Source organism: Crinia signifera, chromosome 3 (assembly GCF_055691185.1).
Source record: "Crinia signifera chromosome 3, ASM5569118v1, whole genome shotgun sequence".
Taxonomy (NCBI): domain Eukaryota; kingdom Metazoa; phylum Chordata; class Amphibia; order Anura; family Myobatrachidae; genus Crinia; species Crinia signifera.
The window spans coordinates 106,683,100-106,789,763 of NC_139219.1; the positions used below are offsets into that span (position 1 = coordinate 106,683,100).

General features: G+C 42.5%; 1 protein-coding gene across 2 annotated transcripts; it reads left to right on the forward strand.

The window, feature by feature from the left end:
* The first annotated feature begins 213 nt into the window (after positions 1–213).
* On the forward strand, positions 214–70,659 carry TMEM181 (transmembrane protein 181). Of its 2 annotated transcripts, none has more exons than XM_083176352.1 (17): positions 214–571; positions 13,159–13,262; positions 16,288–16,343; positions 25,284–25,374; positions 26,155–26,276; positions 31,228–31,347; positions 34,561–34,641; positions 46,528–46,627; positions 49,411–49,541; positions 55,113–55,204; positions 56,685–56,742; positions 58,206–58,308; positions 61,124–61,175; positions 63,018–63,100; positions 63,261–63,350; positions 63,933–63,999; positions 69,583–70,659. In XM_083176352.1, exons 1-17 carry the CDS (start codon positions 441–443, stop codon positions 69,659–69,661), a joined length of 1,560 nt encoding a protein of 519 aa, XP_083032478.1. In that variant the 5' UTR covers positions 214–440; the 3' UTR covers positions 69,662–70,659. The 2 variants fall into 2 exon arrangements, with proteins under 2 accessions (XP_083032478.1, XP_083032479.1); XM_083176353.1 differs by lacking the exon at positions 214–571 and adding an exon at positions 7,475–7,631.
* Positions 70,660–106,664: the final 36,005 nt, after the last annotated feature.

Consider the following 106,664-nt stretch of genomic DNA (forward strand, 5'->3'; position numbering starts at 1 on the left):
TAGCACTTCTGCGTTTTTTTTTCTGTACCCTAATAATCAAAATAAAATGACATTACATCTGTTCCAATATGAAACCTTTCACACATTAATGATTTGTATATAACCGAGATCTCACTTGTATACATGACAATGTCTAATTATCAGCATGCTAGGCTTCACAAGATGTAATGCCTACGGAACAAAGCCTAGGTGGCAGTACTGTCTGTGTGATGCAGACTGTGGGTGGTCTCCCCTTTGCTAGCATCACTTTCTCCTGCATAGAGACAAGGCAGCTGTCTTTGTTTAATCTAATCAGGGACAGGGTAGCTAGCTGTAGAAGGTATCATATGACATAGGATTTAGGAAACAATGCACAGAAACCATTTTTAGCCCTAGTTATCTCGGTGATTCCGTGTTCTTCCTCCTCACCTGATGTATAGGAGGTGAAGAGAAACAGCAGCATGGATCCAGATTATGCAGCATTTGAAAGCTCTCTATGTAATGAATTTAAAGACTTCTGCAAAAAATTCAGTGATGCGTACAAGGAGCTGAAAAAGGACCTGACCCCATACAGAGATGATCGTTACTACAGGTAACATGGCTACTGCTAGAGCACAATTGTTGCTGCGGGTTCCTGAATGCAGCTTTGTAACAAATACTGATACAAAAGTATTTTAAATGGTGTCAAGCATAGTATATATTGGGAATAGGGTAATCTAGGTACTGTACTAGGTCTAGGCGTGCACTGTTTGTCATGTGGAATCAGCCTGTATAGAATATGTGGAATAGGATGCTAATAGTAGGGATGAAATGGCATATTTTCCTGTGTGTATTAGGGTAGTCCGCACTAGGGTCATTTCTCTTCCCTTCAGCAGGTCACAATTATTGAATAACTGAATTATTTTTGTTTTGGGAATGGGATCATGATGTTTGTAATTTTTATTGGGAAAAAAAATCTATTTTTTATCCCTAGGGATTCCAGTTATTTCACGTACACTTTACAGAATATTTATGTTAAAGTTTTAAATATGGCAAAAATAAAAGCAGAGAATGTGGTTAATTATTATATATTTTTTTTTGGGGGGGGGGGGGGGGGCGGCGGCCTACTGAACATAGTAAAGCACATTCAGTGTATAAAGGCCCCATAAACTAGGGCAATTTACATGCAATTTGGGCACTTGCTGCAATCCATCGCATGAAATATGACCAAACCTCATGTGACTGACAGCAGGTCCCATGCACATTGCACCGCAGCCTGCAAGTCGCAATCTGCCATATTGCTTCCGAGCCATGCTGGCTTGGCTGGGATCGCATGCCAGATTTTTTTTCCCCACCAGACAGATTGGACCCATAAATCTAAAGGTGCCCATACACTAGTAAGATTTATCTTCAGATCTGGCTGGTTGGAACAAAAACATGGTTATGGATCAGTGACCGTTTGTCAGTTTTCCAGCATTTCCAAGCAAATGGTCAACTGTCATTTGCTCACATCCATAACCATGTTTTTGTTCCAACCAGCCAGATCTGAAGATAAATCTGCGTGTGTATGGCCACCTTAAGTGTGTACCCAATTTTAAAGCTGCATCTGTAGCTCAGAGTTTAACACCCAGAGCTATACAATTCCTAGCTAACTCTAATGCTGCCCATACATGCTGCGATCCCGGCGTGCGTTGTGGGCTTAAATACTGTAGCATCCATCACATCACATTGCATGCCTTGTGCATGCAATGTGATGTGATGAAAAGCAAGTACAAAGAGTTTGTGCAACACATACTTTTTGTACTGTGCGATGAGGTGACACAGGAGCGCGCACCTCAAAGCACACATCGCACCGCCGGGAAACGCAACGTGTATGGGCGGCTTTAGTGCCCAACCCTTAGATTCCATTCATAGTCCACATCGATTGTAAAGTGCGAAAATGTAAAAAAAAAATGAAAGAAAACCTCATGTCATCCTTTGTGTCGACAATAGCCATGTTGACCTTTTGTCCATGTCAACAGTATGGTGTTGATCTAGACCAGGCATTCCCAATCACGGTCCTCAAGGCACACCAACAGTGCAGATTTTAGTGATATCCAGGCTTCAGCACAGATGGTTTAATTAGAATTCCTCAGATACTAATTAAGTCACCTGTGCTAAGCCTGGATATCTACGAAACCTGCACTGTTATTGTGTGCCTTGAGGACCGTGGTTGGGAATGCCTGATCTAGACATTGTCTATACGCCATCTGGATACCGAAATAAATAAACTGAAAATTATTGTGCTTGCCTCATCCTATTCTTCAACCAGAGAAAGGCTTGTAATTGCACAGGAAATGTAAGTCAAATCACTAGGTGACCCCTCAATATTTATTTGATGGTATATATTGGTGTTTAACGAGGGTGTTCTACCACAGGACATCAATTTACTGCAATAGGACTTATGGACAGGAAGAAATGTCACTTTGTGGTGCACCTTTTAGGAGATTTTTTTAAAATGTAACCTTTATTATTGCATGGTTAAAAATGTAGCGAAATAAAAGACACAAAACATGAAAAACATACACAAGTGTTTAAAAAAGGATATAAATTAGGACCTGACGAAGCTCATTAGCGAAGCATACGCCGACCGTACACTTCGTGGGCTATCCCCACTCCCCTACCCCCCATTTGAAATGTACTATTTTTGACCTGTCTAGCTTAAAATTGAAAGTATCGAGCGGTTCCCAGAACTGGCTGTGAGGTGCATCCAAGCACACTTGAGCGTACTATCACTACTTCCCGTCCTGCATATTGTGAGACGGCGTGTCACAGTGGAGCGCGCCGTAGTCTGGGACACCGGGGAACTAGCGGTACTAGCTGTGCGCACCTGCGGCGTGTCAGCACCAGCCATCTGGCGCTTGCCAGTGTCTGAGGTGGTAATATAATCCAACCTTGATTGCATATACCATATTATAGGTAAAAACCTACTGCTAGCAACCTATGAGCATTAGCCATTTAATGTGTATGCCTACACTACTGACACGCTACCAATCATACCGTAGTGTGCTACATTCTATTTTGAAAATTGCTGGAATCACACCACTTACCCCTATGATTGACCTGATTAAAAGGTAGGAATCAGGATTGACCTATTTAAGGTCATAAAAATTGTACCAGTTCACTATACCGCCGCACACGTTAATTATCGAATATATTCACTGGACAGGTCATATATCACGACTACAGTGAAGATTACCAATTAGGGGTGTGGGGTCCCACGTTGCAAGAATAATTTATATCCTTTTTTAAACACTTGTGTATGTTTTTCATGTTTTGTCTATTATTTCGCTACATTTTTAACCATGCAATAATAAAGGTTACATTTTAATAAAATCTCCTAAAAGGTGCACCACAAAATAACATTTCTTCCTGTCCATAAAGCCCCGTACACATGGGGGGAGATATATTGCTCAGCATGATATCCCCAAAGCAAATATGTTCTGTGCGGGGCCCCATATTCATACCTCCCAACCAGGGCCGGCAACAGAAATCTTGGGGCCCGGTACACTGATATCTCTGGCGGGCCCTCCTAATCCTGCCCCCTTTGAGAAAAACGTTTTTAGTACACTGCATATTGAATGTGTTTTTTAATTGTTACAAAAGAAACATAATTAGTATCCACTAATACCGGAGCAGGGTCCAAGTAAGTACCCTTACAGGAACCAGGGGGGTGCTTTTATAAGCCATTGCCAGGCACTGCACTGCGGCAGCTATGCTTACAGCCCCTGAGCACCTCAGAACCTTGGGGCCCCTCACAAGCTTACGGCCCGGTACAGGTGTCCCCTTTGACCCCCCCCTGTCGCCTGCCCTGCTCCCAACTTTGCTTATGGTGTGTACACACTTGTACAATTTATTTATTTATTTATTTATTTATTAACAGTTTCTTATATAGCGCATACAAATTCCGCAGCGCTGTACAAAGCATAGTTATGAGCAAACACAAAACAAAATTACATTACAAGACAGTTTAGGACAAGTACATGGTTAATACAGATAGTTACATCAGGGGACAGGACACTGAAGCAATTATCAGGGTGGCAGTGGTTTATATATTCTAAGAAAGGCACATGAGGAGAGAGGGCCCTGCCCGTGAGAGCTTACATTCTAAAGGGGAGGGTTAGACAGACAGGGGTAACACAGAAGGGGGAGAGGTGGGCATAAACAGGTTAGGATGAGAGATGGTCAGGTTTTATGCAGGAGGGTCGGAAGAGGTCAGCTTAGTGTTTGATATTTTAAGTCTAAAATAGCGCTGGGTCATCCAAGAGTAGACAGCAGAGAGACAGTTGGAGATATGAGTTAGGATGGAAGGAGAGCGATCAGGAAACGAGGGGTAGATTTTAGTATTTTCGGCATAGTGGAAGTCAAGTGAACAAATAAGTTCTCCCAGAGAGGACATGTAGAGATAGAGAAGAGGGCCAAGAATAAAATAATCAGGGACACCTACTCTCAATGGAACAGCAAGAGAGGTAAAGTCATAAGAGGTACAGCTGGGCATTTTCAAAACGGACAGTGCAAGTACAAGCATAAAGAGTGATATTCAAAAAGTTTTAGCAGATGGAGAAATGGTGATATCACAGCTGAATAATTTAGACTATATTACAATTTAGACTATCTGCATACAATATATACAATTTAGACTATCTGCATACAATTTAGACTATATAGTGCAGATCTGCACTATATAGTCTATGCAGCCAAGACTTTCTGGCTGCGATACAGGAGCGTGCATCGGGATCGCAAGGGCATAAAACCTGTGCGATCTGCATGCGATCCAGATGAGATTTTGACTATATAGTCAAAATCTCATGCACATTGTACAAGTGTGTACACACCATTACTCCTAAATTGGGCATGCCACAGTAAAGGCACGTCTGTCCTGAAAAGGGGGTGGGGCCTTGGGTAAAGGGCGCAGGTCCTAGTACAGCGAACCCAGTTTTATCATTTTCGGGGGCGTGTCCAGTGCTCTCCAGCTACTGGGCAGCCTCCTTCCCTGTTATCTGAACTGAAGAGATGTCATGCGCAGTAACACTGCGTCTCTTCAGTGATCACCGCTGCTCTGCAGAGTTGAGCAACAGTAATCTCTGGTTTCCACTAACTGCTGCCCGCCAGCGGGACATTGCCACCTGTGGGAGGGACAGTCTCCAAATAGCAAGAATGCCGGCTGTAATCGGGACAGTTGTGAGGTATGCATATTTGTATCCAAAAACTCCTGTTCCATGTTTCCTGACCCACTGAATACAGTAGCATACCCCCTAAAACAGGGCTGGGCAACACCAGCCCTCCAGATGTTAGTGAACTACACATCCCAGGATGCTTTGCATTAGTTTTGCTATGTGGCCATGCTGAAACTGATGCAAAGCATGCTGGGATGTGTAGTTCATCAACATCTGGAGGGCCGGTGTTGCCCAGCCCTGCCCTAAAATGACCCTCTCCAAGAGGGGCTGAATGCTCTGTTCATGGACTTTCCTCTTCACCAGGGCTGGGCAACACCGTCCCTCCAGATGTTGATGAACTACACATCCCAGCATGCCTTGCATCAGTTTCAGCATAGCCACATAGCAAAACTAATGCAAAGCATCCTGGGATGTGTAGTTCATTAACATCTGGAGGGCCGGTGTTGCCCAGCCCTGCTCTTCACTTAGGAATACAAGCACCTGTGTTGAAACTTTGGTACTTGTGTAATAACTGGGCGCCCGATTTTATGATCGGGTCGGAAAAATCGCATTGCATTGCATCTCATCGCATCGCATGCAACCAAATCGCATGCGATGCGATCGATGCGATTTTCCCATAGGATTCAATGTTAAATGGTCCTGTTCATACCCCCACTATCCAAGTGGGCATGGAGTTGATTTTATATAGCATGGAGAGCGGAACGAGCCACCGAGCCTGAAGTGTGGCGAGCGGACGCGGAATACATTTTAAGTAATCCGCGTCCCCTCGCGGGGCTCGGTGGCTCGCTGCGCTTGCCACGCTATATAAAATCAACTCCATGCCCACTTGGATAGTGAGGGAATGAACAGGACCATGTAACATTGAATCCTATGGAAAATCGCGTCCATCGCATCGCATGCGATTTGGTTGCATGCGATGCGATTTTGCCGAAAAATCGCGTCGCATCGCATGTGATTGTATGCCTTAAGTTAAGGCACACAATCAAAAAATCGGGCGCCCAGATATTACACAAGTACCGAAACTTCTTATACATCATAAATTAAGAGGGAAGTTCAGAAACAGAGCAGTAGTGTCAACTCCGTAGCTGTGTGACTACGTTATATGTGTGTGTGTAGTACAGTAATGCACCGTATGCTGCTGGTCTTATATGGTAATGGAATGCATACCTCCCAACATGACCCTCTCCATGAGGGACACATTTCTCTGTTTCTGGACTTTCCCCTTAATGTATGATTGCCATCACCTCTGGTAAAACACCTTTCTTATCAATGAACCTGTTTGAAACAGGTGATGGTAATCAGATATTAAGAGGGAAGTCCAGGAGCAAAGCATTCTGTCCCTCCTGGAGAGGGTCATGTTGAGATGTATGGGAATGTCTTACATGGACCACCACATTATCCATAGATCCCAGTAAGCTAAAGGACCCATGATATCACAAGATGTGACAACACAACAAGTGTTGGAACCCATGCTTCGGACTCGGTGGCTCGCTGTGCTTGCCACCGTTACTTATGGAAATTCATGGTGAGGTGAAAATTGACAGTGCTAGGCAACCGACCATGCTCCTCTCTGGTGCACATTTCATTTGGATATCCATCAGAGGTACTAAAGCCCACTAGGATCTAGAAACTTATCTCTCTGCATGCTGAGACCACCAACATATATCTATGAGCACCCTGTTCTTCAGTGGTGGTACGTTTATTAGCAATATTCATCTAAAGATGTAATTAATGACTATACTAGAGAGCGCTGTTTCTAACTCCCTACTTATGTGGTAAATGGCCAGATGCACCAAGCTTCATAAAGTGGAGAGTGATAAACACCCCGTCAATTGCCCCCCAACTGTCATTTTTTAAACTAATAATGTGGTAAAATGGCAGTTAGGAGCTGTTTTGGCAGTTTAATACACTCCACTTGAAGCTTGGAGCATCTGGCCCATAGACACGTCTCTTCTGATGTCCCAGCTCGCTGTACCTTTTTTTTGTGATATTTTCCAGAATGCAATGAATACTATTTGTTAAGAATAGCAGGGTTTTTCTCCTTTAAATTCTGGATTTACTCAATTCTAATAAATTGCAGATACTTGCAGTGATTGTCGAGATAATGTTTTAATCTGTTAAGAAATGTATCCGATAGTGTACGGAATTGAGCATAACTCCAGTTATGACGCTGGGCAATAGTTCATGTTCTATGTGGTGTGCCAGGATTAAACATGGCCGCCTTACGGCCTCATTCCTGTACTCTTTTTTTTTTTTTTGCGGATGGCGGAAGCATTGAAGTCTGTAGTGCATGAGTACACATTGGAGTCGCGGACTGCACGTGACGTATGCGGAAGAGGGCGTTTCCCAAACTAGTGTGATGATAGTGGCACTAGTGACCGGCGCTGACTTGGCAGCTTCTAAAACATCCCTTTGAGGGGGTGACTCCATCTGTACGAGAGGCGCCGCCATGGATCCGTAAGTTTAGAACGTTAATGCCTTAAGCGTTTTGGGCCACCACAGCCTGTTACATGAATGCTCTTTGATCTATCAGCATGCACAGCTGTATAGAACCTGTGTCCTATTTCCTTGATCTGCCACGTATATCATATCATTATTTGGTTTACTTGCACGCATTTCTTCTGTTATTAATTTATTTTTCTAATGCTTCAAACATAGATAATAGTGCTTGATTCCAAATGCCTCCGTTATTCTTTTGCGACTGGCTGCTTATAAGCAGAATTGCAAGCTTGTGCCACTCTGCTTCCCTCTGTCACTGTACGAAATGTACACTGAGGAGTATGCTTGTTGGTGTTACACTGTGTATACAACTATATTATCGTGAGTCATTCTTTATTCTAATCTGGATACATTCCATTAGAATCACAAACCCACCCTGATATGGAGTGAAATGTATCAGAAGCTAGATACAAAGGGTTGTACAATAATACCCCTTTTACATCAAACTATTTGGCCTCGGTGTAAATGGCTATGCAGACAGCAGCGGTACCGGGGAGGAGGTAAATGGATGCCTGGATGCAGCATTCATTCATCTCACAGACCGAGACTAGGGGCAGCCCAGCAGCAGCTTTCCTGAGTGCAGGGCATGTCCCCAGCGTGACCATGAACGGGAGTTCTTGGACAGCATCTGGAAATGGCTTCCAGCAACGATTCGCTGTGCGAATGATATTGTACTTGCATGGCCAGTTTTGGTCACAAAAATTTCTACCATGTGCTTGGTCATGCTCCACTGGGCCTGAGTTTTGGAACCAAAACTGTAGATCCAGGATTCATCACAGCTGATGATCTCCCAGACAGTTTGAGTGAATGCAATCAAACCTGGCCAACCTGTTACAGCAGCAAGTCACATATGTCTCCAAATACTCTCAGCTGTAGTCTTTTTGCAGTTTGTAGTGAATGGTGCCATAGTTACCTTGGCCTGCACCTGGCTGTTCAAATCAGCGCGCTGTGAGAATCGGCATTATCCGAGTTTAGTGCCTCACCATGGTGCTGTTTGTGTTACCATCTTTACCACTTTACCATCTACATGGACTCGGATTGGGAACGATTGGCCTGAAGCATGGTTGAGGGTACATGATGCACTAATTGGGGAATTACATGCTCAAGTATTGACATTGACACCAAAAAAAGTAAATAAAAAAAACAAAACCTCTTCATGTTGACATTTCTATTGTCAACCTTATACCAGTGTCAACCTTTTGGGGGTCGACCTAGACATTGTTGCTTTTTCAAGACCTCACCAAGTGTGTTTTTTTTTTTTTTGGGTCACATTCTCTAGAAATCTGACCCTGGCACAGACTGGTGCAAAGTGAACGGTAGCACTTGGAGATGAGGTAATCTCCAAATGACGGCATAACAGGTAGACTGCACATGGGTGCTGTCTGAAAAGGTTCTAATCGCCAATATGCCGAGTACAGCCTGTGCTGTGAACATGGTCTGATGCAGCTGTGACACTGGTTGGAACAGTGTTCGACAACCTGGGTCAGACCTGACATTCTGGTGGAAAGGAAGTGATATTAGTTATATAAGTCCTAGTTACGTAATTGGGTAATATAAGATTTAATCCACCCATCGTGTAAGCTACAGTTGTCAGAAGTCATCTTGGACTTCTATAACAACATTCTGTATATAAAAGCCGTCTACCTGCTTCCTTTTTCCCCCCACTGATATCATATAATCGCCTGGTGCCTGTTAGGAATTCAGTTTGTCTTGGTAGGTGCATTAAAAAAAATAAAATTGGATATATTCTTATGGTGTGTACACACGGTATTTTTTGCCTTCCGATGTTGACGATATAGTCAACATCAGATCGGAATCGGATGCAGATCGCAAGGGTTTTAACCCTTCAGATCCCGATCAGATCCCGATGCGCGTTCACGTATCGCAAGGCAGAAAGTCTTGTCTGCCTTGACTATATAGTGCAGATATGCACTATATAGTCAGACTTGTATGCAAATCGGGTGTGCCTTCAGATCAGATCGTGGATAGTATCTGAAGGCACATCTGACCGTGTGTACACACCATTAGACACATAGCTTGATGGTAATTTTCTAAAACATGTTTACTAATGTTTTTCATGAAACAAACTTTGTGTACATTATCAGAATGCCAAGGTGTCACCTGCTCATATTTTTTTTTTACTGTGTATTTTGTAATTTCGGATATAGGAGACTCAACATGTACTATCCAATTTTGTTCTCTCTTCACTATTAGCCAGACCCTGCTCTGTGCAGCCATGGAGTGCAGAGTTCTTCAAGTTTTAGTAAAAGGTTGGAACATTTATTTAATTTCCCACTTTAAAATGCCAGTGGATAGGTGTGAACAGAAGGACACATTTAGAAGTCATAATTTCTTGAGCCCTTTGGCAAAACCGTTGCATTTTGCCGCCCTTAGGCTTAAGTTGGCAATAGGAACCTGCAAGTTATATTTTACAGTATGTAGTAGAACTGCTTTAGTTACTCTTTGACAATTTCGAGACTGTTTAGTCATTGTCCGTTTTTACATTTAGTGGTTCGAGGAGAACTACAAACTATTTTTATTTGTTTTCCCCATGCCCTGATCAGAAAAAAAGTTCCTGCTAAACCTGATTGCTTATTTAAACTTGAGGCTCCAGGTAAAAGGAGGCCTCTGTTTGAAAATACACCATATAGCTGCTTGACTACAACTAATCCAGTTCTACAAACCAAGCTAACAGGAAATGTGAGATTCAGTGCATGTAGCAAGACTGTTACTATTATGTCCCTGACTCTTTTTTTTTCTTTCTAGAAGCTATTTTAGTTAAGTATATATGTTTGCCTATTTCAAATTCCATAACCGCGTTCTCTTAATAAGTGAAAATTGTGCTATTGGGTCATAGCGCCACAGCCACATTTCTCAGGTCAACCAACCCGGCTTTTTAACCCTAGTTACGACCAGCGTTGAGCACAGCTGTTACCTGGGTTCCTGTGAGGTGTGAGCGGGTAACACGGGTCGAAAAAAACGGGTCCTGTTCACACTATGGAGCAGGCAGTGCTTGGAGAAGACATAATATGGAAATGTTGGCTTATTAGTTTATGCATAAATAACTTGTGTGTCAAGGAAGTACTTGTTATTCTGGCAGGCTGTTGCTGGCTCTCGTGGTAAGTGTCCACAGACATCTGAGCTCCCATGGTAGATCCCCATACCTCCTCCCAGCATCCAGTGTGCACGTGGATAGCAGAGCTGGAGAGGGACTGACGGCAAGTGACGGCGACACCTCTATTTTTGGTCCTCACCTCCTTTTTTTCACATGAGCCAGCAAATACCACCTGCAGCACAGCAACACAGCCTCCCAGGACTCTACCCCTCACAACTCCTGCAGCGGCAGGTGTGCTGCCCGCTCTTTGTAGCGGTTACTGAGGGATCAGCAGATGCCTGATTGGGTGTCCCCCCTGACAGCTAATGCCCGGAAGCCAATGTCATTCATTGCCTCTAGGCGTTAGGCCACTACCCTGCACAGAAACATAATAAATCGCCCAATTCTAACTTTCTACACATTTGCCAGACATGCAGAGCACATGTTGTTGTCCGTTAGAGAAAAAAATAGCTTTGCAATCAACTCTGAATCAGGACCTGAGATTGCTTTTCTAATGGTTCACTCACATATTTTGTTTAATGCAAAAAAATAAAGTGTGTATAAGGTATATATGAAACACAAATTACTTTTGTGGTAAAAGTTGTCTCCTACAACCAAGATATCTCATTATGGTTTGCAAAATATGGAAAAATGTTCTGATTTTACCTAATTTAACTACACGCGACCGTATCTCCCAGTGATTAATAATCTGCACGCTGGTTATTAGTCGGTCGGGGCCAGTATTCTCACCAGAGAACACTGCCCCTGACAGATCACTCCGCACACATTGCTGTGCAGCGCTGTGTGCTGAGCGATCTAGCATCACTCAGAATGCTCGTTTATGCACATCACTCATGCCCCTTTCAGACCGCACTTTTAAAACGGTAAATTGCCGTTTTTTTACCGTTTTAAAACGGTAATGTGTGCGGTCTGAAAGGTCCAGTCCCACTTAACCGGTTAGAAAATGCCGTTTTTTCTAACCGGTTAAAATGCAGGGTCCTACCCGTTTCTGAACCGGTATTTTAGCGCAAAAATCGGCTCAGAAACGGTATTTAGGACCCAGCCAATGAGCTGGGTCCTAAATTCAGCACAGTGAATACTTAATGAGCGCTCATTAAGTATTCACAGCACTGGAGCCCCCCCCGCGCGTGTCGACGGCCCCCGCGCGGGCGCCCCCCCCCGTGTCGACTTACCCCGTGCCGGTATCTCCGTTGTGGTTCCCGGCACTGCAGCTCAGTATGCTCGGAAAGCACTTATGAAAAAAGTGTCTTTCAGAAAATGGCTGCCCCCCATACGGAAGACAGTTTTTTTAAACAGGGTTTCCTATGGGGCAGCCATTTTCTGGAAGACACTTTTTTCATAAGTGATTTCCGAGCATACTGAGTTGCAGTCCACAACGGAGGTACCGGCACGGGGTAAGTCGACACGGGGGGGGGGGGGCGCCGACACGCGGGGTGGGGGGTGGGGGGCGTCGACATGCGCGGGGGGTGTCGACATGCTCGGGGGGCGTCGACATGCTCTCGGTCGACACGCGAGGGGGGGAGCTGCACGGAGGGGAGGGCTGAAGGCTGCACTTGCTTTGACCCTGTATTTGGAAAGTTTCCAAAAACGGGTCTGCCAGTGTCAAAAAATCGGCACTTAAACGGTAATATACCGTTTAAGTGCTGCGGTGTGAAAGGGGTTTTATCTGGCAGACCCGTTTTTGGAAACGTTTCCAAATACAGGGTCAAAGCCAGTTATGCGGTCTGAAAGCAGCATCAGTGTGTAGGCCCCATAAGAATTAATAACCAGATTTGTGTCTAAAAGTACTAGAAGTTACAATGTGAGCGTTCCCAGCATTGGATATTTAATGATGCTACGGATCTAGGAAGTAGAATTTTGAGTTTATGTACAGAAACTGAAAATCAGTGTTTTTAAAGAGATTAAGACTATTAAATGTCAGTAGATTATTCAACAAGTAGAATATTTTGAAGTATTTAAAGTTGGAGCCTTTTCCATATGCTAACGTCTACACATCATAAGACATGTCTGCCTCTTTAGCATATGTGTCTGAATTATATGAAGCCATAATCATCCAGGTGTATTGGTACTATTACATATTCACATGCTACGCCTCCTTATAGGTGACTATGCACTAACTGCTAGTCTGCATAAACTGCATCTATGCAAACTGTCCCTGATGTACGCCAGTCCACCGCTTTCCTCTCCTTGATATGCGTAAGTTTGCATTGGCCCATATGTGTCTATAACCAGCATATGTTCGTCAACACTGGTATTGAAAATCAGTACATGCAGAGCACAGTGATAAAAGAAAATAATTTTTCTGCTGTAAGTAAAGATTTTAATTCAAATTTTGCTAATCGATTTTATTTTTTTTCTCTCTTTTAACAGGTTGGCCCCAATGCGCCTATATACCCTCTCTAAGCGCTATTTTGTGTTGGTCTTTGTTGTATTTTTTATATGCTTTGGATTAACACTTTTTATTGGAATAGCTGGTAAGTGGAACTATATTTTGTTTTCTAGTTATATTGCTATGTTTAGTTTGTATCAGTGGCGTAACTATAGTAGGTGCAGGGGGTGCAGTTGCTATGGGGCCCGGCCGTTTCGGGGGCCCGCAGACCCAGCAAGCACCCCTGCACCCTGTACTCTGCTATTTATTTAATTTATTGGTCGGGCTTCGGGAGGCAACATCCGCCCCTCGCCAGCACGATAGAGGAGCCAGGCTGTGGCTGCCTTGCAGCAGAAACAGGAAGCCGGACCCTCTCCCCCCTACACCGCCTGCACCATAGAGGAGCCTGCGGCAGAAACAGGAAGCCGCCTCCTGTCCCCTCCCTTTCCCCCCTACACAGCCAGTCAGCACCTGCGCAGCAAAACGAGGAAGCCCAGCTGTCTCCCTTCCAGCGCTAGCGCCAGAGGAGCTGGCCTGCGCTGCAGCAGCAACTGGAAGCCGTACTCCCCTCCATCGTCAGCAGAACGAAGCGCCCCGCCGCTGGCATCATGAGCCACTGTTGCCAATGGAGGCGCCCCTCCTGCCCCAAGACCATGAAGCGCTCCGCCTGGCCCCCGCAGCCAGCAACATCAGGAGTTTGCAGAATTGCAAACCTCAAACACAACTTGGCCTGCAGTAAGTTCTGTGGCACGGGGGTGGTGGGAATATGGAAAAAGTACATATGTATGTATGTATGTATGTATGTATGTGAGTTGCACAGTATGTATGTATGTATGTATGTATGTATGCATGCATGAGCAGCACAGTATACATGTACTGTATGTATGTATGAGCTGCACTGTATGTATGAATGCATGTATGTATGCATGCATGAGCAGCACAGTATACATGTACTGTATGTATGTATGTATGTATGTATGAGAGCTGCACTGTATGAATGAATGCATGTATGTATGCATGAGCAGCACAGTATACATGTACTGTATGTATGAATGTGAGCTGCACAGTATGTATGTATGTATGAGAGCTGCACTTATGAATGTATGTATGTATGTATGTATGAGAGCTGCACTGTATGCGTGCACATATGTATGCATGAGAGCAGCACAGTATGTATGCATGAGAGCTGCACTGTATGTATGCATGTGAGCTGCACTGTATGTATGCATGTATGAGAGCTGCAATGTATGAATGAGCAGCATAGTATGTGTGCATGTATGTGAACAGCACAGTATGTATGTATGTATGTATGTAGGAGAGCTGCATTGTATGTATGAGGGAGATAAAATAAATAGAGTCCTGCTGCTATGTGGTGGGCTGAAGCACCTACCGTCCTCAACCCCACCTCTGCCAGCCACTGCCTGGAACCCACAGAGTTTTAATACAAGGTAACGGCGGCGCAGAGTGTGGTTTTGTGGGCTGGTGTCAAAAGAATAGCCACCCTGGAATCCTGAGTTGGGGGGGGGCGCTTACATTTTTTTTGCTTTGGGGCCCACAAAGTTCTAGTTACGCCTCTGGTTTGTATACAAAAATGTGTCTAATGGGGATTGCTTTAATCTCCCTATAACTTACAAATCATAATATCCATACATGAGAAGCACCAGATTACTGACCATAAATAAATTTATCACATGCAGAATGATGCATGAAAACTCAGACCCTATTTGCAAGTTTTTCCAGCACACTAAACTCACACCTTCTCATACTGTATTTAGACCAATGTGCGCCCTGTCTTTATACCAGGTTTGGTCACCAATTGAGCTAGTTTGCATGGTGCACTTGAGGAAACATTTGATTGCTCATTTGCATCTATTGAGTAAAAATACATTTTTATTGTGTCTACATGAAAGTAATGTGGAGGATCCAGACCAGGTTTTGGAGCAGGAGCAGAAGCCAGGTGTGTAATCAGTCGCACATGTGATTTGTTGATTGAAGGGTTTCCAGAGAAGAGTGATCTTGATGGTGGATTAGCCGCCCAAGCGATAGGCCAGGGTGTGGGCTATGGTAGGGACCATTGGAGCCCTTGCAAGTGTCTGTTATGCTGGTATTTCCTGTATGCTACTGCCTGTAACCATGCTTGCCTTTCGAGTAAATCTGCTATGCTGTGAGCTGCATTGAAAAATAAAGAGCAAAGTCTTCATCTGAGTCCCCATGTGTGTGAGCCTTGTCACAATTGGTAATGGCTTTCATTTTTGGGTACTTGTGTATTATCACAGCACCCAAGTTTCTTTCCTACGTCACCATAGGAAAATCGCATCGCATGGGCCATTGTAACGGCCGTGCGATGCGACCCGATCCGATTTTCCTATGTAATTTATTCACTGCTCTCTTAGCCCTGGGGGATCGCATCGCACCTCCCGCATATATAGGGTGTACAATGCCATTACATTACCTATACAATTATATCATTGTATGACATACAATGAGGTTTTAGGCAACCCCCACTATCCATACCACCCCAAAGTGTGGCGAGCGCAGCGGAACGCGTCCTCCGACCTTTTCATACCACTACTATCCACGTCAGCGTGGAGTTGATTTTATATAGTGTAGCGAGCCACCGAGCCCGAAGTGTGGCGAGCGGACGCTGATTACTTTACATGTATTCTGTGTCCCCTCGCGGGGCTTGCTGCGCTCTCCACGCTTCGGGCTCAGTGGCTCGCTGCGCTCGCCACACTATATAAAATCAACTCCACGCTGACATGGATAGTAGGGGTATGAAAAGGTCGGAGGACGCGTTCCGCCAACCCTCGTCGGGGATAGCTACGCTTCGGGGTGGGGGTGGGGGGGGGCCTAAAACCTCATTGTATGTCATTATTGTATACCTAATGGCATTGTACACCCTATATATTATAAATAAAAGAGCACTGAATACATTACATAGGAAAAGCGCATCGCACGGAACTTCCAATGGCCCATGCCATGCGATTCAATGTGATTTTCCTAGGCAGAATAAGCCAATAGCCAAATAGCTTAGTGGGCACCGTGATAATACACAAGTACCCATTTTTGTTTACAAAAACAGAAGTTTCAACCAAATCTTTAAAATATTACTTTTTGTTTTTATGTTTTAGGACCAAATGTTATTGAGGCTAAACAATTTGAATATGATACATCAAATATATCCAAGGTAGGAAGTGCTTCCTTCTTTTGCATTCACTATTGTTGACTATTTTAGTAGTGATATTAGAAATATGGTACATTCTTTGTTTGCTTTGTATAGAATAGTGAATAATCCTGCATTCATTTTTGTTACAGTAGGAAGCCTCTGTTAGTGGTAGCATTTCTGAACAAGTTGCAAACTGCTTGTTTTGTAATAAGACAGCTTTATGTGCACTTAAAAGAACGGTAGCTGATTTCTCCTTGAATCTCCGTGCAGAAATTAGTTGGACACTTCCCGCAAAGCCGTTCTAGTGACAACTTGCAAATTTGCCCCATAAACTGCCTCATAAATTCATGAATTTGAAATAACTAATGTAGTGATTTTTCCTATTTCTATTTGTTTTCTGCATAACTGTTATTTAAAAAAAAATAAAAAATGTATATGTATGTATATACAGTTTGGGTGAAACTTCCACCAGCGCACCTCTATACTTTTTTCTTTCTCTACCTTTCCTAGTTTTGGGGTGCCCTATGGCTTGTGACCGCATTGTTTAAACAGACATTGTAGGAGCTCTGCACTCACTAAATTAACTGATCAGAAAAGTGGGGTCCCGTGAAGGGGGCTGCAGGCTTAAATACATTGATCAATTCATGAACTAAATCTCCACTATTTATTAATATCAGTTAATTTAGTGTGTGCAGAGCCCCTACAAATTTTTTTTTTTTTAATTCATGTGATATAAATACAGAATAAACTAAGGCTTGTATAACAAACAAACAAGGAGTACAATCATCATCCGCAGAAGAGAAAGAAAACGCATACATCAGGTATATAAACTAAAAAGCAGTGTTCTAGAATGTCGGAACACCATTTCGTAATATCTATATTATACCAAGTATAACAAACTTTTCGAATATGATCTCTATGGTCAGAATATTAATCGAAGCCAGCCAAACGGTATATTCTTTTTTTTTTTTGTCCTCGACTTCACATTTAGTATAAATATTGTAGCCTATGCTAAAGTTAGGGATATAGGATCAAGGTGAATCCACATGGACAAGATGACTTATTTGTCTGCAAAGGAAGGTCAGGAGAAACCTGTATCGATGTACAGAAGGAGGTACCGAGCCTATTTCGACTCATAGCATCCAGGGCAATTAGTCTTTTCTAAAGGCTGTAATGTAGAAAGCTTCTGGTTTTATATAGCTATGGACTTGGAAGTAAGAAAATAGCGGAATGTGCAAAGGCAGCACGGATGGTGTAATGGTTAGCATTACTGCCTCACAGCACTGAGGTCATGGGTTCAAATCCCCCCCTAACTGTGTGCGGTTTGTATATTCTCCCCGTACTTGCGTGGGCTTCCTCCGGGTACTCCGGTTTCCTCCTACAATCCAAAAATATACTGTTATACGGCCTACACACATGCCGATATTAAGGCATTTTCTAAGAGATTTTGCTTAGTTTGGCAAAGTCGCTTAGAAAATGCCCTCACATTGGTGTGTGTGTGTGGGGACTATATCGGCAGCAATGCGCGTCCCCGCGCGTCTTTATCGCTGGCCGAGATTGATGGACAGTGTCCATCAAGATCGGCATCGGCAGGGTTCTCCCACCGGAGAACACTGGTGCTGTCTGCTCGCTTAGCACACAGAGCTGACAGCTCGCTCTGTGTGTGGGCTGTCAGCACTGTGTGCTGAGCAGAACGGCCCGACGTAGCACAGCTAGGTCGCCCTACACACATCGGCATGTGTGTAGGGCCCATTAGGCTAATTGGCTCCCAACAAATTAACTCTAGAATGTCTGTGTGTGTGTCCATGTGGTAAGGAATATAGATTGTAAGCTCCATGGGGGCAGGGACTGATGTAGATGTTCAACTATACTCTGTAATGCGCTGTGTATGCGCTATATAAGAAACTGTTAATAATGATAAATAAAATAGGATGATTATTATAATTTTTTTTTTAGTCGAGACAAGGGAGGTTATTCTAATTGAATCACCCCCCGCATGCCCGTGCGTACAGGGGAATGATTGTTCGCGATTGTGCATGCGCATAGGTTTTTATGCGCATGTGACACTATAGAGGTGTCTCAGATCTGCAAGCACTGAAGAAATCATTCGATGGTTGCCAAATGAATGATTTCTCCCCCACACCCACGGCTGCAAGTGTATGATTAAGCGGGCAGCGCCTGGGGGATTGGCAAGGCTGCGATTTTCATATCCTTCATATCCTTGAGAGTCCACCAGAATAAGGACCTAGGAGTATACCAAGGAGCAATCCTCCCCTATAAAATTGGGTAATTGCTAAGACCATGGAGATTCCAAGATCTAAAATTTTGCGGAGCCACCGTGATGAAAGTCACGATTACTTAATAAAGATAAAAATATTGTGTGGGTGGCAGAAAGACCCACTTTACTACAGGAGAAGTTCCAAGCTAAACATGAAGAAATTCAAGAGAGTTTGTTTTGATATGATTAGGTAAACTGCCCGGGGGTGAGTGTAACTAGGCCACCAATGGAAAATCAGGGCTAAAGGTTTGGTCTAAGGCCATAAAAGTGAAATTAACAGCATTCTATCTTAAATTAGATGCCAAGGCATAGTCCTGAGCTGATAGGAGATTAATACCATAAGAAACAAAGGTTGGTGTAGTTAACATAAGGAAATATTAAGACGTTTCCCCGACCAAGTAAATTTAGTAAGCGCTCTATTGACTATCTGTTTTTTTTTATCTGTATGTTTTGAAATAAGAGCACCTGAATGACATAAAGGATTCTGGGAAAAGAAAAACATTTTATGTAAACGACATCTTCCTAAATAGGAAATTGGGTCCATTTGTTAAAATCACAATGCATCTTACTAATGGAATGAGAAATATTTTTATAGTACAATTTATCCGGATTTGCTGGAATTTCCAATCCTAAATGGGTCTAAAAGCCAGGGGCCCAACGAAACAGAAATGTGGATTCCCACCATAATCTGGCCTCGGCTTGTATTTCTGTTTGTAGTAAAATTAACTAGAAATCCAGAGATGGCATTAAAGTATGACAAAATATTTGTAAAGAAGAAAGGGCAGTTTCAGGTGTGATCACCTAACCTAATCCCTTACCAATGATGAATAATAACGAAGAAGAATAATAATGAAGACCCTTTTTAGATTTTTAGACTAAAAATTAAGGGGTAAAGAAGACAGCCTTGACTTTTGCCTCTAAATAATGGAAAATAGGGGGAGTTGAGACCATTTATAGTTAAGTAAGCCTTGGGATGTGAATATAGCATTCGAAAGATACCTAGAAACACAGGGCTAATTGTTGCATATGTAGTGTCCTTAGGATATGGGACCAGGAGACATGGTCGAAAGCCTTGCCAGCATCACCACTCACTATTATGCCTTCCCTATTATTAGACTGCTTAATACAGAGCATAGCATTTGAATATTGTTTACTTAGGTGCGGCCCTTGACAAAGCCATTCTGTGCTGGATGAAATAATCTAGGGAGAATGCATTGGAGACGTTTGACCAATAATTTAGTAACTAGTTTCATATCCTGATTCAGATAAGATTGCACTTTGGTATGATCCTTGCCAGGTTTGGGAAATACTATAATTCTAGCTTCAGTGGTGCTATACCAGAAATTATAGTTAAAATAGAGTTAAATAAACAAAATATTAGGTGGGGCATCAAATGGGTCAAAAGAATTTGGCAATATTCTGCCCCAAAGCCAACTGGGCCAAGGGATTTGCCTTTGGCTAATGCTTTAACCAGGAATAATAATTCTGGTTTTGATTCACTCTCTGCCATGCTAAGTGTCAGCAAGCTAGCATCTCTCAAGACTTGCATTCCCATTACAGGGTAATCTGGAAGAGCAGTACAAAGAGGTTTATAATATTGTTAAGCCCCGTACACACAAGGCGTGTTAAGCCTAAATCGGTGGGTATATGGTCCCTGAACAACCATATCCCCGTGTGTACGGGGTGACGGTCACTAGGAGTGTGCTCCCAAGTGCAGCCCAGTACTGGTTGCTGGTCGGAGGAGCATGGTGCTGCAACTAGTGGCTTTCTCCTTCAGTTACTCCATTTTCATTAGTGACCATCGCTGCGATTGGTTTGCTGAATGATATTAAGTCAAAATTGCTCAGCGACCAAATTGCTCAGAGTGTACGGAGCATAAAAAAAGTCTGCTATTTCTGTACAATCAGTGATAGAAGTTTGGGATTTTGACTGAAGTTGCAAGATATGGGAAGGTGGGGAATACAAACTGACTTAATTAGCCAATATTATCCTGGATTTATTACATACATATAAGTATTTGTTACATTGAGTATTGTGAGTGAATCTGGCGAGTTCCGTTCACAATATATATTGTACTTCTTTTTAGCCTCTACATAAGCTTGTCTGACATCAGGGGATTTTTGATAAAAATAATAACAAATAGTAATAATAACAAATCCTAGCCTTGCGCCAATTTCCGACTATGTTCGGTCAATTGAGCAATTCAAATTTTTCATTTTCTGGCTACATATTTCATTATCTGGCCAGGTAGTACTGGCTTTGAGGCAGCCCAAAATAGATGAATATCCTCTACATGTGCTTGGTTATCATCCCCATAATTAACCAAAGCCCTTATATGTTTGCAAAAATCGGCAGATGTGTATATGGGTTGTTGTTGTAAGGAAAGGGTGAACCATATCGGATCGTGGTCCAAAATGGACTGGTGGTATAGATATGGTAATAACAGCCAAAAATCTATACAGGAGGAAACTATGTGATCATACTGTCCCCTGTGTATTTTGGACCAGGTGGGGTGTTAATGGCCGCCAAAGTATATGGAGAGTTAAACAACAATATTTTGACAAAAAGAAAGTGGCCTTCATGATCTGACCATGTATCTTGAACAGTATATGGGAGATGTTTATGGAATAATAATAAAACCTCCCATTGCGTTTGAACGTAAATGACGCAACTTTATAATCCCCCCCCTATCCAAGAATCCCTGAGTGTTTGGATTCTTCACATTCCAATTTGTTTCTAATAGACATTTTAAGTTCTTTGGGGGATTCAACCCTTTCACATTCCAGGAAACAAATTATACTGAAGTGGCAGTAACCACTTTATCAACCAATACCAATCCTAGGCCATAAAAACAACAAAGTCCATATATGCAACAAATCTCCTGCCCATCCCAGCAAGCAGGCTATGGAGACAGAAAAAGGAACCTAAGGTGCCATGTTAGTGATATTACAATATGAACATGCCAAAAAGGTCAATTAACAAACATTACACATTTTTTATATTTTAGGAACTCAATAGGGCAAACGCTGAAATTGCCAACAATACAGTAGTACATAAAGTACATTAAATAACTCTATATTTGGAGAACTAATAAGAGCGTTCAGTGAGAATGCCATAAACCTAACAATGTAGTTGCCGGAAGAGATATAATGGGTAGAAGGGCAAAAAGGAGGGACAGGGGAGTCGTTGAAATCCAGAAATCAAGACAAGGAAAAAGAGTAATGAATAAAAGAGCAATCCCTGGAAGAATCAAAAATAAACAGTAGCCGGTGAAAACACAAGTGACTCAAAACAGTAAATATAAATCCCTTTTGAAATATAACCTATTTACATCCGATAATGAAAACATACTGCTTAACTAGCGATAACCGTATCTATCTATCTATCTATCTATCTCAGAAGTAACCTGAATGTGAAGTAAGCGGAACATATAGTACCAAGAATACATTTTTTAGCTCAGTCCTTTTCAACCATGTTAGGGGATGGACTTTGGTTTAAAGAGTCCACGAAATTCTGTACTGCTTGTGGATTACCATCATAATACACTCACAAAGCAAAATATAGTCTCTTTTCAAAAGACGTTTGCAAATAGGGGAGAACTCTCGACTCTTGTTGGCTGCCATGTAGGATAAAGGTGCTCAAAGGTGCAATTGCTGGGTGTGATGAGATGCGCACTCCCGTCACACATCTCATCGCTCAGCTCAAAAAGTAGGTGCTGCACATACTTTTTGTACTAGATCTCATCTCATTGCATTGCAAAACCTTTGAAATGCAATATGATACGGTCTAGTCCAAATTGTATACAATAATTGTACTGTGTATGGGCACCTTAAGTCCTGAAACGGTAACAATCAGTCACCTTGATATATTAGCTTCAAAGCTTTCCTATATGCCTCCATTATATGAATCTTATCTGCATAATTAAGGACCTTCAAAATCATAGGACGGGGTCTATCTCTCAGAGTTTGCCTGTCCGGGCCTATACGATGTACACGCTCCACTAAAACTGATGCATCCCAAGTCTCGAGGCAGCCACACAGAGAGATTAGTTGCATCAAATCGGGAGTTTAACACATTAAGATAAACCCTATGAGGCAAATGTTATTTCTCCTGTTCCTGTTTTCAAGATCTTCTAGTTTATCCTGCATAGTGGCAACAGCTTTTTCCAGAGTGGACAAGGCTGTTCACGTTTGGGGAGTTCATCTTCCAAATCAGAAATCTGTTGCTCAGCCTCCGTGAGGCATTGCGCATGCTGTTTAAGCTGTGCGAGCACAGAATCTAGAGCAGGCATGGCCAAACTGTGGCCTTCCAGCTGTTGTGAAACTACATTTCCCATCATGCCTTGCCACAGTTTTGCTATTACGGAATGCTAAAACTATGGCAAGGCATGCTGTGATGTGTAGTTTCACAACAGCTGGAGGGCCACAGTTTGGCCATGCCTAATCTAGCGAATCCTTCAATGGGACCAGTTTCTGGTCCAATAATGCTGATATTATTGTAGTGATATCTTGAGCTTGGAAAGTGCATGCAGGATCTAATGAAACAATCCATAGTGGGTCCAGTTAATGGGTCAACACATGCAAAATCTGTCAACCTATTAACTGTCTGTCACGTCCCCGTCAATCTAATGCTTATGTCTACCTTTTGTGACTGTCAAACTAGATGCTATCGTCTATCTTTAGGCATCTATCTAGGCATGTTCAACCAAGAGTGGTCAACCACTCATTGTCGATCTAGACATCATCAATCCGCTATGCAAGAACCCTCTTGCTTCAGTTGCTGTGCTCCTTGCATAATCTCCATGTCTAAGCCTGCACCAAATTACAACTACCATCTCTTCTTAATCCTATCTCACACACACTTCCTCTTTCAATCAGAGTCTAACAGGATGTTCACTGACTCTGCTCGAACCGTTCAATGTCCTCACCGAATCTGCTGATCTCTAGCTGCTGCTTTAGGAAATGGCAGGAGATGAGCAGGATTGACGACAAAACCTTTCGGCCTGGTACACTCTGCCCACCGCATGCCCCAACTACAGTACATTCTCAAAAGCCTATTTTCTAATGTATTCCACCCCTACTTGACACTAACCCAGAGCTATTGCTGTCACAATGGACCTGATTTAGAGTTTCACTTACAGCGGCTGCAAATGTGTTGAAATAAATGCAGATTTCCAAATGTTGGCTGCACTTATGTGCTTTCACTAGCCCAATTCTTCCGCCAGTAAAGGATACCATTGTTATTTTCAGCCTAAAGAATCACTGCATTGATAAAAGTTTGTGAATACATCCACCACACATGCAGTTACACCCAATCTGTTGCAAGTGGAAATGAGACGTACAACTCTGAAATAGCTTGTAATTGCTCTGATGTGTATGTAGGCTCTGATGCATAAGCAGTTTGCTAAAAGTCACAAGATGTGTATGTGTGCAACTCTGAATCGGGGTTAACGTCTGCAACTTGAGGAAGGACTTCATGGGGTATATTAATTAAAGATCAATTTTTATAGATAAAATTAACCTAAATGAACGCTTTGCTCAAGGGTGCCAAAAAACACAAATACTAATATTTAAAAAAATCAATACCAAAGATTGTCTGTTAGTAAATATGTGTTACATCCTCTAAAATACAGTGGTTTAGAATCATCTATAGAAATCAGTTAAAATGGTCCTTGTGTATTATCACGGCGCACGCTAAATCGGCCACAAATCGGATGCGATTTAGCGGCCGATTTTGCATGCTATTCCATCCTTGCACACCCCCCACTATCCAAGTTAGCCGAAGCATGGCGAGCGAAACGGTACGCATTCTCCTGACTTGTTCATACCCGCACGATCCACTTCAGCGTGGAGTTGATTTTATAAAGCATGGCGAGCGCAGCGAGCCACCGAGCCCAAAGCGTGGCGAGCGGATGCGGAAAACGATCCCGAAGCGTGGCTAGTGGACACGGATTACTTGACATGTATTCCGCATCCCCTCGTGGGGCTCGCCAAGCTTCGGGATCGTTTTCCGCTGCGCTCGCCACGCTATATAAAATCAATTCCACGCCGACGTGGATAGTGGGGGTATGAACAGGTCGGGATGACGCGTACTGTGTCCGCTCGCCACGCTTCGGGCTGACTTGGCTAGTGGGGGTGTGCAACGATGCAATAGCATGGAAATCAGTAGGAAATCGCGGAAAATCGTATCGCGGATCGAATTGGATGCAAAATCGTATACGATTTAGCTAAAATCGGGCGCCGTGATAATACACAAGTATCATTAAAATATATGGTACTTATATGTTAGTTGGGCGCCCACTATAGTTAGTACGCTCATACCCACACTATGCATGTCGGTATGGAGTTGACTTTATATAGAGTGGCGAATGCAGCGAGCCACCAAGCCCGAAGCGTGGCGAGCGGAAAACTAAGCAAATTGTGGGCGCCCAACTAACATATAAGTACCAAATATATCTTCAATAAATATACTCCCCAATGTCTCTGTTGTAATCCCCCTTAATTGTAAATGTATTTGTTCTATCTTTGGGCAATTCTGTCATCTCTCTACATATAGCTTGTAACCTTTACTAGTGAAATGTATATGTGCATCATAAATGAACATACAAGATATTCCATTGAGACATGATTATTAATGATGTATGCCAAACTATTTTAATGCTTTTATTTTCGATGTTGTTCTAGGCGGGCAAGTTTCATTTGCAGTCTCCAATCTTGTCCACTTACAACCAACAACTATGGCTAATGTGTAGAATTGTATTGGACAAGTCCGATGGTAAGTATCCCTAAATCAGGCATGTCCAACGTTGGCCCTCCAGATGTTGTGAAACTACACATCCCAGCATGCTTTGCAATAGTTTTAGCATTCTCTAATAGCAAAACTGTCAAAGCATGCTGGGATGTGTAGTTTCACAACATCTGGAGGGCCAGCATTGGACATGCCTGCCCTAAATCTTAACTCATTTTATGTGCGACTGCATATTCTAATTCTAGGGTTACGTACCAGGAAAGAATCTGTAGTTGGTATGGGGGAAATTTACTAAGATGTGTATTCTACTTCACATGTGATGTTGCTATGGGCAACCAATCAGAATCTACTTATTTAGCACCTTCTAAAAGATAGGTTGATTGCCCATAGCAACATCACATGTGACGTAGAATACACATCTTAGTAAATTCCCCCACTGCCTTTTAACTGCTCTCTGGTGTGAAGCATTGCTAGTTATTGCTCGCTTACCTGCATTCTTTTATCCTTATATTTGACACTCACTCTTTGGTGAGTGGTACCGGTTTCTTTATATTCTATGTAGGATGTGTATATTCTATGTAGGATGTGTATAGTTTATCAGGCCTATGCAGTGCAAACACATGAAGCCACTTCTTACATTGCCAACACTTTTTTTTTACTTTTTCAATTCTTCTGAAAAACAAAAAATAATTGCGTATTTTTATTTTCTAATATATATTTTTGTTTGGTTTTGCAAGTTGAAATGACTGATTTTCTACATTTACTTATTTATAATACTCTCTTGATTAACTATTTATCTTTGCGCAGACTCCAGCTTCCAAACCAATTTTACAATGTCTGTGAAAATACATGGTGTGACTCCTGATGCATCTGTACCCTATGTTGATAACAAAGAACACACTCGTCCTAGGACAATTAGCTGTGCTCAGGTACATATACTTTGCCAGTGCTTCACTGAAACCAGCTCATAACTGTGTGGGTCAATAAAGACCACATTGCCTTCATATTAAAGGAACAACACAATGAAAATGTTTGTTATTTAAACCTAAAAAACTGTTATGGGCAATTACAGAAATATTGGCATTTTACTGTATTTACTTGGTTTGTTTCTTCAGGCTGCTATTAATGATTTGGAACTCTGTACTTTATCTCATACTGCCATGGTGACCACAGTCACTTGATGTAGTGAGCAGAGGCGCTGTACCTTGGGTTCTGTCTCTTCTATGTATAGTCCTCCCCTTCCTCCTCCTTTACATGAGGTGCAAAAATATGTCTGTGACTAGCAGTCACATTTTTTGCAGCTTTAAGTTTAAGTTTAGATTTTGAGTAGAGCGAGTTCATGGGGAAGCTAAGAAAATGTATTTAGACTGAGCAGATAAGATGCATGAGGGAATATCCATATCCATAATACTTGAATTCCTATGATCACTATTTGCTGACCATTTTGCCTCAATTAGGTCTTCCTATATTTATACTTTTTTTTGGGGGGGGGGGGGGGGGGGGTTGTTTCCCATAGAGTACCTAATTATGTATACTTTATGGCCATAGTAACAGAGTAATTAAGGTTGAAAAAAGACATTCGTCCATCAAGTTCAACCTATTTGACTTGTAACTACTGACTTGAGTAGGTGATAGATATTGGATTCCATTAGTGGCCAAAAATGTATCCAGTTTTGATTTAAATTCATTAACCGTAGATGCTCTAACCACCCCCAACGGCAAGGAGTTCCAGAATGTTACTGCTCTAATGGTGAAGAATCCTCTTCTTAATTCAGCACGAAATTTATTTTCTTTGAGCCTCGGTGCATGTCCGCATGTCCTAAGTATAGCCTTGTTCCTGAATAAATCATTTCCCAGTTCCTTATGATTCCCTATCCTGTATTTGAACATATTAATAATATCACCTCTCACCCTCCGTTTCTCCAGTGAAAACATATTTAGCCTTGTTAACCTATCTCTGTATTCTAGTGATTTGATATATTTTACTAGCTTAGTTGCCCTTTTCTGTCACATTTTTCTCTTACTATTATCACCATACGTGTATGTATGTTATCCCTTTTTAACCCCTCATTTTGCTATTGTATGGGTGTCTCCATATCCAATACAAATATAATAAAGATAAAAGGAGCCCCCAATACTTTTAACTAAAAATGTATTTAAAATTACAATAGATATCTAAATTCTCAATCATCTCCTAAGTTAATTTCCTTATTCAATTACGTGTGATCCGTAAATATTGCAATTTTACTCAGTCATTTCCTATATCGTTAATGAATATATTAAACAATGTGGGTTCCAATATTGAACCTTGTGGGACTCCACGGTGGACCTTACCCCAGCTGGAATGTATGCCATTTACCACCACTCTCTGTCCCGGATTGTGCAACCAGTTTTTAATCCAAATACCAATTTTATTCTCTTACCCTAAATTACCTAGTTTTATTAAAAACCTTTTATGAGGCACCATGTCAAAAGCTTTAGCAAAATTAAGAAGTTTTACATCCACCGATTTCCAACGCCCTACTGACTTCCTCATCAAAGCTAATTAAATTAGTCTGGCATGATCTATTTTTGACAAACCTATGCTGAGCCTTACTTATCACTAGAGACAGGATTATATGCAACATAAAAAGCTTGAAATATGCATGCAAATATGCATGAAAAATACTTAAAATATGCATAAAAAGTGTTAAAATATGCTACATTAATTAATAAAAAAAGTAATTTTTTATTTAAAATTATTTATTATTATTATTATTTATGTAAAATTATTTATTTAAAAATCAGCATACAATTAGTTGCAAATAAACCTCAAAAATAGGCTCACAGCATCTACAGATGTCTAGTTCTGTACACAGGATTTTTTTTTTCCTGGCTGCTAAAGCAGACTGCAGCGTCCAAAGCTCTTCTTGCATCAACTACACGGACCCTCATCTCCAGCGCCGATAGATCAAATGTCAGCATAGCGTGTGAGGGCAGCACAGTGGAAGGCTTCCTCCCTGCGCCACATACTCACTGTGACACGGCATTTCCTCCGCACCACGTGATGTCACAACCCTTCCGCCCACCTCCTCTGCTGCAGAAGTCTGTCTCTTGGTGTAAAGTCCCAGACCAGGGGCAGGCAAAGGTTCAGGAGCTTCGTAATGGCATCCGCCCCGACTGACTTTTATCAACATGGATTGGCAGCCTAGAGCAGTGTCAGACATAGCGTACATCCCACACTGTGCACATATTGCCCCAGCCTGCACACTCTACCACTACTTGTAACTCGCGGGTGGGATGAGGACGGGGCATAAAATATGCTCCGTCACTAGATTTTAGGTAACATATGCAATAGCCAGTGAGAATGGGAAAAATATGCAAATGCATATGCAAATATGCAAATGCATATAATCCTGTCTCTACTTATCACCTTCTCCTGTTCTAAGAAATTTTGGATATTATATCTTCTTATTCCTTCTAATATTTTCCCCACAATGGATGTAAGGCTGACTGGTCTATAATTTGCAGGGCAAGTTTGACTACCTTTGAATATAATGGTAGTGCTATGACTGAACTCAATTATTTTAGTATCCTAGGGTGTATTTTGTCAAGGCCAGGAGATTTGTTACTATTTGGGTTCTGTGATCTATTTCTGACTATTTCCTCACTCAAACATACAGTTTAGGAGCAATTCAGAACCGAGCATTTAATCTGTGGGAGATCCTCTGAAGATTCTTCCCTTGTAAATACCGAAGAAAAAAAGGTTTCCCTGCTTATTTTTTAGTGGGCCAATATTTTTCTTCCTTAACTGTTTCTCTTTATATAACTAGATTTTTTTTTTTTGGTATTAGATTTGCTATATGCAGCTATTTTACATTGTCTCTAATTTAGCCATCTTGATTGTATTTTAAAATTTCTTATTACATTCTTTGTATGCAGCAAATGATTCGGGTGTCACATCTTGTTTAACCACTTTGAATGCTTTTTTTTTTGCTATTTCAAGTTTGACTGGTTTCTTTTTGACATTTGTTCCTTTATTTACCTTAGAAATAAATTTATCAGTGCCCTCCTGCAGTATTTTAACAAAACATTGCCAGCTTTTAGTAGTATCCATACCTCTAAATAATTCCTTCCAGTTTATATCCTTTAAGGACTCTTCAAACTTACCAAAGTTTGCTTTTCTGAAACCTAAGGACCTAGTTGCTCCAATATAATTATCTTTGCTAAATATTAATTCAAACGTGATCATATTGTGATCACTGTTCCTCAATGTCTCCCTTATGGTTATGTTAGTAAGAATGTCCCCATAGTTGCTTATCAAGAGATTGCTTTTCCATAAATTGATACAAATAGTTGTCATTTAGGGCATCCAATAAAACCGTTCCCTTAGCGGTACTACTTGACCTATTTTTCCAATTTATTTCTGGGTAGTTAGTCACCCATAATAGTACTATCCCCTAAGCTGGCTGCTTTTCCCACCTGTAGCAAGAGGTCTTTTTCTTCCTCTGTATTTACGTTGGGTGGTTTATAACATGTTCCTACTATAATGTTTTTAGCCCCTTTTAATATTACCTGGCTTTGAGGATGGTTTCACATATAAACATACCCCCCCCTCCCCTCCCATTCTACCTAATCTATTTTTTCTAAACAGACTATACACCTTCTATGTTAGCCTCCCACTTATGTGATTCGTCCCACCATGTTTCGGTAATACCTATGAGATCAAAATCTTCCTCCAAAACTAGGGTCTCTAGTTCCCCCATTTTACCAGTTATACTCCTAGCATCCAGATCTCATTTTTCCTTTGCCCTTGTTTTATGTTACCTGTTACAGTTGCAGAAGCCTCCTGAAGATATAAATCCGTATCATGGACAATATCAATATTTGGCGGTGTGTCTCTCCTATACCTTTCGTATACCTTTTCCCTTCTTCCTACCTTCCCCTTTCTTCCTACACAATGTAGCTGTCATTGCCCTCTATTCTATATTCATTTATTGGTTTAAGGTTTCTTACTATACCCTCTCTCTCCCCCCCCCCCCCCCCTCCTTGTTTAAAATCTCCTCAAGCCTTCCCACCATTCTACCCCCGAGCACCCTTGCCCCCTCCTCGTTCCGTGGTTCCTAGACTCCTCTCTTATTTTATTTGTTTATGTCACCAGGGCCTAGAGCAGAGGCTTTCAAACACTGTCCTCAGGACCTCACACATTTCATGTTTTCCAGGTCACCTGTGGATTTTAAAAATGTGCGATTTGGTAATACACAGTATGGCTGCTGGGTGACCTGGAAAGCTTGAATTCTATAGATTGTAATCTTGCGAGCAGGGCCCTCCTACCTGTATGTCTGTTAGTTTCTACACAGTTTTTTTTTATCACTGTTGTTTCCACTTGTAAAGTGCAATGGAATATGCTGCGCTATATTAGAAAGTGAAAATAAATAATTGTATGGGATTCTGAGGACCGATTTCAAAAACCCTTGCCCTGAAGTCTGAGTTTGTTTTTGTTTTTTGTTTTTTTTTTCTTATGGCAAATGTAGGCCAAAAGTTTATTTACTGAGTAATTCAGAAAAATATAAAAAAATATTAACTTAAGTAAACTGGGTTTATGTTATCATTAGATTCAGTTATGTGACACAGGACAAGATTAATTTCTGTTTGTTCCACATATTTTATGATTGGAAGCCACAAGCACTGATTTTTGTTTATTAAACTGGCCATAAACTATTTGAATTAATATTGGACCAGAAGGGCAATTCTGCAGGTACCCTGAGGCACCCAGCTTGGGAACCAATACATAGTTTGGAGAGCTGCTATATTTTGCAGTAACAGTACTCCTATATGTGATTTTATTTCCGTATTCCACGGTTGCTCACATTGTCAGTTTTTGTTTTCATCTTCTTTCAGAAATGTGAGGAAATTATAGTGGTCCACCTGGGATACTTGAATTATACAACCTATCAGCTTACTGTTCGGTTTGAAAATTTAAACCAGTTGCGATACATAATTTCAGCTGTCACCTTTACAGTAAGTATTTTTATGCATGTTTGTGTTGCACAAATAAAAAGATGTGTTTTGCAATCTATGCTGAATATTGCACTTTGATCGGTCGGTCTATTAGTCCACGTGTACACAGACAACAGATGTTTTCATGATGTCACTCTGATTACATGTTTCATGAATACCTGTTTCTTAAATAATAAGACGTATGTGTGTCTGTTTTTAAATAAATGGTTTCTTTGTGATTACATTTATATTGGGAACAAATGAGCTTTTGGACCAGGGACTGTTAATACATAGTATTTTAAAGGGGAGTTGGAGAGTCTGCACAGGTTGGTGCTATGGCACCCAATGAGGCCCCAAATGAGACAATATTCACAATTGTATGTACATTCTCTATGGGGGTGCAGCCAGAGACAATAGATTGCAAGTGAAAAAAGAAAGGGAAAGATTGTCTTCTTTTTTTGGCGCACAGAGGTAAGAAAGAAAAATTCGGTACTTATGAGTTATCCGGGCGCCCGATTTTTTGATTGTATGCCTTAAGTTAAGGCATACAATCAGATGCGATGCGATATCGCATCGCATCGCATGCGACCATCGGATGCGATGACCCGATTTTTCCATAGGAATCAATGTTAAAATGGACAGAGTCCATTTTAACATGGAATTCAATGGGAAAAAGGGGTCCTCTTCATACCCCTACTATCCAAGTGGGCATGGAGTTGGATATAAACCTGTGGCGAGCGTAGCGAGCCACCGAGCCCGAAGCGTGGCGAGCGAAGGGACGGTATTCTATGTCCCCTCGCGGGGCTCGCCACGCTTCGGGCTCGGTGGCTCGCTACGCTCGCCACAGGTTTATATCCAACTCCATGCCCACTTGGATAGTAGGGGTATGAAGAGGACCCCTTTTTCCCATTGAATTCCATGTTAAAATGGACTCTGTCCATTTTAACATTGATTCCTATGGAAAAATCGGGTCATCGCATCGCATCGCATCCGATGGTCGCATGCGATGCGATGCGATGTGCCCGATCCGACCCGATTTAGAAATCGGGCGCCCGGATAACTCACAAGTACCAAAAATTCAAATATTTTGTAGTGTTATTATAAAAAGTAACTTTTAATTTATCTGTTTTCGCAATACAGGTATAGATTATATTAACTATATTAGCATAATAAGCAGTGTAATATTTACACAGTTTTCGTGTAGATAGATGCAAAAAATATCATTAAACCCAAAACCAAGAATTTACAATAAAATTAAACCAGAGTTATATGTTGTTAAATAGAAACAATCCTATACATTACCACGTATGTAACATAAGAAAAGACAGTAAGAATTCCTAAATATTAATCTGTCTCTCTACATTCCCCCGCCTCTTACTGATTGATAAAAGAACACAGAACTTACAAATATGTCTATAGAGAAATAATAGATGAAAGGGAATCTGATACAATAATAATCCATTGAGGAAACATTGTATAAACACTTGCAGGAATTATTGGCAAGACTATACGTGATTAGGTAATGTACTTGGATGTTCAAAACAGTCCTAAGGCCTGGTACACACCAGAACGATCCTGATTGTTAGTAGATCGTAAGCAGATTGTGTGATGGTCGCACGATCTGTTGGAGCACACGATCTGCTAACGATCTGCATCCAATCTTAACCCAATCCGATCTGAGTCTGTATCCAGTTGAATGGATCTTTTACAGATCCTACCTGCAGCAGGTAGGATCTGTAAAACGACCAAACGACAGCAGGGACGCGCATCGGATTGCAATCAGATCGGAATTGGATCTAAACATGCCCAATCTATATACAATCTGCATCCAATCGGTCGGAATTGGATCCAGATTGATGGAATTGAGCCCTAATCGTTCTGGTGTAGGGATACCAATCCCGGGGCTATTTTTCAATCCCGGGATTCGGGATTGAAAAATGCCTAATCCCGGGATTCCCGGGATTGAGTTCGTCAATATAATGACGAACTTTAGTCCCCCCCCAAACCCAGTCTAACTCACCCGGCCATTGCTGCGGGAGCCGGGCAGTGATGTTCAGAGGCCGGCGGCTTTCATTGGGGGCAGATGTGCGGTAGCCGGGCAGCGGTGGTCTGGAGGCCTGCAGATGTGCGGGAGACTGACGTCTCAGTACCCGGGCAGCAGTGAATGCACAGGTACCTAGCGGTGAGCGTGCACGGAGCATCAGACGCGGTGCGCAGCGTGACCTCTGACATCAGGTCACGCTGCACGCAGCCACAGAGCAGCGCGCCGGGGTTTGGGAGAAGCCGGGCAGCGTCTGAGCTGGTCTCAGCGCTGCCCGACATTAGATTCGCGCATGCGCAGGCCAATCCCGCAATCCCGGGATTGGAACTTCCAATCCCGGGATTCAAATCCCGGCGTTTTTAGGGCCAAATCCCGGGATCCCGCCGATCCCGATCCCGGGATTGGCCACCCTATTCTGGTGTGTTACCGCGCTTAACACTTTTCTCTGGATAAAACCATATCAGAAAAAGACACACTGACACCGTTTTAAAAATATATATATTTTTGTTTACTGCACTAATATTTCACGAAAATAAGCAGTTTTAAAACAGATAAAATTAAAAGTTACTTTTTATAATAACACTACAAAATATTAGAATTTTTCTTTCTTACCTCTGTGCACCAAAAAAAGACCATCTTTCCCTTTCTTTTTTCACTGTTAATACATACGCTTGGGATGGGAGCACCATGTCCCGTGCTCTGTTGCATTTCTATATATTATCGCTGTATAATAATATATCTGACCTAAGTAATGGCTTCAATTGGTTGATGTTTGTTGATACAAAAAAACCCTTATCTTGGTATAGAAGTTTAATTTTGGTAGTTTTAACTGGCATGGAGCAGGTGATGGAGCAAGAGTCTCACGCTAAAACTTTTGTGAAGCTCAAGAACCAGAATATGTCCCAAACACTATTGCCTGTAGATGAATTTTCACACAAATGTAGAAAATAATGTTACATGGTTAATATCAATGTGCAGAGGATAACTTTGTGTACCACAAACATGTCTTTCACTCATTAATGGGTGATTAGCTATTGGCAGCATGGATTTCAAGCTTTTTAATTATCAAATAAAACAATTTAGAAGGCTTGGAAGGTAACCATACCACTTGGGGGGGCTCAGCCTTCCTGTACAAATATGTTTTGGAAGAGAAGTACTAAAATAATATTTAACATGTGCCTCAATTCTTCTAGTGGAAAACGTACAACCCAACCTTTTCACAAGTGGAGATCTGGTTTCGATTTGTGTTTGTGGTTCTCACTTTCATGGTCACAGTAAGTATATAAGAATCTAAAATAGTAAATACATGATTTAAGAAGCCTTAGAAGAAAGTACAGGGTCTAAATTTACCAAATCTTCTTAAACAGACAAGTGATGGCCAGGGCCGTCGCCACCACTAGGCAGCCACCCATGATTGCTAGAGCCAGCTCTTGCCCCTCGGGAGTCCAGACTATCTCACCCGCATAATTAGTAATTACCCTTCCTTATCGCCCCATTACATTCCCCATTCCTCTGTTATGTGAAAAGTGGCAGTAGGGGCAGGCGTGCAGAAAATGGTTTCTACAGCAGCAGGAGTTTGAGATTCCCTAAGACGTCAGCCAGAGGAGATGCAGTTAAAATCCCGGCGGTCGGGGTCCCAGCTTTCAGAATCGTGACGCCGGAATCCCGACCGCCGAAATACTGACACATTCTCCCTCCGTGGGTGTCCACGACAACCCTGGAGGGAGAATAAATTAGTGTGCCGAGCGTAGCGAGGCACCGGGCCTGCTGCGTGGCGAGCGCAGCGAGCCCGCAGGGGGGGGGGGGGGGGCGAACCACGTCCCCCCCCCCCCCCCCTTGTCGGGATTTTAGCTGTCGGGATTCTGAACGCCGGGATCCCGACCGCCGGGATTCAGTACTGAATCCAGCCAGAGGAAGCAGAGTGTGTTTACTATCCTTCAGCAGCTCCTTCTCTCTGGTTCACTGGGATCCAGCTCCCAGCACTGCAAAATGATAGACTGAATCAGATTAGTTGTTATGGGCAACACCACGATTTGTGGATTTTAGAAGTTTTAGTACATCTATCCCAGATGTTACAAAGGCCTTCAATCTTTTTTTTTTTCTGGCATGTAAATCTGTGGGGTATATTTCTACGGTGGCAGCTTCCCGCTCAAAATTTAAAGTGGCTTTAGCCCCTTACCGCCGCAGCCTGTTTTTGCCTTCCTGACAGAGCCCTTTTTTTCAAATCTGACATGTATCACTTTATGTGGGGATAACTTTTTATTGCTTTTACTTATCCCAGTGATTTTGAGATTGTTTTCTCGTGACACATTGTACTTTAACCCCTTCCTGACAGAGCCAGTTTTTGCGTTCCTGACAGAGCCCTTTTTTTCAAATCTGACATGTCTCACTTAAGTGGGGATAACTTTTTTTTGCTTTTACTTATCCCAGTGATTTTGAGATTGTTTTTTCGTGACACATTGTACTTCAAATTAGTGGTAAATTTGGGTCGATACAGTCTGTGTTTTTTTGTGAAAAATACCAAAATATCGTGAAAAAATGGAAAATTTAGCGATTTGCAAAATGTTAAATTTTCTGCTTGTGAGACAAATAATCTTACCACTCAAAATAGTGAATAACTAACATAGACCATATGTCTACTTTATGTTGACATCATTATTTCAACTTCCTTTTAATTTTTTGGGACACTAGGAGGCTTACAATATGAATAGCAAATTCTCAAATTTTCAAGAAAATTTCAAACACTGATTTTTTTAGGGACCAGTTCAGTTCTGATGTGACTTTGAGGGACTTGTATGTGAGACACCCCCATAAATGATGCCATTTCAAAAACTGCACCCCTCACAGTATTCAAAACAGCATTTTGGAAGTTTGTTAACCCTTTAGGTGTTTCACAGGAATTAAAACAAAGTGTAGGTGAAATTTCAAAATTTCTTTTTTTTTGCAGATTTGCAATTTTAATACATTTTTCTAAGGAACACAGTACATTTTACTAGAGAAATGTGACTGAAAATTGATTCCCCCAATTCTTTTGTTTTCATAAATATCCTATATGTGGCCCTAGTGTGCACGGTGACCAAACCACAGGCTTCATAATAGAAGGAGCACCTACTTGATTTTGGAGCCTCCTTTTTATGAGATTATTTTTTAGGCACCATGTAGGTTTCTAGGCACCATAAGATGCTAAAAGTTAGGAACCCCCCCACAAGTGACCCCATTTTGCAAACTACACCCCTCAGGGAATTCATCTAGGGGTATAGTGTACATTTCAAACCCCCAGGGGTTTCACCAATTGTGGTACAACTGGGCAGTGAAAATGAAAAATTATTTTTTTTACACAAAAATACAGTTCTGGCTCCAAATTTGTCATTTTCAGAAGGTATGAAGGAGACAAAGCACCCCAAAATCTGTGCCCCAATTTCTCCCGAGTACGGCAATGCCTCACATGTGACCAAAAAATACCAGTTGGGTGCATGGCAGGACTCAGAAGGGAAGGAGTGATTTTTGGATTTTGCAGCTCAGATTCTGGTGGAATTTTGGTGGGTGCTATGTCGCATTAGCAAGACCCCCAAAGCACCAATACAGTGGAACCCCCCCACAAGTCACCCCATTTTGAAAACTACACCCCTCAGGGAATTCATCTAGGGGTATAGTGTACATTTCAAACCCCCAGGGGTTTCACCAATTTTGATACAAGTGGGCAGTGAAAATGAAAAATTACATTTTTTTACACAAAAATGCAGTTCTGGCTCAAAATTTTTCATTTTCAGAAGGTATGAAGGAGAAAAAGCACCCCAAAATCTGTGCCCCAATTTCTCCCGAGTACGGCAATGCCTCACATGTGACCAAAAAATACCAGTTGGGTGCATGGCAGGACTCAGAAGGGAAGGAGTGATTTTTGGATTTTGCAGCACAGATTCTGGTGGAATGAATGGTGGGTGCTATGTTGCACCAATACAGTGGAACCCCCCCACAAGTCACCCCATTTTGCAAAGTACACCCCTCAGGGAATTCATCTAGGGGTATAGTGTACATTTCAAACCCCCAGGGGTTTCACCAATTTTGATACAAGTGGGCAGTGAAAATGAAAAATTACATTTTTTTACACAAAAATGCAGTTCTGGCTCAAAATTTTTCATTTTCAGAAGGTATGAAGGAGAAAACGCACCCCAAAATATGTGCCCCAATTTCTCCCGAGTACGGAAATGCCTCACATGTGACCAAAAAATACCAGTTGGGTGCATGGCAGGACTCAGAACGGAAGGAGTGATTTTTGGATTTTGCGGCTCAGATTCTGGTGGAATTTTGGTGGGTGCTATGTCGCATTAGCAAGACCCCCCAAGCACCAATACAGTGGAACCCCCCCACAAGTCACCCCATTTTGAAAACTACACCCCTCAGGGAATTCATCTAGGGGTATAGTGTACATTTCAAACCCCCAGGGGTTTCACCAATTTTGATACAAGTGGGCAGTGAAAATGAAAAATTACATTTTTTACACAAAAATGCAGTTCTGGCTCGAAATTTTTCATTTTCAGAAGGTATGAAGGAGAAAAAGCACCCCAAAATCTGTGCCCCAATTTCTCCCGAGTACGGCAATGCCTCACATGTGACCAAAAAATACCAGTTGGGTGCATGGCAGGACTCAGAACGGAAGGAGTGATTTTTGGATTTTGCAGCTCAGATTCTGGTGGAATTTTGGTGGGTGCTATGTCGCATTAGCAAGACCCCCCAAGCACCAATACAGTGGAACCCCCCCACAAGTCACCCCATTTTGAAAACTACACCCCTCAGGGAATTCATCTAGGGGTATAGTGTACATTTCAAACCCCCAGGGGTTTCACCAATTTTGATACAAGTGGGCAGTGAAAATGAAAAATTACATTTTTTTACACAAAAATGCAGTTCTGGCTCAAAATTTTTCATTTTCAGAAGGTATGAAGGAGAAAAAGCACCCCAAAATCTGTGCCCCAATTTCTCCCGAGTACGGAAATGCCTCACATGTGACCAAAAAATACCAGTTGGGTGCATGGCAGGACTCAGAACGGAAGGAGTGATTTTTGGATTTTGCAGCACAGATTTTGGTGGAATGAATGGTGGGTGCTATGTTGCACCAATACAGTGGAACCCCCCCACAAGTCACCCCATTTTGCAAAGTACACCCCTCAGGGAATTCATCTAGGGGTATAGTGTACATTTCAAACCCCCAGGGGTTTCACCAATTTTGATACAAGTGGGCAGTGAAAATGAAAAATTACATTTTTTTACACAAAAATGCAGTTCTGGCTCAAAATTTTTCATTTTCAGAAGGTATGAAGGAGAAAAAGCACCCCAAAATCTGTGCCCCAATTTCTCCCGAGTACGGCAATGCCTCACATGTGACCAAAAAATACCATTTGGGTGCATGGCAGGACTCAGAAGGGAAGGAGTGATTTTTGGATTTTGCAGCTCAGATTCTGGTGGAATTTTGGTGGGTGCTATGTCGCATTAGCAAGACCCCCCAAGCACCAATACAGTGGAACCCCCCCACAAGTCACCCCATTTTGCAAACTACACCCCTCAGGGAATTCATCTAGGGGTATAGTGTACATTTAAAACCCCCAGGGGTTTCACCAATTTTGATACAAGTGGGCAGTGAACATGAAAAATTACATTTTTTACACAAAAATGCAGTTCTGGCTCAAAATTTTTCATTTTCAGAAGGTATGAAGGAGAAAAAGCACCCCAAAATCTGTGCCCCAATTTCTCCCGAGTACGGCAATGCCTCACATGTGACCAAAAAATACCAGTTGGGTGCATGGCAGGACTCAAAAGGGAAGGAGTGATTTTTGGATTTTGCAGCTCAGATTCTGGTGGAATTTTGGTGGGTGCTATGTCGCATTAGCAAGACCCCCCAAGCACCAATACAGTGGAACCCCCCCACAAGTGACCCCATTTTGCAAACTACACCCCTCAGGGAATTCATCTAGGGGTATAGTGTACATTTCAAACCCCCAGGGGTTTCACCAATTTTGATACAAGTGGGCAGTGAACATGAAAAATTACATTTTTTACACAAAAATGCAGTTCTGGCTCAAAATTTTTCATTTTCAGAAGGTATGAAGGAGAAAAAGCACCCCAAAATCTGTGCCCCAATTTCTCCCGAGTACGGCAATGCCTCACATGTGACCAAAAAATACCAGTTGGGTGCATGGCAGGACTCAGAAGGGAAGGAGTGATTTTTGGATTTTGCAGCACAGATTCTGGTGGAATGAATGGTGGGTGCTATGTTGCACCAATACAGTGGAACCCCCCCACAAGTCACCCCATTTTGCAAACTACACCCCTCAGGGAATTCATCTAGGGGTATAGTGTACATTTCAAACCCCCAGGGGTTTCACCAATTTTGATACAAGTGGGCAGTGAAAATGAAAAATTACATTTTTTTACACAAAAATGCAGTTCTGGCTCAAAATTTTTCATTTTCAGAAGGAATGAAGGAGACAAAGCACCCCAAAATCTGTGCCCCAATTTCTCCCGAGTACGGCAATGCCTCATGTGTGACCAAAAAGTGGCAGGACTCAGAAGGGAAGGAGTGATATTTGGATTTTGCAGCACAAATTCTGGTGGAATGATGGTGGGTGCTATGTCGCATTAGCAAGACCCCCAAAGCACCAATACAGTGGAACCCCCCCACAAGTGACCCCATTTTGCAAACTACACCCCTCAGGGAATTCATCTAGGGGTATAGTGTACATTTCAAACCCCCAGGGGTTTCACCAATTTTGATAAAACTGGGCAGTGAACATGAAAAATTACATTTTTTTACACAAAAATGCAGTTCTGGCTCAAAATTTTTCATTTTCACAAGGAATGAAGGAGACAAAGCACCCCAAAATCTGTGCCCCAATTTCTCCCGAGTACGGCAATGCCTCACATGTGACCAAAAAATACCAGTTGGGTGCATGGCAGGACTCAGAAGGGAAGGAGTGATTTTTGGATTTTGCGGCTCAGATTCTGGTGGAATGAATGGTGGGTGCTATGTGGCATTAGCAAGACCCCCGAAGCACGGTGAAATTATGAACCTAATATTCCATAGATGTGTGGTATATTTTAAAACACTCCTTTATACATAGGCCGGGTTTGTCGGGGCAAGTGTCACACTGGAAAATAGTTTGCTTTCTTATTCCCTTTTTATAGCAAACTTTGCACCTTTTTTGTGTCCTGCCCTTTTTTCCAGTGGAGGGGATTTCATCAGGAAAATGCTGCCCTGGTACAATACGGGGGCCAGTACTAGAAGTACTGGGGCCCTCTGCCTGCTGGTTCCCAAATATTAGGCCCTTTATGACTTCCTCTTGAAAGTGCATAAATGTCCCCCTCTGGCCGGTAGAACGGAATAGCACGTAAGCGTTATACAGTGCCATCTGGATGATATACACGGCCACCTTCTTGTACCAGATTTTTGTTTTCCGCAGGGCACTGTACGGCTTCAGTACCTGATCTGAAAGATCCACTCCGCCCATGTACCTATTGTAATCCAGGATACAATTAGGTTTGGAGGTGTGGGTACTGGTACCTCGTACAGGGACGGAGGTGGTACTGTCTCCGTGAATTGTTGTCAGTATAAGGACATCCCTCTTGTCCTTATATTTGACCAACAACATATTTTCGTTGCATATTCCCCTGCTTTCACCCCTTCTCATTACTTGGGCAATGTGCGTTTTTGGGAGGCCTCTTTGGTTCTTGCGCACAGTACCGCAAGCTGCTGTACCTCTTGAACCAAGGGCCTTAAACAGGGGGATGCTAGTGTAAAAGTTATCCACATAGAGGTGATAACCTTTATCCAGGAAGGGGTGCACTAAATCCCAGACAATTTTCCCACTAACACCTACGAGGGAGGGGGGGCATTCTGGCGGTTGAATTCTTGAATCCTTCCCTTCATAAACCCTAAACCTGTGGGTGTACCCTGAGGTGCTTTCACACAGTTTATACATTTTTATGCCATACCTTGCCCTCTTACTGGGAAGGTACTGGCGGAATTTAACCCTTCCTTTAAAATGTATAAGGGACTCGTCGATACAAATAAATTTTTCAGGGATGTACACCTCTTCAAATTTGGCACTGAAATGATCAATGACCGGCCTGACTTTGAATAGCCGGTCAAAGGTGTGATCATCTCTGGGTGGGCACTGTGCATTATCGGTGTAATGTATAAATTTAAGAATTGTCTCAAATCGAGTCCGGGGCATGGCCATACGGTAAAATGGAGTACTGTACAGAACATCTGTACTCCAATATTGCCTAATTTCTGGCTTTTTTACTATGCCCATATGAAACACCAGACCCCAAAACGTCATCATCTCTACTGCATCTACAGGGGTCCACCTAGCAAATGATGACGTGGGGTTTTGAGCAATAAACTGCTGGGCATATAAATTAGTTTGGTCCACCATTAAATTTATAAAATCGTCAGAGAAAAATAATTTGAAAAAGTCAATTTCTCTGAGACCTGTGGAATCAAATTGGATTCCTGGCATGGCCAAAAACTCAGGAACCTGGGGCTCAAAATTGTCTGGTGGTGGGGTCCATACTAGATCAATTATTGGGGGGGGAATCTCAGCTGATCTACGGGGGCGTCTTTGAGGGGGTCCCTCATCACCAGAGGAGGAAGAGGAGCTTAAGACGAATCCTTCAAATTCCCCGCTTGCATCACTGCCTGTGTCAGAGTCAGAGGCAAGCATGGCATATGCCTCCTCCACTGAATACATTCTCCTGGATGACTGGGAGGACATTTGGGAGGACATTTGGGAGGACATTTGGGATGCCATTTTTATTTTTGTGTTACTGGTAGTGAAATGTTTCAACACGTGTATAGTGTAGGGGGGGGGGTACAAACTTTATTTCAATCCGGGGGGTATGTAGTGTGTATGTGGTGCAGAAAAAAAAAAATACTTTATACCAATAAAAAAAAAAAAAATGAAGGGGTTAAAAATAAAAAATTGAAGGGGTTAAAAAAAAAAAAAAAAGGTCCTGCGCCAAAAATTGAGCACAGATGTTGGTCAGTAACGTCTGTCACTGAACAGCGCTCAAAGGCAACAGGAATCTGATCCAAAAAAAAAAAAAAATTGATCAACCCTGTGCCGAAAAAGCTGATCAGTGATGTACGTCACTGATCGGCGCACAGTGGCCACAGGACACCCACAAAATCAGTGTGTGTAAAAAAAAAATTAAAAAAAGACCCCACAGCACTCACAAAAAAAAAAAAAGGTGATCAGTGATGCGACACTGATTACCAGTGAGGGACAGCAGGTGCACAACCTTTGGTGCAACTGACAGTGCAACTGGCAGCAACTGACAGGTATATATATAAAAAAAAAACCTCTGCGCCCCCAAAAAGTTGCTGATCAGCACAGATATACTGATCAGCACAAAAGGGGGGGTAGCAGACACAGAATATACACTCTCTATCACTCTCTGTCACTATCTCTCTCTATCTCTCTATCTCTCACTATCTCTCACTATCTATCACTCTAGGACACTGCAGCAGCAGCACTGACAGTTATATGTATAAAAAAAAACTGCACCCCCAAAAAGGGGGGGTAGCAGACACAAAATATACACTCTCTATCACTCTCTGTCACTATCTCTCTCTATCTCTTACTATCTATCACTATCTATCACTCTATGACACTGCAGCAGCAGCACTGACAGTTATATATATAAAATAAAACCCCTGCACCCCCAAAAAGGGGGGGTAGCAGACACAAATCTCTCTATCTCTCTACCTCTCACTATCTATCACTATCTATCACTATCTATCACTGTATGACACTGCAGCAGCAGCACTGACAGTTATATATATATAGAAAACCCCTGCACCCCCAAAAAGGGGGGGTAGCAGACACAAAATATAGCTCTCTCTGTCACTATCTCTCTATCTCTCTCTATCTCTCTCTATCTCTCTCTCTCTATCTCTCTATCTCTCTATCACACTGCAGCAGCAGCAGGAAGTCTCAGGAAGTCAGATCCAGGAAGCGTCCAGCACGCTACAAGCAGTGATAAGGTGATCAGGTAAGGTATTTGCAAGGATCAGGTAAGTATTAGCAAGGATCAGGTCGGTATTCACGGCAGGCAGGCACGGTGACCGTTCTGCACGCTATTCCAGACCGGAATGGCGTCTGCAGCGCAGTCACCGTCAGTTTAAATGTCGCGCCTTGGCTGTGATTGGTCCGTGGGTCCCACGGACCAATCACAGCCTTGGGGGCAGGTAGGGTGAGGGTGGGGTGAGGTGTCATCGTCACCGATGACCCCCTCATGCCCCCTGACGCCCGGCGGTGATTGACACCTGTGTTACCGAGCGTCCGATTCGCTGGTAACACAGGAAAACGCTGTGAATGGCTGTTCACACTGAACAGCCAATCACAGCGATCGCCGACGGGGGGGTGACATCGCAGCCCCCCCTGGGCATGCAGGGACATGTCTGCTGTCAGGGACAGCAGACATCGTCCCTCTGTCACTGCGTCTCGAGACGCAGTGACAGTTTAAACTCATGACGTACATTTATGCCATGTGTCGGGAAGTACCTCCCGGCCATGACGTAAATGTACGTCAAATGTCGGGAAGGGGTTAAGTTAGTGGTAAATTTTGGTCGATACAGTCTGTGTTTATTTGTGAAAAATACCAAAATGTCGTAAAAAAATGGAAAATTTTGCGATTTGCAAAATGTTAAATTTTCTGCTTGTGAGACAAATAATCATACCACTCAAAATAGTTAATAACTAACAAAGACCATATGTCTACTTTATGTTGCCATCATTATTTCAACCTCCTTTTAATTTTTTTGGACACTAGGGGGCAGCAGAGACAAAATTATACACAGAACACAGAAAACGCTGCAATTGGCTGTTCACATTTGAACAGCCAATCGCAGCGATCGCTGATGGGGGGGGGGGGCATCGCTGCCCCCCCTGGGCCACGAGGGAAGATGTCTGCTGTCGGGGACAGCAGCCATCGTCCCTCTGTCACCGCGTCTATAGACGCGGTGACACTTTAAAGTCATGACGTACATTTATGCCATGCGTCGGGAAGTACATCCCGACCATGACGTAAATGTACGTCAAATGTCGGGAAGGGGTTAATATTATGTACAAAACACACAAGTCACTATTGTGTTGCTTACAGGCCGCTTACGTTTTAAGCTTAGACCCACTGAAATCCACCACTACAGTATATAAATATGCCCACAAGTGATTTGGAGGCCATGGCACAGGATTACAAGATCGCTGTTTAACCCTAATTAACGATTAGCAACAAAATACTTCTTGTAGCTCTGCACACTGCAAATCAGATCTTTACAAAATGTATACAAGAGTGAAAGACGTTTGCTATTGGCACTAACAATGATCTACAACAGGGGTCCTCAAACTCTTTTGCTCTGGGACCCCATCAGATGATAAAAATAATGACAGGACCCCAGCAAGTTACCACAGACTGTCATCACATCACATGTGTAGTCAGCAGACAGCACATAATGATGGGAGGAGCCTAAAATAAGACTATTCAAAATACTTTTTAGACTCCTTGAACCACTGACTGAGATTAGGAAATAAATCATTCTAATGTTCAGCAACATGGAGTCGTCACCCCATGCTGAGCAGGTCAGGACCCACAGTTTGAGAACCGCTGATTTTTTTTTTTTTACTATTTTTTTTTCTACAATTTATATTTTTTTTGAGAACAGATGTCATATGCCATATGGTGGTACTTGCTTCGTATGAGTGAGTCGCTAGCTCCAGTGCAAGTAAGCTTGTGGTGTCCTTTTTTTTTCCCAACCAAAAAGGCATCTTTTTCGTAGTGAGTTGCTACTAGAAGGCCCCAAGAGACTGCACTGGTTAATCATACAGGACACATATCTCTTTGTGTAACTGAGTCTGTATGCAAAGCACAGCAGAACTTGGATTGGAATAAAGCCATGGACATTGCATGTATATAAACTTTGGTACTTCAGTGACACTGAACATGACCCTGTAATAAGCATCAGGGTGTTGTACAGGGTATGAAGTAGAAGTTTAAGTAAGGGAGAGAAAAGCAAGCACATATACATTGCAGTTAGCCACTATTCCAAGGACTGTCTTAAAGATTGAATTTGCTCACTGCCTCTTATTCCACATTTGCATGGTCAGGGACTGTCAGACAGTTGGGTATATGTCACCTGCTGTGTAGAACAATGAATGTTTCAGCAGATTGCATAGCTAGATCTAGATCCTTGCTGCAGTCACATTAAACAACGTTGTTAGTCCTGCCATGCTGTGGAGCAACTTGTTAGCACTAAGCAGCTTTGTATGCAACTTTTGACATGTAAAAATACATCCTACAGTATTTTCATCATGAATAGACAGCCAGCTTCTGCTGATTTAAAATGATGTGCCACACGACTATGTTCTGTGTGTGACTGCCGCTGTTTCTGCATTCAAAACACCGTTACAGTGCTTTCCACAATAACGCTATACTGCATTTTTGCCAAATGCAACACTTACAGAGCTTATGCATTAGCAAATGTGTCAAAACTAAGTCTAAATGAGCTAGATATCATCTGCATTTCCCATGAATATAATACCCCTTTCATATCTCAAATGCCCGGTCACACCTGGGATTTGGACAGTCGAAATAAGCCAGGTCACTTGCGTCAGAAAGGATGTGGGGCGGAGCTACTGCACGTCATCGGGGGCAAGGGAGGAGGCAGCCCTTAACGCTGGCACTGCCTCCTCACTATAGTGTGAATGGAACCTGGGACTCTTGACCCAGGTTGCTTGTTCCCACTGCACAGCAACCTCGGTCCGACCCAGGATTAACCCAGGTTGGAAAGCCTAATTGCTGGAACTAGGTCATTTGAAAAGGCCCTTTCACACCGCACGTTGACCCAACAACAACCTGGTTTGGACCCAGGTTATTTGTGCAATGTGAAAGGGGTATAAATGTTACCAAATGTTATTGTCAACTTTATTTCCACCTTTGGCTTAACAGAAAAATGTGTTTTTCTGTTTTGTAATACATTCTCTCCACCCTAGTACCTTTTTTTTTTTTTTTTACTTCCCTTCCCTTCAATATTAAGTACATGCTTTTTGAGTCCCATAGAACATGTAGGATATTTAGCAATAACCTGTTCCATATTTTGTTTGCAGTGCCTGTTTGCACATTCCCTTAGAAAGTTTTCCATGAGAGACTGGGGTATTGAACAGAAGTGGATGTCGGTCCTTTTACCCCTGCTACTGCTCTACAATGGTATGTCACAGACTTATGGAACATGTACTTGTAATGCCTTAGAGAATGATAAATTTGAGAATGATAAAGTAGCAGCCATTTAGCTCATAAGTGCCATGTTACAGGCTGAAAAATGAGCTGATTGATTGGTACTCTTCACTTACTCTCCAAGGCTCAGTACACCTGACCATTATTCTCTAATGTTTCTTTATTGTGGTGAGAAGCTCCCATGGATCATATACAGCACTGCTTGTTTGCTCACCCTAGGAACAGACCTTTTTGAATCGGTTTCCCAGTGATATCATGGCTATAATCTGATTATGAGTAGAAATAGAACAATGTTACAGCTGTGATGTCTAAAGTTGGTTTCTAGTCCCTATTGCACTTCTTATCAAAGGCCCCCCTGTTATGAGTATGCCATTTTGAGTCTCCCATTGTCATGTTACACATAAAGGTATCTATTTAGGCATATATGTCCGTAATATTTAGGAACTTTATATTAAACCATACAGTCACGGGTGCCTGATGTATAGTTTCTTGTAACATGAGTTATTTATTGGTTATTAATACATATTAAGGATATTTTACCGACATGCTGCGCAATGTAAATGGAAACATGCTCAATATGTACAAATGTCAGGGGCCAATATAATGAACGATCAGACACCTTTTTGCTATGAGGAACGGCTCTAAATGCATGTCGACACATCCTAGACTACAGGAGAGAAGATTTTGTACCCTTTGAAGGAAAAACTTTTTTACGGTCAGGGCAGCTAAATTTAAAATAAGTTTGGACAAACCTCTATTTGCTAAATATATTCAGGGGTACAATAAACAATCAAAAAATTAAATTTGAATACATAACTTATATAAAGAAATGTAGCAAATACCGGTTGAGTATCCCTTATCCAAAATGCCTGTGACCAGAAGAATTTTGGATAATGGATTATTCCGTATTTTTGAGTATTTTAATATTTGAATGAGGTATCTTGCATTTATGTTGGAAAAGCACATGAAATACACACAAATATATTTTATTTGTGCATGAAACAAGGTTTTAAAACATGAAACAAAGTTAGTGTACAATCTCAGACACTGAATTTGAATGCCAAGCAATCATGTTCGTGCGCATGTTTAATGCCAGTTACAGATATCCCCAGTAGGTTTTTATAAAAAAAAAAAAATAAGAAAAGTACATTTTGGAATGTATGGTTTTCAGAATAATTTGGATAAGGGATACTCAACCTGTAGTTCATATACTCTAACCAATGGTTTAACTTGATTGACGTATGTCTTCATTAAGCCTTAACTACTCTGTAACTATGTAATGTTCGATTTTCTGTAACCAACTGTTTTTCTTTTCTTGGATTGGATATTTAAATCTTAAATCCATTTAAAAAAAAAAAAATTGTTGCTTAAGTCACTATGCTAGATACTACTGGAATTATTACTTCTACATCGGGTAGCTCTTGTACCAAAGAGTGGCAGTGGGATGATTCAGGCAGGCCTGTTGCTTCCTTTGCTGTTTATATCTGACACTTCTTGTCTTCATCTGTAGTTTAGTACAAAATCTTGGAGACACGTTTGGAAAAGGATCTGACGTCAGATCCTTTTCCAAACGTGTCTCCAAGATTTTAGGAGTCCCTCTACAACCCTGCAGCACGGCTTATTATCAGCCGCGATACCGGCGTTTACTTCTTAGCCGGCACTCACCGCCAGCAGCGTTACCGGCTCTGGACATACAAGCGACGGCTCACTGTCAACTGTGAGACCGACCTTCACCTTACAGCTACCACTCAATGTGAGCCGCACTGTCGGCTTATACCTCACAGCCGTAGTCCATCATTAGCCGTGATACCGGCTTTTACTGAAATCTACAGCCGCTGCTCAAACTTCATATTTGCCGGCTCTCTAATCTAACAGCACGGGCTTCTTCTACACTGCCCCAGTGAATCTACAATTTCAGTTGTACACTCCTGGCGATTTGACATCAGGGTTGAGCTACAATCGAATAACGCTCCCCACCATCATTACCGTCTATAGCACGGGCTTTTTTCATATTGCCCCGCTAAATCTACAAATCTCAGATGTACACTCCTGGCGATTTAACATCAGGGTTGAGCTACAAATGAATAACGCTCCCCGCCTTCACTACCATCTATAGGTGAGAAAACTTTACAATCTTATTATCTACCGTCTGCTGATGAACTGCCTCCTACATTTAGTGCATGTACCGTATACATGCTAATTGGCAACAACTCTATTTCTGCGGGCAAATTAAAGGGGACTTTCAATTAATTCTTTATACATTTTGGATATACTTAGATCCTGATTCGGATATCGATATATAAATTAATTCTTGGAGACAGACCTGTAATTGATGCTTTATTCTATATGTTTTTAGATTTTTTTAGGTGCTATATATTAATTGTACTGTATATTACTTATGCTTTTCTTTTTATATTTCTATAAAAATTAATAACTTTCTAAGCGTGTCCAGTGTGCTTTTTTGGTCAACAGGCTATTACTCAGAGTGTCCTCTAAATACTCAGCAGCGCAATTGTGTTAATACCCTTCCAATTTTCATCTGTAGTTTGAAATTAAATTGTGGTCTACAATGATTCCATTGTTACAAATGTTTTCAAAGACTTGTGTGATATTCAGCAATGGCCATAATTGTATCTATACACAGTCTGTTCTTTTTTACTGTATGGCAAAGTTACGGAGCACAAATGTTCTAGTTGGACTGAAATAGTGAACATAATCCCAGTTTTGATTGAATAGTGTCTCCTATTTCTTTGCAGATCCATTCTTCCCTCTCACATTCCTGGTTAATAGCTGGTTCCCTGGCATGCTGGATGACCTGTTTCAGTCACTCTTCCTTTGTGCACTTTTGCTGTTCTGGCTGTGTGTTTACCATGGGATACGGGTACAGGTAGGCAGTCTAAGCTTGCTATAAACTGGATATTTTCCATATGTTCATTCATCTTGATGAAATCTTGTGAAATTTGAGGTAAAATGTGTTAAATTGCATTTCAAATGTTATTGCATTTGGGTAGAAGTTTAAATTGCCAGATTTTGAGGTACCATTAAAGGCTCATGTTAGCATTTTTCCCCTTACAATGTAGGTGTTGGTCATTCAGTCAACTCTTCGCCAACACACCTACTACCATTCTGTACCCAGCTAGAAGAAACCATTTTCACAATCTACCGAATTTCCTTAATATTACAATGTATCAATACATAATTGTCGCATTATTAAAACAAGCAACATGTGAACTATACTTGTATTTGTAAGGCCTTTTATGAATGTCAACAGAAGCTGCCAATGAGTTTTGGCCCTTAGGAGACAGATACCAACCAACCCATCAGTATTAATAATAAAAAATTACTGGACTTTGCGATCCGAGTAAGGCTCGGCTCTTCCCGCCAAACGTTGATCCTGCAACGAGGTAAAAGTCATTATCCCGCTGTCTGATTTGCATGAGATCCAGACCATATATAAGTTCGGGTGGGCTCTGCACCATCTTCACTCCAGTCCTGGAGAGGGCAGTCAGAGGTTGTGTCTGTGCACTAAAGTGGCTTAGTGTGGTGTGGCGACCTGCTCTCCTATATCAGTCTGGGGGTGGCTCAGCTGTATCAGTCCAGTCCATTGGTGCAGTGCGATTCATAAATATATCAGTCTAAAGTGGACCTGCTCTGTTGTATCCAGTCCAGTCCAGTGGCGCTGGCCTGTGCTGTATATCAGTCCACTCCAAAATTTTTTTTTTTACGTGGGCAGCCCTGTGTCTTTCAATTAAAGGGCTCTACACCCTGAGCAGATTAATTAAGGGGCTCTGCCCTGTCTGCTCACTCCGTGAGCAGTAATGGGGTTGCTGTTTTACTGGGTTGCTGTAGTAAATTTTAAGTCGCAAATAATTAGCCATGAAGAGACACATGGAATTATGCGGCACAGATGGAGGAACCCCTTGACTGATACGGCACACATGGTGAAACTCCTGAAGTAAAATTGTAAAGTTTTTTTTTTATTCTTTTAATAAAAAAATGATAGCTCCCCTTGATTGATACGGCAGACTTAGCAGCACAAATTATATGGAACGCTTGGCTTACTCTGGAGCTATACGGCACCCCTGGAATGATATGGGACACTGCAGCACAGCTGGACTGTTACGGCATGCTGGGCAGTTAGGGTTACCACCTTTTTGTTGATAGATTCCTGGACAGTGGCCCGCCCTTTGACCCACCACAGCCCACCCATTGACCTGCCCCACCTCTTGACCCACTTTATCACTGTTGTTTTTTTTAACCTTTGTTCCAATTATATTCTTGATTTTGCATGCCAGAATGCCCCTTACACATTATGCCACACACTGTAATGCCTATTACGTGTATAGCCACAAACTGCAATGCCCATTACAGGTTTTGCCACACACTGCAATACCCATTACATGTTATGCCACACACCATGATGCCCATTTCATGTTACACCACACATGCCCATTACACGTTATGCCAGGGCTTGGCAACTGTTTTTAAAATGTAGGAGGCAGACAAACTAAAATAGGGATAGTGCCAAGAATTTACACCGCAATGCTTATTACATGTCACACACCCATTACATACTATACCTATGCCATAATACTCATAACACCTTATGCCACACACCGTAATGCCCATTACACGTTACGCCACACACTGTGATGACCATTCCACGTTATGCCAGAGCTTGCCAATTTTTTTTTTTTAAATGTAGGAGCCAGGGGGAAATTGTAGGAGCCAGACAAACTAAAATTAGGGATAGTGCCAAAAATGGACACCTTAATCCCTATTACAAGTCACACACACATTACATATTATACCCATGCCATAATGATTAGTACATGTTTTGCCACACCGTTATGCCGATTACACGTCACACACCTACTACACATTATTCCACACGCCCATTACACGTTATACCAAACACTGTAATGCCCATTACAGTTTTGCCACACTGGAATGCCCATTTTATATAGAACTGCACGTCGTAATGCCTATTACATATAAGTGCTGCTTACCTACATACTCGTTGCTATGGGTTTAATTCTTGATGCCAAGGGTTTCAATATTTCATGCTCGATGCCAGGGATTGCATGCTCTATGCCAGAGGTTACATGATCTGCCAGGGGTTGCATGCTCTGTGCCAGTGGGTACATACTCTATGCAACTAGGATGCACCAGGAGGCTGTGCTGATTAATTTCTATATGTGTGTGTTTGGATTAAGTCTCTGAATCTGCATATGAAATTCAGCAGCTGTTGCTGTTTCCCCATGCAATTTTTTTTTTCTTTTTTTGTTATTTAGCAAAATGCTTAATCTCATGATTCTGTTTAGGATACAGTCTGGTTATTGGCCCTTTTACTGTACAACAGTAATGACATAAGCAGGCACAAAAGTCTTCCCACAAATAAGTTTCTTTTGCTTTGGAAAGAGGATGCAGTCATTAGGGGCCTGGTCTAGTGAATAGGGGATGGTCAACCAATTCAAACCCTGCAACATCAATGACTTCCATGACAGGACACATTGCTGTTTTCCCATCTCTTCATTTTGATTGCCACACAAAATTTTGGAATACTTTGTGCATTGTAGTAACCAGTTATAGTGGTTTCACATTTTGAATGATCAATAGACACAATTCCAACCGCAAAGAAACAAGGCCACTGAGCGGCTGATTTTTCTTTGTTTAAGATGAATTTGTGTTTCCACTGTATTGTTCTTTTGATTGGATCGAAATGGTGAATCCATGTCTTTTCTGTTGTCCAGAATCAAAAACCCAGTTTTATTTGCACGATAGGTGGCCAAAAGGCATTCACAACATATGAACCTCATTTTCTTCTGATCAGGCATCAAGATTCAGTATAGGAATGCATCTTGCTGACAATATATGTAGCCCCATTTTTTCAGTCAGTAAGGCTTAAATTTGAATAGATGGGACAGCAGTAACCTCTTCTAAATGTTAAATTGTCTGTCAGCCATGACAAGGGTCTGAATTTTGTTGATATTTTCTAGTCACTTCCACAGGCATTCCATAACTTGCATCATCTTCGCATGACTGCCTTCCGCATGAATTCATGGCACCGCTTTTTTACTGTATTATAGTATTATGTAGCGGACTCCCCTTATGTGTTTTGCAAGCCTGTGACTCTTCATTTGCAGATATCTAATGACTTTTCGAACTTCAGGATTTTCCTATTAATTAGCAGAATTAAAAAAAAAATGTTGCTGTAGTTTTCCACAATGTTCTACAAAGACCTCTAGAAAGCATAGAAAAAAGTATAAAAATAAAAGCAAACAGGGAGACTACTACTACTATGTCAGGACACAGACTTTTGGATCCACACTTGTATATATGTCTGCATATCAAATAAATCAGAAGAAGTTACCAGGAGCAATGTTCCCTCTAATTTTACGAAGTCTGTGTGCGGCAAAAGATTTTGTTTGTGCAACTTTGGAAGGAAATTTTAATTTTTGTGCGTCACTTTTATATAACTGGAAAATGACGTTCAGCATTTGTGTTAACTTTACTTCAAAATGGTATTAAACATTTAAAACACAGCCCACAATGTAGTTAATGGGTGAAACACAAATAAATTGCAAAAAGGGACCAGTGCTGCTTTGTGAGCTCTGTTGTAATGTTTGTGCGCGCGCACGTGCGCACAGCTTAGAGGGAACACTGACCAGGAGTAGTAGGTAAGTAAAATAAAGTAGGAAGAGAGCAAGAAAAAGGGGAAGAAAGGAAGATAGTGAGACAAAAAGCGGGGGGGGGGGGTGGGGGGGGGGGGTGGGGGGGGGGGGTTGACCTCCTCAAGGGGTAGCACATACCAAGGGGGTAAAAAAAGGTTGTTAGATTATAAAGTTACTAAGGGAGTAGTTCAGGCGCTAAATGGGGATGGAGTATTTTGTGAGGTAAGCCAAGGGACCCATATTTTATTAAATGTTTTCAATGAATTCCATATAATAGCATTTATATACTCCATTTTGTAGACCTACTTAATGCGAGATATGATTGCTTACATGGGAGCTGCGGAGGACTTTTTCCAGTCAACAGCAATTTGACATGTCATTGCTGATATTATATGATGGAATAGTTTATTTTGATGGCGGTTTAGAGTGGGGAGGGTTAAAGGAAGTAGAAAATATTTGGGATCAGGGGGGACAGTGACTTCAAATAAGCTCGAAAGTAAGGAGATGAGTTCTCTCCAAATATTGGTAATTTTCGGACAGGACCACCATATATGTAGAAATGTACCCTCAGCAGCACACCCCTTTCAGCAGCTATCTGATGCATCTGGGAACATAGCTTTTAAACAAGAAGGTACATAGTACCAGCGATATGGCAGCTTATAGACATTCTCCTTGATCTTCACACATATAGAGCTGGAAGCAGCATTTTCCCAAAATTTCAGCTTAATTTTCAGGGTCTTAAGGCAGGCATTCCCAACCCTGGTCCTCAAGGCACACGAACAGTGCAGGTTTTAGTAATATCCAGGTTTGAGCACAGGTGACTTAATTAGTACCTTGGTGATTCTGATTGAACCATCTGTGCTGAAGCCTGGCTATCATTAAAACTTTGCACTGTTGGTGTGCCTTGAGGACTGTGGGTGGGAATGCCTGGTCTAAGGATTGTTCTAGGTCTCTTTCCCATGCTAACTCATGCGGGTCTCGAGTTGAGCCTGGGCCTTCCCCCAGGAGTGTATAGAGACCAGAAATTAATCCTCTAGTGGATGAACGTTTCCAGCAGAGGTATTCAAAAGAGATTAGGGGTCTGGCAGTGAGAGATGTTGTCATTTTGGAGTGAAAGTGCCAAATTTGCAGATATCTAAAGAAATCTGTGTTTGGGATTTTTATGGCACCTTTTTATAAATAAAATGTAACATTAATATTGGAGGATTTCCATAAAAAGACTCTCGCCATGCATTGCTTAGTAAGTGGCATATTGAAGCTAGATGTATAAGTACATATCTTTGGTATTTTTATCATAAATAATGTAACCCCTTCAGTGGCAATCCCGAGAATTTTCCGGGCTGTGCCTCAGTGCCCAGTCTGGCAAGCCCCCTCTCCTCCGTGTTTCTTATTGAAGTCCCTGGCGCCGGCTTATGACAAGCCGGCTGCCGGAGACAGGGGCTTGGCGCGGGGGGGGTGCAGGTCCGGGCAGCCGCTGATTGACAGTGCAGCAGAGCTTCCCGGACCTGGGGAGGTAGTGGTGTTTTTTTTTTTTTTTAAGGGAGCGCTCCCCATAAAAAACTCGCCCAGTGGGGAGCGCTTCCAAAAAAACAACCCACCACTGAAAGGGTTAATACAGTATGTACACATCATTATGATAAATAAAAAAGTATGGTATGATGTAATTTTGAAAGTTGTTGAGTATATCACTATATGTAGATGTAAGTCATTATTCCACAACATTAGGAGATTTATTACAGTACATCTTAACTAACTTGAGTGCTCTTTCTACATTTTCTATTTAGGGTGAGAGAAAGTGCATGACTTTCTATTTGCCCAAACTTTTCATTGTTGGATTGCTTTGGCTTGCTTCTGTGACACTAGGGATATGGCAGACGTAAGTATTGGTGAAACCTTTGTGTCTTTCAGTTATCTATGTTATGTGAATGCTCAGTGTTTGTGAACCTAGGACAAGTGTATGCAGGGATCAAAGCAAAGTGGTTTGTCTAATTTCTCAATCTAAAGCTGGGTACACACGGATAGATTTGAAGCCCGATGTGGGCGTTCCGACCAATCGTTCAAATCGTTCCGTGCATCGTTAACGATGCGCGTACTCGCGCATCGTTAACGATGGTCTATGATCGTTCCTGCATGCAGGAAGATCATAGACAAATCTTTTGTCAAGTATATCCAATCGTTCCGTGTGTACGCACGATGAACGATTTGATACACTCGTTAACGATGTCGGAACGCTTCCGAGATCGTTCCGTGAGTACCCACCGTAACTCATCGCTTGGTGGTTAAGTTTCTCCTATAGTGGTTAAGCTATTTACATAAATCTCACAATCTGTAACAGACGCACATTAAGCTAATGGTTAATTCACCAAAAACTTCTTAGCAGAATGAACAAAAAAGGGGGAGATACAGGCTATGCTAGTCAAAATGTCAAGTCAAATGTGACTGGTTGCTTTATCTTTTGTCAAGAGTTAATAAAGGGGGGGGGGGGGGGCGGCGGACATAGAGGTGGCGGGCAGGGGACGCGGGTGAGTCAGCAAGGGTAATGGAGAGCCGGACAGGGAGCTGTCGGTGCTGCAAGAAAAAAAAAAAGCCCATATAAATTAATGGGCAGCCAATGATTGGATGAGAGCTCTCACTCTCTCTCAGCGCCCCCTGTCTGCCTTGCAACATCCCCCGCCCGGAAGCTGCACATAAGATTTAGCAAATCTTATGTGCAGCCGGTCCGACCTCCCGACGCGGGGCCGCGCATCAGGTCGGACGGGGTGTCCACACATACGATTTGGCCCGATTTCACGCCCCAATCCACCTGCCGAGTCAGGTGAAATCAGGCCCAAATCGCATAGTTTATGCGGGCCTTTACACCCTCATATGTCACATGGCAATGAAACCAAAATTAAGTGTGAATCTCTGACTGTCAGTGGTGCACCCTAGCGTCAATTAACAGACCATGTTAATGGATCCAAGGGAGAAAAAGAGAGAAAACTCTGCTGAGTGCCCTTTTTAACCTCAGGGAATTGTCATCAAATTGTAATTATTATTACATAACTTTTATTGATTCATCTAAAAGACACACAGGTTTTCCACATGATAAGCAGATATCCTTTCGCTACACTTGAATTTTAAACATATTTATGTTTGTCTCTTTTGTGTGTCTTTTAGATGAATCAATAAAAGCTGTACAGTATGTATTAATAATTGCAATGAAGCAAGAGATATTTCTCTTTTCCTCCATTGGAGCCATTGTTTTGAAAATATTCAAATATAGCATTTCATTCAAGGTCAACTGATCTATTTTAAGCGTTTTTTGATCACGTTGCCTGTGCAATTAATTCACTAATCTTGGTGTTTGTTTTGAACAGAGTTAATGAATTGCATGATCCAACTTACCAGTACAGAGTAGACACTGGCAATTTTCAGGTGAGTAATAAAAATGACACAAAATTATGGATACAAAAATCTGTTGGACACCATGATTTTATATGTAGTAAATATACCTACATGCCAGTCCCCTTCTGGGTATATGTATTTCACTTCAAGTTCTTACTGGTTAAACAGTGTTTCCCCATTCAGCACTACAGCCATACTGTATTTGGCTAATTCACAAAATAGTATTTTTATTAGTCTCCTTCATGGAAACAGACATATTTTGTTAATAATTTCACACGAGTTGGAGGTTGACAACACAGCAGTAAATATATACTGATGATAAAGTCACTACTTTAACCTGGCATCTGGAACATCATTATTTGGATGTAAAGGCTAAACGGTACATTTGGCTATTTGATTCTTCGGTACAAACTGCAATTACTCAGCTGGTGTCCTTCTGAAATGTTTTATACGAAGAAAAAAAGGGACTGTTCTATGGGATGCACACTAATACGATTTAGATAAAACTTAGCTTTTAATAAATTTATTTTCAAATTCCCTTTTAATAATTTGAGGGAAATAGTAGTGAAATAAAGAAGTTAAAATCACGGACACACACAAAACCACATATAACATACACACATGTATAGTGCTCGAAAAGTAGAGAGGTGTATTTTAAAACCACAGCGATGTGTTACTGGAAGATATTGTGTTTATTATAGCACACCCTTGTAGGGATACAGTTATCGCTTGAATATTTGGTGATATTCAGGTTGGGGAGATTGTAAGTAGAACTATTGATGGATATTTTTAGACTCAAAATAAAGGTTTAAATCTGAGCCAAAACACTGGAATATTTTTTGTTATTTACCAGTGTGGCTCTGGTGTTCCCCTATATTGAGGCTCAGTCTCCCACTTATCCTGGGAGGCTGGGTAGCTTTATCAGCTCCTAGGTATATGATGGTTATTACTGTGGATTTATTTATACAGATCAGCAGCCACAAATAGCCGAAGCCGGCAGCAGCTGCCCCTTCTGTGGTGAATATTTCTGGGGTAGGACAAACCTGCCCAGGTATTTTTGTCCTACCCCAGGAAAACCTACCACTCGAGCGGTTAAGGGTCCACTTAAGGGAGTCTGTTTATTGTGTTGTATTCATATTCAGTGCCATAGAAAGGGGGGTGAGTGGTTACTTTTTACCCAGGCCCGGGTTTGATGGAGGGTCTCATGCCCGCTGCAGAGACTGGGCAGTGGCAGAGGCTGCAGCAGCACAGCCTTTCTCCCCTTAGGGGGTCATCCGATTAAAGCCATCTTCGAATTTAGATTGCAGACTACCTTATCTTAAGGGGCAAAGTTTGAAGATTATTATTTTGAGCGTAATTGTAGAACATCCATACATACACACATCATTCAATTATACTTATGTATATTCTGGTCACTGTCTGCAAGAATAGAGACTAACAGTCTGCAAAATGGCTACATTTGTTGATAATGCATTACCTATTCTTTATTTCAGGGCATGAAAATTTTCTTCCTCGTGGTGGCAACTATGTATATCTTGTATCTTTTATTCCTGGTTATAAGGGCATGCTCTGAACTACGACATATGCCATATGTTGGTAAGCTGTATTTTTGTATGTAAAAACAATGCTTAATGTGCCATTCTCACCACAAAATAATTGGGAAATAAGGACTTGGATAGTTGCTTACTGTAATTAATTGAGAATAATAGCATTTTGGTTATGCACATAGATCCTACTAAACCTCTGTGCAAAAGATGTCTGTGCTGAAAGCAGGGTCCTGGTAGTTTGCTGATGTTGTACTATCCTTCTAAGGTTAAATATTTAGTGCAATCTCAGTGTTCATGGAGCAATATTAGAAGAATGTAATTTTTATATGTGGGTGAAAAACCTTCTCTTACTGTGTTTTTTATTGAATGTTGTTGGAGGTCTCTGGATAATTATTGGCAGGGTCCTTGTCACATTTTATCCAGACTGTCTGTTTTAGGGGAAAAATAGCCACATACGTTACACTGATTGGTATCCATGCCTTCTGTATACTTTTACTGTAGACTGTATGCTCCTTCATTAAATTAAATGGGTCGATTTGTTCAGCTCTCACAAACTAAAGCGTTATAACAGCAGCAACGTAGTTAGGAGTGTGGTGATGTGCAGAGTGTCAATACAGTAGAACAGTTGTCATTTGCTGAAGGCCATCATATCCCATGAGTTCAAAAGCTTAAAGGGCTGCTAGAGCAAGTGACTTTGTACCAGATTCTTGCGGCAATTGAAGAGAGAAAGATACGGCTAATACGCTACGATAGCGAGACCACAAGCAAAAAACATCTGCAGTCTGGTGACTTAGAGGATAACCGCACAGGAAATGTCCTTAACCTAATTGGCATTCTGTCAAGTTGGTTGTACAGTACGCAAAATAAGGTACTGGATACCATCCCAGGGCATCTGCCGTTTATTAGGCATCTTGGAGTTTATACAAGTGGGTGAAATAAACATGCTATCCTCATATTTATTCCATTTATTGAAAAAGCAATGTTTACAGACCTCTGTTTTTCAGTGTTATCTGGCATTAATTGTGAGCTCCCATGATGTTGCAAAGAGTGGATGCAACTGTGCTCTATGGGCCTGATTCAGAGATGAATGCTAATGCGTTCACTGCTGCGAATTTGTACGCCGTTAATGTGTAAAAATATGCTATGGCTGCAGCCGTCTGTAAATGTATTGAGACGCCTTGCAAATATCAGTGTTTGTGTACAAAGGTCTTTTGCAGATCAGTCTGTTATCAGGGTTCTGAGTAGCCCTATTGTCACGCAGCATGGACGTGGGAAGTAAGACGCTAGAACTCCTATCTTCTACATATGGAAGTTACAGCCAAAAACACGCACAATAAAAACACTTGGACATGCCTGCAATTGTCACCTTATCCCCGCTGCCGTCTGCAAACGGTGCCGGTCACTTTACCAATAAATCTTCTATACGACCTCCACAAGACAATAGTTACCCATGTACAGTGCAGCTTAGACACATACAGTCATCCAATAAATCACTCAAGTATGGAAAATTCAGCATTGCATACAATGCTGAATAATGGTATACTGCTTTGTGTATATAATGTTCCTCAAAATACTGGATAAAGTATCTGGGGCACTTTCATAGATGGGCTAAAACCTAGCTAAGATTAAACCAAACTTTACATAATTATTAATAATAATAATAATAGTTCTGCTTGGATCATAACATTATAAACCACATACAAGTGGCAGAAAATTCCTTGAGACCTACCAATCCTAATTTGTCTACATCAATAGCCTTAGTAGCAATCCCTTCTATCACAATTCTGTTTCGCCATCTGTTACATGCCATGTATAAATTATCGCTTTTAAAGAACTCGTAAAAAGTATAATGGCTGCATTCCTCTGATATCCAAGGAATCAAGAGTTCACTTTCAATGCGTTTCATGTTATTGCATTAGACAGTAAACGGGTCTACTGTATATTTACATATTTACATTTTCAGAACTATTAAAAAATGTAAATTGGAAATCTAATTGTACAGTTTATTAAACATGATAAACAGAACATCGCACAGCACTTTTCTGGGTATTGCATGGTAGAGTAGAATTATGGTTGAAGAAACAGCTATTCAGCATTTGGATTTATACACATTAATATTTCATTCTTATCTTATTTTTTAAGGTACCACATTGGATCTGCATCTCTGTATAGTCACTGTACAGATGTAGCTACCTTCCTTCCTGGCCCATAGCATGCCAAGCTGCGACTGTTTGCAGCGGGTGATCACTTCATTATTTCCTATATACATACACACTAGTTGCAGAAAAGCTGACCGTGGCTACATCTGTATATAGTCACAGTGTAATATCACAGAGCAGTAAGCCAAAAAATAAAGTATGTATTTGACAGGGGACTGTATCTTGACGGGCAAGCAAAGTAGAGTCAAAGGGAGGGAGAGAGCTTCAGCATGAAAAAAGCATGTCCGCTTAACTGAATGGAAACTGTAGACTAGAAGCATCATTGCATGGGTATTGCTAGTAGTTGTCAAACATTAGGAAGGAGGCAATCCACCTGAGTACTTATGGGGTTGGTAGAGAGGAGAAAACAGCGCCACATTCCACGTTTGGGGGCAATTAATATTCTAGACGTGTGGTAATTAAGCGCAGGGTGTACACCCCCACCTCCTCTGTACAACACCTGAGTACTTATGTTAGGGGTGGGGCATAAACCTTTGACTGTCTGCTATATACACTAGCTTTATGGGTGCTATCCTCACCTATTTACAGGTAAGGTTTAATCATTTTACTCTGGAGATGGAGTATAAGTATTTGCATAATGGTTTTAATGCGTTTCACCTTATGGTATGTAATTTCCAAAATAAATATATATTTTTTCTTTTCCAGATCTGCGATTAAAGTTTCTTACAGTATTGACATTTGTAGTGCTTGTTATCAGGTATGTTAACAATACATTTTTATACTGTAGCTCTGTATTGGGGTAGCACGGACGGTGTAATGGTTAGCATTACTGCCTCACAGTGCTGAGGTCATGGGTTTGATTCCCACCATGGGCCTAACTGTGCGGAGTTTCTATATTGTCCCCATGCTTGCGCTGGTTTACTCCGGGTACTCCTGTTTCTTCCATAAGAAACTGTTAATAAAATGGAAGAAAGACCATGCCACTAATAAAACATTCTGACCGTCTGATACCGATGTCAGTTGTCTGACTGCAGATATCTCTACTGCTGGGATTTTGTACATAACCCGTTTGTGATTGGAAAGTATGCAAGTGACTGGTCTTTCAATAGCTTGCATCACAAACTATAATGACTTTCTGTTTAATCATATTTACTAACTATTTGGATAAAAATTGATAGCCAGATGATACAGATTTGATTGGACGCATTATCCAGTGCATAATTTAAAAAAAAAATGGCCATACAAACTATTGCAATGTTCATTGGGCAACCCAGTGGCAGCATAGGTTTCCATACATACGGTCACGTCAGACTCTACAGTTGTTTAATATTGACACCGCTGACTACATAGAGGGAACCTGTTTGTTCTGTCACTTTTAGCTATTTACTAAGATGTGTATTCTACTTCACATGTGATATTGCTATGGGCAACCAATCAGAATCTACTTATTTATTTAGCACCCTCTAGAACAGAACAGGAACGGGGAACCTTTGGCCCTCCATCTGTTGTTTAATTACTCATCCCAGCACACCCTGCAACAGTTTTAGCATGGCCAAATATCAAAACTGTAGTAGGGCATGCTGGGATGTGTAGTTAAACAACAGCTGGAGGGCCAATGGTTCCCCATCGCTGCTCTAGAAGATAGTAGACAGGATCTGATTGGTTGCCCATAGCAACATCACATGTGAAGTAGTAAATTTCCCCCAACATGTCATATCAAAGAAAAGTAAAGGAGGAGTTTTGGTAGTGGTCCTCTGTCTTCTAGTAAGGGTGATTAGTACTACGAGCGCAGTGTCACTGAGACCCCCCCCCCCCATCACACTTTGTGACACAATTAGTAGAGAGTCTGCTTCTTGTTCCTTTACAGCATATGACATGATCTCTGACCATGCCTGTGTTGCTCCAGACTGTTATGTCCTGCAATTATTGCTCGAGCAGCAGCTCTTTCTGGCCAACATATTTTCTGTGCGTGGGAGCTTAGAGATGATTGGCTTCCATAGTGCCATCTCCTGTTGAGTAATGCAGAGATTGGAACCATTCCTTTTGCAGCGTTTGTGTGCTAGTTGGGGGAGAGGGAGATTCACTAGATGACGAAGGCACATAACATCTCAGATATTGTTTCCCTATGCCGTACTATTGAAACCTATATAGAACATTTGTTAGTGTTACTAAATGTCTCTACATTCTGAATAAGATTTTAGTTAAAGCTAATTGGCCTCAATACACACCAACAGTCAGGGTTAGTCTACATCAGCGGGCCTCAAACTATTTTGCTCTGGGACCCATCATACAATAAAAATAACTACAGGACCCCAGCAAGTTACTGCAAAAGGTCATCACAGCACCTACATGGCAGCATTGTGGAGGCACAAACTGATGGGAGGAGTCTTAACATAACCGAAAACTCAAAATATATTTTAGACTCCCAATCACTGACTGAGATTAGAAAAGTCATCAGCTTGATGGTCAGCAACATGGAGACCTGGCTGAGTGGTCAGGACCCACAGTTTGAGAACCGCTGGTCTACATAAAGGGAGTTTGATGCAAAATTGTGTTGTTTATTTGATGGTTTTGTTCAATTGTCTTTCCTGTTTTTCAGCATTGTCATCCTATATTTAAGATTCGGGTCGCAAGTATTACAGGACAATTTTGTTGCCGAACTGACTACACATTATCAAAATTATATCCTTTTACAGCTGCTTCATTCCTAGACATTCATCTCTCCTGTGCTTCTCTAAAGTTGATTGTACAGTATATGCTCTACTATGGGGCATAGAAAGCAAACATCTGTTAAGTACTCATTTGTTTTTCACAATTAGGTTTTTTCCTTAATTTGTAACACCAGCGGAATTTCTATCCTTTTATAGCCTTTTGAACTTTTATCTGTACACTTTGGCCTTTGTCTACTCTCCATCCAAAAATGCACTTTATGGTAAGTGCACCATCACTATTCAGTGCTCTAGGACTACTGCAAAAATGTAATACTTAAGGCTGAATGACATCATCATGGACATGATCAGCAAGTCCCATAAGGGGCCTAAACCCAACCACAACATTCTTACCTGTCACAGATGCCAACAATTATTAAATTACCAACACCAAAACATGTTGCAGACCCTGATTGTGTGTATGTGTGTGTGTATATATGTGTGTATATGTATATATGTATGTGTATATATATATATATATATATATATATCTCTATCTGATCTTAAATCCTTACTTCCACCCTATACCGTCATTATTTTTAGGTTACCAAAATCTATTAATATGTGCAGTAAGGGATATTTAAGGATATAAGTAGTGCAGACAGTCTATCGCTGCAAAGGTGACTTGTATTCTGGTGCATCATACATAAACCCTTAAAAAAAAGATTTGCCATTAGTTTTACTTTTTAGAGAAATTTCTATTAATATGTCTGTAAAGAGAATTTTATGCAGCAGAGCATAGTACATCATAGATCATAAGTGGTATAATAATTGCATAAGGAACTTACTTGTATTGTCTTTCACAGAGTCTCAGTTGAAAGATAACCCAGCCTTTTCAATGCTGAATGACTCTGATGACGATGTAATATATGGGTAAGATCAGATCTTTAAAGTTATGATTTCATCACATGCTTAATTTGTCCACCATTGTAATTGGCCAGATTGGACTAAATCTGGTTTAGTAATTGATCTGGCTTGACCACAATCTGCAATGGGAACATTACTAATGATGCCGGTGTGTGTGTGTTTGTATTATTATAAACATGTTACAATAGCTATCAAATGATTGGCTGCGCTCATCACAGATCGTAACAGGAGAGCAACATTGCCCACTTTATTACCAACCCATATAGGGAAGGTAGGTCTAAGGTAAAATGAGCAATGTTGTATTAGACATCTGCTGACATTAATAAGTATTTATTTATCCCCACTGTTCAGCGAGAGTTCTATTAAAATCAATTTTAAAGGGTACTTTGGTAAATAGTGTGAACATGGGTGAAACTGGGGGGGGGGCATGTACCGGACCACCCATTCGCACAAAACACACTTCTTAAATTTTATTAGTCAGTCCATACCTTGTCGCTCAGATTGGTCCTCTCCCGGTGATGCGGTCATTGCAATGCCATGATGCTGGCGCTGCATCGTCCCTCTCTGTCAGTTGCTGCTGCCGAGCAGGAATGGCCATTGATGGTGATGGCCATCAATGGTAGCATAATGTTTGCATGTGATGTATGACCATCGATGGTTTTAACTATCGATGGCCATCTCTTTTATTTGACTGACTGGCCTGTGAGCAGCGCTTTATGGGTGTCAGGGCGTGGGATTCCACCACAATCCAAAAATATACAGGAAGGTTAATTGGTTCCCAACAAAATTAACCCTAGAATGAATGTGTGTGCGTGTACATGTGGTAGGGAATATAGATTGTAAGCTCCACTGGGGCAGGGACTGATGCTCCAATATTCTCTATGAAGCGCTGTGGAATGTGTGCACAAATAAATAAGTTTAAAAAACTATTTGGTTATGCTTTGTGATCGATGGAGGGAAACTATCTGGTAGGCTCTTTATGCCCCAGTCCTACACTGGCACTGGGCAATGAGTATTTATTTGATTTAAATTTCTCGTTGCATTTTTATTTTATGCGTTCCACCAATAATCCTGGTTACAGAACTGTTTTAGATTTTCCATTTTACTGGATTATCGGTGGTACATACTGTACTGTATCCCTGCCTCCCCCACTGCCTAAACCAAAAACTTCTTCATCCTGACTCCCTCCTACAGCCTAACCAGGCTCTCCTGCAGCCCAAGTGACCCCTCCAGTGGTACCTGCATATGAAATGCTACATTAAACTGTTTTTAGGAAAACTCTACCATTACTTTTTTGTAGTCAGATACATTGGAGGTCACACACCAAATATAGACATGCCACATGTTTTAATCAACAAGAGCTGCTTGTGCACTGTGTTCTCTCAATTTAGCAAATAAGATGACATTTAACTAGAAAAGTCACAAAAAAGACACCCAGTGCTATAGAGTCTATGCTATAGTACAGTGGTTCCCAACCTGGGGTACTCTGCAGACCAGTTGGGGGTACTTGAAAATAATATTGGTAAGGGCGGAAGATGATAAAAAGTCTTTTGATGGCAGAAGAAGACCCATTGCTATGGAGAAGAACCACGTTGTGTCACTTATGGTTCTGTCTTCAGCGTTATCAGCGACTTATTGTGCTTTTGCCTGACCAGCAATCCACGGGGAGCTTCCCATGCTGCCCTCAGACATCAGTGATCATCTGCCCTGCACTGACACTGGTGGAAGAAGCAGCGGCATTAATCCTACAGGTGTAAGTGGGAACCCTGGAGACAATACACAACCAGCGGCCAGACACGGAAGGGCACGATTCCTGTCCGCTACTCCTTAATATAAAGACATGCATAAGGATACGCATACCGCTCACTTCCACTCCACTCATATGTACTGTCTATATTTTAAATTGAGAGGAGGGGTACTCATCAGTGAAAAGCCTAATCAAGGGGTACAGGAGAGAAAAAAGGTTGGGAACCACTGCTATAGTAGCATGGAGGATAGATTTGTGAGCACATCTGTACAGAGGCGTAACTAATATTGTGGCGCCCCCCCCGCCAAAAAATTACCTTACCCCTCCGCATGCCGCCGCCGCCGGCCCCGCATTCAGTCCGGCACCGCAGATAGCCTCCGGGCTCCGTCTCCTGCAGTAATGAAAAATGACACGACAAAATGGCTGCCCCCGTACAGCAGACAGTTTTTTAGGGATGTTAGAGGAGGCGGCGGCCTCCTCTAGCATCCTTAAAAACTCTCTGCTATTAGGGGGCATCCATTTTGTCGTGTCATTTTTCATTACTGCAGGAGACGGAGCCCGGAGGCTATCTGCGGTGCCGGACTGAATGCGGTGGCGGTGGCGGCAGCGGCGGCATGCGGAGGGGTAAGGGGGGGTCTGACCAGAGTGCCCGGGCACCCCGCTGGCGCTTGCTCCCCCAAGCAGCCGCGGTGGCTGCCTTTACGGTAGCTACGCCTCTGCATCTGTAGTAGACCGACATTGTGTATAGTGCCAACCATTCACCAATCTGAAACTGGTACCTCCCAACATGACTTGAATTGTGCATTTGCACAAACACTGACCCTTCTAAGTATTCCAGATGGTGCGCATTTGATTGTTCCATAGTAGGAGAATGTAATGCAAAGCTACCTAAAGGCTTCCAGGTTGTAATTTCCCAAATAATAAACCTTAAGTACTCAATTGGCAACTAGGCATTGGCAGTGCTAGCATGACAACAGTGACCCCATGTGGAATATTTATGTACTGTTAATGTGCTGTAGGACTGCAGTAATGACTTTCTGCTGAAGCATTTTGCCATAGGTCATGTTGTGCTTTCATTTCACAACGTTGTAGGCGCTTCATTTCTAACCAAAATCACTTTTGCTCGAAAACCGAGAAGATTTAAATCTGAGTATTTTTTAAATGTTTGTGTAGGATTCTTCCTGCTCATTTTTGTTGGTGTCCGTATAAAGGTTTTAGTTTTTATAACTATGACCGCAGCAGTGCCTTTGGGCTGGCTATGAGTTGTTCACGCTTCATGTTGATTGTTATTCTTTGTTCTGGGTACTTGTTTCCCAGCACGGCGCCCACGATATTCAGTCGTATGGCATCTTATGCATTGTATCGCATCACATGCTATATACCCGCATGCGATGCGATTTCAAATTGTATAAGCACCCTAATGGGTTTTTTCAATGTTACATGGCTTCCCTATACCATTTTTAATTGTATAAGCACCCTACAAATGAGGTGGTGAGTGCAGCGGTACGCGTCCTCCGACCTTTTCATACCCCCACTATCCACGTCGGCGTGGAGTTGATTTTATATAGTGTGGCGAGCGCAGCAAGCCCGAAGCATGGCGAGCGGACGTGTATTACTTTACATGTATTCCGCGTCCGCTCGCCACCCTTCGGGCTCGGTGGCTCGCTTCGCTCGCCACACTATATAAAATCAACTCCACGCAGACGTGGATGGTGGGGTATGAAAAGGTCGCTACGCTTCAGGTTGGCGTTGATAGTGGGGGTGCTTTTAATATTGTAAGCACCCATTATAGGGGGCCCATTTAACATTGAAAACACCCATTAGGGTGCTTATACAATTTTAAATTGTATATGGCATACAATGCGATGGTTTACAATTTTAAAAATTGTATAACATCGGCTGCCGTCGCGTAGCATCGCATCACATACCATTGTATAGCTTATGGTATGCGATGCGATGGGCGCCGTGCTAGGAAACAAGTACCTTGCTCTGTAATAGGATATGCAGGGGTTGACCTCAGAATTTAAAACAATGCTAATGTTAAATACAGAACAAGCTGGGTTTTGAACTTATTACACTGTTTCCTTGGCTGGTTCTGTGGTAAAATGCATTATTTCTTATGTATTTTGATTAGTCTAAATTGTAACTATTAAATGTATTTAAAAATTACAGGAGGTATGTTTTCATTATTTTATTATTACATCCAACATACAGTGGGTGGCGAGATGCCGTAGCATCCGCATCCCCTCTCTGCGACACATTGCTGGATACCGCATAGATAATAATCGCCTATGCACTAACATATGCAGTTATTATCGCAAAGGACAGCACTTGCTTTAAGAGCTGCCCTTTGCGATGCACCTGGCGATGTTTGAACGGTTCTCTGGCAGCTCTCCCACCCGGCAGCCCCCTGCTCACACACCTGAAGGGGCTGCCAGGCCTCTGCCACCTCCTCCTCCCTGCACCCGGAAGGAGGTCACTGGTCCAGGCTGCACAGCAGGATTCTGCCCGGACAGAGGGGAAGGAGTGTCCTGGGGCGATGGGGAAGCGAAAGGAAGGCCATAGGCTTCTATAGGCTTCTATAGGGTTACACTAGCTAGAGCCCCAGCGGTGGGGTTTCACTGCATATGAACATACGGTAAAAACCCATAAAACTGTGTTTTTATCACATTTTTTGATCGGGTACCATCGGATCGCGTCGCATCGCGTGTTAACCAAATGGCATGCGATGCGCCGCGACGAGATCAGCACCCGATTTTAGCAGTGTACCCGATTTAAACATTGGAATCAATGTAAAATGGTCCCTGAGACCCGATTTTACATTTATTTCAATGAAAAAATGCCCAAAACCCCCAAAAAGTGACAACTTAAATCCCATCCCCATTGTTAACGCCACTCCACTATTGACGCCAACCCGAAGCGTGGCGAGCGCAGCGAGCCCGCGAGGGGCGGCGGTACGCGTCCTCCGACCTTTTCATGCCCTACTATCCACGTCGGCGTGGAGTTGAGAATAGAATAGTGTGGCGAGCGCAGCGAGCCACCGAGCCCGAAGCGTGGCGAGCGGACGCGGATACCTGTGAAGCCCGCGAAGGGCCGCGCTTACCTGTGAAGGTATCCGCGTGCGCTCGCCGCGCTTCGGGCTCGCTGCGCTCGCCACACTATTATATTCTCAACTCCACGCCGACGTGGATAGTAGGGCATGAAAAGGTCGGAGGACGCGTACCGCCGCCCCTCGCGGGCTCGCTGCGCTCGCCACGCTTCGGGTTGGCGTCAATAGTGGAGTGGCGTTAACAATGGGGATGGGATTTAAGTTTTGTCACTTTTTGGGGGTTTTGGGAATTTTTTTATTGAAATGTGTTAAAATCGCGTCGCATCGCGTGCCATTGTATACCATACAATAGCATCCAATGCGACGCGATTTTGGATACAAGGAAATTTCAAGGGAAATCGCGTCGCATCGTACACTTATTGTACTGACATTCAATTTCAACATCGGGCGCCCGGATAACTCACAAGTACCCATTTTTTTGTTTAGTGCCTCCTGCCCAGTATGTGGCATACATACAGTACAGATGTAGGCATGCTCATCTCACCTACAACGGGCACCCGTGACGTGTGTAGGAGAGCTTGAGGGATATACAATGATAACTAAAATCATACTGGTTGCTATCCAACACCCCCACTTGTTGTCTTTGGAAGGTTTAATAAATCCCCCCCCCCCCCCCCCCCCCAATCCCACCCTTTTTTTCATTGTTCCCTCATCTGTACAACCATACTGTTATTGCACTGCATTTATAGCCTATAGTTGTATATTATCCTCACATATTTTCTGTTCTTCACAGGAGTGACTATGAAGAGATGCCCCTTCAGAATGGACAAACCATTAGAGCCAAATATAAAGAGGAGTCTGACAGTGACTGAGATGTAAGCTGTTGGGACGAGTGCCTTCATGTAAAGGAGGAAACCCCTTCTCTGGAAAGGACTATCTCTTTCACTACACCTCTGTTTATCATGGAATGCTGCTCTTTCCACAGATGATTTTTATGTTTGTGTCTTTGAAGTTTTCTTTTTTTTAAATAAACCAGTCTAAAACTGTATGTGATACAGGGGTGTCATGTGATGGACAGACAGAGCAGTAATAATATTACTTCCAAAGCACACTGAGCTCTGTGCGTTTCCCCTGCCCCCTAATTCCTAATCCATCTTTTTGTTTGAAACCTGGCTCTTAATTGACATTAGTTCTCTGTAAATTGTGAATATTTGTCTGTATGTTTTTTTTAATTATTCAATTACTTTATTCTTCGACAAAGTGATATTCGAAGAATTATGCTGCCCTTTTTTTTTTGCCATTCTCTTTTTTTTAAGGGGTTAAACTAAGGTGTATATGAAGGTACATTGTAATGCAGAGGTGCAGTATGTTAACATGTCTGACTAATATGCACTAGGTTAAAGGGACATATGCTTTACCATGTAATGTAGCAGACATCTTCAGGGGTCGTTCCATGGCAAGCCTGTGTCTGCATACTGGTTTATGCACCCCGTTGCCTTACACCTGTCCTGCAGCAACAGTGGGAGTGTAGGTCCAGGTGTGAAGAGATTATGGTGGTTTAATCATTGGTCTGCCAATAAAAAAAATGTATTGTGCTAAATAGGTTTACATTTCTGTTGTGCATAGTCTTTTTAATATGAATACTGTAAATAAAAATGTTATACAGAATATATTTGATTTGGCACAAAAGTTCACAAAAAGTCGTGAGTTCTTAATTATCCATTTATTATTGCATTTATTGTTGCATGGATGCGGATTCAGAATTTTATTTTAGATATGCAGTATACTGATTGGTTAATTGATGCCCTCTGCAGTCTTCTGGGCCTGTACAGTACAAAAATAGCTCAAATAAATTTTATAATGACCTAAATATGTGTCTCCTTTAATTATTTTTAAACCGATTATCATTGTCTTTTTATTTATATGGTGTCACAAGGGAACTGTGCCCAGTTACAGTATACACAAGAAAAAATGACTTCCAGATCAAGACCATATAAGGAAGGGTATAAACACAGCTACATCAGTAAATTACACAGAAATATATATCTGGGTTCAGAAGTAAATGTTGAAGGGAGTATGGTTTGTAAACAGAAGGATCAATACAGGGGAAAAGGACCATGTTTGTGAGATTTTATATTCGAAGGGGGGGCACCAAAGGAGATTAGATTCCCCACTGGATTCTTACCCCAATAATCTAAAGGGGAGGGGCAGACAGGCAGGGTGCGGCAAAGGATTCTTTCCACACATACCCATTGAGTGTGGAACAGTGGGTTAGGATGAGAGTTGGCTGGGTTTGGTGAAGAAGTGGGTCTTGAGAACCCATTTTTATTTAGAGTCCAAGGGGGAGAGGTAGATTAATTGCAGAGAAAGGGAGCAGCACAGGCCCAGTCTGGGATGTGGGAGCTGGTCCAGGCAGGAGAGGAGTGGGTGAGGGCTTCGTAAGTGAGAGAGAGTTCTGTTGAATTTTACTTTGAAAAGGAAGGGGATCCACCGAAGGGCTTGTACAACAGGGGAGGTAAACGTAGTATGTTTAGAGGAAGATGAGCAAAGCTGCAACATTCAGGACATATTGGAGGGGAGAGAGGTGTTTGTCAGAGATGCCGGACAAGGAATTTTGGTGGGGTCAATGTGGGCATAGCAGGGGTGACTGAATGAGTGAGAAATGCAGGTGAATAGTAGAGCTTGGGATGCTGGCACTCAGAATATTACATCCCCACCGCCGGTCATCCTTTATCGATGGTAGATGTGAATGTTCAACAGCAGCTATCTTGTTTCAATCAAAACCTTTAGATGGTGGTAGAAATGAGAGGCTATGGGAGTTGGCGATAAATAAATAAAGGTAACAAAGGCTTTGGGATAGCATGAGCATATTAAGATGTTTGTAAAGTCTGCACATGTAAATACCAGTAATTGCAACTGAAATGGATAGTTTTAGCTTTGTCTGATGCAGGGAATTCAGGCCCTGATTCGAATTGCCTCGGTACCCGGCGTGTTCGCATGGGGGACCGATGTTTAAGCTCTGCACTTGTATAGTCGGCATGTCACTCACACAGTAAGGGGGGCGGGATGGAGGCAGGCAGACGACATTCGCATGAGAACGCCCTGCCTTTACTGGGCATACCCATGAAAATGCTCTCTGTGCCCAGGAAAACGGCAGGTGTCCGCATGCATACTCAGACGGGAACCTGTCTGCCGGTGGCAGGCGGCTGATGAAACAGGACATCAGCTGCCCACCCAATTCTCGGACCCGGATGCCACAGCCCAGACTGACAGGTTTGTGAGCAGGGTAGAAATCGTGCTGCGAAGAGACATGTATATTCGTGGCTATCCTTGGAATTGATGGACACAACCTCTATCGTGCATTACACTAACTCTGCTTTCTTGCATAAATTAGATTTCTGAGTATCCATAATTGTCAACTTGTCTGGGTCTCTTGTTAGTGTATTGGCCAAGTTTCCATATTAGAACTCTGGTCTGGTTAACTCCTGTATTCTTCCTGCAAGTGGAGATGGTGTCCCATATGCACTGTGGCCCTTATTCTGGTTGACTCACAAGGCTGCGATACAAGCAACATTGCGAGTCCACCAAGGGCTGCCTGGAACCCATGCACTAGATGCATATTTGCACTGTACCCTCTGCCTGCACTTTACAATGCATGTAACTGCAGCCGTATTTGAGCACCATTGCCTCAGGATGACTGCTACAGTACCACAGGAGCTGAGGAAAGACAGTGATCAGGTGAGAATGCATCCAAATATTTAACTAATTGTGTTGTGAAGAAGTGAGAGAAGCAAATGGGGGGGGGGGAGATGAGAGAAGAGAGCAAGAGAATAGCATGATAATGAATAGGGGAATAAATACATTGAGAATGTATAGGAGATGACGTAAAAGGCACTACTGGGAGGTAACGGGTGGCTAGCAGCCTCTAAATGCACATTGGCGATCACACCAGAGGTAATGAGATGGAGAATTTTTGAGCCATAACCATAGTGCAAGTTTCGATGGTGCACCAATGATATGTATAAAGGAGCCATAGGTGTGCACAGCACATTTTATTAGGGGATGCACCATTGGAGGGGCATCAATGCAAACTAAATAGAAGGGGGGGGGGGGCAGCGGTGCCCAGACAGCCAGCAGCTAAGCTCAGCTCAGTGAAAATTAAGAAAGGGACAGGAGGACAGGGACATTCAGAGTGACAGTCAGACTGTCAGTTCTCTGCCTGGTGCTAGCTCCACTCACCCTGGCCTCACTGCTCACCCTGCCTGGCCTCACCTACTTGGCAATGAGCATGTCAGTGCATATAAGCCCTGGCATAGAGCGTGCAACCCCTGACAGATCATGGAACATTTTGCATTGTGCATGCAATCCCTGGCATCGGTATGAAACATTAAAACCCTTGGTATCAACACTCTTCAAGGGCCGACTTGATGGCAAGAAGCTCGCGGTTGCCAACATCGTAATTAACTTCAGCGGCAGAAAACTTTTGTGAGAAGAAAGAAGGGTCTGCCCCTTTCTTAGTTAGGGCAACAATGGGTGCAACTATATCAGAGAATGATGGAATAAACCTACGATAATAGTTTGCAAACCCCAGGAATAACTGGACAGCCTTGAGATTCGTGGGTTGAACCAAGTTGATGATGGCTTGGACCTTCACAAGATCCGTCTGGAAACCTTTTGGAGAAATAATGTAACCCAAAAAGGAAATGCTTTCCACCTCAAATTCGCACTTCTCTAATTTGGAAAAAAGATTATTCTCCCTAAGTTTCTGTAAGACAGCCTGAACATGTTGCCGATGCTGTTCCAGTGATGAGGAGAAAATATACCACAACAAACAGACCCAAAAAGTCCCGTAGTACATCGTTGATGAGATCCTGGAAGACTGCAGATGCATTGGCAACCCGAAAGGCATAACTAGGTACTCGTAGTGCCCTGTGTGTATTAAAGGCGGTCTTCCATTCTCCTTCTTTTATTCAAATTAAATTATAGGCATAATCGATTTTAGAAAAAAATCAAAGCATTACGCAACTGGTCAAACAATACCGAAATAAGGGGCAAAGGATATGAATTCTGTATGGTGATGAGATTAAGTTGCCTATAATCAATACATGGGCGTAATGTGCCATCTTTCTTTGCCACAAATAAGAAACCTGCTCCTACAGGAGACTTAGAGGGCCTGATAAACCTCTTCTTAAGATTCTCTTCAATATATTCTTCCATTGCCTTGGTCTCTGGCAAGGATAAAGAATATAATCGTCCCTTAGGCAATTTCACATTGGAAAGAAGAGAAATTGCGCAATCATATGGGTGGGGAGGCGGTAACATGTTGGCCTCTTTTTTAGAAAAGATTGTCAGTCTCCTATTACAGAAAAAGGAATATGAAGGTTTTGCTGCGCTTCTAATTTAAAGAAAAATGTAACAACTTTAATTGGTAACAATTGTAAAAAAAATTACATGTAAATTACAAATAAAAACAAATGGTAAAATAGTTGGTAAAATAGAATATCGACATAAAAAAGAGGTGCTAAGGTTATTGTTATATATAGTCACCCATCACTTTTTAGGTAGTGGCCTGTAGAGTTTCTGTAAAGCCAAAGTATCTCAGTATTTTCTGGAAGATGTCTCTCTTTATCCAGTGCCAGATTTGTCACTAGGCCTGTGAGGCACGGGCTTAGGGGCGGCACCTGTTATGGGCGGCAGCTGGCAGGCACCTGCTGTCACCCAGTGACCCACTTTTACAGAGCGGCCGCTTGCCGCCGCTCCACAGTGCAAGGAGGAGCTCGCTAGCCTCTCTGCATCCCCACAGCTATGCCTATGCTCAGCAGCGCTGCTGCTGACGTCGGCTGCCGCTGTAACTGTCCCACTTTGGGCAGCAGCAGATTCGGCACTGCAGCCTTAAGTTACTGTGACCCGTCCCTCCCTCCTTCCAAGCAGTGCATGCAGGGCAGGCAGTATGCCTTCCCTGCTCACACGCTGACAACCTGAAACTCCGTCTCCCTGCACTGAGCACTCAGGTTACGAGCCCTCCCTCCTTTCTTCATGCTGCATGGAATGTGTCTGGAGCACTTTATCTGTGTGCGTTTGCATACCTTCATTAAACAGTAAGCGCTAATAAATTGGCATGTTAAAAAAGTGTGTGCTTTAGGGGTGTACCAGAGCTATTTATTGTGTGTTTCCAACGTATGTTGTTGGTGACTGAGTAATTTTTTTTTATATTATGCTGTGTGTGTATGTATATTACATACAAACATACAAAGTGGGTGCACATATACATACATGTATACATACATGTGGGGGGGGGGGGGGGGCAGCCAAAAATCTTGTGCCTAGGGGCGGCCTGACACATAAATTCGCCCCTGTCTTTATCCTGAAGAGGAGAGGGGATGGTTTGTAAATTTGGTATATTTGTGGCAAGGTGGCTTTCCTTTATGGTGAGACGGCAGTAGGCTGTATGTTGTCAGCAGGCGGAATATGCCATGTCTCCCATGATGCCGACTTGTCCAAAAGTCACTCCTGGAGATTATTTGTGGTACAATGGCTTAAATAAAATGGGGATTTGCTGGTGGGCTATCAATTTTAGTGATGGTGCCTGGAATCCAAATGGCTGCAAATAAGCACCTCTCCACCGACGCGTTTCGCTGCGATAAACACAGCTTTTTCAAGGTGACACAGGACCATGGAGCCTGGGAACTGGGAAAACTCTAATCATACCAAAGGCTTAGCAGAACTTTAACCGGCGTCTGTTCCCAGCAGACGCCAGCTATTTATTTCAAAAGACCCACCTGGTGGCTGGTGACGTTAGCCGCACGCCGGGCGGAAGTTCGGGATGTTGCCAAGCAACGCCCCGACACAAAGCCGCCATCAATCACTTGGTGGAACCCCGGGCGTTGCCTGGCAATGTCCCCACCACCTCCTACCGCATGGAGCTGCGATCGCTGTCCGCCACCTGCCCCTGTCCTCCCGGCCACTGTAGCAGAGGAAGCAGTGCTGGGCAGGGATGGGCGGCAGCGGCCAACACCCAGTATTTTTGTAACCAGGACTGGCCCGAATGCTTGTGCTGGTTTTGGAAATACAGGGTGCACCCTTCGCTGCTTATGCTCATCGATTTTTTTTGGTTTTTTACTTTTCCAATAAATTCCATTCCTGTCACAAAAAGAAGAAAAAAAACTTGTTCGAAATCGCAAATGATTTCTGGCTTGTTCTCTCATGTGAAATGTGTTATTTGGTGTGATTTTTTTTAGATGCCTACATTTACGCCTAGGTCTCTAATGGGATTGGGTCACATGATCGATAGCTACCATGTCGACACATTCACAATGTCAACATCTGGCAGTTAGGGTTATGCACTGCTGGAAGGGTTAGGGTTAGGCTACAGTGGGGAAGGGTTAAGGTTATGCTCTAAAGGAGGGTTACAGTGACAAGACTTACAGCAGGCATGTCCAAACTATGGCCCTCCAGCTGTTCTGAAACTACAAGTCCCATCATGCCTAGCCACAGTTTTGCTATTTGGGAATGGTAAAACTATGGCAAGGCATGCTGGGATGTGTAGCTTCATAACAGCTGGAGGGCCACAGTTTGGACATGCCTGACACAGGAATACTGGAGTATCAGAAGTCTCCACCGGAAGTGCTGGTCTCATAGTGGCTGGGGCCCAGAAGATGATACTGGAGATGGCACTGCTGACGGGACCAGGTAAGTGAACGTTGGGCCACCAGGGATGCTAGGTTGACATGTCATCCATGTATATACTTTATGGTGAATTTTGATTGTCCCTTTCCAACAACATTCCATCATTCTCATATTGACCTGATGCATTTAGACATGAACTGTGGACCTAACATATCACACCTATCTCTAATATACAGAATGGGGGGTGGAATGTATCTCTTTGTGTAGCCACAGGGACTTTCTCATTATAACATAAGCATGTCGACATGGACACAGTTTGAAGTGCAAACTGTGGGCTGCGCTCGGCACAGTATTTTATTCTCCCACCACGCCCTAGTGGATGGTAGGGGATGAAATACCTGCAGTCGGCACATGTTGGCTCAAAAAACAGTGAAAAACCCCATGTCGACCTTTTGACTGTCGACCTAGCCCATGTCGACCTAACGCTAGTGTCGACCTAATGTCATGTCGACCTTGACCCGTGTGGACCTAGATCCATGTCGACCTTGACCCATGTCGACCTTGCTGCTGTCGACCTAGTGGTGTCGAACCAATGCTTGTCGACCTAGTTACTGTAGATCTAATGACCGTATCCCATCCTAGGCAAGCTTACCTCCTCATTATTAGGCAGCTACTTGCACAATCTTATTTACTTATAATTTCCATTTCAGACCAAGTATCTCAGTGCTACAGAATAATTTTTTTGTTTTGGATTCTTGCAAATTGTTACTTTGGATCTGGCATCACAGCAGATTTGTGTTAATGTGTAGCCAGAACTTTAGTCATTCTCTGGCTACAGTACACTTGGAGGTGTTGGAGTCTATTAATGTCATGATGTGATGCATGCTTTGTTTTGATATAAGTATTTGTATGTAATATGCAAATCATTGTTAGTCATAGTATAATATAACAAAAAATAATCAAGATGTATCACTTTTAACTAGACGATATTTCTGAAATCAGAATTACTCTTTTTTTTAAATGATCCACTAAATAATAAAATAGTACTGTGGTTAATTATTATTATTATTATTATTATTATTATACTACTGGTCAAAAGTTTTAGAACACCCACAGTTTTTATTGAAATTGATAAAGTTCAAACTCAATGTTATCTGAAATGAAAACATAAAACAAATAAACAATTGGAGAAAAAAATGTATAGCTCATCAATGTAGCCACCTAGTGACTCTGGGCTTTATTCTAGTTCACTCTTTCTGACAAAATCCTTCTTAGATGGACAGAACCATGTGCACTGCAGGTGGGGCAGATGTTACTGATGTTGCAGAGAGAATTAGATTTGGGTGGGGTTTTACTTCAAAGTGAGATCTATATTGCAGTGTACAAATAAAGCAGTCAGTATTTACCCTGCACAGAAACAAAATAACTCACCCAAAATCAATTTCTCTCTGCACATTTTACATCTGCCCCCCTGCAGTGCACATGGCTTTGTCCATCTAAGAAGGATTTTTTTCAGAAAGAGTGAACTAGAATAAGGCCCTCTGTTCCATGAATTTGAAGTAGTTCTTTTTTTCTTTCAAGAAATTTAAATCACCAGCGCTTACATGTGGAGAGGTCACAGGTGTTTGTACATCAGCAGCTACTTGCTAGCCTCCAATATATAACAAAGAAACACTCAAATCACAACTGGTTCTTAAAATACAAGCAAGCAACACAATATATAAAAAATGGTAACCATGATATGCTTATTTTTATCTGAACCCCCGGGAGGTAATCATCTAGCAATTATTTATAAATGCTGTTTAAAATAAATTCTATTCTTTTTTTATATATTGTGTTGCTTGCTTGTATTTTAAGGGCCACTTCTTATTTGTGAGTTTCTTTTTTTTCTTTGTTTCATAATTAAATTGAGCACATACTGTATATAAACAATGAAGGGGGGAGGGTTTACAATAAAAGAAGGTGAACGTGTTAGGGGTGACACAGGGAGACAGGACATCTGGATGTTGCAATAACAGAAAAGGGCACACAAACAATAAATAATTGTACAATAGAACAGGGAGCAGAGGACCTGGACAGTTTAAACATGAGGATCTGCACTTGGGGAGTATATTTATATTAAAAGTGGAAAGACTCTGTGTAGTGGGATCCTTAGGGGGGCCTTACCCTCCGTCACATATAAAAGCCGCAGATATTATTTAGCAAATGTAGAAGAGGAGGCTATAATTTATGGGGCCTCATGGGTCTTCATCTCAAAATGGAAATGAGTCTTAAGCCCTGTACACACTGGGCAACGGCCTCCATGTTGAGCGATATGCTAAGCACAGATCGCTCAGCACACAAGCGATACCCCCTCAATGTGTGCTGAGCGCGGTTTTGCATATTTTCTTATAGGCAATCCCCCGTGATCTAGTAGGATAGAAAGTACTACACTGTCTATTTCTGCAAGCAATAGCTATGCGCGGTCCTTCACCCAGGGCATGCACACCGAGCGATCTGTGCTTTTTTTCTAAGCAATCTAGTTAGATCGCTCCGAAATGTGGTTAAAATTGCTCCATGTATATTCCCCTTTAGATTCAACCTGAGCAAATGAAGGTGGTAGGACATTGAACAGCTGCCACCTTCATTCAATGCACCAAAGATGGCTCTGTTGGAAACATCCTTAACTTGACTCAGAGGTAGCACCCTGGATTCCGGCACCCTAGGAAGCTGCCTAATGCCACCGCATGGTAAAGCCTGTCCTGGTTATTCAGGCCCGATCTGTTGGTGGGGGGTCTGCGCATGCACACAGGCATATTTGCACACGTGCAGACCCCATGAGCGAACGGTTTTGGCGAGTTTCGCACTCGCCGAGCCGTTCGCTCCAGTAGGAGTGGGTGGGGGCAATCATTGAACCAGACCAGGGGAAGGAATAGAATTTAATTGGCATCCCCATAAACATGCAGGACACACCCCTGGGAACGCAGGTGGGCCAATGCCTGCTGGGGGGGCGTGTTGCTGATGTCACAAGACTGACTTTTATTTTTGAAAGGGAGAAAATTAATTTGATGGTCGGCTACGATTGAATGATTTCTCTCCGCTTCGGCTGCATGCAAGGGGATGACGTTGGGCTGCAAGCTTAATGCATTAATCAATACATGAACTAAAACCCTATTATTCATTTAATTACTTGTGTATTAAGTTGAGTAAGTTTACCATGTTGAGTGAAGAGCCGTCTGTTCTATGCTGTAACCTGCTTTTCAAAATAAAGACCAAAAACTTAATCTGAGTCCCCGTATTTGTGATCCGTGAGAATATAGATATAGAGAGAGAGATGTGATTATATATATCTAGATATAGATCTATATCTAGAAATATATCTATATCTAGATATATATCTATATCTATATATATCTATATCTATATATCTATATATAGACTTCTTGTGGGGATGGACGTAGCACTCCAGACGCTTGGATAATTCAAAACACTTTTATTGAAGACAAGCAACGTTTCAATACTCTCGTATTTTCGTCAGGCTCGATATAAAAAACACAAATCCACATTGATATAGCCACCAGGTGTATGTCATGTGACCGGTAGACAGCCAGCCCACCCCTCACATGATTGCGTGCTTACACACACCTGTGTGCTGTCAGCCCGCCTCTAAGGGCGTGTCCGTCAGCCTCAGGTGTATGGACCCACCATCTCGCTGTGTAATCCTAATATATCTAAAACATGGTAATATTAGAATCCTGTGTGCATATTATTGATATAAGGAATTCAAATACATAAAATATGATGAAGACATAACATAAATCCAAAGCAGTGCTAAAAACCATCAATGTGAAAACAGTGCAAACATGTGTCGACATGATATGTCGATATCCAGAGACATCATGTACATATACATAATAGAAAAAGGAAAAAAAGAGAAATGTAAAGAACTACATGAAAAATATAGAAAAATGCATTCAAAATACATGAAAAATTACATAAAAATAACATACACGAAGCTATCAAAGAAGAGTAATATCACATAAATCCTGCCCAAGTTTTTAGGGGGCTGTGGAAATTGTTCAACTGCAACCTACATATCAATCTCGTGTGCTCTATTCACACTCGTATGCAGGAAATTTGCTATAGATATAATTGATGGACGTCACTCTTAAATAGTGTAATGTAGCCAATATGCAGATTGCCTCTGTCAGCTAACCAAAGGAATGATGTCGTTAAATGTAAGGGCGACATCATATTAATACATTAATGCCTGAGTATTCATTCAACCCATTAGGTGTTACTGTGCCAAGTTTGGCTATCCACCGGGCTTCACATTTGAGTAGTGCTAGGCCACGGTTTCCCCCTCGTATAGATGTTGGAATATGGTCTATCATTCGATATTTGATCGATGATAGGCTATGTTTTGCTTGAAGAAAGTGTCTAGCGACCGGTTGGTCACTAGACCCTTTGTTTATCGCCTTCCGGATTGCCGATCTATGGGCTGACATCCGTTCTTTGAACGGTCTTTCCGTCTTTCCTATATACGAAAGACCGCAGGGACATACGATCTGGTATACAGTGAACGGGGTATTGCATGTGAGGAGGTGTCTGATGGCTATGGGTCTGCCTGTCTGTGGATGATTAAAAGTTGATCCGGGAATCAGGAAACTACATGTGGTGCATATGCATCTGATGCATCCCGTTCTGCTAGATTGCCTGTCTGGTACCCACGGAGAGGCATCCGATTTCACTAGAATGTCCCTGATACTTTTAGATCTTTGATAACTTGGTAACAAGGAAGTATGTTTAAGGCCAAGGGATGTGTCAGCTTGTATAAGTGGCCAATGTTTGCGTACCGTCTCCGTGGTCACTGGGCTAAGTTTATTGTATGTGGTTACCCACGGCAACCGTGCTCCTACCGGTTCTTCCTTCTTCTTTTTAGTAAGTAATTCCTGTCTATTCAATGCCAATACTTTTTGTTTGATGGCCCATAATTCATTAATTGGGTAACCTCTCTGTACCAAGCGGGTTATTACCTCATCCATTTGTATCTCTGCTAAGGCCGGGTCTGATACAATCCGTTTGACCCTTAGTCATTGGGAATAAGGGAGACTCCGTACGGTAGCTCTGGGGTGGCAGCTGTGATACTCTAACAGGTTATTACGATCGGTCGTTTTAGTGAATAGACTCGTAGCTATTTTCCCTTCCGTGATTTTGATACAGACATCTAGGTAGTGTATTTCCTTCTCACTATGTACATATGTAAACTTGATCGGATTATTACAATTCTGATTTTCCCTATCTATGAGGGCAATCAGGTCTTCCGGGGGACCCTGCCACACGATCAGAAGATCGTCGATGTAACGATTATAGTGAATGATTCTACCCGCAATTGATGGGTTATCAAAAAATAATTGTTGTTCAAGTTCAAACATGTATATGTTGGCATATGAGGGGGCAACCGCCGCCCCCATAGCCACGCCCATCAATTGCAGGTAGAATCTATCACCATAGACAAAAAAGTTTTTAGTCAATATAAGAGACATGAGCTCCACCACAAATTCAGTATTGGGTCCCTGGTATATTGGACTGTTGTTCAGGAACCGTTTCAAGGCTGTCAATCCCTGAGCATAAGGGATCGACGTATATAAGGCACAGACATCGATAGTGAATAGATATGTGTCTTTAGGTAATTCAGATATAAGTAACAATTGTTTCAACAATGCCGTAGTGTCTAGGAGGTAGCGGGGGTGATTCCTGATGCTAGGTTGGACCAGGCTATCAATATATATAGATGTAGGTTGCATCAGTGATCCCCTGGCGGCCACAATTGGACGACCAGGGGGGTTCACCGTTGATTTATGCACTTTAGGCACACAATAAAATTGTGGTACCAATGGGTGATCAGGTAATAGGGCTTTTTTAAGGGCATCAGAAATCACATCCGCCTCTACCGCCCGCTGCAATACATCTTGTAACTCTTTGGTAAATACAGCGGTGGGGTCCGCCAACAACATACGGTAGGTCTTTACATCATTCAAGTGTGCCATAACTTGTGTGTGGTAATCGCTAAGGTCCATAATCACCAGTGCCCCGCCCTTGTCTGCTGGGCGGAACACTAGTGACTTGTCCCCAGCTAGTAATTGAAGTGCCTCTCGTTCTCGTCTACTGATGTTGCTTCTAGGCGGAACATGGTTTTTAAACACCGATTTTACCTCGAAGTCCGTTACCTTAGCAAATGCTAGGATACTCTCATTATGTGATTGTGGGTCAAAACCCGACTTAGGTAAGATCTTACGGAGCTGATCAGGAATAATGTCACTGTCAATGTTAGGGGTACTCACGGTCTCGGTGGGGGGAGTTCGTGGTTTGTTGTAAAATTCTTTTAAGCGTAGAGAGCGCATAAGGCGGTGGTGTTCAATAGTCCAGGTAAGGTCATCATGCCGCGCAGATGGAATGAAATATATATATATATATATATTAGGATTACACAGCGAGATGGTGGGTCCATACACCTGAGGCTGACGGACACGCCCTTAGAGGCGGGCTGACAGCACACAGGTGTGTGTAAGCACGCAATCATGTGAGGGGTGGGCTGGCTGTCTACCGGTCACATGGCTAACACAAGCTATGGAGTCTTAGTTAAAAACAGGGTGCATGAGAGAATGTGACCACAATAAGGACTAATTAAAAAATTAATCTAATAAACAATATATACACTTAACATCGGCACTCACCTTTCCTAGTTTTGGGGTGCCCTATGGCTTGTGACCACACCATGCTATCAGGTCTGAAGCTCACAGCAGACTTTGCTTTTATAGGTGAGCAGCTATGTGTATTGCAGCCATTTTCAGCGATAGTGGTAGGACCTGCAGAACAGTGGGGTCCCTTGACGGGGGCTGCAGGCTTAAATGCATTGATCAATTCATGAACCAAATCTCCACTATTTATTATCAGTTAATTTAGTGTGTGCAGAGCCCATCCAATGTCTGTTTAAACAATGTGGTCACAAGCCATAGGGCACCCCAAAACTAGGAAAGGTGAGTGCCGATGTTAAGTGTATATATTGTTTATTAGATTAATTTTTTAATTAGTCCTTATTGTGGTCACATTCTCTCATGCACCCTGTTTTTAACTAAGACTCCATAGCTTGTGTTAGCCATTTCCCTAGATGATTAGTGACAGGTGTGTTGGTAGCTGCTCACCTATAAAAGCAAAGTCTGCTGTGAGCTTCAGACCTGATAGCATGCCTGGTATCAAACATTGATGTGATAGCTATGTGTATTGCAGCCATTTTCAGCGATAGTGGTAGGACCTGCAGAACAGTGGGGTCCCTTGACGGGGGCTGCAGGCTTAAATGCATTGATCAATTCATGAACCAAATCTCCACTATTTATTATCAGTTAATTTAGTGTGTGCAGAGCCCATCCAATGTCTGTTTAAACAATGTGGTCACAAGCCATAGGGCACCCCAAAACTAGGAAAGGTGAGTGCCGATGTTAAGTGTATATATTGTTTATTAGATTAATTTTTTAATTAGTCCTTATTGTGGTCACATTCTCTCATGCACCCTGTTTTTAACTAAGACTCCATAGCTTGTGTTAGCCATTTCCCTAGATGATTAGTGACAGGTGTGTTGGTAGCTGCTCACCTATAAAAGCAAAGTCTGCTGTGAGCTTCAGACCTGATAGCATGCCTGGTATCAAACATTGATGTGATAGCTATGTGTATTGCAGCCATTTTCAGCGATAGTGGTAGGACCTGCAGAACAGTGGGGTCCCTTGACGGGGGCTGCAGGCTTAAATGCATTGATCAATTCATGAACCAAATCTCCACTATTTATTATCAGTTAATTTAGTGTGTGCAGAGCCCATCCAATGTCTGTTTAAACAATGTGGTCACAAGCCATAGGGCACCCCAAAACTAGGAAAGGTGAGTGCCGATGTTAAGTGTATATATTGTTTATTAGATTAATTTTTTAATTAGTCCTTATTGTGGTCACATTCTCTCATGCACCCTGTTTTTAACTAAGACTCCATAGCTTGTGTTAGCCATTTCCCTAGATGATTAGTGACAGGTGTGTTGGTAGCTGCTCACCTATAAAAGCAAAGTCTGCTGTGAGCTTCAGACCTGATAGCATGCCTGGTATCAAACATTGATGTGATAGCTATGTGTATTGCAGCCATTTTCAGCGATAGTGGTAGGACCTGCAGAACAGTGGGGTCCCTTGACGGGGGCTGCAGGCTTAAATGCATTGATCAATTCATGAACCAAATCTCCACTATTTATTATCAGTTAATTTAGTGTGTGCAGAGCCCATCCAATGTCTGTTTAAACAATGTGGTCACAAGCCATAGGGCACCCCAAAACTAGGAAAGGTGAGTGCCGATGTTAAGTGTATATATTGTTTATTAGATTAATTTTTTAATTAGTCCTTATTGTGGTCACATTCTCTCATGCACCCTGTTTTTAACTAAGACTCCATAGCTTGTGTTAGCCATTTCCCTAGATGATTAGTGACAGGTGTGTTGGTAGCTGCTCACCTATAAAAGCAAAGTCTGCTGTGAGCTTCAGACCTGATAGCATGCCTGGTATCAAACATTGATGTGATAGCTATGTGTATTGCAGCCATTTTCAGCGATAGTGGTAGGACCTGCAGAACAGTGGGGTCCCTTGACGGGGGCTGCAGGCTTAAATGCATTGATCAATTCATGAACCAAATCTCCACTATTTATTATCAGTTAATTTAGTGTGTGCAGAGCCCATCCAATGTCTGTTTAAACAATGTGGTCACAAGCCATAGGGCACCCCAAAACTAGGAAAGGTGAGTGCCGATGTTAAGTGTATATATTATATATATATATATAGAGAAACATCTGGAAGTCGCACACTATACTGTGGTAGATGTGGGTGCCGGTCCAAAGTGGCATAAACAAGAAAACTGTGTGACCGCTAGGGCACAAATATGGCAGCACTCCGTTGTAAAGATGAAAAATCACTCTTAATTTATTAGGCTTCAGGCCATCAGCATAGCAGATCAAACAGTATTAGAGAATAGTGGGACACTCAGTATTCACCCATCCAAGTTCCGACTGTATGTAGCTGTATGGCAGTTGTGGCAGTCAACGAATCCGTTTCGGCAACCTGTGCCTTCCTCCGGACTGACTCACATACTGAATAGCCAACAAGCTATATAAAGCCTCCATATAACCAATTATCCAAATCACCTGTGAGAATCAGAATGTGCCAACCAATCAAATGAGGACACCCAGTGTCGTCATAGCACCGGAACTCCACATATGGTCATACCCTTACAGACATAATAACAGTGCAAAGTACCTTAATCAGAGCCATGCCGTGTCATAGTCACAGTCAGCAGAGTTGGTCTCATGAACGGGCGCCATTGTAATACATGCGGGGATCGTGGGGACGGTGTAGACGCGCTGGGCAGTCATGACACATCGTGCCGTGCCGCCCGCGTCATCATCCAGCGTCCCTGCTGCGTCCTCGTCACCATGGCAACACCAGTAGGCGCCGCACTACGTGCAGCGTCTCTGGTGAGACAGGCGGAGCGCAGCGTGACCCGCACCGCCATTTTGAAAACCCGGAAGACCAGCGCTGTGTGTGACACGCACAGTCATTCTGATGTGACATAGAGCCGCTCGTGCGGCCAATCATCTAGATGCACTAGATAAAGGCTGCAGGATGCCACTGTAATGTGGGTTGGGCACCACACTGGGATTACCTCAGAACAGTGTAGCACATCGGTTGGGACATAGTGAAAAGTGATATCAAAAAAACAAAAATACAGTAAAATACACCACACAAATATATACATATAGAATTACACAAAGCCAGACAAAAGCATGTAGTGGAAGCACCCTGCGAAAAAGATATGTCAAGGAATCACATGAAAAAATGGACAATGTCATAAATAAGAGGACAGGGGAAACTCCTCGTTAAGTCCAGTGGGAGACAGTGAATTCAATTTATAAATCCACTGGCATTCCCTTTGTAATAAGAGTTTGTGTCTATCACCGCCCCTCCGCAGTGGTGGGATATGGTCCACTGGCATAAAGCGAAAATCACGGATCGAGTGTCCAGCCTCAAAATAGTGCCTGGCTACAGGCGGAGTGCTGCCATCTATGCCAACTAAAGCTTTCTTGATGGATGACCTATGCATAGCTATTCGTTCCTTGGCCATGCGTATGGTCTTCCCTACGTACAGTTTGTTGCAGGGACAACTGGTGACGTAAATTATGAACTTGGTTCCACAGTCCAGATGATGAAATATTGGAAATTTAGTCCCGGTTATAGGATGGGTGAATGATGTGCCCACTACAATAAAGGAGCAGTTTACGCAGCCCGTACATTTGAAGGCTCCTTTCTTGGGTGTCAGCCAGCCTCTTGAAGACGATGTAGGGCTGATATCTGAATAAGTTATCCTTTGTTTTAAATTGTTGCTACGTCTATAGCTTAGTAGTGGAAAGTTTTTGCATTCACTGCCAATCACAGGGTCGGAACTGATCACATGCCAGTGTTTATAGATGGTTTTTTTCAGATGTTCTGATGATGTAGAGTAAGTACTCGGGAATACCACACGATCAGTTTTGGACTTAGTCGAAACAGGTTTTAATAGGTCATCACGGTCTAGGATCAAGCATTTTTGCATTGCCGTTTCCACTTCATCCTTGTCGTATCCGCGATCAAGGAATCGCTGGGCCATGTCTTGTAGATCGGTCGTCAGATCGTCGCGGTTTGAAGTGATGCGGGCGACCCTTACTAATTGGGAGAAGGGCAACCCTCTTTTGAGCGGTTGTGGGTGGAAGCTATCAAAAGCAAGCAAAGTGTTTTTGTCAGTCTCTTATCTAAAGATCTTTGTGACATATTGACCATCTTTGATCATAATGGTCACATCCAAAAAGTTCATTATGTAAGGATCACATGTATGAGTAAACCTTATGCGTCCGGGCAGTGCATTGAGTACACAGACAAATTCATCGAGTTCACTTTGGGAACCAGTCCATACCATAAATAAATCATCTATGTACCTCATGTATGTTGCCACATATTTTGAATATTTTATGTTAGACATGATGTATGTTCTCTCATAGTTGTACATAAACAGATTGGCGTACGATGGGGCCATGTTAGACCCCATCGCCGTGCCCGACAGTTGCAGAAAAAATGCATTATTAAAGAGAAAATAATTTTTATGGAGTATTATCTCCATTAGTAACAGCAAATAGTCTATTGGTGGACCATCATAATCCTGACTATGAGTCAGAATCTCACGTACCGCCATCAAGCCTTCCTCATTGGAGATGTTAGTATAGAGGCTGCTCACATCGAGCGTCACCAATAGACTATTGCTGGGTGGTGTACCAAAAGTTCTCAATTTTGTAAGGAAATCAGTGGTATCTCTGATGTAGTATGGAGTTTTAATAACCACTGGTTGTAATTGGAAATCCACGTATTGTGATAGGGGCTGACTTAGGGAACCCCTGGCAGATATTATCGGTCTGCCAGGGGGAGCCACCATGCTTTTGTGGACTTTGGGAAGTGTATACATCAGAGGGATTTTGGGGTGGTCCTGTTTCAAAAAAGCGGAAGTATGGATGTCAATCCACCTGTTAGTATGGCCCATGTCAATTATAGAATCGATCTCTTTTTTGTATGCGGCAGTTGGATCATACGGCAGCTTTTTGTAGCAAACCACATCATCCAACTGTCTCATCACTTCTGATATATAGTCTGTCCGATTCATGATAACAATCCCCCCACCTTTATCGGCGGGGCGGACTACTATCTGTTGGTTATCATGCAGCGTTCGTATCGCTGTAGTTTCGGCTCTGGAAAGATTGGATCTGATCCTATTCTTTTTGAGAATCTCTGGCTGCATCTCAGCTCTAACAAGCCTAAAGAAGATCTCAATAGACGCATTGGTGGTGGGTGGATCAAATGTGCTTTTTGGCCTAAATGGTTTGACCGCTGTGTTAGAGACAGGGCCCTGTTTCTTAAAGGAATCCATGATGTTGAGCTTCCTACGGAATCTAAATAGCTCAACTTCCAAGTCAATCGGTTTCTGTCTAAAAGTCTGTACAAAAGACAGGCCCTTAGAGAGTACCGCCATCTCACTTTCTGTGGGGGTGTAATTGGAAAGATTATAAACCACTAGTTCTTTGTTTTGGTTGTCTGTTTCGGGTTTTTTCCTCCTATGTCTGCGCCCTCCCCTTCTACAGGGTCTTTTGGGTTCCGATTCCTGCTGCGTGTGTGCACACGCTCGCGAAAAAAAGGACGCCGGGATCGTGAAGGGCGTGAGGACTGGTCAGAGTCACTGTGTGATGTATGGGACTCGATATCTGTATAGTTTTTATCAAATCGTCTTCTGGGTCCCTCATTAGGTCGCCATTGACGTCTAGTGCTCTGTTTGTTTAGCCAAGGATAGACCCTAAGGTCCTTGTAATCCTCTTTGACTTTGCGGTATTTGGTTTTTTTGAAAACCAGCAACTCTGCTCTGAAGGCTTCCACACCTTCTGATAATTTGGTTAACCAAGAGCCCCCCTCGTCCCCCTTCAAGACATCAAGTCCATTTCGTTCGCATTCGTTAATGTCGGTTTTAAGGGTCTCAATTTCGGTATTAATCTGTTGGATGACTAAAATAATTAAATCTAGGCTACACTGGTTAAGAATCATGCACCATTGTTTGCAGAATTCTGTGTTCCCACGCCCAATGGTGGGTTGATTTCTAATGCGGAACCCCCTGGGTAGTAGTTTGTCTTTGTAATATTGAGTCAGCGTTAAACCATGGAGTTCCAATTCAACCAGCCTTTTGTTTAATTTAAATAGATCCGAATACACTTCATTGGGGCTATCAACATTAAATGCAAGTTGAGCTGTGTCTGGAAAGAGGATCTTGGTGATGTCTTTTTCCAAAAAACGTTTGGTGCCAGTAAGGTCACCGAGTTCGGATTCCATACCACACCAAACGATCTAAACAATGTATACCAACGGTGGACTCACAAGGACAGACAACAAACTGTACAACACTTAATATATACAGGAATATTTACAGTGCTCACAAAAGAGCAAGAAACGAGGTGCAAGATCAAAAACCTGAATGGACAGGGTATATAGAGAAACATCTGGAAGTCGCACACTATACTGTGGTAGATGTGGGTGCCGGTCCAAAGTGGCATAAACAAGAAAACTGTGTGACCGCTAGGGCACAAATATGGCAGCACTCCGTTGTAAAGATGAAAAATCACTCTTAATTTATTAGGCTTCAGGCCATCAGCATAGCAGATCAAACAGTATTAGAGAATAGTGGGACACTCAGTATTCACCCATCCAAGTTCCGACTGTATGTAGCTGTATGGCAGTTGTGGCAGTCAACGAATCCGTTTCGGCAACCTGTGCCTTCCTCCGGACTGACTCACATACTGAATAGCCAACAAGCTATATAAAGCCTCCATATAACCAATTATCCAAATCACCTGTGAGAATCAGAATGTGCCAACCAATCAAATGAGGACACCCAGTGTCGTCATAGCACCGGAACTCCACATATGGTCATACCCTTACAGACATAATAACAGTGCAAAGTACCTTAATCAGAGCCATGCCGTGTCATAGTCACAGTCAGCAGAGTTGGTCTCATGAACGGGCGCCATTGTAATACATGCGGGGATCGTGGGGACGGTGTAGACGCGCTGGGCAGTCATGACACATCGTGCCGTGCCGCCCGCGTCATCATCCAGCGTCCCTGCTGCGTCCTCGTCACCATGGCAACACCAGTAGGCGCCGCACTACGTGCAGCGTCTCTGGTGAGACAGGCGGAGCGCAGCGTGACCCGCACCGCCATTTTGAAAACCCGGAAGACCAGCGCTGTGTGTGACACGCACAGTCATTCTGATGTGACATAGAGCCGCTCGTGCGGCCAATCATCTAGATGCACTAGATAAAGGCTGCAGGATGCCACTGTAATGTGGGTTGGGCACCACACTGGGATTACCTCAGAACAGTGTAGCACATCGGTTGGGACATAGTGAAAAGTGATATAAAAAAAACAAAAATACAGTAAAATACACCACACAAATATATACATATAGAATTACACAAAGCCAGACAAAAGCATGTAGTGGAAGCACCCTGCGAAAAAGATATGTCAAGGAATCACATGAAAAAATGGACAATGTCATAAATAAGAGGACAGGGGAAACTCCTCGTTAAGTCCAGTGGGAGACAGTGAATTCAATTTATAAATCCACTGGCATTCCCTTTGTAATAAGAGTTTGTGTCTATCACCGCCCCTCCGCAGTGGTGGGATATGGTCCACTGGCATAAAGCGAAAATCACGGATCGAGTGTCCAGCCTCAAAATAGTGCCTGGCTACAGGCGGAGTGCTGCCATCTATGCCAACTAAAGCTTTCTTGATGGATGACCTATGCATAGCTATTCGTTCCTTGGCCATGCGTATGGTCTTCCCTACGTACAGTTTGTTGCAGGGACAACTGGTGACGTCAATTATGAACTTGGTTCCACAGTCCAGATGATGAAATATTGGAAATTTAGTCCCGGTTATAGGATGGGTGAATGATGTGCCCACTACAATAAAGGAGCAGTTTACGCAGCCCGTACATTTGAAGGCTCCTTTCTTGGGTGTCAGCCAGCCTCTTGAAGACGATGTAGGGCTGATATCTGAATAAGTTATCCTTTGTTTTAAATTGTTGCTACGTCTATAGCTTAGTAGTGGAAAGTTTTTGCATTCACTGCCAATCACAGGGTCGGAACTGATCACATGCCAGTGTTTATAGATGGTTTTTTTCAGATGTTCTGATGATGTAGAGTAAGTACTCGGGAATACCACACGATCAGTTTTGGACTTAGTCGAAACAGGTTTTAATAGGTCATCACGGTCTAGGATCAAGCATTTTTGCATTGCCGTTTCCACTTCATCCTTGTCGTATCCGCGATCAAGGAATCGCTGGGCCATGTCTTGTAGATCGGTCGTCAGATCGTCGCGGTTTGAAGTGATGCGGGCGACCCTTACTAATTGGGAGAAGGGCAACCCTCTTTTGAGCGGTTGTGGGTGGAAGCTATCAAAAGCAAGCAAAGTGTTTTTGTCAGTCTCTTTTCTAAAGATCTTTGTGACATATTGACCATCTTTGATATATATATATAGTGTAGGAATCAGGCGGCACTCTCGGATTCAATTCTTGTGCAGAAATGCTATTTATTATCAAACATGTTTCGGGCGTGCTGCCCGTCCTCAGGGATCAAAATCAAAGTGACAGTGCAAAACATATATACTCACACAATCAAAGCAAAACCCTCCCCCCTGTGCTGTGCGGCTGTCCACCCACCTCACCTGCGTCTTCCATCATCTATCCCTGCTTTCGCCTGCTCACAGCGTGCGCCGCTCGGTCCGGTCCGGCGCCATTGGAGAGGCTGTCGCTCGGAAACAATTTTGGAAGAAGCGGTGGAGAAAACTAAAAAGCTGAATAGGAAAGACCTCCTGAAATATAAAAATAAGGATCAAAGAGGAGAACGGATGAATTTTATCACAACTTTTAACTCACAAGAACAAGAAATTAGGAGTATTTTAAAGAAACATTGGGGTATTTTACAGACAGACCCAATCGAAAACAAAATTCTCTCTACACAACCTGACATAGTTTAAAAAAAAGCTAAAAACCTTAAAGATTCCCTAGCACCTAGTATGCTTCAACAGAAGAAAAAGGGAATAAACACCCCCTGGGACCGAGCGAAAGGTTTTTTTAAATGTAACAAGTGCAATATATGCAAATTTGCACATCCGGACTTTAGGAATTTTAGCAATTTTAATGGATCCAAAAAATACACTCTGAAAAACCTAGTTAACTGTAACAGTAGCTGGGTGATATATATGCTAGAGTGTACATGTGGTTTTAAGTATATTGGCAAAACAAAGCGCCAACTGAAACTGAGAATCCAGGAACATGTGAGAGGTATAAAAAACAAAACAGATGGCCACACAGTTCCGAGACACTTCATACAGGCCCATAATGGGAATGTAGAAGACCTAAAATTCAAAGTACTGGAGCATGTTACCTTAGGTCAAAGAGGAGGAGATAGGGAGAACCTTTTATCCAGAAGAAAGATGTTCTGGATTTATGAACTTGGTACACTAACCCCGAATGGGCTTAATGATAATTATGAGTTAGCACCATTTTTATAAGAAAAAATCCTCTTTTATAAAGATTTTTATCGATGTGAATTTTATCGATGTATATTTTAAGCTTTTACCCCATTTTATGATATATGATGTTTTTGTATACTTTTTCTGTGATTCGTTCTGATGAAATATGTACTACTGCTATGTAGTGATTTTTCCTAAACCTGAAATGAACACCTGCCGTTCAGAAGAGAGAGGGGCGGAACTTTAGTATCGGGAATTTCATGGGAGGGTACTGTGACCTATAACCCCATGGATGCACTGAACAGACACCTGCCCCTTGTCTTTTCTCTATATGTTTATTTTTCTGTGTCCGAACAAGAAATCCCATTGGCTGAGCACACTCCTCTATACCATGTGGGTAATGGGAGGGATAAGTTACCATGGCAGCCGGGAGAGAAATCCATAAACGGCTCGATATTGAGCTAGAGATAGCCGGGTCCGAACCCGGAAGTCGCGTCCGAAACCGGAAGTCGCGTGCGTGTCACGGGACTTCCGGAAGTGACGCGCGTGTGTTCCACCTAACCGGAACCGGAAGTGGAGAACCGCAAATGGCGGGATCCACAGTCCGGAAATGACACAAGTAAAAGGGGTATAAATAGGAGCCTGTTTAGAGAGGAGACAAAAGAGGGGGAAAAAAGGGGTAGAAGGAACTTAATCGCACAGGATAGAATATTAATGTCAATGTAGATTTGAATGAGGCCCCCTATATAGGTGATCTACTTGGATGTATATATCATGGTAGGGGTGTGCTACCACTGGACACTGGTCAGAGACTAGAATATGTACAGGAAAAGGAGTGTCACTGTGTGGTGCACCAAGAGAATTTACAGTAAAATATAACCTTTATTGTTTAATTGGTAAAAAGCATTAGCGAGATAAAAGGACACAATACATACAAATACAAACATTGAACATGTGAAAATAAAAAGGATATTACTATCCTCACTACGTGGGACTCCACTATTCCACTTCAAAGGATTCTCAGTTATCACTGTAATAGTGTCAATTCAAATGTGTATAATTTGTTGCAGTTTATTAGTAAGTATGAGAGTGGTGGCACCTGATAAGGTTAATTGGTAACAGATCGTCTGTGCAATAGCTCAGACTGCTATATGTCAGCTAAGTCTTAAAAAGACCAACGGTCCTCTATTTCAACAGAAAAATGTTATATTGGAAAGTGATGTTACACACCAAGCAACCACTGCACCATGGCTAGTGGATTCTATTACTGCGTGGTGTGCTGCGTCTGATGTGGTCAGTACGCAATCACAGGCTGGGCTAACCGCCCAAGGCCAGCCGGTCTGTCAGCTTCGTGGCTGACCGAGATAGTCGGCAGTGATCGCCGCTCGGTCTGTCACCGTGTCTGTGCTGAGGATCGCGGTGCAGACGTCAGACACCGCGCACCCAGCACCCGCACGCGATGGTATGGCTGACCAAGTCCGGTCAGGTACCACTACGTATTACAGTCTTTCACAACAATTTTAAATACACATTAATAAATTGGGGGAAGGGAAAGTGGAGTCAAAACCACGAAGTGTGCGGTCGGCGCACGCTTCGCTATAGAGCTTCTTCAGGACCAACCTGAGTGGTACCTGAGAGCTCCTTAAATACCTGTAGATCATGAATATGCTAATTGATTGGGGCGTCGCAGTTACAATTGGTAAATCACATAATCTGATGGTGTGGATGCACACTGAGTAATTGCCAAAGATATGTTACAGCAAAACTGTCACATACAGGGCTAAAAGGTGGAGCAAATGTTATTGGTATTGATATTAAGTTCAAAGTACATACAATGCGGTGGCAAAACTCATCATGATAGGAAAATGACACAAAAAGAAAAGAAGAGAAAAAAACACAATATTTAAATAATTGGGATAGCAGCCCCGGGTGTGTCCCAATCCCCCGTGCAACTCAGGGTTATATGTGATATATTTAGACACATATCCCCCAGGGAATACACGGGCGGGTGGGCACACACCCGTGCTGCTAACCTACAGATTATAGTAATATCTGCCTGTGTGTAGGCTGATAACATATCAGTCAATCGGTTGCATCCTGACTTATATTAGATATGTTCCTTTAAATTATCACTGGTGTTGGTGGGGAATAATGGCCAGTCAATTATTTACCTCATTATGAGGGAAAAAGGAAGAGATGAAAAATCATTATAGATATTGATTTTAATTTTAATGATAAGTCCCACTCTATATTCGACATATGTTGAGCTTTATTGTTGTGATTTATTATGAAAAGAGGAAAGTTCCCTTTTGGGAAGATTGGTTCAAAATATTAGTAAAAGATTGATTAATCTGTGTCCCTTTTACCACATTCAGACGAAACAGGTAAGAATATTGGGACAATTCTAAAATATCTGTGAAAACTGATATTGTCATAATTTGAAGAAATAACTGGGTTGACATAAATTTATAGTTCTCCAGTGTGCAGGGGACATATCGTCCCAATGTACAATGTGTATGATTCTCGGGGTATGAGGGGTAACCCTAAAATACTAAAAATACGTGCCCTAGTGAGGTGCTGGGCAGCAAGTCCAAAAAAGGGGGGGGGGGGGTTTATGCAACCGATTGACGGATATGTTATCAGCCTACACACAGGCAGATATTACTATAATCTGTAGGTTGGCAGCACGGGTGTGTGCCCACCCGCCCGTGTATTCCCTGGGGGATATGTGTCTTAATATATCACATATAACCCTGAGTTGCACGGGGGATTGGGACACACCCGGGGCTGCTATCCCAATTATTTAAATATTGTGTTTTTTTCTCTTCTTTTCTTTTTGTGTCATTTTCCTATCATGATGAGTTTTGCCACCGCATTGTATGTACTTTGAACTTAATATCAATACCAATAACATTTGCTCCACCTTTTAGCCCTGTATGTGACAGTTTTGCTGTAACATATCTTTGGCAATTACTCAGTGTGCATCCACACCATCAGATTATGTGATTTACCAATTGTAACTGCGACGCCCCAAGCAATTAGCATATTCATGATCTACAGGTATTTAAGGAGCTCTCAGGTACCACTCAGGTTGGTCCTGAAGAAGCTCTATAGCGAAGCGTGCGCCGACCGCACACTTCGTGGTTTTGACTCCACTTTCCCTTCCCCCAATTTATTAATGTGTATTTAAAATTGTTGTGAAAGACTGTAATACGTAGTGGTACCTGACCGGACTTGGTCAGCCATACCATCGCGTGCGGGTGCTGGGTGCGCGGTGTCTGACGTCTGCACCGCGATCCTCAGCACAGACACGGTGACAGACCGAGCGGCGATCACTGCCGACTATCTCGGTCAGCCACGAAGCTGACAGACCGGCTGGCCTTGGGCGGTTAGCCCAGCCTGTGATTGCGTACTGACCACATCAGACGCAGCACACCACGCAGTAATAGAATCCACTAGCCATGGTGCAGTGGTTGCTTGGTGTGTAACATCACTTTCCAATATAACATTTTTCTGTTGAAATAGAGGACCGTTGGTCTTTTTCAGACTTAGCTGACATATAGCAGTCTGAGCTATTGCACAGACGATCTGTTACCAATTAACCTTATCAGGTGCCACCACTCTCATACTTACTAATAAACTGCAACAAATTATACACATTTGAATTGACACTATTACAGTGATAACTGAGAATCCTTTGAAGTGGAATAGTGGAGTCCCACGTAGTGAGGATAGTAATATCCTTTTTATTTTCACATGTTCAATGTTTGTATTTGTATGTATTGTGTCCTTTTATCTCGCTAATGCTTTTTACCAATTAAACAATAAAGGTTATATTTTACTGTAAATTCTCTTGGTGCACCACACAGTGACACTCCTTTTCCTGTACATATTCTAGTCTCTGACCAGTGTCCAGTGGTAGCACACCCCTACCATGATATATACATCCAAGTAGATCACCTATATAGGGGGCCTCATTCAAATCTACATTGACATTAATATTCTATCCTGTGCGATTAAGTTCCTTCTACCCCTTTTTTCCCCCTCTTTTGTCTACAAATCATGGTGGCCTAGTTCACCTTTCCTTAATCAGCACGGCACACTTGTGACAAATATATTATCTCTAATCATTGACCTTTATTAACCTGGGTGTTTACACCAGGGAGCTCACTATATACCCTCAATCATGTCGTTATTTCCCAATGCCACACCTGCATCCACCAGTTTCAGTTTGAGTCAGGAACTCCATGAGAGACAAAGTAATCTTAAAAAATGTTTGGAGAATATGTTGGTTAATGACTTAACCCAAATTGACACCACACAAGAAGATTGGGTCAATGATATGCATACATTAAAAGCCACCTTGACTAAGCAGACTTGGACCTTATGGAACAAGGCCACTTTTGAAAATTACCTCAAGCAACAAATTACACCAAGAGGTTTAAGACCTAAAGTCTTTCCTTCATTTGAATTGGCCAGTGAGTCTCTCAAACATGAGTGGGAAAAGACACTGACAACATGTTCATTTGGTCTTATTAATATCCTAATTAAGCATGATGAAGTAATTCTCAATAAATGCACACAGGAAATAAACATGCTCAGTGACAAGTTGAAACAATTTGAAAATCTTGACAAATTCCAAAGAACCTATCTTAAGATCAAGACTGACCTAGAAAATATAGAGAAGGAGGTTGTAAGCCGCAAAAAAAACAAATTGCAAAGGGATCTCAATGATTTCCGTACGAACAGGGTTTACAAATGGAGTCCGAACAACAAGAGGAGACCCCTCAATAGCACCACAGGGTATACCACCTCTGATGTTGATTCATCAGATAATGAACATTCTGACTCAGCACAATCCATCAGAAATCGACGCGATTTTTTAGGGGTCAGTCCCAGGGATCTCAGAGAGAACCTGGGACGAGACCTAGGAGGACCAGGAGGGGAAAGAAAAGGCAAAAGGGGTCCAAGGGATTGGAGGGAGGATCGCAGAGAAATCAGGCGGTACAAAAGATAACGCCGAGCGACTCCCTGAGAATCATCAATCTGACAGACCACCAATTAAATGATGCACAAACTTCCATCCTTAACAAGGGCCTCAGTTTTTCCCCCTCACAAACCATAGATCGCTTCGAATATCAAAAAGACCTGAACTTGTATGTGAGGAAATTGTTGCTGAAGAAATTCTTCATGAAAAGGACTGATGATTCCAGTGGCGTAAGTTCGTTCCAGATGCCCGGAGGCAAGATATATATTGGTGCCCCCCTCCCCCCCCCCCCCACACACACACACACATATATACACAACACAACCAAACCCAATAAAACCTTATATAAAATATATATTTCTGTTAAGAAATATAGATAGATAACACATATATTTCTCTGAACTCAGACACAAAAGCAATATTTTTGGCTTTTAAATAACGGATTTATACTTGCATGGGGAGGAGAGGTGCCCCTTGGGAGCAGGAGCCCGGCGGCAGATGACTCCATTGCCTCCCAGAGTTCTGCCTCTGGATGATTCTTCCAACACACAGACCACATACACTGATTCTGACTCCACTCAGTTGCACATAGACCAATTTTTTGACACTTGTGATATGGGTATCCTGGAGATTCTGGAAAATTTATCTGATGATAATCCCATTACAACACAGGAGGGAGACTCACACATAGAAGCCCATGCCAACATACCCCCACTCAGGAAGAAGTCTGTATTCTTACCAGACTCTTCTATCTGTCCACAGGCAAAGGTGTACCTTGAGATGGTTAGCAAAGATCTGGACCTCATTGAACTCAACAAACAGTCCTTTCATTTTGAGGACAACTTAAGCACATCAGAAAGAACAGCACTGCGAGAAATCAAGGAATGGAAAGATACCATAATAAAACCCTCTGATAAAGGGGGCAATGTGGTATTATGGTCTAGAGTAAAATACCAGAAAGAGTTAGATCGCCAATTGGGGGATAGAGTTTGCTATAAGAAACTCACTTTCAACCCCACTGACAACTTTCTGGAGATCTATCAAAAAATCTTGGACCAGGCAAGGGGTGAAGGAACTATTTCCAAAACCCAACATGACTTTCTACAAGTCAAATCTGTAAAGATTCCCACCTTGTACCTACTCCCTAAGGTGCATAAAAATGAGACAGATCCACCTGGGAGGCCCATCGTGTCAGGCATGGGAGGGTTAACTGAAAAGGCGAGTCAATTCGTTGATCACCATCTCAGAAGATTTGTCACAACCTTACCCTCCTATGTCAGGGACACGATGGATGTCCTCAATAAAATCCAGGATATAACCCTAAATCCAGGCACTTGGATAATCACCTGTGACGTAGAGAGCCTGTATACCAGCATTATCCATCATTATGGTATACAGGCGTCCGAGTACTTTTTGAGTATGGACAAAAACACACCGCTCCACGATTTCATTATTCGATTATTGCAATTTGTATTATCAAAGAACTATTTTGTGTGTGATGGTCAGTTCTACCTCCAGGTGCAGGGGACTGCGATGGGGAGCACTTGTGCCCCCACGTATGCAAACCTGTACCTGGGGTGGTGGGAACGTGAGAGGGTCTTTACGGAAGAAAATGAAATCTACACCAGACACATATTGGTCTGGCTTAGATACATAGATGACCTACTTCTCATCTGGGAGGGTGACATCAAACTGTTTGAAAAAATTTTGGATCAACTTAACAATAACGAGTTGAATCTCACCCTCACCTACCATGCAAGCCAGAGAGAAGTTGAGTATCTGGACCTCAGAATAATCATCGAGGAAGATGGGTCAATAAGTACCGACATGTTCCGTAAAAAGACCTCTACCAACTCTCTACTACATCACAAGAGTGCACATTTCCCACCGGTAATTAAGGGATTGCCCAAGGGGGAATATTTGCGCACCAAACGCAACTGCTCCAATCCTGATACTTACAAGAAAAGGGCTGACCAACTTGACACTCGGCTACTCAACAGAGGTTACAGTAAAACATCGGTTCAGAAAGCCAGGAGAGAGGTGTCCCAATACAAGAGGGAACCACTCCTGATCCCCAAAAAAGGAACACCCATTCAAAATGAAAAGATACGGTTTGTGGGTACCTTCTGCAGAGAGTGGCAAGAAGTACAGCACATCCTTAACAAGCATCTGGATATTCTCAAAACCGATAAAGATCTTGAAAAAATCCTGGGAGACCGTGTGGACATTAGCTGGAGGCGCAGCAAGAACTTAAAAGACATTTTGGTACACAGCCATTTGGAAAAAGAATCCATGACCAAAATAAAAAGGAAGGGCACTTTCAAATGTGGTACATGCAGATTCTGCATGTACATTACACCATGCAACAGCTACACCGATAAATTCGGCAAAATATGGAAAATACAGGACTACATCACATGCGAAACCGCAGGGATTATCTATAATCTGGAATGTCCCTGCGGCAAGCATTACATTGGCAAAACCCGTAGACCCTTCAAGAAGAGACTAGCGGAACATCTACTAAGTATCAAAAATGCATCCAAGGATCAAACCAAATTCAAAACTCTGACACCAGTGGCCAGGCACTTCTTGAAACATCATCAGGGCATCCCCAATGGCCTGAAGGCATTTGGGATGACCAAGGTCACCATGAACATACGCAGAGGGGATTGGGACAAGGAATAGTTAAAACAAGAGACTCGGCTGATCTTTTTAATGGGATCTATGTCTCCCAATGGCATCAATGAAGAAAACAATTACACTGTTTTCCTATAAAATTCATTCTTCCCGTCTTCCCAATCCCTGATATACTTCTGTAGCATTATTACAATTCACGTATCCATAACTCAGTATTCAACTATCCTCCATTTGATAACAGATACACCATTATTATTGTCATTATTTTCACACCCCTACGATTTTTCACGATTTTTTCACCGTTTCTCTTGTGTTGTGTTTTTCACGTTTTAATTTATCACTATATGAGTCCTACAATAAAGGCACACATTTATTGTCCTTATACATTTCTATCCCACTTCTTATGAACTACGGACACTATAATAATGTAGTGGATCGTTTGATTTATTATAATCACCAGCTGTGTGACAAATACAGTGACTAACATTTCCTCCCTTTTCTTCCCCCTTTTTTCTCTTGTTCACTAACCCATCACGTATTCTGTATAATAGTTATGACACATCATCACAACAATCTGGGAGCAGGGTCTAAACCCCCCCCCCCCTTTTTTGGACTTGCTGCCCAGCACCTCACTAGGGCACGTATTTTTAGTATTTTAGGGTTACCCCTCATACCCCGAGAATCATACACATTGTACATTGGGACGATATGTCCCCTGCACACTGGAGAACTATAAATTTATGTCAACCCAGTTATTTCTTCAAATTATGACAATATCAGTTTTCACAGATATTTTAGAATTGTCCCAATATCCTTACCTGTTTCGTCTGAATGTGGTAAAAGGGACACAGATTAATCAATCTTTTACTAATATTTTGAACCAATCTTCCCAAAAGGGAACTTTCCTCTTTTCATAATAAATCACAACAATAAAGCTCAACATATGTCGAATATAGAGTGGGACTTATCATTAAAATCAATATCTATAATGATTTTTCATCTCTTCCTTTTTCCCTCATAATGAGGTAAATAATTGACTGGCCATTATTCCCCACCAACACCAGTGATAATTTAAAGGAACATATCTAATATAAGTCAGGATGCAACCGATTGACTGATATGTTATCAGCCTACACACAGGCAGATATTACTATAATCTGTAGGTTGGCAGCACGGGTGTGTGCCCACCCGCCCGTGTATTCCCTGGGGGATATGTGTCTAAATATATCACATATAACCCTGAGTTGCACGGGGGATTGGGATACACCCGGGGCTGCTATCCCAATTATTTAAATATTGTGTTTTTTTCTCTTCTTTTCTTTTTGTGTCATTTTCCTATCATGATGAGTTTTGCCACCGCATTGTATGTACTTTGAACTTAATATCAATACCAATAACATTTGCTCCACCTTTTAGCCCTGTATATGACAGTTTTGCTGTAACATATCTTTGGCAATTACTCAGTGTGCATCCACACCATCAGATTATGTGATTTACCAATTGTAACTGCGACGCCCCAAGCAATTAGCATATTCATGATCTACAGGTATTTAAGGAGCTCTCAGGTACCACTCAGGTTGGTCCTGAAGAAGCTCTATAGCGAAGCGTGCGCCGACCGCACACTTCGTGGTTTTGACTCCACTTTCCCTTCCCCCAATTTATTAATGTGTATTTAAAATTGTTGTGAAAGACTGTAATACGTAGTGGTACCTGACCGGACTTGGTCAGCCATACCATCGCGTGTGGGTGCTGGGTGCGCGGTGTCTGACGTCTGCACCGCGATCCTCAGCACAGACACGGTGACAGACCGAGCGGCGATCACTGCCGACTATCTCGGTCAGCCACGAAGCTGACAGACCGGCTGGCCTTGGGCGGTTAGCCCAGCCTGTGATTGCGTACTGACCACATCAGACGCAGCACACCACGCAGTAATAGAATCCACTAGCCATGGTGCAGTGGTTGCTTGGTGTGTAACATCACTTTCCAATATAACATTTTTCTGTTGAAATAGAGGACCGTTGGTCTTTTTCAGACTTAGCTGACATATAGCAGTCTGAGCTATTGCACAGACGATCTGTTACCAATTAACCTTATCAGGTGCCACCACTCTCATACTTACTAATAAACTGCAACAAATTATACACATTTGAATTGACACTATTACAGTGATAACTGAGAATCCTTTGAAGTGGAATAGTGGAGTCCCACGTAGTGAGGATAGTAATATCCTTTTTATTTTCACATGTTCAATGTTTGTATTTGTATGTATTGTGTCCTTTTATCTCGCTAATGCTTTTTACCAATTAAACAATAAAGGTTATATTTTACTGTAAATTCTCTTGGTGCACCACACAGTGACACTCCTTTTCCTGTACATATTCCTGTTTAGAGAGGACTCACACTCCTGAGGAAGTCCAAGCCGTTTGTGGCGGGGGATGAAACGCGTTGAGAGGGGACTCTTACCTATGCGATGACTGACTGACCTCATCAATGCATCAGATAAGCTCTTGAAATTTTTTTACATTGTACGGGCAAAATTTGTCTTGTTTGTATTATTAATAAATTGTTTTAGCAAATTACGCTATTCTATTCCTTTTCTATTCCTATAAACCTGTGGTGCTTTGAAAAAACGTGGGGCTGAGAAAGATCAAGGCTACCAGACACCCAGAGGCATCTATTGAAAAAACTCATAAAACAGTGGTTGGAGACCACTGATTACGGTACACTTGTACACATTAGGGGTGATTTGTTCACTAAAGGTGGAGGGATCCGAGTAAATACCAACATACTGCACCAGAAGGCGCCCATCTCACTTTTTTCCAGATCTTCATATAGAGATTCCCTGGAACAGGAATCAACAGGAGAGGAGCTGCCACTCTATAAAGGAAAAGAGGAACTGGGCAAGACTACAGAAAACGGACACATAGTGTCGACAGTGCAAACAGAACTTGATCTGGGGATATCCACTCAGAGCTAGTACCATCATCGTATCTTATATATATATATATATATATATATATATATATATATATATATATATAGAGTGTAGGAATCAGGCGGCACTCTCGGATTCAATTCTTGTGTAGAAATGCTATTTATTATCCAACATGTTTCGGGCGTGCTGCCCGTCCTCAGGGATCAAAATCAAAGTGACAGTGCAAAACATATATACTCACACAATCAAAGCAAAACCCTCCCCCCTGTGCTGTGCGGCTGTCCGCCCACCTCACCTGCGTCTTCCATCATCTATCCCGGCTTTCGCCTGCTCACAGCGTGCGCCGCTCGGTCCGGCGCCATTGGGGAGGCTGTCACTCTGCCCAGCTTCCAGACACTCCCCTTGACGTCATCGGGCGTCTCACTACGCTGCGGGCCAGTTGAGAAGCCAGGCCTCGTTCTGGAGCCGGCAGTGGGGCTTGTTGCCATAGCACCTGGGGGAACAAAACATAAACAAAAACACGATATTAATAAAAACATGCTTGTAAGTGATCAAAACAGTGTTATAAGAGGCTGCGATCAGCCAATTGAGAGGCGATGACATCGCCATGCAAGTGATAAAAATACTAGTTGATAAAAAAGATAAAAAAAAGTTAAAAGATTGCAGCATGGCATAACCCACAGTGGTGTTAGGTGGGTAAAGGACTCTAAGTGCTTTGCAGTATGTCCTAGTTAAATGCTAGTGAGCACTGTTCTGTTTATTTATTTATTTGTTTATTTATTAGTCACTAGTCCATGCCCACCATCCACCTCCGTGTGTTATGTCTAGGTCTCCATATGACAACATTATAACATGCATAATAAATTCATCAAATTTACTAGAACCTGATGTCAGACTGTATATATGTACAAAAACATTATTAAATACTTATAAATAATGGTACAGTCCGTGTTGTTCATTTAGACCGCGGGGCGAGAGTGTCCCCAACAGGTGTATCCACCTGGCCTCCAGTTGCAGGAGCATCCTTTTCCTATTTCCTCCTCTGGGGGGCTTTTGTACCTGGTCTATTATCTTGGACCTAATGCTGGCTACACTATGCTTCTTCTCTGCGCAGTGCCTTGCAACAGGCTGTTCACTCCGGCCAGAATCGAGGGCCTGTCTAATTGCAAGGCGATGATTCGCCATTCTTTCTTTGAACTGACACTCTGTCTTGCCCACATAGTAGAGTCCACATGGACAAGACAGAATGTAAACGACATAGCGACTAGAACACGTGACCGAGTGATTGATTTTGATCTTGCGGCCCATGTGGGGGTGACTTACTGTATCGCCTGCTAGCATTGAGCTGCATGTTATGCAGCCCACGCATTTGAAGCAACCCTTAGGCCTAGACAAAAAATGAGTGGGCCTATTGCTTTTAGTGAATGCTGCCACATCCGTCTTAACCAACTGGTCTGCCAAATTGCGACCTCTCTTGTAGGCCGGCATAATTCTGGTGTCATGTAGGCTCTTTAGGTCCCTATCAGTGGCCACAAGTGGCCACAAGGCCTTGACCTGTCTGGTGATCTCTGCACTGCCCACTGCGTGCTGGGTGACCCAGGGGATCCTATCACCAAATTCCTTCTTCTTGTTGCTGGTCTTTAGTGCTGTGCTACGCGGGGTGCTGAGTACTTTGTTCTTAATGCTGACTAAATCTTTCTTATTGTACCCCCTTTGCTCAAATTTGACCTGCATATTATCTAGGGCTTCACGTGTTACATCCTCATTGCTCGTAATCCTCCTCACCCTCAACATTTGAGAGTAAGGGAGGCCCTGGCGTAATGCAATGGGATGACAGCTGTCGTGTCCCAAGATGGTGTTGCGATCGGTGCTCTTTATGTACAGGGAGGTTTCTACTCTGTTGTTCTTTATTCTAATTTCCACATCAAGAAAATTGATAACCTCTAAGCTCATATTGTAAGTCAGCTTAATGGGATGGTTCTGTGCGTTGTGTGTCTCAAAGATATTTTTGAGTTCCTCAGCGGATCCCCTCCAGAAGATGAGCAAATCATCTATGAACCTGCGGTATAGTATAATTTTGTCCGCATAAGGAGCTAAAAACACTAATTGTTGGTCCACCTCATTCATGTACGCGTTGGCATAGGATGGGGCCACATTCGACCCCATCGCTAAGCCAAGTCGCTGTCGGTACATTACACCATTAAACAAGAAATAGTTACGGTTCAAAACCAAATACAATAGATTCATGAAGAATGGGACTGGTGGGCCCTTGTAGGCCCCATTGGATCTGATCATATTTTCCACTGCCCTCATTCCTTCTATTTCCGGTATACATGTGTAAAGCCCCACGACATCCACACTACACATTACAATGTCGTCCGGTAAAGTACCCAAGGCCTCCAATAGTTCCAAAAGATGGTTTGTGTCCTTCAAGTAAGACTTAGCGGCTTGTACACATGGATTGAGTAAAGCATCCAAAAATGTGGATACCGACTGAAAGAGCGATCCCCTGGCAGATATGATGGGTCTGCCAGGGGGCTTTTCCAAGCTTTTGTGGACCTTGGGCAACATGTTAAGTAGGGGGGTGATGGGGTACTCATTGCATAATGCTCTCCCTAACTCTTCTGTGATTATGCCCTCCCCTATAGCGGTGTTGACTATGCTGTCCAATTCCCTTTTATAGTCCATTGTTGGGTCCTTAAGTAGGATCTCATATATTTCAGCATCATCCAATTGTCGCTTACATTCAATCATGTAGTCTTGTAGGTCTTGGACTACTACTGACCCACCTTTGTCCGCCTTACAGATTACGATGTCTGTCCTCTTTTTGAGGTCCTGTAAGGCACTTCTTTCCTCTTTGGTCAAGTTGTTGTGCTGTTGTTTTATTGGCGGAATTTGACCAACTGACTCCATCATACGGGTGAAGGTCTTGATGGAAGAACTCGGGACCTGTGGGTCGTATGTTGACCTCGGACCGAGCTTCTTTAATTGTGGGGGTATGTCCTGGCCTCCTTGTGTTGTGTTGCTCTTACCATTGAAATGCTCCCTCAATCTTAGGGCACGTCCAAATTTGTAACAGTCCACTGTCCACTCGAATTGGTTGGGTAAATGACTGGGGACAAATGACAATCCCTTTGATAAAACTGAAACCTCAGCTGTGGTTAGAGGGGTCTTTGATAAATTGAATACCAGCTCTTCTAGCGGCGGGTGCTTTTGCGGCCTGCTCTGCCTTTTGGCCTGCCGACCTCGCCTCGTCCACCTCCTCTGCCGGTGGGTAGTTTTAGACCCGCCCGGGTCTGAACCCCTAAAGGGAGATTGCCTTCAACGGTATTTTGGGTGCCCTGTGAGCCACTGTCCAAGTCACTTGCTGAGGTGCTGAGGTGCTGGTTCCCTCATTCTCCTCTCTACGTCTGTATCTCTGTATGTTTTTGTACATATATACAGTCTGAGCGACAGCCTCCCCAATGGCGCCAGACTGTGAGCAGGCGAAAGCAGGGATAGATGATGGAAGACGCAGGTGAGGTGGGCGGA

Excerpts from the sequence above, each read along its gene's own strand:
- TMEM181 (XM_083176352.1), top strand. The coding sequence starts at position 441 with ATGGATCCAGATTATGCAGCATTTGAAAGCTCTCTATGTAATGAATTT. Across the intron at positions 61,176-63,017 it reads TTTGTAGTGCTTGTTATCAG|CATTGTCATCCTATATTTAA; the intron begins GTATGTTAACAA and ends CCTGTTTTTCAG. Across the intron at positions 63,351-63,932 it reads ATCCAAAAATGCACTTTATG|AGTCTCAGTTGAAAGATAAC; the intron begins GTAAGTGCACCA and ends TGTCTTTCACAG.